This window comes from Osmerus eperlanus, chromosome 7 (assembly GCF_963692335.1).
Source record: "Osmerus eperlanus chromosome 7, fOsmEpe2.1, whole genome shotgun sequence".
Classification (NCBI taxonomy): Eukaryota; Metazoa; Chordata; class Actinopteri; order Osmeriformes; family Osmeridae; genus Osmerus; species Osmerus eperlanus.
Window position 1 is genome coordinate 9,833,147 of NC_085024.1, and position 142,525 is coordinate 9,975,671.

The 142,525-nt window shown below is 42.6% G+C and overlaps 9 protein-coding genes, 2 long non-coding RNA genes and 1 pseudogene across 20 annotated transcripts in view; 7 read left to right on the top strand and 5 right to left on the bottom strand.

Annotated features, from left to right (window-relative positions):
- The first annotated feature begins 2,362 nt into the window (after window positions 1-2,362).
- On the top strand, window positions 2,363-18,652 carry colec10 (collectin sub-family member 10 (C-type lectin)). Its single transcript, XM_062466123.1, has 8 exons — window positions 2,363-2,515; window positions 3,644-3,715; window positions 13,065-13,136; window positions 14,260-14,313; window positions 15,597-15,692; window positions 16,504-16,730; window positions 17,373-17,581; window positions 18,547-18,652. Exons 1-8 carry the CDS (start codon window positions 2,401-2,403, stop codon window positions 18,650-18,652), a joined length of 951 nt encoding a protein of 316 aa, XP_062322107.1. The 5' UTR covers window positions 2,363-2,400.
- mal2 (mal, T cell differentiation protein 2) lies at window positions 18,411-22,249 on the top strand. The gene is made up of 4 exons (XM_062464741.1): window positions 18,411-18,827; window positions 19,493-19,663; window positions 20,985-21,182; window positions 21,388-22,249. The coding sequence occupies exons 1-4, from the start codon at window positions 18,711-18,713 to the stop codon at window positions 21,457-21,459; spliced, it is 558 nt and encodes a 185-aa protein (XP_062320725.1). The 5' UTR covers window positions 18,411-18,710; the 3' UTR covers window positions 21,460-22,249.
- Window positions 22,250-27,771: 5,522 nt separating this feature from the next.
- On the bottom strand, window positions 27,772-28,684 carry LOC134023752 (uncharacterized). Its single transcript, XR_009930800.1, has 3 exons — window positions 28,470-28,684; window positions 28,111-28,265; window positions 27,772-27,882 (listed from the first exon to the last, which is right to left on the bottom strand). It is a non-coding gene; the product is annotated as an uncharacterized LOC134023752 (long non-coding RNA).
- A 10,003-nt stretch (window positions 28,685-38,687) lies between these two features.
- On the top strand, window positions 38,688-41,159 carry LOC134023773 (uncharacterized). Its single transcript, XR_009930802.1, has 3 exons — window positions 38,688-38,720; window positions 38,799-38,890; window positions 40,995-41,159. It is a non-coding gene; the product is annotated as an uncharacterized LOC134023773 (long non-coding RNA).
- A 2,905-nt stretch (window positions 41,160-44,064) lies between these two features.
- On the top strand, window positions 44,065-47,640 carry LOC134022981 (CCN family member 3-like). The gene is made up of 5 exons (XM_062464745.1): window positions 44,065-44,223; window positions 44,485-44,713; window positions 44,934-45,188; window positions 45,621-45,835; window positions 46,034-47,640. The coding sequence occupies exons 1-5, from the start codon at window positions 44,173-44,175 to the stop codon at window positions 46,340-46,342; spliced, it is 1,059 nt and encodes a 352-aa protein (XP_062320729.1). The 5' UTR covers window positions 44,065-44,172; the 3' UTR covers window positions 46,343-47,640.
- Window positions 47,424-66,328, bottom strand: enpp2 (ectonucleotide pyrophosphatase/phosphodiesterase 2). 3 transcript variants are annotated; one of them, XM_062464743.1, is made up of 25 exons: window positions 66,175-66,328; window positions 65,898-66,000; window positions 64,473-64,619; window positions 63,731-63,856; window positions 63,445-63,505; window positions 62,427-62,524; window positions 62,223-62,302; window positions 61,968-62,087; window positions 61,622-61,677; window positions 60,181-60,246; window positions 59,743-59,815; window positions 59,202-59,310; window positions 58,901-59,026; window positions 58,300-58,331; window positions 57,989-58,116; window positions 56,504-56,588; window positions 56,327-56,414; window positions 55,977-56,146; window positions 55,346-55,481; window positions 54,640-54,783; window positions 51,710-51,841; window positions 50,784-50,861; window positions 50,050-50,182; window positions 49,340-49,493; window positions 47,424-48,350 (listed from the first exon to the last, which is right to left on the bottom strand). In XM_062464743.1, exons 1-25 carry the CDS (start codon window positions 66,205-66,207, stop codon window positions 48,180-48,182), a joined length of 2,649 nt encoding a protein of 882 aa, XP_062320727.1. In that variant the 5' UTR covers window positions 66,208-66,328; the 3' UTR covers window positions 47,424-48,179. The 3 variants fall into 3 exon arrangements, with proteins under 3 accessions (XP_062320727.1, XP_062320728.1, XP_062320726.1); XM_062464744.1 differs by having other exon boundaries at window positions 55,346-55,391; window positions 64,473-64,628; XM_062464742.1 differs by having other exon boundaries at window positions 64,473-64,628.
- A 1,422-nt stretch (window positions 66,329-67,750) lies between these two features.
- Window positions 67,751-89,199, bottom strand: taf2 (TAF2 RNA polymerase II, TATA box binding protein (TBP)-associated factor). Of its 2 annotated transcripts, none has more exons than XM_062464747.1 (26): window positions 88,602-89,199; window positions 88,424-88,478; window positions 88,165-88,325; window positions 87,634-87,752; window positions 86,688-86,829; window positions 85,889-86,120; window positions 83,505-83,689; window positions 83,220-83,333; window positions 81,769-81,868; window positions 81,411-81,496; window positions 80,182-80,317; window positions 79,379-79,533; window positions 79,068-79,182; window positions 77,360-77,469; window positions 77,146-77,211; window positions 76,043-76,295; window positions 73,879-74,019; window positions 73,653-73,763; window positions 72,913-73,106; window positions 72,544-72,683; window positions 71,808-71,877; window positions 71,430-71,539; window positions 69,951-70,183; window positions 69,584-69,760; window positions 69,159-69,261; window positions 67,751-68,999 (listed from the first exon to the last, which is right to left on the bottom strand). In XM_062464747.1, exons 1-26 carry the CDS (start codon window positions 88,649-88,651, stop codon window positions 68,695-68,697), a joined length of 3,663 nt encoding a protein of 1,220 aa, XP_062320731.1. In that variant the 5' UTR covers window positions 88,652-89,199; the 3' UTR covers window positions 67,751-68,694. The 2 variants fall into 2 exon arrangements, with proteins under 2 accessions (XP_062320731.1, XP_062320730.1); XM_062464746.1 differs by having other exon boundaries at window positions 69,936-70,183.
- A 5,254-nt stretch (window positions 89,200-94,453) lies between these two features.
- On the bottom strand, window positions 94,454-95,772 carry LOC134023922 (putative nuclease HARBI1; annotated as a pseudogene).
- Window positions 95,773-98,276: 2,504 nt separating this feature from the next.
- On the top strand, window positions 98,277-99,842 carry LOC134022984 (putative nuclease HARBI1). The gene is made up of 4 exons (XM_062464748.1): window positions 98,277-98,682; window positions 98,752-98,867; window positions 98,964-99,075; window positions 99,170-99,842. Exons 1-4 carry the CDS (start codon window positions 98,481-98,483, stop codon window positions 99,538-99,540), a joined length of 801 nt encoding a protein of 266 aa, XP_062320732.1. The 5' UTR covers window positions 98,277-98,480; the 3' UTR covers window positions 99,541-99,842.
- A 7,264-nt stretch (window positions 99,843-107,106) lies between these two features.
- On the top strand, window positions 107,107-113,023 carry LOC134022985 (nuclear receptor coactivator 7). Of its 2 annotated transcripts, XM_062464750.1 has the most exons (7): window positions 107,107-108,124; window positions 108,556-109,207; window positions 109,643-109,780; window positions 109,932-110,084; window positions 111,093-111,188; window positions 111,274-111,347; window positions 111,463-113,023. In XM_062464750.1, exons 2-7 carry the CDS (start codon window positions 109,139-109,141, stop codon window positions 111,596-111,598), a joined length of 666 nt encoding a protein of 221 aa, XP_062320734.1. In that variant the 5' UTR covers window positions 107,107-108,124; window positions 108,556-109,138; the 3' UTR covers window positions 111,599-113,023. The 2 variants fall into 2 exon arrangements, with proteins under 2 accessions (XP_062320734.1, XP_062320735.1); XM_062464751.1 differs by lacking the exon at window positions 107,107-108,124 and having other exon boundaries at window positions 108,428-109,207.
- A 14,230-nt stretch (window positions 113,024-127,253) lies between these two features.
- herpud2 (HERPUD family member 2) lies at window positions 127,254-133,969 on the top strand. 3 transcript variants are annotated; one of them, XM_062464752.1, is made up of 9 exons: window positions 127,254-127,391; window positions 128,091-128,499; window positions 129,067-129,144; window positions 129,406-129,525; window positions 129,823-129,983; window positions 130,053-130,178; window positions 132,361-132,696; window positions 132,819-132,945; window positions 133,270-133,969. In XM_062464752.1, exons 2-9 carry the CDS (start codon window positions 128,353-128,355, stop codon window positions 133,438-133,440), a joined length of 1,266 nt encoding a protein of 421 aa, XP_062320736.1. In that variant the 5' UTR covers window positions 127,254-127,391; window positions 128,091-128,352; the 3' UTR covers window positions 133,441-133,969. The 3 variants fall into 3 exon arrangements, with proteins under 3 accessions (XP_062320736.1, XP_062320737.1, XP_062320738.1); XM_062464753.1 differs by lacking the exon at window positions 127,254-127,391 and adding an exon at window positions 127,784-127,805 and having other exon boundaries at window positions 128,089-128,499; XM_062464754.1 differs by lacking the exon at window positions 127,254-127,391 and having other exon boundaries at window positions 128,346-128,499; window positions 129,039-129,144.
- A 4,399-nt stretch (window positions 133,970-138,368) lies between these two features.
- tbx20 (T-box transcription factor 20) overlaps window positions 138,369-142,525 on the bottom strand; it is a 10,019-nt gene continuing 5,862 nt past the window's right edge. For 2 of the 4 annotated variants that reach the window (XM_062464756.1, XM_062464758.1), the window contains 2 exons: window positions 141,824-141,939; window positions 138,369-141,640 (listed from right to left, as the gene is read on the bottom strand). In XM_062464756.1, the coding sequence (XP_062320740.1) occupies window positions 141,297-141,640; window positions 141,824-141,939 (460 nt within the window). In that variant the 3' untranslated portion in view covers window positions 138,369-141,296. The remainder of the gene's footprint in view (window positions 141,641-141,823; window positions 141,940-142,525) is intronic. The other 2 variants (XM_062464755.1, XM_062464757.1) reach the window with 2 other exon arrangements.

Genomic DNA, 142,525 nt, shown 5'->3' on the forward strand with positions numbered 1-142,525 from the left:
CTGAAGATTTGCACTTTCATTTTATGTTACTTTAGCAAGCAAAGTAGAAAGGGCTTTTCTGAAGGAATCTGGATATAAAATTAAGCAAATATCAACAAATCAAGCCTTACATGAGTACAGTATGTTACAAGGATTTTAGATGCAAACCTACTCTCCAAATTGGGCAGTCACACGCACACATACAGACACACAGCATTACATTGGCCAGAATACGTATTGTATATCCATTCGAAATAAACACACATACACATTATGGTCCAACAGAAACAGATGAATGACACTGAATGACGAGGCATTCCTACTGTTAACGATTTCCCTCCAGGTAAGTGTATACAGTTAACTGAAGGTTTATGAGTAACATTTGTTAGACAAATTGGTCCAAACTAAAAAGACATTTATCACACAAATGACATTACAGTTTGATTATTTTACCTACCCTTGGATAAACCTAAATTGTAGGCATGAAAAAAATTATATTATTAGTCAACCCTTATGTAAATACAAAGACATTCAGTCAGCATTGACTACACAAATTCATCATACCACTGGACCACAGACTTATCATTTGGATATAATAGTAAAACCTTGGGCTTATCGATTAGGATATTGCAGTTGGTTGCCTGTGTGTTATAGTGGAAAGTCTAAGTGTGATGACGTTACAGTAAGGTTGGTACATAAAGATTTCCATTCACACACTCAGCCATGACGCTATCGCTCCTCATTTGAATAGCTGGTTAATATTTTACTTCTTTGGTCACATGACATTTCTCCTACTCACACCACATAAAAATAGGTTAAAATTTGTTTAGTGGACTGTTAGTGAAATTCTAACTGATATTTTATGAATGACATAATTGTGATACTTCCACAGGTAAGGAATAAGCTAATAGGATGGTAATGTAACTCCATATTGCAAAGGAGAGAATCGTCAAGAATCAGTGGGAGGCATCAAATCCCAATTTGATCAACTGTGGTAGGACTCACAGCTGTCCCAAAGATTTTTTAGATCTCTCATAAGAGCAGTCATTCAGCTATGCACCTAAACCATCTAATTAATTTAATCATTTTTTGAGTGTGAATCACTCAGGCACAATGGGAGGTCCTCTCAACCACATGTTAACATAGTCAATTATTCATGATAATGTACCTCTTCCAGACAATGAATGCCAAAAATTGGTTCTTAGGAGTATATGGTGTGGTAGAAAGAGAGAGAGAGAAAGAAAGGGAATACTTTTTTATGTGTGTAATAGGATTGTTGGAAGGTGAATGTATATTTGTGTTTGTGTTTGTTTGATAAGGAGACAGAGAGAGACTGCAAGAGAGAGAAAGAGAGAGAGTAAAAGAGAGATGGAGAAAGGTAAACATGTTGGAGAGTGAGACGCTTACGTTTCAGAATAAGGAAGACAGCGTGCTAAAGCCCTAAAAAGAAGGCCACAATTTATTTCTCCTCTGATGAGAAAGCCCGTTTCAACAAATAGCCCCCCCCCCTTCAGATCAGGATGGACAGTCCCACCACAGCATGTCAAACTGACGAAGAGCTGAACGTACCAGAGGAAACATAATCTAGGAGGAATCAATGTCCCTGCCAAGACATGTGGTTGGAGCAGACCATTCTCCCCTCAGAGGGAATACTACTTGAATCCCTGCAAAAATCCACGCTTGGTTTCATCACATAGTTTTAAACCAGAGGATGCAGTTACATCAGGCAGTCTCATGAGGGTCGGGGGTTTGACGACCGCATGGCCAAGTCACCACACCCACAAGTGTCTGTGCGCACGTTTGCGTCTCTGTGTGTGTATGTGTGCATGCTGTATGTGTGTGTTCGTATGTGTGCATGTTTATCTGTTTGATTGAGTTGACAGGAAACTTTTTGAGACCACTCCTGCTGTCTGAGGTGTGGTGGACAGAATTATTTGAGAGATGGGGGGGTGGATGAGTGAAAGGTGCCAGGCGGAGGTTGGAGGGGTGTTGTTGTTCCCTCAGTATTGATGTAGGGGGTGTAGAACATTCAAACACTGATGCAACTGAGGTCAGAAGAACAACCAGATTATGCACTAATGTGACTTTTCATTTCGACAACTCAGTCCACTTCTACAGTCTGTACGGTACGAATGACTTAAATGCAGTGTAGTTAGGTTGCCACATTGCTATCCCAATTTTGTATGACGAAGTATATGATTTAGTCTTTATCCACAGAAAAATACTGATTTCAAAGCCGCTATGACACGCTCTGAAACTTTCCTTTAGAATCTCAAGATGTGACGGAGAGGAGGAATGTGTAGCCTGGATAGTGTTGTCTGATAGGATGACAGCAGAATGATAAGCTTCTGTAAACAGTACCCCAGCTAGGCTGTGACTGTGTGTTTTTGGTTCTAGTGTGAGGTCCTCCAAACAAGGGACATGGTGGAAGCAGGCTTCAACAGAGGGCCACTGCAGCTCTTTGTGGCTCTAAGCATCATTGGTCGTTTGAATGCCATCGAGGTGTGTTCCAACACTATCTTACCAGGATCCAAAGGTACTGTCACATTTCTGGTTCATAAATTTGAAGCTAGTTGTATGTTTGATTGTTAGTTTTTTGGGGTGAGTCGGGCACTGGGTTGCTAGTGGCCTCCCTCTCTCTATGACAAAGCCTCTAACAGTCCTATAACTTATTCACTCTACCAAGAATTTGAGAGAAGAACCATTGATGTTTTGAAAGAACAATGGTCAGTCAATTGGCATTACAATTATACTGACATAATGGAATTAGATCCCGGATTGCCACATCTATTTGGAGATGGAGTTGATCAAGTCCTGAAGTGTGCTGGCAGCCAATGAAGGCCCAGACACTAAGAACACAATCCAGTAGCTACGTTCTTTCTCTTCTCTGTTTTTACAACAGTTTTTAGAACAGTAAAAAAAGTTTTTACGACAGTCTGACATAGGATTGAATTTTGGTCTTTGGTATTTATCTAAATAGGGTACCTGTTCACAAATTCTAACCTAAATTAACAGAGATGAATTAAGAAGGCCAATCTGGCAGCAGTTTCTAGGGTCTTCTACAATACAACCTGTCCAGTATGTAAGTCAAGTCAGTTTGTTTGTATAGACATGGACATTTTGACTTGAATGCTGCCATGTTGAGATTTTAGGTATATGAGTGTGGCCTGCGGTACAAACGGTAGGAAATGTCTTGTTCTGTTTTCCAATGCATTTGTTAGCTAGCCCAAGAGAAGTCCCTACAATGACTGTGTGTTTAAACAGCTGCTAGGGAACACTGGTGCTTATTTGGTTAAGTACAATCTCAAATAATACTGCTTTGTTCCAACTGACGCTTTAGACACAAATCCAAGTAATTAGAAGAGAATAAATGTATATACATAAACATATACATACGTTTTAGTCATTTAGCACGTTTTTCTCCAAAGTGTCAAAGATTTGCATATAAATAGTACAGCAGACTTGTAGTGAATAGTTCTACAGTATTTTGGTGGTCTAGTCAAGGAACAGTATATATATATATATATTTACACAAACATAACAGTATAGTATACACTGTTCATGCATACTGTATTTGATGCAATCTGTAGTTAGTGTTATTCTCCAGGTATGTGTGCAGAGGCTTGATTTCCTCAACCCAGGCCTGTTGCTCTACTCCTAACAGGGGACCTGGGCAAGAAGGGTGAGGAGGGAGACCAGGGCAGGCTGGGCAAAACCGGACCTTCAGGACAACCAGGTTCTTAATCTCCTCCTTGATTTACTACTCACTGGTTTGTTACCAAAGACACGATTGACAAATAGTGACTGACTTAATGTTTTTAACATTGCCGATGTAGATTGCATACAGTATAACTTGAAGTATTCAGCCTGATGTAAATCGTTTACTGTAAATGTATCCTTGAAGCCCAGACAGCTGTGGTGTGTTCCCATCTTTCTCTGTGTGTGTGTATGTGTGTGTGTCTCTGATGTTTGCTCAGGGAGAATCACACATGTTAATCGACAGACAAATGGACAGACTGTCAGGCTGGTAAGCAGGTTGGCCGGCAAGCACAAAGACACTTAGAGACACAGACAGACAGACAGACAGACAGGCGTGCAGTCAATGGTCTCTGGCTGGCCTCTTTCATGCAGATGTTTGTTTTTTTCGGTGCACTGTGAATAGAGCTCACAAGGCAATCATAGAGAGAGAAGCCACACACACAAATACACACCTCCATATTTTACAAACACACACTTCTCTCATCAGTGAGCAGCCAGAGAGAGAAATGCCAGGATCGTTTGAGTCATTTCCAGAAATGGAAAGTAACAAACTTAGCAGCCAGCTTTTTTAACTCTTCAAACTAGGTCACATTTGTATAAGAAACCAGTCATTTTGGTTTGCTGTATGTATGTGTAATGGCGTGACTTACCATCACCTTCAATTATGCGTTTGTTTTTTTCTACATTATGTTATGATGTTCTCTTTGAAAGAATTTGTTCCCATTTTCCAGTTAATAATACTTTGTTAGACCATAGAATTATCTTCCATGTTAAAAGAAATGTGCAAAGCCTGATTACTTCGAATGGAAAACTATCAATTATTACAAAAGGATATATTCCAGTGTTTTTTTGTTTGTTAGTTTTTTTAAGAACTAAAACTAAAAAAAGCAAAGATGCCCAAAAAGTAGGACACCAAGTTAACATGACTATCTCAGCCAACTGGCATTTGAATGTGTAAACCATGTGGCCAGTATCCAGTGCCAAATGTTGTAAACTTGTCAAGAACCTGCATTTTGGGCATATACTGACCCTTGAATATTAATTTGATATTGGTTTTACTTCTCCAATGCCAGCCTCCAACTCACCTGAATAAGGTAGTGTTTAGGGCTGGCTTGGTTGTATTGAGGGTATGTGCCTGTACCCCTCCCCACACCTGGCTCAGGGAGAGACGTTACAGCAGTTTAGGGGGGTTCTCATTAAATAGGAAGATGAGATATGAGGTATTGTTATCTTCAGGCTCAAAAAAACGGTTCAACTGGCACCAACCAGGGGCTGAAGAATTGAGTTCCTCAAAGAAAACAAAAAATATTCAGCCACAGTAGACAGCAGGGGCGGTTCTACACGGGGGCCTACAGGGGCCAGTGCCCCTGTAAAAATGTCCCTGGCCCCCCCTGTGGCCCCCCTGAGCTGACTGAAGAATAAAAAAGGGACATTGCAGCCTTTTTTGCCCCAGTAAATAAAAAAGTGAGAGAAAAATATCAAGGTATTGAGAGAACTGAGGAGCTGGAAGAGGGAGAGCCAGAGCCGTTTGTATGATTTTAATGTAAATCAAAATTACAGTATTTAAAGATCCTGTAAAGTGGAATTAAAAACGAGTTTCAAGTTCACCACACCACAGAATAATGTATTATTAACTACCCATCCAAACTCGAATGAAAAAAAACACCGACAAGTATGTTAAATTAGGCTTTGAAATCGTAATAAAATCAGCAGTCTTCTCTGTTTGAGACTGGGGGGGCGTGTCGCCTGAAGGAGCTGAAGCTCGGCCCCCTCGCTGGAAGGCGCCGCCTCTCTCAAGTAAGCTACCTACGACCCAGATAATGAACGCTACGTCAAGCCGAACAAAACAGTATGGAATTAGAATGTATTTGTTCAATGAGTGAAACATACAGATGCATATAAATGAAATATTCCCCTGAGCTGTAACACAGGAGTAAACATTTACAGCAGAGACAGCAGACAGTGAGCTCTCCAACTACTTCTAGCACATTAGCTAGGTTACCGTTTCACCAAAATACCATCATTCTACACAGCCTAATATCAAGTTAGCGGTTTGCACTAATTATAGCAGAGATACCTCTGGAAAAGTTATCCATTATAATTATAACAAGCACACAGAACTGAGTGATGAACTGCTGGCGGCGGTGGATGGTCCAGGTGCGATCAGAGGATGAACGGCCGGGGGGGCGATGCTCGGTACGGTTCCGCGCTGCAAGAGAAGTCGTGTGTTGGTGAACCCCGTCTGTATCTGGTCCATGTTAAAACTGTCCGCCGTGAAATGGTCAGTGGCGCAGAGGCGGCTGTTGGAGTTTATCCGAAGATTTCCATGAGCGTGGGTCTTCACAAAATCTATCCACCTATTTTTCCTTTCATTATCAACAGGGAACTTAAATGGCGTTGCAGCGCAGCTGGAGTTCTTACATCCAGGGAAGATGCAGTTGCGGGTGGTGGGAGACATCCTGAAGCTAGCTAGCTAGCTGATGTAAGCTACAATAACAGTACAGCAGGAGGAGCCATTCAGTGATCTGACGTAGATGGGGCGAAATGACGTAGATAGGGCATTTTTTGGCTCCGCCCATTAAAACCTGATCTGAAAACGGAAGAGAAACTGTTCTTCGGTCTAACTCCACATTTCAGTGCGACAAAGTTTTAGCGCTTAGCACATACTTTCAGGAACTCATTTCACACGTATATAATGTACTTAGAAGCAAAACATGGAATTTACTTTACAGGATCTTTAATGTTTATATATCATTTGTTTCCGTTTTTTAATTTTCCAGAGAAACAAAAATTAAGACACTGGGTCTTCAGAGGCTCGGATGAAGGAACTGTAAAAATATTTTTGTTTTCCTTTGTACATCCAAACTGAGCAAATGTAATACTTCGTTTGTTTGCAAGCCATGATGTCTCTCGAGGATAAAAACACTTGCATGGTCGTAGCTCAGTTTCTTATGGGCGGGCCAGATTCTCTGGGCGGGCAAAGCAGAGAGAGGGGAGGTATCCTTCCTCCTTGTGACATAACAAAGAGGAGATTTTCAAACAGAGCAATTGAGCTTTCATTTTCTGAAAGGCGGAGAAGAACACCCAGGGCTTGGTTTACACCGATCGAAAATTCTAGCCACTGGGGGACCAAAGGCAGGCTAGGGGAACTCATATTAATCTTAAATAACCTCCTAAAGTGAAGTTTTCATGTCATGTCACCTTTAAGAAGGAAGTTGGCCAGAATGGGAAGCTGACTCAGAATGCTAAATTGAAACACCAAAGTAGAAATTGTGTCAACCAATGGGAGTTCAATTGTTATTCCACACATATCAATCACAATACTGAAAACTATTTATGTAATTATTATGTGCACCACTAGTTATCCTTATTGCAAGTAGGCCTATTTTACATAAAACTTGATTAGACTGTAATGTTAGACAGAGGGCCCTATTTTAACGATCTGAAACGTAAGTATCAAAACGCAAAGCTATTGCTATTATTCCGGCGGGATAAATGACTTTGCGCCTGGCGCAAATCTAAAATGGGTTGGTCTGAAGTAGCTACAGAGAATGTCTAGCTACATTACTAATGGGTGTGGTTTGGGCATAACGTGCAATAAACCAATCAGAGCGTCATCTCACATTACCTTTAAGAGCAGGCGCGCTTGTTCCATCGCGGATTGCTATTATAACGGCGGATGTTAGAAAGGCCAGAGACCGCATGCGCAGAGATCTGTTTAGATTGTATATGGTTGCGAGCGTGTGAGCTAAGGCATTGAAGTGGCAGAATGGGGTACAAGTCCGATAAGAATCAGAGACATGATGCAAACTTTACGTAAATGTATGCTGTCATTGTATAGTATTCCTTTCACTTGGTTGTTAGAAATAGGCTATAGGGCTAAATATAGGGCTATTCTAGATGGAACTCATCACATATGTTGCTTTTTTTCTTGTGATTTGAGTATGATTTCCAAGGCATTGTATCGGATTAAATAAACTGTTAACATGAACACCTAGCTCCGTCGTTGTTCTCACCAGGCAAAGAAAGCTCAATAGTTATTTTGGTAACAGAAATCTTCCATAATGCAGACTTACCATAGCTTACTGTCAACTGTATTTTCAAACGAAATTCCACGAAATTCACACTGCCTTCAATTTACATAGAAATGTGGCCTGTGTTTTATATGTTCTACAAAACCAGACGCCTATTAATGGATATAACGTGATCTAACAAGACTTGGAAATAATGTAATAAATAAAAGCTTGAAAAGTGTTTCTAAAATATACTTTATTTAACATTTGCCTTTGAAAGGGGCTTAACAGAACTAGGCCTATATACAAGACGTTTCCATCAGATATAAGTGGGGGTGAAACAGTCACTGAGGACCTTCATTGTCCCACAAAAGCAGTCTGGCTTGTTTAACAAAAGCTTCTGAAAGCAAGACTAATCATATTTATAACATTTCTTATTGTGGTTATCAGTTAAAGTATTAATCTTCGTCTTTGCTCCAGATAGACATGTCAACAATATGCTCACGCTTAACATAATGTAATATTTGCCATCATGTCATGAACGTAAAAACGTTCTGGACAGAAAAATAAAATCTGTTTTAAAATAACGGGAATAAAATATATCAACAACATTTCATGTATGTGTGACAACCATTTGCTAAAGTTGCTACAACAGGGCCGGCAACTCAAGCCATTTCTCCCTGTGCTCATTCAATATGGCTCATTCAGCTCCAGGTAAATCGGCTATCGGCCAATGTGCACTTTTGTGCTCGTGCCCTGTTAGTATCCGCGAGCACATTTGCAAGCAACTTTTATTGACGTAAGCAAATAAATGGGGTGCTAGTTTACCCATTTCGGATTGGTTTCAAATTTAGCAAAAATCAGGAAAAATTATTTTATGAAAAAGCTAGTAGTATGAGCCAGGTTCGAGAATCGAACAAAAATTATTGGGGGAGAGAGTTTTGTAAATGTTGAATGGAGTTAATAGAATAAAAACGACCGGAAGAGCTGGAAGTCTAACAAGAAATGCAATACCACCTACATCCACCGGGGCCGTTGCTTCAAACCGAGGGGCGAGGGGTGGGGGCTTGGTGCTAACCCAACGGCAAACCCAGCAAGTTCACACAATCAACAATAACATTATTATTATTAGCTTTTTGGGCGTTTTAAATAATTTAACTGTGAAGACCATGTATTTATCCAAACCGTTTAAGTACCAGATGCGGGAAAATCCGAACAGATGTCTCACTCAGATTGCAAGTTTTACACAAACCACACCAAAAATCGTACCGCTTGGCTAAATGCAGAATTCCCATATCTCTTGAAATCTGCCCTCCAAAGTAAAATTATTTACTTTGTGACATGACGCAAACGAGACGTGGCTGCCGCCTAGACTATGCAGTCTACCCGGCGAGTCGTTCTCACTCAAATAAGACTATACGACCCAAATAAAAATTCCGAAAGGCTTCTAAACTCTGCCATCCTCTACCTTTTTGGCACAGAATTCACCGAGATATAAAATTGGAAACTGGAGGCATCTTGTGTAAAATAGCACCATGTCAACGTAGAGCGTACAGATCCGGAAGTGATGATGTTTATATTAAGCCTGTATGTGAATGTTATGTATGCATACTAATGTATAATCTGTAATTGATTCTCTTTTGATAAACCACAAACAAGAAGATAAAAGATCCTTGAGTTACACTGAATATGCCTGAGTCCTGTGTATTGCTGTGCTGCCTACAATAGCCACGTATTCCCATGAAACTGCATTCCGACTCCAGAGGTGTTCTTACAGACACACCAGGGCGACACCACCATATCTGAACCTGAACCTATACAGTCCTTTACACCCGTTTAATAGTTTTACATTGGTCCTTCGAGCGACTGATCTGTAAGCCCTTTCAAAAGCATCACAAAAGATGTGCATCTCTCTCTGGTGTCTGGATGATCCATGTCAGCTAGTACATATCAGGCTGCGGAGATGCTGGCATTCAGGAATGTTCAGCAAGAGAGCTTTGCAGAGGATTACGAACACATCAAGGCAGGTAAACCTGTTGCATCCAGTAGCCATCTCCTTTGCCTTTCACCTGAGTTTGACACAACCCATCAAGTCATTAGAGTGGGAGGACGGCTTCGGAGAGTGGAGGGACTCGATCCAGCAGCTGTCCACCCTATCGTACTTGACCCTACTCACCCTTCCACAAGGTTGCTCATCCAGGAGTACGATGCCAAGTTGTGCCACCCTGGACCTGAACGAGTATTTGCAGAATTGAGACGTTTGGTGTGGATCTTAAGAGGCCGTGAGGCAGTAAAGTGTCACCAGCGCGGATGCGAGTGTTGCCGATGGAGATCCAAACCAGCAGGCCAGAAGATGGCTGACCTGCCGACACCCCGGCCCAGGTTGTTTAAACCAGCGTTCTATTCCTGTGGCATTAATTGCTTTGGCCCCCTCCTGGTCAAGGTGGGTCGAAGGACAGAGAAGAGGTGGGGTATAATCTTCAAGTGTCTCACCACAAGAGCTGTACACTTGGAAGTGCTGTTGTCCATTGACCTTGACTCCTTCTTGATGGCCCTTCGGAGGTTTAAAGCTCGTCGAGGCAAACCAGCAGAGTTATATTCAGATCAGGGAACCAATTTCCGTGGGGGTGAGAAGGAGTTGAAGGAGGCCTTTACCAGCTTAGGACCTGACCTCCAGCGGCAGCTGGCTCCTCAGCAGATATCATTCCACTTTAATCCTCCTGCTGCTCCCCACTTTGGTGGTACATGGGAGCGAGAAATCTGCTCAGTTAAGGCTGCATAACCCCACCATTGGCTCCCAGACTGTGAGTGAAGAGATTCTCAGGACTGTCCTCATTGAAATCGAGTCCATACTCAATTCCAAACCCCTCTGCTACGTTTCAGCCAATGTTGCCGATTAAGATCCAGTTACACATAATTACTTGTTGATGGGGCGGCCTGACAGCTCCCTGCCTCAAGTGGTTTACCCACAATCAGAGCTCCTTGGACGTCGGAGGTGGAGACATTCTCAGGTGCTTGAAGACAGGTTCTGGACTGCCTTCGTGAAGCATTACTTACCTGGTCAGCAGATGAGAGGTAAATGGAAGACTCCTGCTCCTGACCTCACAGTTGGATCCTTGGTCATGATGGTGGATCCTCAGTTACCCCGGTCTCTCTGGCAGATTGGAAAGGTGGTGAAAGTGTTTCCAGCCGAGGAGACAGACGTTCTCGTCATGCTGCTCATTAAAATTCTTATTCTTATTTTTATATATATTAAAAAAAAAATATTGTTATATTTTTAAACTATTTAGTTCTTAGAATTAGTTTAACCATTGTACTTTTTAATTTAATTTAATACCAGTATATGTTTATTGTTTGCACCTTCCTGCCACAGTAAATTCCGTGTTTGTGTAACATAGGCTACATGGCGAATACACCGAATTCTGATTCTGATTGGGATGGGAGAAGAAACCCACCCAAATTAGCTTCGGTTAAACAGGCGTGGGAGGAAATTGCTAGCCTGGTCCTAACCAGACCCTCGTACATTTCATTTGTACAGAGGGTCTGGGATCGCTCCATTGACAAGCGTTAACTTCCTTGAAGGCGGGTACTCTGTTGAAGTTTAAAACTATTGGATCTGCCCAGAGCCACTCTGATCTGCCATAACCAATGACTAGCGTTCGCCTTAGCCAACTCCTTCACCACTACTGTAACGGAGCTAGCTGCCGTAGCTGGAAAATCAAACTTTTCCCGAACCCCGTGGGGAGGAGGGCCACAACATCATGGCCACCAACAAAACATGCCAAACATTGTTCTTGCTTCGACTTTAACTTTTGGATATTCGGCAGCGACTCCGCCGCCATTACTGAACTACAACTCAAACTAGCGAACGACATCAACGTCATTGTTCTCAGCCACTCCCTCTGTTCGCTGATTGGACCTACAAAAAAATTGTTTCTGAAAACCAATTAATACACTGAAATCCCAGACCTAGTACAGAAGCAAAATCAAAATTGAGCGGAAGTACGTAGGAGGGCAGAGCCAGGCTAGGAAATTGCCACAATTGTTACAAATCAAGTTCACATACATAGAAATTTCTCATGAAAATCTTTTTAATCATTGACATGAAAGAAATGTAACACAGCCATACAATAAATCTAAACTATGTAACTTAGCTTTGCAGGAATAAGACCCTCGCCTCGCCAGCAGTGCGCACAGGCCAAGCTTGCGCCCTTAAAATAGTATCTGAATAATGCGCCATTGACTTTAGACTACGTTTTTCCTGGTCTGTGGCGGAATTGTTTTTCGGAAACTGCAAAATAGCACCAGGGAACGTTTGTGCCGGAACATGCCTCCTTTTTTTGCTGAACTGACCCCGGGGAGCGCAAGGTCATTGCCTAATTTACCGACGTGCGTCTGTGGAGGGAAAAGTCCGCTTTGCGTAGAGTGCAAACTAGGAATGATAATTGCGTTGTGACAAAGTCAATTGCACTGGGTGCAAAATAGGACCCCAAGAGTTAGACTGTCTTTCAGAAAAATGTCCTTGTCATATTTGTGACTTCTACTACATATAATTTGTGATCTGTATGTGTTTTGAGTGTTTCTAGTTCATTGTTGAAATCTTGTTTGTTTTCAACCCATTTATGTTATGTATGATCAGCACGAAGTAAGGCAGTCCCAAATAAGAGCATGTAGTTTGCACATTTGTTGAGATCAGCAACTGTATCTCCTGAGAACATTCTTAGCAATCTCCTCTGTTTTGTCAATTGTACTTTATTTATTAAAAAAAAAAATTGCATGAATGAAATGCCACATGTAATCATAACACCATTGGATTTTCAGGTTCATGTTTACATTTATTTATTTATTTGATTTGTAACAAATCAAATTTAACAGGGTTAACCGTATAATTTTGATTTTGAGTTCATTTTAAGTGTTAAAATAAATGAACACTGAAAGTTACCAGACACATGAGTCTGAGAGCATCTCGGTCTAGAGTAGGTTTAACATGGCAAAATGGCTTTGTGGGTTTCAGTTAGAGAGTAGAGCTACTGTATACTGCTTGCAACCTATTATTTCAAATACTAGGGATTTGCTGAAGGATTAAAAAAAAAGAAATACTCAGGTTCTGGATGAAAGTCTTGGACTGTGGTAACTATCTTTAAGTCCAACTCCTAGACAAGTACTGTAAATCAGACAACTGATATCTGCTATGGAAGATAGCAATAATACAGAGATATTTAATCACAGCACTGTGCCTTTCTCGCATGCTTGCTACAATAGTGTTGTTGATTTAGCAGTTTGCTCACCCTTTGTCTCCTTCTCTCCATCCAGGGTTGCCAGGGGAGACAGGATTTAAAGGAGAGGTGGGGCAGATGGGAAAGATGGGCCCTGCAGGAGAGAGAGGTACAGTTTTGTTATCAGTTGGACCATAAAACCCCTGTTGGATTTGCTTTTAAAATGTGTCCTGATGTATCCAACAAGTTCCTCAGGTTGTTTTCACTGAAGTAAAACATCTGAACCTTTATAATTTACTGAAGGAGACCCCACAAACCATGGAAGTGGTTTTTAGGTGAAAGTTTGAATGAGGCCCATGTAGGAAAGCGTTTGAAAGACATGTTTAAACATGGAGGGCAAGAAGCAACATAAACCTCATCCAGACAGTCTAAACTACCTGGGAGGGACCCTCATCAGGTCTGTTTACATAGATGTTTACTCTCAGGCAAAAATGTTGCTATTGGAGCGCCATTGTCTTGGTCTGTGAGAACGACCACCTCAGCTTGGACCAGACAAGAACCCATGTATCTAAGATTCTTCATAATTACCAACATAGTCTAGAGTCTCTAGGTGCTCTGGGCTTGTATGCAGAAGGAATCATATTAAGGTGTAATGTACCATGTTTACTGAGAGTTTAACTATGACCATGTGTTAGGGACTGGGGGAAATCCTTCCGAGGTAATCTGAGCCAGTAATACTTTGGAAAGGGCCACAGAAATCCAGAACTCACTTAAGTTAGTCCATAATGACAATATAAGCTAGAGGTTTAAGAGGCATAATGCTAATCTAAATATCATCATATTTAATATGTTAAAAGACTTGAGTATTTTACTTTTGGTTTCCAGTCTGTCATATAATGTACTCATTATATTAGTAATTGCCATCTGAAATAAATAACAGCAAAGGTAATGTAATTAAACCAATCATATAAATCAATGTACACTTTTGTCTCTCCTGACAGGTATCGTATACCTCTGTAACAACCATAAAAAACAGCCAGTGCTTTTTGTTTGTATTGTGCTATACTTCCCCTAAATGTGCAACTGCCAGTGAGGGCTGAAGCTTTGAGGGATAAATTGAGCTAATCCTTTTGTCTCAGTGAAAAGGTGGGTGTAGTGCTATACAGTTGCGCTCTCTAGTGGTAGGTTCTTGTCTACTGTAGTTGCCCACCTCAAGGCAGCACTGAATCCATGCTACAGATGGATGATTTTTCAGGAATAGGTTTGTGTTGATGCATGCTTTTGATTTATAGGGAGAAAGGGGGATTCTGGAGCTGATGGGCCTGCAGGATTAAAGGGGAAACCAGGTGACAATTTTCATTGTAATCCTGAAATTGACTGGGTGCTTAGTTGAAATTATTGTTGTTGTATTATTGTATATATACGTTTTGTGTAAGTATAAAAAGAAAGTTCAGTCTAAGTCAACCATGTACAGTGCATACAACCTCCTCATGAGTTGTACTCGATATTAGAGATATGAGTATTATAGAACATGGCGACCAATAGCTTAAATCTCTACATTCTTTGCTATCTACGCTCCCAAGGTTCAGGGCCTAACCAACCATATGGAGTATATGCATCAATCTGAACCTACAGAAAGCTAAATCTTTTGTGCCTGTGACTGTTAGCAGTTATGTGGGTATTACTGAGCAATTACCTGGATCTTATAGATTATTACAGGTGATAAACTACTGATTATTTTGATACTATTTCAATTCCACATACTTAAAATATATGTCAATTAATGAAATTGAGTGAATATGTTGTACTTTTCTATGTCCAATTATACAATTGGAATGGGTCTGCAATGTCTCAATATTGAAGCAAGCAAGAAAGCAAAATGTATTTATAGAGCACTTTAAAACCCAAAGTGAACACAAAGTGCTGTCCAGTAAAACAATAGATTAATACATAAAAGCCCTAAATACAAAAACTCTCACGTCTCATACAATACAAATGCAAAAACAATAACACACCATACAAAGACCCAATACCAACCAGACATTCATTTTCAATTTCAGTTTTCAAAGGCCAAAGCATAGAGGTGGGTTTTAAGAAGAGACTTAAAAACAGGCAGTAAAGCTGCCTGTCTAATGTGTAGAGGTAAATCGTTCCACAATTTAGGAGCTGCTACCGCAAAAGCACGATCCCCTTTTAGCTTGCACTTTGTTTTAGGCACACTTAGGAGCAGTTTATCGGCTGACCTGAGAGAACGGGTGGGTCTATAGGGATGTAACAGATCAGAGATGTAGAGGGGGGCAAGGCCATTTAGGCCTTTAAAAGCAAATAAAATAATCTTTAAATGGATCCTTTGATATATAGGGAGCCAATGGAGTGAACATAAAACGAGGGAAATGTGCGTGTATTTACGTGTTCCAGTTAGAAGATGTGAAGCAGCGTTTTGCACCAACTGGAGATGAGCGATAGAGGACCCACTGACCCCCACATACAATGCATTACAATAATCCAATCTAGTCGTGACATAAGCGTGGATTACTGTCTCAAAATGCTGCCTATTACAGGTGAAAATGGGAATGGATGTTCCATTGTCCACTAACCTTCTGTTTCCTCCATGTATCTGATTCTGTAGGGACCACTTGTGATTGTGGGAGGTACAGAAAGCTTGTTGGCCAGCTAGACATCAATGTGAGCAAGCTAAGGAACACAGTTCAGTTTGTCAAGAATGGTATGTACGTTTCCTATCTAAACTGTTTTCTGGTCTCATAACAGACCAAGACCTTTAGTCGTATGCCTTAAAACAATTGACCATATACTGTATGTGCACACATTCATTACTAATTAGCTACATGGCAATTTATGTAGTAGTAACATTAATTTGCACATACACCATTTTGCATTGAATTGTGATGTTGTGCAATAATGGCTTGGCCTGGGTCTCTCAAAGGTCTTGCACAAGACAGATTTATTGTTTTTGAGTTGTTTTCTACAACACAATAGGTACAATACAATACAATTAGAATTATTCCTATCTTATGTCTAACTGTATCTCTGAAAATACTACACTCAAGTGAAACCAGGCATGGAGATGATATATGAGGGGCCATGTAGGCCATAATTCAAACTCACCTTTCATACACACCATTGAAAACCTTTTGCCTTTCACAAACACTACTGAAATACACTCACATTCACTACTGAACACCTCTCACACACAATTGAAAATGTCATACTCAGAAGGTATAATATAATATGTGACAGGTGCTGCTATTCTGGTCCTCAAGTAGCTCAAGGTAATTTTTCATGGTCATGAGAGGTTTTCTGTGTCATTGTGTGAGGTTACATTTTCATGTGTATATGTGAGAGGTGTTCAGTAGTGAATGTGAGTGTATTTCAGTAGCGTTTGTGAGAGGCAAAAGGTGTTCAATGGTTTGTATATAAAGGTGAGTTTGAATTATGCCCTACACGGCCCCTGATAAGCAAAGGGTTTTCTGAGAGAAGCTTGGGGAGGGGAAGTAATAACACTCTTTTATTTACAGTTATTCTTGGCATGAAGGAGACAGATGAGAAGTTCTACCTGATCGTGAAGGACGCCAGGAAGTACAGAGATGCTCTGATGAACTGTAAACTAAGGGGAGGAACGCTGGCCATGCCCAAGAACAGAGAGGTCAACCGGCTTCTGGCAGACTACATCAACCAGGCTGGACTCACACGTGTCTACATAGGACTGCAGTCTGTAGAGAACAACATGACAGCAGGAACAGAGGTTAGCTAGAACATAGGATTTACACTGAGGTCCAGTTTATAATATTTATAGACTTAAAATTAGTCAGTGGAGATAATACTATGAAAAGGGCCTCTTAATTCCAGAATTGACATTGTCTTCGTCAGGGACTCTTTGTAAGTTTAATAGTCGTTGGTGGGTTGGTTCAGCTCAATTCTATTAACTGCCAGACTTCTAAAACTCCAGAATGATCTATGCCAGTGTCCTATTCCTTTCACATTTCTGTGAGGATGACAAGGATTTTAGAAGATGCATCTCAGCAGTGACTCATGGCTTTATCAGAATCAGAATCAGAATGGGATTTATTCGCCATGAAAGTTTGCACAGACAAGGAATTTGCTTTGGCAGGAAGGTGCATACAATAAACATATACCTAAAATTTAAATATGTGGACTATCTATACTAAGGGTACATAAACTAGCAGTACTAAGTGGGATTAGAATAGAATTAAATATACAATAAAATAAAATATAAGTTGCCGTAAATTACAATATAAAAATACAAAAATTACAAAAAAATACAAATGTACAAGATACCATTTTGTAATGCAGTGCAAAAAGCAGTGTGTTTTAAGCAAGAAGTCATTAGAGACAGTTTATCACAGTTTTTCTGCTTCTTCTCCAGGAGAGCGGGGTCAATGTGTATGCAGACTCCACCCCCCTGCAGGGATTTGCAGGCTGGACCCTGGGGGAGGAGCCTCGTGTGACCCCTCCAACCAGATCCAATGCTACCTGTGTGGAGCTGCAGAACACTGGGGGGTGGAGCCAGGTGGAATGTGACATCACAATGTACTATGTGTGTGAGTTCCTGAGGAGAGGAAGAGGAGGAGGAGGAGGAGGAGGAGGAGGAGGAGGAGGGATTGTGCCATCTGCAATGAGCAGAGATCCCATGAGAACCTCATGAAATTCAGGTTATGTCTACAAGATACAGTGCACTCTCAATTACTCAGTCTAGGCGGCACAACATTGTTATATCTATAAAGCAACAAAATAAATATATTGTGTAGAACTAAAAGAAATCCCTGTCAATTGAATGAATTAAGAATTGTGTGAATAATTTGAAAACTCTAATAGGACCCCTTTTTGTGTGTTTATAATGTTCTCCAATATTCAAACCATTAGTTCCTATCTGTTAAAGTGAATCTACATTAAACGATCATGTATAATTTCTATGGTTATATCTTGAAACAAGAACAATTACGTTTTAATTTGAGACAAACTTGGGAGAAGAGCTGACAAAATCGGTGGGATATACCTTGCAAACCCGTTTCTATTCTATTGAGAAAGTCTGTGAATGGTTGCTAACATTACAGGCATGGGGTTATGCAAACATACTTGCCTCCATCCACAATTAAGGTAAACATTAACCTGATAAGGCAACAGAAACCTGAAACCTCTGATGTTCTTATCCGAAGCATTTTAACTACTGTATTTCACTCAACAAACGTATTCCCTACCAGTCTGTCAATTAACGTCAACAATGACAATTGCATGCTCTACTCAACTAAAAGGTTTGGATTATAAGTGTGTAGCCTATCTGTACGTACAGGCAGTGATCTCTTGGCCGTTGGTTATTGGGTAAACAGTGTTAAGTTGCGCAATTATTTACCTTCCCTTGAAGCAGTGTCGGTTTGAAAATCACTGCTGTGCTCCTTATCGCTTTTAGTATTTATGATAATGTTTACTTAAGACAACTCCCTACATCTTTAGTTTTAAATTGGAAAAGTGAGAATATAGTCACGGACATCGTGGTAGTAAGTTACAGGTCTGAATCAATACTAACATTTTGCCTACTCTAGCAAGGACGAATTAATACATCAGGTAAGCTTTCTTGGCCTGATTGACTTGGAGAAATGTTCAAGGGAGTGGCAGGTGCACCTGTTGGACCAGTTTGGGACCACATGACTCCGGAGGAATTTGTCTGTGTAGCAGCCGTCCTTTGTTGAGCCTGGAAAGCACCGGAATGATGTCGGAGCCTACAAATCCTGCGGCGACTTCTTTCCCGGCACCAACAATTTCTTTGCCGCTGGGTTTGGACATTTTGAGGACGTACTCTGGAGCGCTTATTTGCTTGGAGATTGTAAGTCAAGTGCTGCTTTACGATTTTGTTTACGTAGGCTATAGCAAATAGCATTGCTTTTGAAGAACATATAGGCCTAATTCATTCTATAGCATAAGCGGGGTTTCGTCATCCACCCATAGGCTATAAACTTAATAAACTTTAGGAACAACAAAAAAGGGTTACGTAGCTTATGTTCAGTATTTATAGTATTTATGATTAAGGATTTGCTGTGTCACTGGTTGTTATCAGTGTACCTCTGACCAGAAAAATCCTAATGACCTCAGATTTAAAGTAGCCTACGTTAATAGTTACAATCGATACAAAGTACAATCGTTTCGGCCTAGGCCTACATAAAGCGCTACCTAATCGATAATAGGAGGATCCTACATGCACAGAATATAGCCTACTGTAAACGCACTTTTGTTTGTCAAGAATATAGGCAACTAGTCAATGATTGTTAATCATGTAGGCCTAAGGTTTTAATATTATTCTCTTGGCATGATGACATGCCAAGAGAATGCTATGACATGCTAACCCTCACACACTATGCCAAATTGAATGAAGACCAAAATAAATTATAAACATAAAACAGCCTGATTTACTGGTTTGAATTCAAAAATCACTTGTTCCAAGTGTGGCTCATCTTGCTATTTAATGCTGTTCTCCCTCTCTGCCACCTCCAGGTGTTTGGAGGGCTGGTATGGATCCTCGTGGCTTCTTCCAATGTGCCTGTGCCTCTGCTTCAGGGCTGGGTGATGTTTGTCTCGGTCACCATGTTCTTCTTCTCCTCTGTCTACCTTGCTGTTTTCCTGTTGGGCGTTGCTGACAAGGTCCAAACTGATTGGAACTTTTTGGTGAGTTTGGTATACAGGTCTCGTAGTTTGCAGCAGGTAGTTGTGTAAGTTGGAAATGAACCAAGCTTCTGCATGGGAACCACATCTTCAAATTGACTGAATTTTACAAGGTCAGGGGAAATTTTTGCTTTACACAAGTAGGACCAGTGACACCTAAAAAGTTCTGACGTAAACATTTTTTAGTGCCATCAAGTCAAAAAAATCACTTGAATTCAAGGTTTTTCTCCAATTTCAATAGTTAAGCTGTGAAGATCAGTCAGTTTTTACTTTAAAGGTGAACCACCATAATCAGACCAGTCATGTATCCAGTTGAAGGGGAGGAACAGTCCCACTTCAATTTTCAGGAAGATGAAATGAGTACAGAATAAAGATTACAGTAAATGCCCCATTCCCTGTCTGATTTCCCTGAAATCAATGCACACACGGCTCCCCCTCCCCTGTGTATGACCGCATCACTGCTTAGGCCTGAAGAATAGTCCCCTTTTTCCTACAGGTGTCATAGTCACACACATTGGCCCTAGTTCTGCCTCTGAAAAGCCTTGCTTCTTCTGTCTGAACAACTGGCCCATATCCAATGTTGTGCCACTCTTCACCATTGTTTCACTAGAATGTCTACTTTGTCTTCATGTATAACCACGATCGACGCCTACTCATTTCCCTACATGAACACTACCCTCAGCCTAGTTTAAATACACATTAACCATAACATGTCTAGTGAACTACTAGAGGTGACTTGAAGGTCTGCATGGCCTTCTGGAGACTCAGACAGCGCTCAGGTGCAAGGCTACTGCTCTTCTAAACAAACATACTCAAGCATGTGATATATTCGTCAAGCGAACAATCAGTGATAGTGAGCTGAGCTCACACTGATTTCACAATGGACAGTTTGTAAGCCCAGACCCCTATTGTCTGAAAACAGCAACAGAGTTAAATAGACACATTCCGCCTGTGTTGACATTGCAAACAATTGACCTTTCTTGAGTTGAAATTAAAGAGAGTAGGCAGTTGAAAACAGAAACAACAAAACAGAAAACAGAACAGGATCTTAATGTGTGAAATGTGAAAGGCATTAAAAACATGATAGTTAGTCTTATAAGGAGCATCTTGACTAGCAACAAGACGCTTGGTTGGCAATAGCAACATTACAAATACAATTCTGAGTAAGACTACATGTCTTGACTGCACCTAAAGAGAAAAACATATTTTGCTTTGTACTGTCCATCTGTTCATACAGCACAGGTGCTAAAGCTGAATATGCCAATACGGTTGAAATGCATCACATCAACATAATCAAATTTGTCATTCATTTTGTGCTACTCAGGATGTGGTGTACCACTTCACAGCATTGCTATTCTACTTTGGAGCATTTGTGCTGGAAGCTGCCACCACTGCAGCAAATGGAGGTCGAATCATTGGGACCACCATCACAAACAACACAACACTCTGCATGACCAGACCGAGTGGGAACATATATGCCTTCCTGGACCAGCGACAGTACAATATCAATGTGGCGGCTACGGTAAGGGTTAAAGATTAAGTGTTCTCATAATTGTTAGTAAGCTAACATATAGAACAGCTACTGTGTGGAGGGTTAGCTAAGCCATGGGTTGAACATGGATCCACTCCATACTGGACATGCACTGCATTAGCTTTTCACATACATTTCTAAAACATACTGCAAGGCTCTGTCAAATTCAGGAGCTGTTTATATTTCTCTATTTCAGATATTTGCGTTTGTGGTGACTGTAAGCTACGCATGTAGCATGTTAATGGGTTTCAAGAGATGGAGGATGTAATGCTGAACAAGAAAGTACACCACAGGACAGCTTAGGTCCTCTGCATGGCAGAACGTGATATACAGAAGACTACACATTTGTCAACTTAATCTGTATAGTTGTGGATATTCCTAGGGCTAAGATGTGATCTTAGTCATGTTAGCATCATACCAGTGTGTTCACAAAAGATTGACTTCCTGGTATGCTTCTTACAAAGGACCTAAGGTGATCTTAGTCATTATAGTGTTTTGCCTATGTCTTGCACAGAAACCAGTGCTTTGGGGGGGAGTTCACTCCATGGTATTTTTTATGTGCATGTCTTTTTGATACATGTTCAACAACATTATTTAATGAGAATACTAAGTATTATATTAATGGCATTCACATTCCTTTATTGTTATGTGATTAAGATCACCTGTTTATCTTTGATTAGAATGTTATGTATTGATTTTTCAGATGTAACTGGTACAGTACAGGGGGGATTTGAACATGCAAGCTCTTGAGCTTTTGCAGTCTAGTGCAGTCTAGTATGACTGACTTTATAATTTATAATTATCTTAATTGTGGTCTGTTTATTGGTGTGTAATTGTAATTGTTATACAATGATAGTAGAGGAAGCTGAAGCATTTGTAGACTCCTATTCCTAGAACATTGTATAGCTAACATTTAAAAGATTATTGATCAACGTTGAAACAATTATAGTCTTTGAATGATTTACAAAAAAAAGTTTGTACATTGTGCATTGTTTTTAATTGTGTATTTGTGACATTTTTAATGGATTTATGCAATTAAACTGAACTCATTTTCTTACCCTGGTGGTGTGTAAGGTGTGGTCCCTGCATTACACCAGTATGGGGCGTTAGTGTTTAACAATGTGCATTGAATGGAAATCTGTTGCCTCATACAGTACATGAAGAGTCAGTATGAGCACTGTAAGCAGTTAGTAGATCTGAAATTGTAGTATTGTTGTTATTAGATCTTTTAAGATCCTTTCGGCACACACATTTAGCAGTCCATGACTAAGTCCGGCTTTACCAAGACTCCATTAATAAATATTGAAAGGGGTTAAACTATGCCCTTCAGCCTTTTCTAGAGTCCTAGATGTATCTGTATACAGTTTGAAAATTCAATTACAAGTAAATAGTCTACATTCCAGGCTAGATTGTAGAATTGCATAACTGATGTGACCCCAGAACCTGAGAGAAACAACCTTGGAAATGTATGTGTCTGGGTCCTCACATAAATGACACTCTCCCATACCAAGGGAATGAAATCTCAGGTGCCACCTAGCTATGTGGAACCTACAACATTGACAGTGTGTCATCACTTTTAACACAACTCATCTCTCTGACCTCTCGGGCTTCTCTGAGCCACATTAATTCACAGCTCTCCTTCACCCCAGACAGGTTCACTTGCGTCAGGGTCCAACCAATGGCTTTGTCTGAGTATTTGCGTATGTGGTGAGAACACGGAATTTAACCATCAATGAATAACGGAGAGCTGGTAATTGTGGGGCATGAACTTGGGTCCTCTGCACTTTGACAGCAAAACTATCCACAACCTCGAGATATTTTTTTTTTTAAGATATAGGGTTGGATATACGCCTTCTTTAGGCCTTGGATGCTACAAAGCACACAGAAGGGTCTTTGAATATTAGTTTCCACCAGTGAAAAGGAAGAGGAATACAAGGGATAAGCATGTCTTTGAGAAAAAAACATTGATAAACCTGTTAAGACGTTTACCTGCGTGTGTGTTTTTGTGTTTCATGTGTTTTTAAGAGTGACCACCCAATATTATGAGCAGACATCCTCATCTGTCTGTCTGCCTTACAAACCTGGCGCCTCCAGCCTCAGGAAGAAGCCACATAGCTGACCACTGACCCGTCCTCCCATAAACAGATGCTCTCCACTTCCATGGTGCTGTCCACAGCTCTCACCCACTCTGCCTTGTCCAGCACGTCTAGGAGCTGCACTGTGGAGCTACATTCATTTCTCATGATAACTCTTTCTCCAAAATGACCCTGAACATTGGTTTTGGCAAAGCGTCGGCCCATCCCTCCCTGGTTCCATTACACACGACCCTACAACCAAAACCCAGAGAAGCTAGGCCCCGGTGCTGCTGTGCTGTTCTTTTCTGGAATCTCCCAATTGCCAAGAACATCAGTTGCAGTTCTGCGTTGTCTAATTTATAGAGGACACGGCACCAGACACTTCCACCGAGCAGACGACGACCCAATAAATAATCCCTTTTTCCTTACCTCTCTCTCTTTTCTCTCTACCATCAGAGAGGATGCTGAGCAAACAGCATTTAAGGTTGTGCTGTAAAATGTAGTGCCCCAAAAACTGCATTCATGGCCTTCTCCTAGGGAGAGGTCTGCATTCCCCAGCCATTGCCAAAGAGCATGGAGTTCACAGGACCTACATCTGCCTCAGTAAAGCAGCACATTCTACAGACCAAGGGTCACCCAGGCCTGGTTTCCAAGATCCGGCTGCATCAGAAACAGAACTATTCACCGCCACTGGACAAAAAACAACTAGGGTCTGCGTCTGCATCACACAACATTCTCTCACCTCTTTCTCACCTAATCCTAACCCTAACCCAGTGAATGACCAGAAGCACTAAATTGCCTCTAAAATTGCCATGTTTTGTGTATAGACATTTAATGTCAGATTTGACACATGCTGCAGTCTGGATTATCTTTATATATGTGCAATTGGAGGGGTAATAGTTTGTTATATAAATATAACAAATATATAATAAATATAATATTATTCATAAAACTCTCTGTACTGTGCTGTATTATGCCCAGGGAACATCATTACACATAAACATCATAAATAAAGTTCCATAGTGTAATGGCTTTGGGTTAGGGACGATACTTTGTATAGTCTGTGCAGCCAGGAAAGAATGTTGTTACCCTTCAGTCTTGTCCAGGACCTCAAAGGGCGTAAAACGGGCAAATGGATGGCAATCTACTGTTACATGTCAAAGCTGATTTAGTAGGGAACATGGAAAACTAGGCTCACTTTTTCCACCTGAATACATTCAAGGATTTCCATTTTATATCTGGCTGAAGTGTAAGGAATTTGACCTTTTCTTTAAGCTTTTGATAAATCATATCAATGTTTATATTCTAGAGGAAGGTGATGATGCATGACTCTTGAAGGATGGACAAGTTGAACACAATCCAAACAACACAAAAAAGAAGATCCCCTTTAGATGTTCATAGCATGTGTTTCAAGAAAGGAATCTTCTCCATAGAAAGTCAAGTTCACCTCAGAGAAGCCAGGAAGTCTGTTAGAGGTATGTTTGGAGTCAGAAGACAGTCATTCCTGAGAGGAACATGCTGTTCACACTGAGAACAAGAAGTAGCTGTTCACAGTGCTGGCTTTAACTTTCAGTAAGTCCCATAGATGGGACATTTTACAGAACTGTCATGCACATAAGGTAGGAGAGGAGGGCAACCCCTCTCCCTGTAGGTCAAACAACTTGTGTCTTTTATCAAAGTTAGCCAGGCAGAGCATGACATCAATGGCATCCACTTGTAATGTTTTTTTCTAATACAACCTTCAGTAACCCTCTGAAGTCAACTAACTAAAGTTCTTCCATGGCCAATAATAAGGTCTTACAGAGATGAGGCTCTCTTCCATGCACATCTCACATGGTAGATTGTCTGCCTTCTTTCCAGTCAACCTTCCTTCACATCCCTGGGTCTGTTTCAGTTTAGGCACATGGTTAAAAATAACACCTGTACATGCAGGTCATAAATTAACTTGTTATTGTTTTCACACAAAAAACTCTAACAACCCCCTGTGTGAAGTGCTACACACTATCAGTACTGAAAACAAACTTCATCGCATGGAAGCAGCAGTCGCTGGTTCCATAAACCTGTCTCATGCTGAGGGGAATCAACATGGTGTCCTCTCAAACCAGGCTTGTCCAAGTCCCTCTGGCATATCCAAGCCAGGCATGTCCAAGTCACACTTTCCTGTGTTTATACAAAGAGGGAAACTAGATTGCTGAAACTGCAGCAAGGCATTGTCAAACAATGAAAATTGTTATGGGCCTATAGTGTGTAAAATTATTTTTTTGGTGCTTTTCACAAAAATGTGTCATTCAGGCCTTGAAGTTATTTTTCTTGTAACTGTGTCTCAGATGGGAGAAACAGTACATTTGACTCCAGTGTTGATTTCCGTTTGGAGTTTTTGCCACACTCCTTTACGAGAGAAAATCAGCAGTGATTATGTGTTACTGTTTCTCCCACCACCCAGGGCACACAGACAGTCTGTGTCTGAATCCGGTGCCACACATTTTGAGTATCCACCTCAAATAAACTCTGGGTGATGGATTTGTAGTGAAAACCACTGTGTTCCCTGTAATTTATGACTCATCTCCATTTGACACTGACCTTAGGAGGAGAGGTTAATGTATCTGTGTGTGGGAGGTAGAAGTAGATTTCTGTGGATGGCTCGCAGTCACTGTGGTCCTCATGACATGACCAGAGCACCAGATGCTGGCTACCGTTACGCAAGGAAACTATTTTAGGATCCTGGAACTTTGCTTGATCCCTAATCATGGCCTGACAGAAACTCCCAGAGGTTCCCAGTTATTCCCAGGAAGTGACTGGGTCAATGCAAGGGCAACAAAAACAAACACATCCATTCAGGAATCTCAATACACTTGTAAACCACTCTTGATTTCGTAGAAATACTAAGGAATACACGTCTTAAACTGTATATATTGTAGTATAAATCTTTTCTCATTTGTGTACTCTATTCAATTCCACACACCTGTCAGACATGTATTGTAGAGATGTTAGGTACAGGTAAAGGTTTGTTTTCACCAGCAGACAGGGCAATGTAGTAGGTAATCCAATGATATCAAGGTACAGACAAAAGGTCAAAACACTGCAAAAACGAGAGTTGAAAATAGACTGGGTAACATCTTTGATTGAACGACAAAGAACAAGACTTTGCATGGTTAGGATTATTTTTACTTATTCTTATTTTTATATTTATTTTATTTTATATTTAAATTGTTTTATTCTTAGATTGTTTAGTTCTTAGAAATAGTTAAACTTTTGTACTTTTACTTAATTTAAGATTCGTATATGTTTAGTGTTTCGCACCTCCCTGCCACAGTAAATTCCATGTTTGTATAACATACATGGCGAATAAACAGAATTCTGATTCTGATTCGGAACACGGGGGTGTATATATACATGGACACTCAACTAAACACAGGTGCAGGTAATTACTTGAACTAGTGCACAGTGTCCGTGATGCAGTCGGTGATTAAGATGTCAGCGAAACACGACAGATTCCTTGAACAATAGATAGTGCATAGTTCCCATGATAAAATTGGTGGCACACACACACAGATGCCTGGAATTATACATAGACTGAAAAAAAAAACTTGTAGGATATACTTGATAAAATCAATTTGTTAGCTGTATAAAGTTATATTACTCATTATATGGACATTTTCATAAAATTATCTTTTGATAAATGTTACCAAATTAATTTTTCTCTATGCATTCAATATACTTTCATCACAAATCACACAACAAAAATACAATTAAACAGTTTATTTTGTCAGAAAAAAACGATATAAATGTGATCAAATCACTGCTCATCCTCAGACTGTCACACTGCAAAGTCAAATGTGCAGCAGACCATGCCATACAATCAATTCACAAGGCACAAGCCAAAACTCTTAAATCAGAAGATAGTACAGTATAGAAGATAAATACAGTGTCTCATGACAGTGAAAAAAAGAATGTCTGTGTGATACTGACATTTTGGGTTTCAAACTGTAAATTCTTAACTTTGTTGTAGAGTAAAATATGTTAACTCAACTGTCAAAAGTTCTAACACGATTGTACAGCACCTGCCATGGCGGTAGCATTTAAGACAGCAACTTACATTTTAAAGCCAGACTGGATTACTCCCATCCAGTTCTAGGAAAAGTTTTTGAAACACCTCAAAAGTGTAGCGCAGTGTTGGGGGGTATGCCAGGTTGAGGGCATAAATCAGCCCCATGAACAACACGCAAGCTTCAGCAGAACTCCCGCATCCTGGCAACATGTCTTTGCCTTCAAGAAGGATGGATACATCCACTGGATCCTCTCCATCAGCACCATGAACAACCAGGATCTTCAGGATGTGTTGAGTGGCATCACTGCGGCTGTCCCCCTTCACAAGAAAAACGAAGACAATTCTGTTAAGAATATTTTACATTGAGCAGAGCGGGATATCTCGATCCCTTAATTTGCCTTCATCTTTTAATTAAGGGTTAACTGGCACTTTAAATGCAAAATTGCAAAAAAACATAAAATAAATCATGTTTTTCTTAGCAGTCTTCAAAAAGTTCCTCTTCTTTCTCGGCAAGGTACAGTATAAGGTTGCGGATAACAACTTCACGTTTCATCTCAATGCTTTGGTGCTGTGAATAGATTAATGTTGTGTTAGTCTGAATCACAGGGTGTAGGTTTTTGGAGTTAGAACACAAGCAGAGATTTGAGCTCACGGAGTAAGAGCCATGTGTGGATGGATGGAGCATACAGGGGCATTCAATCTATAGAGTGTGAGGATTTGTGCTGTATATGTGTACGCATTGGGCAAAGTGCGTGTGTGTGTGAGTCTCCAATGCAAAAAAAGTGAACAAGCAAACTTGACTCAGTTTGTCCAGCAATGGCCTCAGCTTGGTCCCCATGACACCTCCCTTGGCCTTCATCAGGGAAACACGTTTTTGTCTGGTGATCCAGTTTGTACATGAATCTCTGCCTCCAGGGAAATTGTAGTTATTCTCCTGAATTCCTCTTTGATCTGAATGGACAAAAGATTGACAAGTACAACATCAGGAAGCAGGGTAGAGACCGGCCATGACCGGTGTGTAGATGTTTCAATCTATAATGCTTTAAAAGCTCTTAACGTTTTGATGTCCTAAACTCGCAATTTTTGCATGACCATCTCATAATATAAGAGGCCTACTGTTTCTCACTGATGACATCCATCTAACGGACCTCTTACCTGCACCTCAACTTGTATTGGCTCGTCCTAACAGTAAGGTCACCCTGTAAATGAACACACAATTTGTGATATTAAAACAATGATCTAAAACATTTTTCATTTAACATTAACAACAGCAATATTGTTTCATGCATACAGATTTCTACCTGCCTGCTAATGTTACAGCCAATCACTCCTCCGACCTAGCCCTTTACAACTCACTAATAACTGTTGATAGAAACATGTTAAATTACTGGCAGTCTCCTTATCAAGTGCTCTTAAAAACTAACCAATGTTAAAAAAAGAGAGAATAGCAGAAAACTACGGTGGCCCTGAAGTGGACATCACAACAGCAAATAGAAAAATGCAACAGCAAATCATAAAACACAACGGCAAATAAGAAAACATTTCAACAAATCATAAAGCACAACGGCAAATAGGAAAACAAAACGGCAAATAGGAAAACACAACAGCAAGTATGAAAACACTTCAACAAATCATAAACCACAACGACATTAACTTCTACCGGAAAAGGTAGGGCCTATCTAGCAGAAGACGGACTCCCCTGATTGGACAGACGGACTGTCTGTCTTTTAACAGGAAGGAGAGGTGAAAAACGAAAGGCGCCTATTTTGAAAACATGAGTAGTAGAGCCGAGTTGACACGCTTTGGTCTCGCCGACACATGATCACGTGGTTCAAGTAGCTCGCTGTAGTTCCAAAATAAACACTGCTGTCAACCTGTTTGAATGGTTTTCAACGGGACAAACAGCAGCACCATCTTGATTTACTGACTGATTTTCGGTATATTAACACATAATATCAATTGGTTACTGGTGTTTTGTATCATGTATATGTCTCATACTTTATTAACATTTATGTATACATGATTAACCTATAAAAATAGGCAGCAATATTGTGAAGCAGAGCTAAAAATGGCTATGCTAGCTACCGTAGCCTAATGAGAACTATTGTTCAACTGAACATTTAACTTTCGACTGTAAATGGGACTTGTTAGACACGTTTTTTTATTCATCAGCCCACTTACAATTTACCACGATAACAACATTTATATTTGTAGTACTTGATGCAAGTTGAATCTAATGTAAATAGCAATCACACCAGCAACTGCTCAATTTAAGACACAAAAGTGAGTGGACCTGAAATTCCTGCCGAGCGTTGAGAGCTAGCTGGACGATATGGGACCCCTTAATCTGCAATTCATTGTTGCTAGCTCTAATCAGATGTACTAACTAGGCTAAGAGAAGACTAACTTTGTATGCCAACGAACACCAATAACTACAGTTAGGTCCATAAATATTTGGACATTGACACAATTTTCATCATTTTGGCTCTGTATACCACCACAATGGATTTGAAATGAAACAATCAAGAACTTGCAGACTTTCAGCTTTAATTTCAGGGTATTTACATCCAAATCAGGTGAACGGTGTAGGAATTACAACACATTTTATATGTGGCCCCCCCCTTTTTAAGGGACCAAAAATAATTGGACAAACTAACATAATCATAAATCTAATTGTCACTTTTAATACTTGGTTGCAAATCCTTTGCAGTCAATGACAGCCTGAAGTCTGGAACCCATAGACATCACCAGACGCTGGGTTTCGTCCCTGGTGATGCTCTGCCAGGCCTCTACTGCAACTGTCTTCAGTTCCTGCTTGTTCTTGGGGCATTTTCCCTTCAGTTTTGTCTTTAGCAAGTGAAATGCATGCTCAATTGGATTTAGGTCAGGTGATTGACTTGGCCATTGCAGAACATTCCACTTCTTTGCCTTAAAAAACTCTTTGGTTGCTTTCGCAGTATGCTTCGGGTCATTGTCCATCTGCACTGTGAAGCGCCGTCCTATGAGTTCTGAAGCATTTGGCTGAATCTGAGCAGATAATATTGCCAGAAACACTTCAGAATTCATCCTACTGCTTTTGTCAGCAGTCACATCATCGATAAATACAAGGGAACCAGTTCCATTGGCAGCCATAAATGCCCACGCCATAACACTACCTCCACCATGCTTCACTGATGAGGTGGTATGCTTTGGATCATGAGCAGTTCCTTCCCTTCTCCATACTCTTCTCTTCCCATCATTCTGGTACAAGTTGATCTTGGTCTCATCTGTCCATAGGATGTTGTTCCAGAACTGTACAGGCTCTTTTAGATGTTTTTTGGCAAACTCTAATCTGGTCTTCCTGTTTTTGAGACTCACCAATGGTTTACATCTTGTGGTGAACCCTCTGTATTTACTCTGGTGAAGTCTTCTCTTAATTTTTGACTTTGACACAGATACGCCTACCTCCTGGAGAGTGTTCTTGATCTGGCCAACTGTTGTGAAGGGGTTTTTCTTCACCAGGGAAAGAATTCTTCTGTCATCCACCACAGTTGTTTTCCGTGGTCTTCCGGGTCTTTTGGTGTTGTTGAGCTCACCAGTGCGTTCTTTCTTTTTAAGAATGTACCAAACAGTTGATTGAGCCACACCTAATGTTTTTGCTATCTCTCTGATAGGTTTGTTTTGATTTTTCAGCCTAACGATGGCTTGCTTCACTGATGGTGACAGCTCTTTGGACTTCATATTGAGAGTTGACAGCAACAGATTCCAAACACAAATACCATACTTGAAATGAACTCTAGACCTTTTATCTGCTCCTTGTCAATGAAATAACGAACTCCCATGAGGGAATAACATACACCTGGCCATGGAACAGCTGAGCAGCCAATTGTCCAATTACTTTTGGTCCCTTAAAAAGGGGGGGGCCACATATAAAATGTATTGTAATTCCTACACCGTTCACCTGATTTGGATGTAAATACCCTGAAATTAAAGCTGAAAGTCTGCACTTAAAGCACATCTTGATTGTTTCATTTCAATTGTCAATCAATCATCCATTGTGGTGGTATACAGAGCCAAAATGATGAAAATTGTGTCAATGTCCAAATATTTATGGACCTAACTGTATAACTAATTTGACAAACGTGACTTCAAGTGCTTATACTCATCCTGATGCTGTGATTAGTTGACAACATATCAACTATCACATCCTATGTATGCCCTGCATCAAGATAATTCTTATAATAAAAATATTAATAAGAAAATAATTAAAAATAGTGAAAGTATCTTCTGGGGACAAAATAGACACTTTTCCGTGTTTCTCACCTCTCCTTCCTGTTAAAAGACAGACAGTCCGTCTGTCCAATCAGGAGGGTCCGTCCTCTGCTAGATAGGCCCTACCTTTTCCGGGAGACGTTAATGCTGTTGTGTTTTCATATTTGCTGTTGTGTTTTCTTATTTGCCGTTGTGTTTTATGATTTGCTGTTGCGTTTTTCTATTTGCTGTTGTGATTTGCACTTCAGGGCCACCATAGAAAACAAGGAAAATATTAATCCACCAGTCATTTTTACATTTTAAAGATCCTGTAAAGTGGAATTGAAAACGAGTTTTAAGTTCACCACACCACAGAAGAATGTGTTATTAACTACCCCTCCAAATTCGAATACAAAAAAACACCGACAAGTATGTTAAATTAGGCTTCGAAATTGTGAGAAAATCAGCACTCTTCTCTGCTTGAGACCGGAGGTGCGTGTAGCCTGAAGGAGCTGAAGCTCCGCCCCTCGCTGCCTACCTACGACCCAGATAATGGACGCTACGTCAAGCCAAACAAAACAGTATGGAATTCGAATTTATTTGTTCAATGAGTGAAAAATACAGATGCATATAAATGAAATGTTCCCCTGAGCTGTAACACAGGAGTAAAAATGGACACCAGAGACAGCAGACAGTGAGCTCTCCAACTACTTCTAGCACATTAGCTACCATTTCACCAAAATACCATCATTCTACACCGAGTAGCCTAATATCAAGTTAGAGGTTTGCACTAACTCATAGCAGAGATACCTCTGGAAAAGTAATCTAGTATAATTATAACAAGCACACAGAACTGAGTGATGAACTGCTGGCGGCGGTGGATGCTCGGTACGGCTCCGCGCTGCAAGAGAAGCCGTGTGTCCCTGAACCCCGTCTGTCTCTGGTCCATGTTAAAACTATCCGCCGTGAAATGGTCACTGCAGAGGCGGTTGTTGGAGTTTATCCAAAGCTCTCCATCAGCGTGGCTCTTCACAAAACCAATCCACCTATTTTTCCTTTCCTCATTAGTAGGGAAATTAAATAGCGTTGCAGCGCAGCTGAAGTTCTTGCATCCAGGAAAGATGCAGTTGCGGATGGAGGGAGACATCCTGAAGCGTAGGCTATGTAGGCTACAATAACAGTACAGCAGGAGAAACCATTCAGTTATCTGACGTAGATGGGTCAAAATGACGTAGATATGTAATTTTTGGGCTCCGCCCATTAAAACCTGATCTGAAAACGGAAGAGAAACTGTTCTACGGTCTAACTCCACATTTCAGTGTGACAAAGTTTTTGCGCTTTGCACATGCTTTTAGGAACTAATTTCACACGTATATAATGTACCGAGAAGCAAATCATGGAATTTGTTTTACAGGATCTTTAACTATGGAGGCATCTGTTGGATAAATGTTTAACTCCTCTGTTGTACACCCAAAATATATTGGGCTAGTTTTGAGCACTCTTTGGGCTCGAAATGTTGGACTACGTTTACTTTCCTGCATTCACAGGTCTGGCCAGCATGTTGTATTATATTGAATGAATAAATGAATTATGTATAATTCATTTAAGTTACATTTACATAACTCACCCACTGAAGTAGGCATCTTGAATACTAAATTAAATGCAAATGACATGAATATCTTTCAATAAAAATCCATATTTTAAATGAAATAATTTATTTATACCCAAATCCTACCAAACTGTCTCCAGATCAGCACGTACACACATGGACATGGGACACGCCCACATACACACACGCGTGTGCTCATGCCTATGCTCTCGATCCCAACTAGTAGTTAGTGTAGCTAGCTAGCTAGCTAGCAACCCCGGGGAGAAACATGACACCCGGTAAGTGGGCAAAATACGGGAAGAAATATACAAAAGAATGGGAAAGTGAAAACGGAATTAAAGAATGGATAAAACGTGTGGCTGGGGATGATACCAAAGCTTTTTGTCGGCACTGCAAAAGCGAGATCAGCGCGCACCACAGTGAGTCCAAAACTACAGCAAAACGGAGAAACACATTCGAAATGCTGCTCCGTTCTCCAGTTGTCGAGTGCGTACATTGTTTGACAGTGGCATAACCACAGTGAGAATAGACCGCTCTGTCAAGTTGGCCGAGCTTAAAATGGCAGCGCACATTGCTTGCCATTCAAGCATTTTGACCGTGGATCACCTGGGAGCGCTTGTTGGTGAAATTGCACAGAAGGACAACATGTAATCGGCCCAGACATGCAGCACCAGCTTCTAAAGCAGGGGTGGGGAATGTCCGGCCCGCGAAATCATTTGGTCCGGCCCGCCATGGCACTGCAGGAACCATATTATTAGGTGCATTATTCGTTGGCAGCAGCACTATTTTAATATGTGGAAGAGGACCGTGGAGGCGCGCAGCGTTGCGTACCAATGTACCAATAAATTTCGCTCGCGCGCTACCATTAAGTGTGGAATTCCTTTCTAGCACATCAAACCCAGAATACGTTGTTGGTTTGGGCTAAGCCCCGAATGTTTACAACGTATGGCTCTGCCTGATTAACACTCAGATCGATAAGCAGTCTCAATAATGGTAGCAATATAAAAAATAATACGATCCCTTTTCGTAATCATGATACCCCCCAAGAAATGTTCGATGCACCCCTTGTCAAAGCAGGCTGCATCCGTGCCAGCTAACATCACAAACCTCACCAAAGAGAAGCAGTTCCAGCCATCACATTAGGGGTGAGTTAATTAAATGTTTGACCAAATATAGCAGGCACATTCTTAAGTTGATAATACTGTACGGCCCCCGAATGATTTTATAAATATCCAAATGGCCCTTGGCATAAAAAATGTTTCCCACCCCTGTTCTAAAGGATATAGGGGAAGAACTGTATATTCTTTAGTTATCGATGAAAGTACCGACGTGGGCATGCAAAAACAGCTTGCTGTTGTAATACGATACTGCAGCCAAACACAGCAGCGCATTCTGTCTACTTTTGCTGGTATCAAAAATTTAGACGGCGGAGATGCAAATTCAATAACGGACGCATTGCTGAATTTTTTGCAAGAATGCAAGCTGTGTCCAAAACAATGCTTCGGGCTCGCAACCGACCGATGCAATACTATGTGCGGCAAGAACCATTCACTTCTCACAAAATTTCGACAGCACAACCCCAACGTCGTGTTTGTGAAATGTGTGTGTCACTCGATTCAGCTGTGCTCATGATATGCAATGCGTGTGTTGCCGAGAAATGTAGAATATCAGATTTCGCAAACTTATGCGTGGTTTTCACACAGTACTCTCCGCCAGCAAAACTACAAGCATCTCTATGAAACGATTAACGTTGGAGAAGCTCCACTAAAAATCCTCCAACTTTCAGACACAAGGTGGCTAGCTGTCAGCGTGCCTGAATCGGGTGCTCGACCAGTACGAAGAGCTCAGATTGCACTCAGATTTCCATCTGAAACAAGATGTTTCAGATGGAAAACAGTGGGGAGTCAGGTGGCTGAGCGATTAGGGAATCGGGCTAGTAATCTGAAGGTTGCCAGTTCAATTCCCGGCCGTGTCAAAATTACGTTGTGTCCTTGGGAAAGGCACTTCACCCTACTTGCCTAAGTAAGTCGCTCTGGATAAGAGTGTCTGCTAAATGACTAAATGTAAAACACAAAGCCATGCAGGCTTTTCCACGAACTCATCACGTTCTATCTGAGCCTGCTACGAAGAGTCGCAAACATTAGCACCGTGGTCGTGACAGCTCAAGGTGGACAGAGATCATAGCCTTTGACGGGGCCATTGAAACCAACCAGCTGCATATCTCCGCTGTTGATTATGGAATTCGGTTCCAGATGGAGCTGGATAACCCAAATCTACGAGCACCAGCAGCAGAGAACGTCAAACAACGTTGCAAAGAATACCTGCTTGAATTTGCGAAGCAAATGAAACAACGTCTGCCTACCAACATGCAACAACTCCAGTCTCTCCGGGACTTGAGTCCATCTACGGTGCTCAGTGTTCAGAAAAAACCCAAGCTTGCATCTATTTCTCCACCTGTACACAGGAAACCTCGGCAAGCTTGATCAACAGTGGAGAGCGCTGGACACGCTTCAGTGGAAGAATACAGAAGACTGCAAAACCGAACAGTTCTGGATTGAAGTGAAAAATCACACGGATGCTGCCGGTGACAAGGACTTTGCTGAGCTTGGATCGTTTGCCCTCTCACTTCTGGCATTGCCATTCAGCAACGCAGCTGTGGAACGCACATTCTCGGATATGAATTTGATCAAGACCACATTGCGCAATCGAATGAAAGACAGCCTTCTGGACAACATCCTTCGCATTCGGGCCTTCATGCAGAGGCATGGAATCTGCTGCCACCAGTTCGAGCCAACCAGAGAGATGCTGGCCTTGTTCAGTACAGACATGTGTGACAAGGACCAAGAGGGCGAGGGGTCTCAAAGTGTCTAAACAAAAGACATCGGAAATTGTAAATAGTTCCATTTTAAGGAGTTTTTCTCTTTTTTTCTTTTTTATTGTAAGGCACCATCTACAAGTCAAACAGGTAAGCTGAAATGATTTTAATTCAGTAAATACATAGCCTATTTACACATGTATGAACTATAAGTATATGATTAAAATATAGTGAAGCAACATGATAAGGTGTTTCAGTTGAAATAAGGTATTGCATTAACTACAGTAAATGCATATGAAGTAAAAACAGTACATTCATGTTGTCCAGGCAGGGAGGAAGAGGGAAAAGGGAAGAGAAGCCTAAAGACAAAGCAAAAGGTTAGTTTGTCCGTCAGTGAATTGGTCTACACGTTCACAGAGCTATATTTTATTTATGATAATATACTGTATCTAATTACACAAGGCCATTTTAGGACCTAGGTGAAATAACTGTTTAGGGAAAACTGCTTTAAATGCTGGCATACTAAACATTTGGTGTTACTTTGTAGATATTACAATACATTTGGCAATTATAGCAATGCTGTTGGACTTTAAAAGCAGTGTATATGGTTTGGCAGGGGCATATTTTGAGTTCTGATATTGGGCTGGTTTTGGGGCTGGTTTTATTGGCCATTGGGCTGGTTTTGGGCTGGTTTTGATTGGCCATTGGGCTGGTTTTGTCACACAAACCTGGCAACCCTGGTTCCGAGTGCATGCAGTAAGTTTGGTGTGAATCCATGAAAGATTTGCTGAGATACGACCCAACTTCCTGTTTGCTGGCTTAACGGCACATATTGATTGGCTGTACCGGGCAAACGGTTTAGAAAATAAAAAATCCTTGTGATAGCTTTTGTGAGGCTTGGTCTAAAGATAATCTTTAACAAATGTTTTCAGTAATTCAAAATGGCGGCCGCATCAATTCGGCTTGTGTCACGCGTTATCATGTGTCACACACGGGATCTCCCAAGATATCATGAGACAAAGGAATCACTTAATAAAGGCAAACAAATCGAGAGCTATTGGCCAAAACACATTTTTGCTCACTACGTTCATCGAACACATGACACCAAATTGTTTGGACATTCTCAGAATAGGGTTCCGAGTCGAGGTACCAAGTTTGGTGTTGACATCTCAAAGATTTGCTGAGATATGAGACAACAGGTGCGTTCGACATGGACTGCGGCTGCATGAAACGACCGGCGAAAGTAGCCGCTTGCAGTCGGGGAGGAGTTGAAAAAGGCTCTGGACATTCCAGCTTCTCGTGGTTTGCTGCGTTGAAGTCAGTCATGGCCGATCAAGCGCTGTTTGCTTACTTTACTTTATTTATAATTAAACGCAGTCTTTCCGTTAGTGAAGATTCGGACTAAAACCCTCCAACACGTTTTTCAACTATGTAACTGCAACAAAATTCGGTACAATGGGGCTTAATAGGGAGTGGCAAGGCTCTCCTTAAACAGACTCTGGAGACTCTGGAGAGCCTGTCCACTCCCTATTAATCCCCATTGTACCGAATTTGGTTGCAGTTCCACCAGAGTTCCACTGGGGGTGATCGCGAGCGAGTACATGCTGAATGGGAGTCTATGGAGCTAAACGGCTAAATTTGTCTCTTTCGCCTGATTGTCGTTGAGAAATCTCAGATTCGATTGCAGTTTTTGCATGTTCAACATGGATTATAGGTCAAAAGTTGAATGAACGAGCACTTATGTCCAATTCGATTTCTTACAGGATGAGTCGTTGTTGCCCATAACACGCTAGCATTCTGCTACTGAATGCTAATTGATTAGTGAAGGACTGACTACGACCAGAGATCCCGCTTGATGGTATCCGAAGCAAAATCAGAATGTCAGAGCATTAGCAACATTAGCAACAACATTAGCAAGCCAAAACTCTTTCTAGCATGTGTATTGACAGGGAGAGCCTAACCTGTCAGTTGTGTTGTCGATGCCTCGAGAGAAAAAAGGAAGTGACCAGAGCTTGTCGTAAAGCAGTATCTCTGGTCGTACGATGTGTATGACGTCATTGACATTTTAAAAGGCTTTTTAGAACAGAATAAAAAAATCAGAATTCAAATTACTAGACAAAAAATGATATCCTGAGAAAAGTGGATTTTGAGGGGTATAGCTCCATAGACCTCCATTCATTCTGCACTCGCTCGTTAGTGCCCTCATATGGAACTAGAGTGGAACTGCAACCAGTTCAGAACCCGGAAGTTTCCCGAGAGTGGCAGTTCTCCCCATATTAGACATTCTTTGGTAGTACGGTACCATTTTTGAAAATCAGTCATACGGTTCAAAAGTTACGTGTGTAAACACAAGTCCAAATTTGACCTGTTGGTAGTGCTCTAATGGGAGACATGAAACTTGGTGGAAATAAAGAGGGGCCTGTCCTTAATGAGTGTGCCAAATTTCACAACTTTTTACCATACGGTTCTAGGGGCTGCCTTAGACTCCAATGGCGGAAGAAGTGTAATAATAATAATAAGAAAATGTAGCCTGTGGAACTCGTTGCTTGAGGGCACCCTGTCTGTTTTGAGGTTTCTCTCCCCCTTCTCATTCTCTCGTGCTTCTATGACGTCATTATTAGGGGCGGGGAATGGGCAGTGATTGAGACTGACATAAATACAGACACCTGGGGTCCTTAGCCAAGTAGCTCTTCCATGCTGTTAGTTCCGTGTTCGTGTGAGGCAGTGTTGTGGGCGCTGTGGCTCGTGCAAGGTGCGTCTAAACTACGTTTCTCCTGTAGCCTTTCAGTCTGTTTGTGCCAACCTATTAAGTGGGTCTCTGTTTGGTTAGTTTGGGAGCCAACAGAGACGTGGCTGTGAATCGTGGTCCCAGCGACGTTCTGATCAGCAGTGAACTAATCAGACTGCACTAATATTGCACAGGTATGTGGAATCACGCCATGGTGTATTGTTGAATGTTAGCTGTGTTATTAGATCATGTAAAGGGATGTGTATTGTGGAATGCGAACATCATTTTACTGTGTTTTGTTTGTTTTTAGACCGACGCAGCTTCACGGTGTGCTAGCTGCTGTTCTTTTGAGATTCGTTGTACGCATGTGTGTGTCTGCTACTCCGAGTGACTGGGCTTTGATTTTCCCTCTAGCCTGGGGACTGTTTGTATGTCTTGGTGAACGTGTTGTGAGCCCCAGTTTAGAGGAATTTTCTTTCTTTTGTTTTGTTCATTGTCTTCCCCATAGTCAGCCCCGGTATTGGTCAAGCCATAACACCCTGTAAGCTTTGGGAAGCCGGTCTCCGTAGTCTAAGTTCACTGAGTGACTAGTGTTGCAATGCTGTGTTGTCCTTAAGCAATTATCCGAGTGTTTCACCAGAACTTGAAGTTTGGAGTGTGTTGCCCTAAGGGTTGTGTGCACTTTATTCACGTGTGGTATCGAGATCGTAGCTTTCATCCTCTCTTTGGCTTGACTGATCTTAACTGGTGGCCGTTAAGATCCCCACCTTTTTATGAATTTATTGACCAACCTGTACGACCTCCTTCAATACATGAAATAAAGCATGTAATTTTGTACTTTTCTAACTTACCTGTGTCTGTACACTCATTGGGGCAGAGTTCCCCTTGCTCTGACACTATTCTATCAGTTAGCTCAAGGGGTGGCGTAGTCAGCTGTAGCCTACTGTAAGGGGCGCTACAAAAAGGTAGAAAGCAGCTTTGCTGCTTGGCCACCAATAACTCACCAGAGATTACACAACGATGCAGTTAAACCAAACCGTCTCTGACCAAAGTAAAATCGCGCGTATCTTCTGAAGTCCAAGGGCGCAAGCGCCAACGAAAGCGCTAGTTTTAAGATTAAAATGTACTTAGTATTTTTTGGTGTAGGCCTATGTACAGTGGTCCCCAAACTACGGCCTGCGGGTCGAATACGGCCCGCCCACGCATTTGGACCGGCCCTCTGAAAAATGTCAGAGACATTTTTTTTATAAGAAAAAGACAAAACAGTTCACACTTATTAATATGCGGAAGTAAATGTTTTGATTTCAATAGCAATGAATATGAAAAAAAGGTCATTATGCTCTTTTTTAATAGGCGGATGTACGGTGCATAACAAAATAATAAACTAATCTAGCATAATAAATACATTTAAAATCATAATGAAATCTCCACAATAATACTGGTAGACACTCCGGCCCATGTAATTTTCTGTTACAGACCGACCCGGCCCCACATTAAAGAAAAAAATATCTAGCCCTCGTAGAAAAAGGTTTGGGGACCCCTGCTCTAAAACATTTAAATTGTATTAATAAATGTATGATAACAGTTTATTCAATGAATTAAATGTGTATAAAATCTGTACTTAAAACAATCTAGTTCACACTGAACCTTAATATTATAATGTACAATTTGACAGTCGAGTTAATATATTTTACTCTACCACAACATTCATTTAATCAGTGTAGATCAAATTGCCAATGCTGTGGTAGCCTACATCCATGCAAATGATTATCTAGCCTTCATTTGTCTGCTGTTTCCTACGTTATAAATTGCTTATGTTGTGTTGATCAAAATGTACTATATTGGTTCTCTGTTAAATTGTCTTACCACAACCAACATCTAAACATTTAGTTCATTACATGCACAATAGTTGAGCAAGTTGTCATAGTTGTAGGCCTAATTCACCTACAGCACTTGTGCATTTGCAATGTGCTGGCAGTTTTGACATCAGTGACAGTTTGACAACACATTAATTTTTGTAACAAAATTCACTGATCTATACTGAAAGTATATCCACTTCATATTGTCGTTCTGTTCGCTAGCCAGCCCCTTTGAAAGCAGTTGATTATCGGTTGTAAAAGCAAATTAGCTTCCAAATAACAAAACAATTTAACTATTTTTTTTTTCTACACTTAGTTTCATTTCATTGCGAATGCCTTTGTTAATCGCATTAGTTCAATTGTGGTAGCCTACTGCACTCCAGTGGATTATAAAAAAATATTTACTTAGCAGTGTTTTTTTTTTTTTTTTACTTTGCAGAGAATTGCCGGTTCTTGAGAAATATTACCAGACTCGCTGCAGACCAGAAGATCAAAGTGAAGGGGCTGGGACGTGAAGAGAGCAAGCCAAACTGGCGGCTAATTGTTTTTTCAGGATTTTTCATGTCGAAATGCTTATCCAAACAACGTCAATCGCAGCACTGCCCTCCATTGGGTCATAAAGAGGACCCATGACGAATATGAACTTTTCAGAGTGCCCGGTTCTTGAGCTGAACGTGGGAAACTAAACCCATTCTAATTGGTACACACGCACACACACACAGATTCCTGTCATTATGAGAGAGATACACCAGGGAAGCAGAGCACAGCCACCTGGTCTCTCCAGCAGGGGACTTGGGCATGATACCAGGGTAGATGATTTCGGTTTTAGGTTTCTTTGGGTCTAGTATTGTGCTTATCGGACCTCGTTTTTCAACTACTACAGGTTAGGTAAGGATCACATTTCATAGTGTATAATTTTACACTTTTGACGGGGCCTCTATGAACCATCATGATATTTGATCCCCTAAAGAAAATTTACCATAAACACAGTTCCCTAGATAAGACACTGGCTGCTATTATTGTGTAACACCCACTGTTTGTACAATCTTTTGAAGGTCCACACACATGAAGTGTAATTGGTTTTAAACGATCATTATTTGCAAGATTATATTGAAGCTGCTTTTTCAAAAGCCCTACAGTTTAAAGTATCGTATTACAGCATCCACATCTGCTGAAATCATCAGAAACAACCCAGTAAAATAGCACACGATCAAATCTAAATCAGGCACACACAAAAAAAAGATAACCGATCATGTTTACCTTGTCATCCTTAATAAATGGCATTAGTTATGCTGACCATTTAATTGTTTGGCTCTGTTGATGGACTGCAATGGCAGCTGGGTTGACCTTAGTTGGGTGTCTTTGTTTCAAGACTCACTTGAGTTCTCAAATAGTCAAATTTAACTGGTCAGAACAGTTTGTCCGTTTCAAAGATAATTTGATGTGTAACCTCCCTAAACAACGCAAAACCAAGCTTCAGAAAGGGTCAGGCACAGTCATCCTTCTTTGAGGGTTGTTTTAGAACTTAGTCCCTCGCTCCAGGGAACAACGGCAGGACGTCTTATTTTATTAATACCACTTCCAAGATCAGACACACTATCACAAGAAACAGGGTGCTGTAACTACATATACAGTACATAGAATCCCGACAGATTTCAACCAACAACCTTTGGCCAGCCGTGGCCAGCAGGTATAAGGGCAAGAGAGCAGAGAGAGACAGTCGTTCTGAACAGACGCCAACAGCAATAAGACTCAGACGTGCGTTTGGTTAGTCACACTGGGCGCTCTGTCTACCAACCTTCTCCCCCCAGTTCAGCGCTCCACAGAAATATTTCACAGCCCACAGAAATGTGCGTAGGTAGACTTCCTACCTCACCCCCCTGAATTATGCCATGAGATACATAATCTGTCATTTTTACCCTGGTGAGTTCTGAGTGAAACATTCCAGAGGATTTGACCAGTGGACCTGTCATTTATAGAAGGAGAGGATGGACACAAGAGTAGACTACAATAACTGGGCCCTGCAACCATTTACCTTTTCAGTGGATACGATTTGAAATTCAGATGATGATTTGAACCAGCAACTTTTCTTTAACGTACAGCTTTGGCAATCATAACAATAACTGCCTTTAGCATTCACAGTTTTCATAATTTCCATTCCATCTAAAGCAAATCACCTGTCAAACACATTCTCCACTTTGGCAAGTATTAAAAAGTTGAAAAAAATAAAAAGTTTGAAACAGACAGCTTGCTGGGCACCAATCGAGAGAAACACTCAACCAGACCCAGTCAGCAAACACAAGACTTGTGAAGTCTGACATTTTTCAACTTCCAGTGAGAGAGGCAGTGAATCAAGTCTTTGGCAGAAAACTGGGTGGAATTACAGGTCATTTATAAGAATCCATCTGCTGCTGCCTTAGTTCTGCTAGTCCTGCATGGAGAGCAGATGGAGTTATACAATATGCTTTTGTTGAGACTGCAAGGAGTGAAATATTTCATTGATTAATACCTGAGATAAAGAATGGAGGGAATGTTGAAAACAGAAGAGATGGAATAGATATTAAACTTGAAATGAACTGAAAGCAGTGGTGCCAAAAATATGTTTCTTTTGCCAAGCCAGCATGGAACAAAATAACTACAGGAGTGCAACAAAGTCACCAACCTCACCACAACAACTGAAAATTTGATCCGGTCTTTGTTAACAATTGAACACACCCCAGGTATAACATGAATACATGGGTTTGTTGGGTAATGATGGTACTTTAGCAACTCAGTGGTCATGATGCAATCCCAAATCATCGCCTATGAGTCCAGTACATTCCACAGCCCAGTAGATTCCCAACAGCCCACATCGTTGCTACAAAACCCAATGAGTCTCTTCTCAGACACAGAGGCGTCAATTAGAACGTGGCCTGGAAACCCTGGAAGACCCAGCCATGATGTAACAGTGCCGTTCTCTCAGCCATGGAATCAGACACCGCTGGCTCATTTTGTCTGGACAAATACATACACACACACACACTAACCAAGAACCAAACAGACATGTGAAGAGTGTATCAAACACTGTGTGTATTTGTGTCATGGAATTTAACATTGGTTCCACACTTGTGTGTTTCACAAACCGACAATGTAATTTCATTTAACATAAACCTTGGTAAATGTAAAAGTCTGGTGTATAATAATCAAGATAAAGAGTAAGCAAACACTGTTAAATATTCTAAACGACTTTGACTAGAGCAGTATAGTATGCATAACAAGCAGCCTATAGGCTATTCGGTTATTGAGTAGTTAGTTGGATGTCCGATTACTGAAAATATATTTGCAGAACAAAAACTGCAAAGGGCAGGCAACCTGTTTGCAGTTTGTGTGTTTGATGAGCGCTCTTTCAGGATCTCACAGAGAAATGAGACTCCTGTCGTTGTTGCCAGAATTCCAACGCTCCGGGTGATCCCTCCGACATTCCTTTCTCTCGCTCGTCACTGTGTCTTGAGACAGAATGGTTATAAAGACCAGCGCTTGCTCTGCCACAGCAAACTACAAGGATTACAGAGTTCCCAACACTGTGGGAAGAGAACGCTTAGTTTCTATAAAAGCAAATCTGTAAAACATAACTGAGGATGTCAAAGCTAGCACAGAGAGCTCTTTTTCTTTTCTATGTTTCAACACAGGTAATTGTTTTGAGAAATTCAGATATTTAGGGTGATACATGAAATTTGTTTATGTATTTGTATATTAATTCGATTTGTGTAGTGTTTTACATGTTCTACTGTTTTATTTTTATGATTTTGTTAAGATACATTGTGGGGTACGAATGGTATCAACATTTCATAAGATTAGATAATTAATTAAATGGCGAAGTGCTAACTTAAATAAAAGTAATCTAAGAAAAAAAGAAAAGTGTATATATTTGAAGTTCCTGTCATCCTCAGGTGTGCACCGAGGTGTGGGCGCAGGTTTGTTCTTCGCAATGCCGCTGTCCTCAGGAGCCTCCTCCATGTGCCCCTGGTGTCCAGCTGATCTTGGATGACTGCGCCTGCTGTCTGGTGTGCGCCAAGCAGAGGGGGGAAATCTGCTCCGACATGAGCCCCTGCGACACCCGCCAGGGGCTGCAGTGTGACTATACAGCTGACGTTCACAAGAGGACAGGCATGTGCATCGGTGAGTTGACATGGGTAGGCTTCTTTTTAAAAACAACTCAGAACTAAGTTACTGCTACTGTTGCTACAAAGTTGTCTGTAAGGCATGTAAGTGCCTTCTTTACTGATGAACCTACTAAAGTTTCAAAGCTGCATCTGCATTAATATTAAGACACTTCTACAGATGCTATATACCTGGACGCATGTACTGACCCAATATTCTCACCCACCTTCTCCAACAGCTAATGAGGGGGATGTGTGCTTGCTGGATGGGTCAGTCTACCAGAATGGGGAGACCTTTTTCCCCAGCTGCAAGTACCAGTGCATGTGTCGCGACGGCCAGATTGCCTGTGTGCCGCGCTGCAACCTGGACGTGATGCTGCCTGGCCCAGACTGCCCCATGCCCCGGAGGGTGCAGGTGCCAGGGGAGTGCTGCGAGAAGTGGGTGTGTGAGCCCCAGGTGGAGGCTAGCGCGCTCGGAGGATTTGCCATGGCCGGTGAGGACTCCAACACACACACATGCACACACTGAGATGCAAAGGGATACACTGACAGTTCAGTGAAACTTAAACGCACACAACACTCGTTCACTTTCTGTGACGTTACTGACACTCAAATGTGATCCACAGTGTCAACAGACAGATAGCTGACCTGAGAGGTTGGGAGATATGGAGAGGTCTTTAAAACACTACTTCCACATAGTAAGAGGAACATCTTACTTTATGGAAAGGTTGCCCCCACGTTTGCTAAATCAATTCAAAGTAAAGCTTCAAACTGTTCAGCCTTGACTTGAATTCACACCACAAATATCAACATTTCAACATCTGACCACTGATCTGTAAACTTTGCCTCATAACTTTATTGACATCCTCTTATCTTTATGGACATCTCTATTGAATTCTCGCAATTTCCGTTGCCCACCTTTACAGCCTACAGACAGGAGGAGACAGTGAGCTTCGATGCCTGGGACCCCAGCCTCAACTGCATTGAGCAGACGACCGAATGGGGCGCCTGCTCCCGTACCTGTGGCATGGGTGTGTCCACCAGGGTGACCAATAAGAACAGGCGCTGTGAGATGGTCAAGCAGAGCCGTCTGTGCATCGCCCGCCCCTGTGATGAGCAACCACACCAGCAAGAGCCCAAGGTAGCACACATAGAGGCACACACACCTACACGCACACACATCTACATACAGACACACACATACAAACACACACATACACACACCTAAACATGCACACACAAGCACATATACACACCTGCACTTTCCATGGTAGCACAGAAGGCAGCCACTCACTTGCCTGCCTGTACTGACAATTCCATCCTATTTGTTTTCTCCCAGAGAGGAAGCAAGTGCCAGCGACTGATTAAGACTACGCTGGCCACCCACTTCACTTACAAGAACTGCACAAGCGTCAAGGCCTACAAGCCACGCTACTGCGGCTCCTGTACCGACGGGCGCTGCTGCACCCCCCACAGCACCCGGACGGCATTGGTGGACTTTCAGTGCCACCAAGGCAAGACCGTGAGAAGGCCCATGATGGTGATCAACAGCTGTGCCTGCCACCACCACTGCCCCCGAGACAATGCCGTCTACCAGTACCAGCAACCGGTAGACCCGGACCTGGTCTACAGCGGCATGAGGTTATAAGAGACACACTTGGCAGATACTGCCCTCTGTTGGATGGTTTAGGGTGTTGGGTTTTAGAGTGTTGTTCGCACATGAGTAGTTGGCTAGGGTGAAAGTCAAGGCACTTAGTGTTAGTCTTTAGAAGTAAACAACGGCACTATTGCCTTCTGACGCTGCTGGCAGGGCAGTTGGGGACCTGCTTGCAAAAGACAGCCTCTGGGGTTGTTTTGAGGTCAGTGTTAAACTGTGTCTGCTTTAGGGCAACGGTATACTGGTTGATTCACAAAAGATCGCTCACAGGGGATTTATAAGAGGTGGGGATTTTAGAGGATGTGAGGAATCAAGACGGCTCCTCCCGAGTCACATATTTGACAGAGTAGTGACCCAGGTGGGGGGTTTCTTCCAGAGCCGAGGTGTGACGACCCACAGGGGCAACCCCTGCCCGAGGTCACGCTCACATTGGTGCGGCAACTTTCACATATGCCTTTCTCAACCCCCCCACACTTGGTACCCCTACCCCCATGCACACAAACCAGACCCTAGAGTCAAAGACTGCAATATTTTTCCTGAAAAAAACAAAAACACAAAGCTCCCTTTTGTGCCTCTGTGGTCCCTTTTTCAAAGGCTTGTAAGTATTTGTCTCTACTAGACAGACAAAAGGTATGTAAATACTTGCTGTATAGTTTGTATTATAAGCGTGTATGAAATACACAATATCTGTAATACATTGTAACCATATGTAAATAACTAATGTGTATATAGATATATATAGTCTTTGATAAATATTATTGTATTATACAGCTTTTCATGTAATTAAGAACAATATTGTGCTTTACTCTGTTGGAATTAAATATGTATTTTTTCTATAAAATGGGTATTTATGGTTCTGTTGATAAAGCTGATAAAATGGGGTTGAACAGATAATACAGAGAATATCAAATAATAAGAATGAACCGGTAAGAATAAAGTAACAATCATTTCTTGATAAATTTCAAAACATTCAATGTAATTATATCATGAGTAATGACATTGTATAATTTCAGTTGTGCTTCCTTGAATCACTGCTCTGTTGGTAGACCAAAGCCAACTCAAAGAATGGAGCCACATAGTACAAAACAGTTTATTGTATTGAAATACCTGGTTTCTATAAGGCATAAATAAGTTGATCCCACAGGTACATGTTAAAGAACATTATAGAATCATACAAACGTGGTACACAGAACAGAATTCAAATATGTTTTCTCAATGCTCAGAACCAGCATTCATTCAAATAAAACATAGGCTAACACATTCCAAATTCCAAACACACACACACACACCAATCATTTCAAACAAAATCATCATTACAAAAATATTACAATTCATGCTTGTTAAACATACTCAAAGGAGAATGTGCTATGTAGGAACGAGAAATTATGCCTTTAAGGAAAGATAATACATATGAAACACATGTTTATCCTCATTACCCTTCAATAGCCCTATCCCTTGCAGGGGAGGGGAGTGGTGGTGGTCAAGACAGCTAAAAGACTTGATCCTTCAAGTTAATAGAAAACCAATGAGAATAAGCTCTTTTGTCTACGAGCGAACACACTGGGTGTGAGTGATGGCGTGATAATTTTAGAGGTTTGAACACCTTACAAGGCACAGCTAAGGTGCAGGAGGTTATTTGCATAAAATGGAAGCGAGGCGCTTCCAATCCATACACAGCTTATATCGACACACTTTGGGTCAACGAGAGGAAGAGTTAGGAGGATTGGGGGGGGGGGTGCTTGGAGGCCGCAGTGAGAGGTAACAAGAGGTCAGGGAGCTGGCAGGTTGGGGTTCAGGGATGGGGAGGCTGTAGCAGTGGTTCTCCAGATCAGATCTCGCTCTCGTACGTGTGCATGTAGGTTTTCAGGGAGAGAATCTCCGGGTAGCTGCGGCTGGTCCTGCGGTAGAAGTCCATCCCCGTCAGAATCTCCACGTCTCTGACCCGAGCCGTGTGCATCTTCATCAGGTCCTCCACCCACCGACTCTCATCCTCAGAACTCTGCGTGTGTTCACATGCTTAGGCTTAAACATCACATGTTTAGGGCAAGGCAGCCCCACCTTGTTCCTGACCTACCATCATGCAGGTTTCTATTCCTACCACACTACAGCAGACCTGATTCTAATAATTAGCTGGTTGACAAGCTGTTTCATGTTTGTGACAACTGACGTTGGAGAGAACACCTACAGGAAAGTAGATCTCCAGGAGCTGGGTTGGCATACCCTGTCTTAGGGACCATTTTTTCATAATACGTGTTGATAGTCAAACTTAAATGCACAGGTACATATATACTTAAGACTATATTTATACTATACAGTATATACAGTATTTGTACATCAAATCCCAGGAATTGGTAACTCCTTATTCTACACTAAATATTTTACTTAGTGGTTAGTAGGTAGACAAAAACAAGGATCATGATCCACATCAGCAATCATTTGTGCCAAGTACATATTAGTGGGGCTGGGTATCACTCAGTGGTAGAGGATTTGACTGCAGATCAAGAGGTCACAAGTTCAAATCCCTAACTGTACGTCGCTTTGGATAAAAGAGCCTGCATAACGAACACATTATTAGTAGTAGTAGGTAATGGGGTGTTACATATTTAAGAAGTAATTCTAGAGATGTAGTTTCTTAAATGTCACCCTACATCACAACTTATTACTACATTGACAACGTAAATCCTCTCTGGTGTTATAAGTGTTTCTTACTCCTTATGTATGTGGTTTGTATATATACAAAACATGTCTCTATTTATTGAGCCAGTAACCACAGTAAACAATGAACTGTCAACAAGGTAAATCATTAACTATGTATGTAATCCAACAATCTAGCTCTAGGCCGTAGAAATCCTCACAGGAGTGAAACAGAACAAGCAAGGCTGAGTCGGACAGGGGCCTTAAGACCTGCGTTGGCTTTGGCTTTAGCTCAGCTGACTACCACATTCACCACTTTGTGGTAGACTGAGGTCTGGGATGCTGGGGACTCACGTTGCAGCTCTCGTCGTTGTTGGGCCGGTGAGGCAGAATGAAAGCAAAGCCACTGAAAGGCCCCGAGCAGGAGTCCACAGCCTGGGAGTAGTCCAGACAGCTGGTCACCACGGCAAAGTAATGGGTCGGGATGGGAACCGCGCCACTTACATACCTGCAAGCACAGGACAGTTCAACCCACATACTAATGTATCTGTTATTGTAGTATTTCATAATAATGTTTTATACTACTCATTACTAGTGTTTTATACTAATTATACTACAGTACTGTGCAATATGGAATGATGATACACACAGAGCCACTCACATACCTGCAGGTACAGAGTAGAACTCAACCTCTGTGTTTAGCCCTGTGTTTCTGATCCCTCTATTTTAATGTCCATGAAGCAATACCAGTGAAGACAGATACAACCATGGAGTCAAACAGCCACACAATGTCACACTCTCATCACACACACTTCTTAACATAAACATACAATCCGTATGGCTCTTTGGATAAAAGCGTTGACTTAATGTAAATGTAAATTACTATGGATAATTATGAATTTCTTTGAGTGACTGTGACAAATTACAGCCAGTAGATGGCAATACAGACTCACTATATTATTCAATCCAACAGCAGTAAGTAGTTTCTTCTCCAAATCAAACTTTCTTTGTATAACCTTTTTTACACGCAACATCAACACAGTACACACTGATTATTTCCTTACTGTTTCATCTTTTCTGCAGAGTCTCTCAGGCCATCATAGTCGTAGTCAAAGATTGGCCCAATAACCACGTTGACTCCATTCCTCTCACTGGCGTATTTCTTCACCAGAGCCTTCTGGAAGTAGCCCCATATCCCTGAGTGAAGTCATTCAGTATGAAAAAATGAATTGTTTCCTCCAATGCTCCAATACAGGACAGTGTGTGTGTCTGTGTCTGTGTGTGTATGGGGCTCTGTGTGGTGTTTGTGTGTGTGGCGTTTTTGTGTGTTGCTGTGTGTGTGTGTGTGTGTGTGTGTGTGTGTGTGTGTGTGTGTGTGGGTGTATCTGTGTGTGTGTATCTGTGTGTGCAGGAATGAGGGTGGTTTAATGGGCCCATAAATAACCCTGAAGGACAGGAGTGGTGTGAAGACCTCTCGTCTATTAAGGTACTTACACACTGGAATACTCACAGAGCGGAGGTCATACCACCGACTAAATCCTAACTGCTGTCCCACAAACACACACACAAGCACACGCACATGCACCACACACACACACATGCACAAATGCAATTTACCAACCATTACTACTTAGTTGAGTAATCACATCCCTTGCCCTAAAGTCTTATGACAGTTTTAGTAGGTTCTCACGCCAGACTCAACTTAGATTTACCTTCATAGGACACTATATGTTCACTTCACATGGTAGAGTATGTACACTAAGCACCAAGTGTTGTACTTGAGGTTGCATGCACTTACTCTTAAAAGCTGGGTACATGGGTACTGTGTTTGTGATAAGAACAGCATCGTATTTTCCATCTTGCGTACTGGACAATTCTGTTGACACAGTAAAAAAAGTCTGAACTTTTAACACTCTGTTGGGCAGATTTTCTATGTAGATGAAGCTTGGGTCTTTGTGAGGTCAAGAGGTCATACAGTGAGGCCCCACTGAGCAAAATATAGACACGGAACGCACTCGGGCCCAGACTTTGAGGAGACAGTAGGGGGAAAACAGGTACAAATAGGGCTTATGTGAGTAACGACTTGTTCACCTGTTTGTATGTTCTACTGTATCAATGTACTGATCACTGAGACCCTTTAAGGAAATGATTCTGTGCATTATATATCTGTACTGTCCAGCCATATATAAAGGCCATCTGAGGGACATGTTCCTCACTCATGCTAATCACTCTGTTGTGGACTGAGTGAAAAAAAAAATGATGGTGTGATCCGACGTTGTGTTAATAAAAAACAAGTCAACCCTTTTCCTTGTTGTGCATCCTTGGCCTGCCTTCTAACAGACTTCTCATCCTTACACACTCCAACTCAAGTGGTGTGCTGTGTTCAAGTGGTTAAACCCATGAAGGAGAATAAAACACTTGCACTGAGAGCATGATATGGCTAAAACAGGGGTCACCATGAGTGAGGATAGTTGTCAGGGTTCGGTGGTGAGGGTGGTTAGAAGTTGTAAGTAGGGGAGGTTTGTTGGGTACTTTTAGTGTAAAAGTTGTTGTTAGGGGTATTTGGTTAGTCAATAAGGACAGTTGATAAGGGTGGGGGGCGGTGGTACTTGGTGTTTTTTTTCATCAGGTCAGCTGTTAGGGGTATGTGCTAGAATTCATTAACAGGGGTAGTTATCGGGGTAAGTGGTATAGTTTGTTTATAGGGTGTTTGGTAGGACTTACGTGGCGGGTAGAGGAATCCATAGGAGATCTGTTTGTCAGCTCTGTATCTGGAGCAAGACTGGCTGTAGGCTGGAGGGATACGCCCATCTGGTCTGACGCAGTTGGTCAGAGCCTCTGGGAGAGGAGTCACCTCTACCTGCAACACAAATGCATCCCTCATTTTTTCTGTGACCTCTCAAAAACCTTAAACCTGAACTTGAGAGGGATTTTAAATGCTTGCGCAGCCCACTCCCTTGTTGCTGTACCCCTGTATTTGTACTATATTTATAATATTTATAGTAATGACACTGATTATCTGACCAGGGGGGCGTCGTTAGACCCTTTTTACTGAGGTACCTGCCCCAGTATAAATCTGATGTGCCCCAGTAAAATCTAGAGTTTTATCAATTTACTTTATTACTCAGTGCATTCATTTAGATTGATAATCCCGGAAAAAATAAAAGCAGTATCCCAAGCAACGCTTGTAAAATCAAAGCAGTTTAACCGAAAACACAAACCGATGCACTCAGAATTCCATGTTAGCGCGCTCTTCTGAGCTTTCAAAATAGCCACAGCACACACACATAAGTCCAGGGGCCTCATGTATAAAGGATTGCGCAGCTTTCATACCAGGGGCCTCATGTATAAACGTTGCGTACGCACAAAAAGCTTGCGTACGCTGGTTTTCACGCACACGGTGTGATGTATAAAGATTTACTTGACGTGAGAATGTGCGGGCCGTCACAGAAAGTTTTGAGCAGACGTGAGAATGTGCGGACCGTCCGCAAAGTCTTGTCTGGCTCTGTAACATGGCGAATTCTAACTGAAAAGTGCCGAAACTCACCAAACATTACAAAATAAAGTTTCCACTACAGTTTCTGTCATACGTAGGCATAACGTTAGTTATTCAAAAAACATATTTGGGCTACCTACGGTAATAAAAGTTTGATCATTAATGTGGATGATCACATCAAAATGCCAAAACCCAAAACAGGAAATGCTGTATAGCCTTCTGTTTAATCCGCCACCATTTAATAACTTCTGTTAAACTTTAGGGTGTCAAACGAACAACAAAATCACTCTGGAAATGCATGTCACGCTAACCCTATAGCTGCCATGCTGTTACTATGCGCCACCACTCGTTTCTTCATTTTAAGTTTTACATCGGACCATTTGTTCTCAATTTCTGCCATGGTCCGGTTCTCTGAACCCACAGCATTTATGGCCCTATAATAATAATAATAATGATTTTATTTGTAATGCACTTTACATTTAGCTAAATCTCAAAGTGCTACAGGTTAAAAACAAGAAAGGGCGCAAATAGTGACAGTTTTCCACTCCGCCGACTTTCTTTTGTCGCTAATACCTGATGACAGGCCGCCAAACAGGACGCCATCTTCTGGGGCCTCATGTATAAAGGATTGCGCAGCTTTCATACCAGAAGATGGCGTACGGCCAAAATTCGAAAAGTACCTATACGCACAGAAACATTCACATGTATAAAACCGGTCGTACGCCAGGTCCTGCGCACCTTTCCTTTATAAATCACAATCAACGTGAGATTGACCGCACGTGAACGAGCCACTGACCCCGCCTTGCCTCCTCCCATTTATGAATATGCAGATGAACTATAAATGCGCTCCTGATGTCATTTCTTTGTCTGAATTACCGTATTTCTTCGAATAAACGCCGCCCTCGAATAAACGCCGCATCAAAAATGAACGTTAAACGCCGTGGCGTTTATTCGAAGAAATACGGTGACTGTGAGATCGCGGTTCTGACAACTGAGGTGGAGGCGAGAAAATGTGTCCTGTTTGGCGGCCTGTCATCAGGTATTAGCGACAAAAGAAAGTCGGCGGAGTGGAAAACTGTCAATATTTGCGCCCTTTCCTGTTTTTAACCTGTAGCACTTTGAGATTTAGCTCATTATTATTATTATTATTATTATAGGGCCATAAATGCTGTGGGTTCAGAGAACCGGACCATGGCAGAAATTAAGAAAAAATGGTCCGATGTAAAACTTTAAATGAAGAAACGAGTGGTGGCGCATCGTAACAGCATGGCAGCAATAAGGTTGGCTTGACATGCATTTCCAGAGTGATTTTGTCGTTCGTTTGACACTCTAAAGTTTAACAGAAGTTATTAAGTGGTGGCGGATTAAACAGAAGGCTATATAGCATTTCCCGTTTTGGGTTTTGGCATTTTGATGTGATCATCCACATTAATGATCAAACTTTTATTACCGTAGGTAGCCCAAATATGTTTTTTGAATAACTAACGTTATGCCTACGTATGACAGAAACTGTAGTGGAAACTTTATTTTGTAATGTTTGGTGAGTTTCGGCACTTTTCAGTTAGAATTCGCCATGTTACAGAGCCAGACAAGACTTTGCGGACGGTCCGCACATTCTCACGTCTGCTCAAAACTTTCCGTGACGGCCCGCACAATCTCACGTCAAGTAAATCTTTATACATCACAAAGTGTGCGTGAAAACCAGCGTACGCAAGCTTTTTGTGTACGCAACGTTTATACATGAGGCCCCAGGTGTTGGATTCGGCACACAAGTCAGAATTGAGGTAGGCTTAGAAAACATTACAAAACTAAAGAAAGTTCCTAAATGATAGGCATCTTATTTTGACTAAAACATAAAAACAATATTACATGAAGCTCAAAAAAACTGTATTTGCGTTTAAATGAATGCGAAAAAAATGTGTGCACTCGCATTAACTATTGATGTCCCTTCCAAAGCTGATATCAAACTTGCGTCCCTGAACTGTTGTATAGTGGGTTAAGCAAGGGGAGTTTCTATAGCCGAGTAGTGCATTGTGCGCAGCACGCTTGGAAAAAGGGATATGAATAGGGGCCTGTGCCCCAGTAGAGTTTTATGTCTAACAACGCCCCTGTATCTGACAATAAAACAATGACAATGAAAATTGAATAAATGGACCACCTACCATTTTGGGAACGGTGTAGGAGGTCCAGAGGGGCATGGACAGAGGCTCACTGTAGCCACTGATATAATCACTGTGGTGGAGGATGCTGTATTTAGTACGAAACAGAACCGCTGGCCGGCCATACGGCAGGTTCTTGCTGTCTGAAAAAGGAGGGCGATGACCAAACCAGGGTTGTAACAAGACAAGGGGCATCATGTAAAACAGCTCACAGGTAACTGTGTATATGTATGTTTCTGGTCCCATCGCTCATGATGGTCTATGAACCAGACACATTAAATTAATTAAATACATATTTAAATAAGCAGATTAAATGTAAGAGTCTCAGATATGACATCAATGAGCGGCTCAGGATTTTGGTAACTCCTCAAGCTCTGTTTCTTAAGATGATGTCATATTTCAGAGTCCACCTCTATCAAACTGGCAACAGGGTCACTTACAGTTAATAAGTGTACTGGGCCACACTTTATTTTGTGGGTCCTGATGGCCTATAAAAGTTTACTAGCTTAAACTTAATATACAATAAACTAACTATCCACTGGACTGAACTCTAACCTCAACCAACTGTGGCACCTGGATCGAGTTGCAGTGGAAAAGTTTGCTTGTAGTTTATTGTCATTGACTGCTCATAGATCATCCATAGTGCCCCTCAAAACAAAGTGTAACCTGGTCCAGTTATTAAATCGCTCTGGACTAAGAACTGACCATCAATAGCTTGCCTCAGACGTTGACTGAGCTCCTCCACTTTGTTCTGTAACAGACAGAGCCACAGTGACTCCAGGTTATAGCCTCTTACAAGGGTCACTTTCAAAGCTCTCTGCCCCCTATTTTTTGAACGCAACTGCAAAAGATTGAAGGTGAAAATCTCTTGCCAGAGATCTAAATGATAATGCCCTGCAAAAGCAATGTTACTGGACAGTTCAGTTACAGCAGGAATCAACACACATTGCAGATGGGTGAGACAGCATGCAATCAAAGGAGAGACGACACTAAAAAGTTTACGTTTGAACAAAGCATAATGGTCACACACACACACACTCGTTCTAAATCATGATTTAGTAGAACACGTAATGTATTTTTTACACTGTAAAAACATTTGTAAGAGACCAATATTTTGGATTGTACTCTTTACGCAAGCATCAAATTATTATAACATCAAGCAATCTTAGACTAGGATTCAATAAACACTCCTTTTATAAAATTACATGATATTATGGAGGTATGATAAAGATTGTAAAATATGGATAAACAATCAAGAACAATCTATACATGGTCTATACAGACCAATGAAAAAAAGTAGATACTGTCTGATACAAATGAAGTCTTAATGGCTGACCTTGTCATCACAGCTGCAGCCTAGGTCATCACCCCCAGTGGTGACAAGAATGGAGGGGGTGGGCTTGGAGACCTCCTCTGGCATGATAGGTTTGTGAGACGGGTTTCTTAAGAGGTGGTTCAGACTGCCGTAGGTCCCATTGTTAGGGGCTGGCTTTAACCCCAGGAGATCTGGAAACCAGGAGAATGACTAATTTTGATGGATCTACATATTGAGTAGTCTATGCGGCTACACAAGATCCTAAAGTTAAAGGTTTCCTTGTGGGTTCATTCCCACACCCTCTGTCCATAGCTTTGGATAGAAGTGTATGCTGAATGAATGTGTAAATGTAGTAGAAATTGTCGCCTTACCACACATGACATTGTACAGTTCAATGTTTTCAAAAGCTGGAACTTTGGTCTTGAATTTGAATGTTGGTCCATATCCTAAGAAAATTGTCTGAAATGGATAATTCAACAATTATGGCTGAAACATAGTTGATAAATGGAGGCCTCTATACATTAATCAATGAATGATGTACAGAATACCTGCATGCTGTTTATCTTGTTGTCATATCCATGATCCCCTGAAAAACCACATTTCCCAGGGTGCCTTTTTACCTCAGGGGATTTCCTGTTTTAGGGCAAATTAACACGTGGACAATGAGCAATGTGAATATCTAAGCAATTTATGGTTCCCTGTCCACATAGTGACCCCAAATGTCCCTGCCTGGTGATTAGTAAAGTGCTGTCTATTCTTAGTATCTTCGAGTGTAGTGTAGCCAGGGACGAAGGTACTCTAAAGTTCAGAATGAGAAAAGTATATATTGTAAAACCACTTTTTTGGAGGACTACAACCTGACACTGTCCGACATGCATACATTTTTTCTTAGTTTTGTTGTTTAATTTACATAAATGTTGTGGTTTTTGTAGACCCACTGACAAATCAGGGTTTACTGCACCTGCACCATTCCAATAAACGGTGCTCACAGATATTATCAAGTGTTGAGTTCAGCATCAGCATGCACACTAACAATATCTAGCATGACGTTGATGACGTTGATGACGTTAATTAAAAGCAAGAGTTTAACATGAGGCCCTGAGTCAGCAAACCCAACACACTGTAGCCATTATACAGTAGTGGCTAGCAGACCATGGTGTTCACACTGTAGCTCTCCGTGGCCTTGCCCGCTAAACTCACCTCAGCACCGTAATTGACAAACAGACACTTTTTATTAAGTGCGTATTAAACACTGGTCTCAGTGATGTCGGCCCGGGAGAAGAACCCACAGGCACGTAGACCCCGCAAATCCCAAACTGATGGAGCGAACATCGGACAAATACTTCATTTCATTTGCGCCGGTGGTTACAGCATGTGATTCAAACGGACGGGATTACTCTCAACCAGAGGGTTAGGGTTAGGGGGTTCTTCTCATCATTCTGGTGCCTGCAATTAGTCTTTGACTACTGTATCTCAGCGTCAGACATGGAAATCATAGAAACAATTTATTTCATTTTAGCTCTGTGGGTCTCCATTCGTTGGCCAACTTAAACAGACTGACATACCCAGCTGGAGTGTGGCTTGATTTGTCCCCCCCAACCTACCTCCAGGGCCCTCTGCCCTCAACCTTCCGATTCCCAAACATCACCTCTTTCAATCCTACTCTCATCTTCTAGCTTGCTTTTCATGGCAGACAGAAGACAGTCATGACCTCATAGAGTATGGTTTTACTGTGTAAGTGAGAAGTTTCCAGTCAGCTTTCGGGCCCAGTTCACTGATGACACACATGGGCACGGTTAACGTGAGGGAGTCACTGCTCTGCTTCTCCAGCTACTTGAAAGACTGGCTGCCACCCAGCCTTAGAAATCTGACGACTGGGCATTTTCAAGTGTTGATGTTTAAGAGGTGGTTTGAAGCCCCACTCTTGTACCTATCCCTTGGGCAGCCCAAACTGAGATGCTGAAGTAACTTTAGGAACATGCCGTTTTGGTCCATTGGTATACAGTACAATACGGTCAGAGTATGTGACGTACCTCGCGACATGCCACTTCCTGTCTACCATCAAATGGATGTCCTCTATCCGCCGGTTGTTGGCATAGTGCAGCCGTTTGGGGAGGTGTTGCTTAAGGTATGGCTTGAAGTGCTGGTCTGTCTTCTTACACTAAATATAACAGGGCAAAGATTAACACAAACTGTGGACAACATAGATTCTATAACATCTTGTATTTTCATTCTCAGAGAAGTCTAAGAGTAAATATCTGTAGTATTTTAATGTCACATACACTTTCTTGTTGCTTGAGCAGTTTTGATGTAAATAAAAGGTAGACATGGATGCTATACTCACTGTAAGATTTGCAACAACAGATTTTGAATCATCTGGAGAAAAAAAATCAAGAACTTCAAACAACATCCCGAGTTTCGAGTAAGAAATCGCCATAAATTTGATTTGAGTGTAGATAGCAGGACACTGAGCCGGGATGAACAGGTCAGTAATTTGGTACATTTCTGTACAGCTTTTGTTGAAGTAAATTTTGCAGCTCAGTACATATTCTGTACAGAACATTATGTATTCATGTATTCATAGCCAGGGTCAGTGAAGGAAAGATGCCACTGAACAAAATTTACTTTTGTTCTCAACGGAATACATGAAATTTGTTTTTGACAATGTTTTGGTCTTGCCTCAAATGTCTGAAAACTTCAAGGGACTTTTTCCCTTCTCTGTCTCTCTACAGTGCTTTCTGTAATATGTATCAGACTTCTCACATGTTATACGTATCATTTTCAACTAATGCACTACAGACTGTTTGCTTAGCATAATGCTACACTTGAAATCAACTTTTCATGATCTCTGCCCTTCTGGAAAGCTCACTTTTAGAAAAAGGGTGCAGAATGGGAGTTCAGCTAAAATCTTTCTCCGTTGTCCCTGTGGAATCTGTTCAACTCACATTTGGGGTTGTTAGGGTATCTGGAGCGAATTCTGCCCAAGGAACCAGGGATCAGGATGATGTCATCAACGTTGGACATGTAGGAACTAAGGAACTCTGTTCTGTCACAATGAGCCTCCTCCATCCCTGAGGGAACACCAGGAACCATCATCCCACTACAGCACTGTTTATGAGGGAAATCTATGAAGTACTGTGTGTGTCAGGGCATGTGTGTTTGTGTGTGTAGGTACAGTATGTCTGGACCTCACTTCCCATACAGCACAGGTATGTGTGTATGTGTGTGTGTGAAGGAGGCCTGTACCGTGGTCTCCCACCAAGATGATATTAACACAGCGGTGGAGCCTCATCTGCTTCAGTCCATTCATCAGCTGACCCACAATCTTATCAATTTCCTTCAGGGGGTTGTTTAGCTGCACCACAAATCACACATCAGATATCAGATCCACCATCAGATTCACATTTCACAGGCCTGCAGGTCACGCCTCGGCCAGGTCATGTGTGTGCCTGCATGCATATGTGTGCATTTGTGTATGGGGTGTAATCAGTATCAGTGTAGCTGCACACAGTGCAGTCACCGTGTACCTGATACAGGTGAATTACGCATGGGCTACTCTGGCGAGTTATAGAAAGCGTGGAATGAATAATGCACCTTACAGTTTTATAGAAAATTTGGTGTGCGTATAAACAGGCGTAATTTGTGCATAGTACATTTAATAACATTTGACATGTGTGCATTGATTGACACTGATTACACCCCAGAGTATTACACCTCATATTTGTGTGTATATGTGCGAGAGCGGGCGTGTGTGTGTGTCTGCATCTCTCACACACACCCATCTCACCTCAGGGCTCATGGGCCCCAGCTTGTGTCCAACTGTGTCTGTCTGTTCGGAGTGCATGGCATACACATAGGGCCTGAAACAACACAGACGCTGTCAGCTAAGACCGGCCACACAGCACGGATGGGCTAGTCTGACACCTGGATCAGACACTGGGATGTGACCGTCACAGCCTACATACACAGACACAGAGCATGACACTGAACACCCATTTGGAAAATTGTATCACTAAATGGTGTCAAGAGGGAAATTGGTTCAATAGCAAGTCAACCGCAACCACATGTTTAGATGAACCATAGAAAATAGAACTTTTCTGTGGGGGAGCAGAAAGTATGTGCGTGTGTGTAGAGGAGGGGGCACCGCTACAAAAAAAGTAGAAAGGAAGATAAGCAAAATGGACATTAGAACATGCGGAACTTGGTCATAGTGAAAACAGCTGACCTCTCTCCATCTGGAAGGTGGAGCCACTGCAGCATAGTGAGCACTCTCCTCTCTGAAGGGATCACACTGGAACACACACAAACACACACAATCTTTAGGTAGTGCAACGCAAATAAAGCATCTCACTGGCTCATACTTCTACATGCTAACATGTGCAGACTGTTTATCATCCAACCATTATGCACTTTGCTTGTTTCCTTTGCTTAAAATCTTCAATATTATAACTATGTTGGGCTTTTAAACCTCTGCCAGGCCTCTGACGTCAAGAGTGTGGAGATATAACACATTTAAACTCCCCTGCTATCCCACACCCCTCCTTGAAGCATTTAAACCTCAAAGCCTTCCCCTCATGCTCCTACTGTATTCGAGTGATTGGGCCACCAACAGCCTCCAACCCAACAGGCCCAGCTGCCAACCATCCAGCCTAAGATTGCTGCTCCAAATGGGGATTGAGGCATGGGTGAGCAGGGGAATGAGCTCAAACCTATGGCCTTTAGGGGAGGCTCTCTCTCTTCCTCTCACCTCCTTGTTTTGGTCTCTTTCCATCTCTCTCCCCTGGCCTCACTCTCTCCTTTCCCTTATTTCCCTCCCCCTCCCCCCTCTTCCTGGCTCTAATTCTTCCCCATCTTTATTACCCCTTTTCTATATCTCTCTTGCTTTCTCTGCCAGTGGTGAGGACCTCCCTGCTAGTCGTGGGCAGGAACAGTCAGCAGTCACAGTCCCTATACCCACCTCCCCGCTGCCCCAAATCCCCTGCACAGTGATAATAAAACAGTGCAGATACACTCCCTGCATGTGAACTCAGCGCAGATACACTCACTCCCTGTACAGTTAATCCTCCCTCTGCCTGTGTTGGAGCCACCACAGGAAGTGCACCTTGAAATGCACTTTGGCCCCAAGCAACTTGTCGGTCCGGGGTTCACAGGCACCCGGGGCTTTATGTAAACAGGCCCATTTGCAGAAATTGCAATGAAAACAGTTAGAGTCGAATGCCTCCAAAGAGATTTCTTTCTCAAAGACCTCTGTGTATTTAACTATGGGAGCCTTTATGTTTTGTAGGTTCAGGTTGATACATACGGCTGTACTAAGACTGGGCAAGCTGCAGCTTTGAGCTGAGTGCAGACGTTCCACACATGATCAGGCATGCCTGAGTTCCATCTCAACCTAGAATGCACCACAGTTCTAATATTGTACACGATAATGCGTGGCCTTTTGGCTTTGGTTTTTGTCTGAAGGAACTTGGAGGAGTATTTGGAATTTTGGATATTGAGGAACTGAGGGATTTTGGTGACAAAGAGGAGAGGAAAGTAGCCTGTGTCAGATATTATTTGGACATGGTTAAAGGGACATATAAGAGAAAGAAAGAGAGAGAGAGAGAGAGAGAGAGAGAGAGAGAGAGTAGGAGAAAAGGAGTAAGAGATAGAGAAGAAAAAAAACTTACACTGGCCAGAAGAAGGTCCCAGCCTTCACGTTTTGTTTCATGGCTGTGATCCAGATCTAGTACCAACACAAGAGAAAACCAGACAACATCTTCGTCTTTTACTTTTCTAATATCACAATAGGAGAGTCAAATTATCAGATTTCTACAGTAATAAAGAGGTGCTGCAGAACCCTTTCAGAGGTCTTTCATAAAGGTGAGAGAATGAGGATGTGACAGTACTGGTAGAGCACAGGTGTGGAAAAAAACACAGAAGTGCGGTTGCTAAGGCTTGTGCGTTGTCTCGCACCAGTCCAGACAGCACAAACCAACATGTACACACACAGCTTCAAACACACACATCACTTACAGGCTGGCCACCCCACCAGCGATGATTCAGCTTCTCACGACCTCGCAGGTAGAAGTTGGCATCAAACACAGGGTCATGCATGGAGTTGCCAACTATACCGTGAGACTCCGGGTAAAGACCCTGAAAAATAATTGACTGAGATTACGAAGAGCTCCACAGCTAATGGCTGTATGTGGTTCAAGCACAAAGCTGTGTTTGACACATTTAGTTCAATTTAGCCAATTCAGTCCAGTAAACAAGTAACAGACTACATACAGTTGCAAGAGAGTAGAGGTTGGGGAACGTTTTGGAGGGGTACATTGGTCTCATGTAAGGGGCATGTGTACCGCACGTTCCTGAAGATGAATACAGACAACAACAAAAAACAACATTAATAATTTGCGTGACAGAAATCTTTTTAGACATAAAGAATCCACAATGGACAGGAAATGAGCACACTATCTAGGGTCAGTGTCTTACTGAGCTTCTCGATGTTGGGGATTACTGTACTTCCTCTCTTCATGTACGAGGCTCTGAACCCATCGACAGACAGCAGAATGAGAGGGGGCCGCACAAACCTGACAGGAACAGGAACAGGACAGGAATCTGACCATGAACAACAAGAACATACCTGACCATGAATTACAGGAACACACCTGACCATGAACAACAAGAACTACAGGAACACACCTAACCATGAACACACCTTACCATAAACTACACACAACTGACCATGAACACACCTGACCATGAACTACAGGCACACACCTGACCATGAACAACAAGAACTACAGGAACACACTTCACCATAAACTACAGGAACACACCTAACCATGAACACACCTTACCATAAACTACACACAACTGACCATGAACACACCTGACCATGAACTACAGGCACACACCTGACCATAAACACAACTTAAAAATGAATTTTAGGAACACACCTGACCATAAACTACAGGAACACACCTGACTATGAACTGTGGGTAAAAACCTGACAATGAACAACAGGAACATACAAAGAACGGTCTAGACAAGCATTCAGCTAACACACACCATCACCTGAGCTGTCTATGAAGTGAACTCACAACTTTACAACTGTAGGCACTATGCTCATGCCCTTCCTGTTAGGGCAGATCCTGTTTGTAATATAAGTGCTTACTCTTATTATTAGTTATATTATTGTGTAAAACATAGAGTGCTTTGTATATGCATTTATGTATATTGACTAAGCATACTGTTTTTGCCCATTTGTTTGGCATGTAGAGTATGGGTTATTTGATTGACAATGTGTAGCTCCTCCTCTTAACCTGCATAGAAGCATATAGGCAGGATGCTGTCCTAGGCAGCAGGAAGTCATTGCTGAAGGTGGTGACAAGACCGTTTTTTTTTTTTACTACACATGCAAACACACACTTTGGTCTCATCTGACTTAGGAAAATAAATCACGTCTTAAAGTCTGGTAACAATGCCACTCCTCCTCCGACACACTTACCCAGCTGGACACTCATGGGTCTTGATCTCCTCACACTCATCCTGCAACCACGATGTGTCCCCTTCAAGAGAGAGGAGGAATGGGGGGTTGAGAAAGAGAGAGAGAAACAAGGTAGGGAGAGAAAGATAGGGAGAGGCATGAAACAACTCGCTCTTGGCGATCACATGCTAAGGTCCTATATTTAATCAAATCCTCAATATTTCCAATATAGGGTGTGAGACACATGGTAGGTGTAAAATTGAGTTTTGAAACTCACCAAGGTCCACTGAATGTCGGCATCTCCTACCTTTGCAGATGGTCCTGTAGTTGGTGCAGCAGTCTCCCTTGGCCAGGCAGTCTTCAGAGCAGTGGCAGGCATGCTGATCTTTACGAGCCTCTCCACAGCGCTCCTTACTGCACTCAAAACCTCCCTCTGGACACAACAAACACACAACCCCACCTATAAACTGTGACCTTGCGACTTTTAGCTAAAAATCAGGGGTGTCAGCCTTTCCCGCCACCAATTCAAAATAACCATGGTGATGAAGGTGACAAGGGTTATGGTCTTTATGTACTTTGATAAGACTATGCGGTAATATACCATAAATACTCAAAGGACATATAAAACCTCACATAAAAACATGAGAGCTGGTTTCCTGGACACAGAATGCATGAAGATGAAATCCTCACAGAAGTCCTGATTTTGCACTATACTGTCACCCATCAGCAAGATTAAGATTAGACATACCTGATTAACACACTTTTTTTTACTTTTGAGAGAGCTTCATGACTATTAATATTTTGCTTTTAGAATAACATATATTGGATTGTGGCAAGTGAAAATCAAACAATGTTAACGTTTTATTCCATTTGTGGAGAAATGTTGGAGAAATATTTAATGTGACCCCAAGCACAATTTGTTTGCATGTGTTGTGTACGAGGTTAGTGTTTATAATGTTTATGCGAGGGTGTGGTGTGTGATACATGTGTGCACATGCAAGCGTGCAAGGGTGTGTGTGCATGTTCCTGTTTGTGTGTATTGTGTGTACCTGTTCTCAGACACAGCTCATCAAAGTCATAGCAGCAGCTGTTGTAGGTCTTACACAGGTTGTCACAGCGACAGTAAGGGGGCTCTGCCTCGTCCAGCTCAAAGCATCTGTTCTTACAGGACCCTGATGTGCTTACCCAGGAGAAATCTGAATGAGCTACAGCACAGGGAGCAAGAGAGAGAAAAAGAGAGAAAGAGAGCAGCAAGGCAAATTTACTGTTGCTTTTTGAGGTTAAGGCTTATAGGCTGCTGTGTTGTCCCATCCTACCATCCAAGACCTGTGTAACTTTAAATGGATACAAACATGCACATGCCAGTGATGTCCTGTCCTTCTATGATGACACAATATACAGAGAAGGACAATTAGCTGATATTGTTAGATCCTGTTTTATTGCATGTAACCAGACTGCAGACTGGCAGACCACTTCCTGGTCTGGAAGGCTGGAGGCGGGTGAGTGGATCTCTCAGGACTTGAGCAGTGTTACAGCCATAACAAGATGTTCCTTGTGCTTCTAGACTGAAAAAACCGACATCCAAGCAGGAAAACCATAGCCATGCCAAGAGAAGCGCGTGGAAGAATTTAATGTAAACTACAAATTCACTCCGCCTGCATAGTTTGAATGAAAGCAAGTCATTCTTGTCCACTCTTGACATAGAGAAAATTTAAATTAAGTGTGATAAATAATGAAGATGAGGATAATCTTTGATGGAAAGATCTTTTGTTTGGTAGGATCTTTAGGGCTTTATCTTGTGCAAACGCTTCAGTTTTAAATATGTAGTGTCAAAGAATCTGGGGCTAGAAAAGCTGAAATACTTTCTTAATATTGACTCAAGGGTAAAGCTAAGTAAACTCTTAGCCAAATATGCATCAACAGACCTATCACAAGCTGGACAGGGCAACAGTGATCCGTTGTATCGTTTAAACAAGCTTCACGTATTTATTTTGCATGCGCTGGCTGGCACTTCAGATAGAAAATAATCTGCAAATAAACCGAGAAAAAAAGGTTTCGCATAATTCCATGTTATTCCTTTTAAAAGCAATCGCCTTCCAGTTGGTGCTCAGCGGAGTCGGGTGATTGATTGCTTTGCCCATGGTGAGTCAGTTAAAGTCTGCTGCACAAATCAAAGCTAGTTTTTTTACGTCTGGCATGTTGAACAAGGCAAAAGGAAAGCAGCTTTAGGCATTGACCGTACATTGTCAGCCCAAATACATAAAATGCGTCCAAAATATACTTCAGTCAAAATGGGATTTTTAGGAGTAAAAAAAAAGTAAATAGCTTACTATGCAGTTTTGCCTATGAATGTTTACTAAAGTTGCCTAATTGAGCAGCATATACACAACTAAATTCGTATTATATATTTACACGCAATTCAAATGTGCGCACCACAAACAGTACACACGCAGTAGTCAGGTTAGCCTACTCACTCTCTGAACGCGACGCAGCTTCTTCCTCTGAGCGTTTGGATCGGTTACGGACATAGCCCAAGCAGGTATTGGAACCACAGAGGATGGAGATGATACAGAGAACCTGAGCAAAAACATTTATTAACAAGTAACACATGTGTTAGAGATTAATTTAGGCGTAGGTTACCATTGAAAACCATCTGATAAATCCTGACTGTTAGAGATACATGGCAGGATAATGCATTAATTGAAACACGAAGTCCTGTTTTATATTCCCTCTCAACAACGATAATATTACCTGTTTGAACGAAATGTAATAATAAATTCCCATAATTAGCGTAAAAGTTGGTGTCTGCAAGCGTCCTGACTGCGCCTATGACCAAGCGCGGAGTGGCAAAGTTGAGTATGTTCACTTTACCACCTGCGCAGCTTGTCACGGGGTTCTCAAATTCTAATTCTGGTGTGATGCCAGCAAAACAGGCGGAGGCTGTGATCCACTGTATGGTCCCCAAATAGTGTGTAATACTGCTGTCACAGTCTACAATACCATGTTTTATTCATAATTGATATTTGGCAACACAATACATTTAATTCATTGGCAATCGCTACCAACGTGCAAACTGACTCCTGTGTAGTAAAGGTGTGGGATACTGATGGTAATTTTCTTTGTGGGAATCAAAAATGGAAATCGGATGTTGGGGATGAAAGGGACTACCGACTGCCAAGAGATGCATGATGTCAATGACCCTTAACAACCCTTAACAATGACCCTTTGCAAATCACTTTGCACTTTGAAGTGACAACTTGTTTTGCTAATGATTACCAGCATGTGATAATTCGACCGGGTCGACCATGCAGCCAATTTAGAAAAATTAAGTAGGCCTATATTACGTAGGCTTAGGCTATAGCTTTTAAGCTTTTTTGTTTCAGAAAACACTTTTTCATTAGATCTTTTTTTTTATGGGGGAAAGGCTACATTTTATTGTTTAAATTGTCGCATCATACATTGATAACTGGATCAGTTGTACGATTCCGATACCTTCCAATTCACAAACATGGATGCGCACTCCCAGCTAACACATTACCTTGTGGCAACGTTGCAGCGACGTACCTTGGTCGGCTGGATACGTTAATTTTGGTACCATGGGTTATGTTGCAGTTACGTCGCTCTTTGGCCGTAGGACAACGGATCTCGAGTGCATTATGTGGTTTATCCAGAGATGGAGAGATCAAACTGGACTGCTCTCAGGCCCAGACAGTGCATGTAATTCATGTGCAACTCAGCCCCAGCATGTCATTGGTCATCAATTTTCTCATATGCAGAAACGTATCTTTAATAAACAAAAATAAAATGTATCTACTGCAACAATCTTCATCGAAACAAACATGATCCACTGAATGCAGTCCGGACCTTGCTTTTTACACAACTCAAACCACAGAGCGGACTGCATTACAAATTCTTCACAAGCGGACTGTCAAACTATAGTAAGGAATAAACTGGAATTTACAGCTGACGTGGGACGACTGTTAAATAAGCTTCTGCATCGAGTCCCATAAATTAACCTAACATAACATTGCACAGTAAGGCTAGGTACGATTGTGACAATGTGAAAAGAAAGAGTAGCAAAGAGGCGAAATGTTTCAGATAAGAGGTCTAACAGCACACCACTAAGTCGTTACGGGCAGTGGCTTGGGTGCATTGATTTTTATGTTACTTTAAAAACACTATGATTGGGTCAAACAAGGATAACAGCCCAACAGTCCTGGAACTGAACAGGACCATGCTCATTTCCTGTTCAAGTTCTGCCTGGAAGTCTGGGTATACTACCTACCACAGCTGATACTAAGTTGAACCCAAACAAGAGTAATTCCACATTCCACATGCGTCTCTATTGCTTTATTTTAACATACATTGTGAATGTATGACAACAGTTCCAATGGCAACGTGGCTATAGAACAGTTGAGTTGAAGTAACAGAAGAATGACTAGGCAATAAAACCAATTATGTTAAAACATGTCTGGTAATATTAATATTATAGAAAACACTTAAGATTTATGGAAAATACTTTGAATAGCTCATGTTTCAGGTCTACAGTATTGTCATGTCATAAAGCAGAATATACAGAAATCCATGTTCAGTTTGGTTGAGATTCTGATAGTCCTACAATTAGAAAAGTTTCTAAGAATGTTTTTCCCAACTTTTATTATTTACAACTACAATTCCGTTGGAAATTCCCCTCTTCACTGTAATGGTAGGCTTAAGGTAACCCTGCAATTAAATTAGCAGTGTTATAAAAAGTAATGACAAGTGGCAGTATAAAAACCAGAAAAGTCAACAACCGGGTAGCATACACATACCCCCAGCCAGGTCTGAGTTTCCCTTGTCCCTAACATGCACACACACACAGTTCCCCTCATACCAGTCACACACACACATCAGCGAGTCTCACTTGTCCCTGTGCAGCCATGTAAAAAATGTTGTTGTTGAGCGAGCCTAACCAAGGAGAATGTGAGTGTGTCTAGCCATGAAGGTCCCTGTACTAAAGGACAGGGAAGCAGACAAGCAAGCAAGGCCTCCAGCTGTATGAGTCTCTGTGTGTGTGAGCCTGTGCGTGTGTCGGGAATACCATTTGTGGTCTACCACCATGACACCACAGAATGTGGCTTGTTAAATCTATCTTCCGCCATCTTTCAGGAACACACCTCTATAAGCTAACGAGGAACAGAGTCGAAAAATACAAAAACGGTTGTAGACGCACCGCTGTCTCAGCGGGAGACAGGTTTGCACGCGTTTGCGGCTTCGCCTGCTGACGGGGGCTCAGTCGGACATGGAGGGAGAGCGCATGGAGCGCCCACTGGCTGGGCTGTTGCTGTAGGTATGGGGGTCCCTCCCATCGCGCTCTCTGTCTTTTTCCCTGCTGTCATGCTTGTGCTTGTGCTTATGTTTGTGCTTGTGCTTCTTCTTCTTCTTCTTATGCTCGTGGTGGTGGTGGTGGTGAGCGTGGTCGCCGGCGTGCTTAGCGGAGGACGGCGGCAACGAGGGGGCGGCCTCCTTTGCGAAGGTGGGCAGGGGCGTGGCGGGCATGGACAGCAGGGCCTGCTCCATCGATGGGGGCTCCTTACCTGGGGGTGGGAGAGGAGGAGGGACAAGGGGTCAGGTTTAGAAGGAGGCATGTGTGTTGTTTTAGTGTGTGATTGTTCATGTAGTTGTGGAGTGGAGGTCCAGTATGTTGAAGTGGTGCGAGTGTGTGTGTTGTTTATAGATGTGTGTGTGGTTCGGACCTGGCGTGGAGGGTCTCTCCAGCATGTTGAGGTGGTGGTGGATGAAGGCCTGACTGTCGTGAACAGACTCCATGTCTATGTCTTCCTCCTCCATGGTGTTGAACTGCAAGGACACACACACACACACACACACATCAATAAACAGGTAAATCAAGTTAAAAGTCGCTTTGGATAAAAGCGTCTGCTAAATGTAAATGTAAAAGAGTTCAGTGAAATACTCTGGTACTCTTATGGATATTCACATGCATGTGTATACACATGGGTGTGGGTATGTGTTTGTATGAGTGTTGGCATATGGATTCTGTTGATATAAGAGATGCATCCATCCCCTGTTGTATCTATATTTTGTGTCTGGTTGACACAAATTTATGTTATTTAAAAGAAACCTAATAGAAAGTAAAATAAATACATATATTGGTGCTTACTCTGATCTTGTGTCGTCCACGGCTGACCTCGTCCTCTGGGTGCAGCACCTGGCCCGGCTCAGGGGGCGAGCCCAGAGGGGTGTCCGCCTTGCGCTTCAGGCCCAAGGGGGGCAGAGCCACACCGCTGCCCCCGCCTCCAGCAGAGGATACCTCCACCCCCATGTGCTCCTCATCCAACTGGAGGGATTGACAGAGATAGATAAACAGACAGACAGAGAGGAAAGACAGATACAGAGACATACAGACAGATACAGACAAAGTAAATAAGTCAGTAGGTTTGGGTGTGAGGGTTGGCATTAACCAAAGCAGCTCTTTCAGAGCCCTGTCAGACCGTCTCCCTCTGTGTTGTCACCTCTTGTATACTCACGCTGCTGGTGAAGGCCAGGGGCGGGCCGTGGAGCCCCGCACTGCCAGGCACCTCCGGCATGGCTGCGCCCCCCTGCTCAGGCTTGATGGTTGGGTTGAGGACGGCCTTCTTCTCCTTGAGGTTCAGCACCAGACCCAGTTCGGGCAGGGGCAGGCAGGAGGGCCGCGTCAGGCCAAATAGGGTGTGGTACAGGTTCACCGCATCGCAGCGCAGGCGCCAGTCATGAGAAGTACCTGGATCAGAAGAGGGGGTGGAGGTGTGTGTGTGTGGAAGAGAGAGAGTGAGAGGGGAAAGGGATACATTCAATGTCACATCAGCTTGATTATTGATCGGAGACAAAAAGTACACTTCTGCAAGCTCATCACCCAGGATTTATTTAATTCAATTCAATTTAACTTTATTTCAGACACATAGGTCCACATCAATTCATTTTAACTCAATCAATTGGAAACAGCACTTAACTGGAACATCAAACCGCTAACTGGAAACTGGCAGGCTCACAACTGTAAAGCCGAGACATGTATTTGTGTGTGTGTGTGGTGAGAGAGGGATGGGGGGGGGGGGGGGGGGCAGGAGTGGCGAACAGGATAATAAAACAAACACTGCATTATGGCCTGGGCCAGGGTATTAGCGGTTGTCAGCCTTGGCCGAGGCATGTTTGGCTTGGCCACCAGAGAGAGGCTCAGACCCCGGCCTGCTAACAGACCTCCGAGGAGTCAGGTCCGCCTCTGGAACCCCACAATACAATAGAGAGGGGTGCGTTTGCACCCCCCCAGCCCTCTTATGCTAACCACATGGGGCAATGCCGGGCAAAAGAGCGGCTCCGCTCAACAATGCTGGAATTGGTCCAGTAAAGAGAAACACAGTTGTTAGGCCCGCCTGTGAACAATCCTGTTTATTGATCTTGCGTGTCTCTGGGGATACTGGGATCCCTGGTTGGCATTGGCAGAGGAGATGAAAACACAAACCTCACACATACAGCAACACACACACACACACATAAACGGACAAACCCTGAGGGTGGCAGGCAGACTCGGAGACAGTTGACATTTCCAGTAAAGTTGTACATGTGCGGCGTGTGTGTACATTGATAGGTGTGAGCTGGACCATCTGAATCTCATCTCTCTGTGGCTCCTACATGTGGGGCACAGATGGGGATGTGCTGCTGTGGGCCAAGCATGACACAAAACCATATGATTTTATTGGCATCTCCCATACTCTTTCAGAACAATACAGACAAGGAGTGGAGACGTTTTGGAACAGGAGTATCTACATGCTGCAACCAACAGGAACATCCAAGTAGCCTTTCTGGGCTAATATTCAAGGCGTATTCCGCCAAGGAAACGCTTTCTGAAGCCAATTGAGAATGCTCATTTGGAACTGAATAAAACATGGGGGTTCTTACCACCCCCCCCCCCCCCCCCCCCCCCAAAAAAAAAAGGTTTTCTTATAAAACAAAGTAAGCTAAACTAAACTGACCGGAGTTCATGAGCTTCCACAGCTGGTCGACCAGGGCCTCGTTGCAGAGGGTGGAGTCAGTTGCCTTGGTGAAGGGAGGGTTCTTACCCAGCATGCTCAGGATCTTGTGTCTGAGCGGACACACCCGAAAACAAAGGAAGCAGAAAGAAGAGCAAGTGAATATCCATTTAGTCATTTAACAGACGCTCTTATCTGAGAAATGACTAGTCAGGAGAGTACATTTTACATTTGGATTCATTCTTCTAGTTACTTAAAGTCTCTCTCATCTGTTGTATAACAAAAAGGCAATTGACATGTTCTCCAAATACTGTGCAGTATAGTCAGAATTGAGAATTGCATTGAAATTCCCTGTGTTGTGTGTGGGCAGAGGTGGCTGACCTGACGTAGTGAGAGGGGTCAATTTGGACCATGTTCAGGAGCCACTGTAACTCCTCTGAGCTCCGTTCAACTGCAAATAAACACACCGTCATGAACACCCCCACACACATTTCCCTCACGCATCACTCTAAAAACACACAGGTATCACGTTGTAAAACACACACATCACGGCATTAAAAACACACACATGACAAAACTCAGGTTAAGAACACACACACACACATATCCCAAAACACACACGCTGAGACTAGGCCGACTGGCCTTGCACACAAAGGACTCATTGAGAGAGAGAGCTGCTGGAATGAACCTAACATTTGATTAATGAGGTTTATATTAGCTAGCTGGCTAGCTAGCAGGGTTGCAGAAGCTAGATTGCAGCATTGGCACTTTAGTTGGGATACACTCTGTGCTAGCCAGCCCCCACCCTTCCCCCACCCACGGCTGTCAGTCAGACACTGGCACATCTTTACCGGAGATAAAGGTGTCTTTCAGTCAGCCATGTGTGGTGGAGAGGGTTATGAAATGTTGAGTGTGCAGTGTGGGGACTGCACTGAATTACCGATCTAACTCAACATTCAAGCTAGCCTGACTTCACAGTGGTTTTCAGATAACCATATTATATAAAATGCGTGTGCTTGGCCTTCTGTTGCTCTTATAGACATTAGGTTGGCTGGGTGTGTGTGTGTGATTTTGGTGTGGGCGTGTGTGATTCCGGTGTGGAGTCTTGAGTGTGTACCTCTGGTGTAGTCCACCACGGCTGCTAAGGCAGCCACGCGCACATCCACAAAGTGTCCGTACTCTGCGTAGGATTTGAACAGAGTCGGGTCGCTGGGGATGTGACCATTCTTCTGGAGCATCCGGATGGCTCTGAGACAGCTGTGGAAAGATTGAGAGAGAGATAAAGAGACAGAGATAAAGACAGAGAGAGACAGAGAGAGAGTGAGACAGAGAGAGCAAGATTAACAAAGACAGAGAGAGTGAGAGAAAGACAGATGTACAGAGTGAGATACAGTGATAAAAAAAAAAAACATCATCATACGTGATACAATTTTTTTCACAATAGCCCCTTTGAGCGCCTCATTCAGAGAAGGGTCTGGCCTGTTACCTGACGGTGATGGTGTTGCGGTAGCTGGGCAGCAGCTTCTCCATGTTCAGGAAGCGTGTGATCTCCTCCAGGATGTTGCGCACGTCCGCGTTCAGGTTGTCCACCGTGCGCACCTCGTTGCTGATGCTGATGGCTGGGGTCAGGGAGTTGGTCAGAGCGTCGATCAACTCAGCGCGGTAGAAGTTATCAGAGAACTGGAGAGGCGAGAGGGCCACACTGGGGTCAAAGGTCATTGGGACAGGACCGCTCCATATCCTCTGCTGAGTAGAACTCAGGATGGTGTTTATTAAGACAAGACTAGTACAGTATAGCTCTAACCTTGACCAATTAAATGATTACTAGTATTTAGTAGTCACATTATTTTGATAACGAGGCCTTAAACACTAAAATGTGTTAGAAAAGCTAGAAACCTATTAATATGATTTGCTGATTTAACCATTAAGCAGAAAACTCTCCTGACAATCCCCCTCCCTCAGGAATAACTCATATTGGAATTGTTTTGGAACTTTGAGCTTTATGAATGACTGATCGGGCCCTCTGGAAGACCCCTGCTGTGTCCTTCCTAGTTCTGATGAGTCCCACTGTGTGTGTTTTATAACAGAACTTCCTGATTCTGTCTGGTAGAGGCAGTCCTCGCACCTCTCTCGTTCCACGCTGTTGCGGGTAAGGTTTCATGTTAAGGGCGAATGGGCCCAGATGTGGGGCTTATAAAACAGGGGAAGTGAACAACCCAGGCTCACCTTGTTCTTCCTGTTGTCGTTGTACTTGATGAGGTCCAGAATGAAGTTCAGCACGTCTTTGGGACACAGGTTCTGGATGTCTCTCAGCAACGCCATGGCAACTGGCATGGTCTGGAACACAATGTTGTCGTTTGTTAACAGCAATGTGTACACTTTGCTGCATTCACGTATATGGCAAAGGATGTGCTGACTCGATTTTATAATGAGCACCACTGTGTGTGACTACCTTCTGCAGGAAGTAGCTCTGAAAGTTCATGAAGTTGTTGGTCTTGACAATATTGGGACAGCTCTTGCAGCAGAACATCCTGGTGAACAGAGACTTCATGGCCGGGGGACCCGTCCACGTGCTCATCATGGAATTGGCGATCTGCAGGAGGGAGGGAGAGAGCGTTTCAGGAGCATCCCAGACGCAGGTCTCCACTCTGCTTCGCGAGAGATAGGTAGCTTTTCTATTTTTGACAGATGTCACATCCAAGCCACAGAGTTCACAGTGAACTCTGTGAATATCGATACAAATCATTGAGGATGAATGTCTTTTTAACCACTACTACAGCTACAAATCTTTTATCTATGTCATTCATAAGTGTAGCCTATTAACTTTTTCAGTATATCTACAGCACAACAAAGTAGAAAAAACGAAATTATTAACACGATCACCACATTAAACCGGACAACAAAAATAAAATTGCCAACGTAGCAAGTTCTATCAACTTGTACTTAGCATACAAAATCAAAAGGAAGTCAATATCGGACAGGCAAAGTTACAGTTGTTTGTTGTTCTCACTAACTTGCCAATTCTGAAATGCTGTGGAGGACAGAACAGAACCTCGTCGGAGTCGTAACGCGCCGCAGACGCGTCCGGTGTAAACAGAGTGTTAGAATCACAGAATGTTCCTTGGCACTAACCACTAGTCCTTCTAGTTCACTTTTAGGTAACACTTTAGATACAAGTAAATGTAATAAGTTTGTTTATAGATAATATCTTAGTAAAGTCTTATTAAGACTTATTAATGTCATTAAGCATCATTTAAGGGCCTTATTACCTAATGACTAACGCTTCTCTCATCTTATGATATCGTTAACTCTAACCCTTACTAATATTAACACTTAGTCTTAACACTAATGTTAATAAGCATCTTAAAATTGCCTTATTAGCTAATAACTAACACTTATTACAAGCACCTGGATCTAAAGTGTTTCACACTTAACTTTGGATGAACATGTCTGCTAAAACGAATACACAATAAATAAATGCTTTTGCAAATACTGTCCCCTTATGGTGCTATGGATTCATGTAACCCAGTACAATTAGTACTAACAGAACAGTCCCAGAAGCAAGAAAGGTACGAGCTTGATCTAGGCTGGGGACAGATGCTCATCCGAGTCAGAGGAGATTTGTATGTAACTAAGGCTTAAGGATTGATGAACCCTTGACTGGGCAGTTAAAAACAGCATCAGTTCAGAACAGCATTGGTAAATAACAGCCGCAGTCCATGACTTAACAGCATCTTTGGTCGGTTGGTTACTGAGGGGCAGAGCAGCAAGAAGGGTGTCCAGCAGAGATGCTGGCTGGGCAGCATGTCCTAAGAAAGGCTGGGCTACGGGACCTCCATGTTTTCATCACAGACAGGAGAAGCTGGGGGGTCGCCACAGCAGGAAATTAATAAGGATTTTTTTTTTGCGCTTGTGTGTGTGTGTTTGTGTGTTGGAGAGAAAGTGAGCAACTAAGTATAGGAGGTGTATAGATACACAGTTAAAGGGGTTCTTCAGGATGTTATCATTTGGTAGGATAAACACAAGGTGTGTGTGTTTTGGGGAAAGGTGGGGTGGGGGGTGTTTGAGAGGGGTGTGCTGCCTGGATTTGCCCCTGAGCACTTCCTGTGCCTTCGTCTCTTTCAACAAAATCACTGAGTTGTGGACCAGCCAAGTGTACGACGGTTAACCAGCGACCATAAAACATAGTGCGGTGACGCAGCTCAGCTCCCAGAACTACATGACAAACCATAGTTTGTCCTTCTCACCATCTCCATTCAGTTAGTGCTGTCAAGAGAACCCTGACTCAGGAGGAATTCAATGGAAGAAATGAATAAAAATGTAATGAAACCCACAAACTGTGGCTGATGCTATTTGGGTGGGCGGCCACATTGTCCTTCCCAAAATGAAGGCTAAAGCTGCCCAGACAATTCTGTTCAGTTTAGCTTTTAGTAACAATCCAGAGAGAGGGTCTTCGATATAGAAGCAAATAAAGCATATTTTATTCAACTTTAATCTTTTGTGGTTTCTATAGTGGATTTTCTTTCCATGTTGGCCTTGTCTAAACGCAGAGAGAGAGAGACAGAGAGAGAGAAATACAGAGAAAGAAATAACAAAAAGAAAAACTCCCATGTCACCTTTGCGAGGCAGAAGCAGGCCTGCATGCGGACTTTGTAGAAGCACTGCTCGTGCTCCAGGATGTCTGTGAGGGCAAGGCGTGAGGCTGGAGTGGGGAACTTCTCCAGCGCTGAAATGGCCTCCTCCTGCGCCACCACGTCCCGCTCATAACGCAGCTGGTACTGCCACATGAAGTCGGCCTGCTCAAACTCCACCTTGCGCAGGATGGACATGTCAGGGTCGATCCTGATCCACAGCAGTGGCGAGTCGGCGCTGGGGGGAGGAGACATAACTTTAACGTTGCTTGGAACAGAGGCTCCTACAGGTGCATGCCAAGTTGGACTACTGTCGGGCAAATGTTATTCATGGCCATGAGCATGTTTTCAGCAATGACCAGGCTAAATATAAGTGTTGTTGCTCAATGTAGGTGGACAACACACTTGTTTGCACCGTCCTCAGATCTGTGGATAGTTGGCCCAACGCTCAACACACACTCTGTGGCAGGCTCTCCTGCATCTTTGAGGCCGTAATGATATAGGTCTGGTTGTGGCATCCATGTTAGAACACTCCTAATGGGCCTCCAGATGTCTCCAGAGGCACTACAGCCAGAGGCTAAAACACACCAGGGGAAAGAAACCTGCCTGGACGTGGACTATCATGCTGCAAACTCATGGCTGCTGCAATTCTGGCTAGGTGATCACTCTTCACTGACAGTAGTCAATATATACTGGTTAACAACCTATTACGAAATTCTGATCTGGTTGTAGAATCTGACTGCCATGTCATGTGTTCTGACTACTGTGATACATGGAGGACACTCTCCCAGGCACGTTCTAGCTCATTCCAAAGGTAGTTCATGGCTCTTAGCTAGGATTAGAACCACGCTGTCCTGGTGCCGGTCTAGATCTAATAAGGGTTAAGATTGTGTGCCTGTGGCTTGACTGCTGGGGACGGAGGAGGTAAAAGGAATGACAGATGGACTGTTGGGGTCTGGTCTGCCCAGGCTAGGCTTTAATACCAATCAAGTAAAATTTGAGAACAGCTAGAAAGTGGGAGGAGAGTGAGAGAGGGAGAGAGAGTGGAGAGTGAGGGAGAGAAAAAGAGAAATAGTGGAAAATCTTACTCCATGGCCGAGAGGTCCATGTCAACCTCCTCGCCGTTCATCAAAGGAATCTTTTTCTTCTTGTTTCTGGAACAAACCGTGCACACAGACACCGTCAACATGAGACTTGAATGCCAAAACAACAAACTTGAGAGAACAGTAGCAGATGGAGTAAAAGACACGCAAGCAGTAGGTAAGCCAGCCCAAACCCAGACCCCGCAGTTCAGGGACTGACCGTCTGCTCTTGGAGTGACAGGGGATGTCATGTTTGAGGCTGTTCTCTTCGATCTGGAGAGTGTGGTTGAATGAGCCATCCAGCTCCTGCACCGTCACCTTGATGGGACCCTGGGGAGAGCAGATCAATCACCAATTAATCTAGGGGAATACTGTGCATCCGGAAAGTATTCACAGCGCTTCACTTTTTTCCCACATGTTATGTTATAGCCGTATTCCAAAATGGATCAAAGTAATTTTTTCCCAAACAATTCTACACACAATAATAATGATAATGTGAACGTAACGTACACAGAAATGTTTGGAAATCTAGAAAATAAAAAAATACAAATAAAAATCACAGCCTTAACCATGACACAAAGTTGAGCTCAGGTGCATCCTGTTTCCACTGGTCATCCTTGAGATGTTTCTACAACTTGATTGGAGTCCACCTGTGGTAAATTCAGTTGATTTGACATGATTTGGAAAGGCACACACCTGTCTATATAAGGTCCCACAGTTGACAGTGGATGTTAGAGCACAAACCAAGCCATGAAGTCCGAGGAATTGTTTGTAGACCTCCGAGACAGGATTGTATCGAGGCACTGATCCGGGGAAGGGTACAGAAACATGTCTGCAGCATTGAAGGTCCCAATGAGCACAGTGGCCTCCATCATCCTTAAATAAGAAGTTTGGAAACACTAGGACTCCTCCAAGAGTTGGCTGCCCAACTAAACTGAGTGATCGGGGGAGAAGGGCCTTAGTCAGGGAGGTGACCAAGAACCATATTGGTCACTCAGACAGAGCTCAAGCTTTGCTCTGTGAAAAGAGAACCTTCCAGAAGGACAACCATCTTTGCAGCACTCCACCAATCAGGCCTATATGGTGGCCAGAGTGGCCAGACGGAAGCCACTCCTCAGTATAAGGCACGACAGCCCGCCTGGAGTTTGCCAAAAGGCACCTGAAGGATTCTCTGACCATAAGAAACAAAATTCTCTGTTCTGATGAAACAAAGATTGAACTCTTTGGCCTGAATGCCAAGTGTCATGTCTGGAGGAAACCAGGCACCGCTCATCACCTGGCCAATACCATCCCTACAGTGAAGCACGGTGGTGGCAGCATCATGCTGTGGGGATTTTTTTCAGCGGCAGGAACTGGGAGATTAGTTAGGGTCGAGGGAAAGATGAATGCAGCAATGTACAGAGACATCCTTGATGAAAACCTGCTCCAGAGCGCTCTGGACCTGACTGGGGCAAAGGTTCATCTTCCAAAAGGACAGAAACCCTAAGCACACAGCCAAGATAGCAAGGGAGTGGCTTTGGGACAACTCTGTGAATGTCGTTGATTGGCCCAGCCAGAGCCCAGACTTCAGTAGAGAGATCTGAAAATGGTTGTGCACCGACGCTCCCCATCCATCCTGATGGAGCTTGAGAGGTCCTGCAAAGAAGAATGGGAGAAACTGCCCAAAAATAGGTGTGCCAAGCTTGTAGAATCATACTCAAAAAGACTTGAGGCTGTAATTGCTGCCACATGAGCTTCCACAAAGTATTGAGCAAAGGCTGTGAATATTTAGGTACTTTTTTGTATTGAATCCATTTTGGAATAAGGCTGTAACATAAAATGTGTAAAACCGAAGGCACTGTGAATATTTTCCGGATGCACTTGCGTGCTCTTAAGTTCATTGGGTTAAATTTCGTCTCAAACCACCTCCGCTGCGGAAAGCCGCTCACCACATATTTCTGTGTTCCTGAGGAGGTGTAGTCCTGACGGATCTCCAGTTCCAGAACATTCCTTTTCCTGTTGAAGGCAAAACTGCCAAAGAACTTCACCACTGCACTCTGGTCTCTGGGTGGCAGGTGTTAAGGGTAGCACCAAGTTCATTACACTTTTATAAACAACCACCGTTTTTGTGTACATTTGTGCAATAACTACATTTGTGTACAACAGTGCTACAGTTCCTGAAAGGTAGATACATTACTAGTGTGGCTAAACTAAATACACGGATGAGTGTTTGGCAGTGCAATTCCAGGTGGAAGGATACACCCACTGCTTAATGAGGGGGCCTATGTCTTTGCCGGAGACGTTGGAGATGGACTTGAGGAAGCCGTGGGTGGAGACCAGCATCTGGCTCCACATGTGAGACTGGTACTTCTGGGAGGATGCTGTGCTGGCCAGACTCAAGAGCTTGTTAAACACCTGAGAGAAGAGGTAAAGTGAGATAAAACAGTGAGGTGAAATTAGATGGTGTGTTGAGGTGAGATTAGATGGTTTGTTGAGGTGAGATTAGATGGTGTAGTGAGGTGGAATTAGATGGTGTGTTGAGGTGAGATTAGATGGTGTGGTGAGGTGAGATTAGATGGTGTGGTGAGATTAGATGGTGTGGTGAGGTGAGATTAGATGGTGTGGTGAGGAGAGATTAGATGGTGTTGTGGTATTAGATGGTGTGGAGAGGTGAGATTAGATGGTGTGGTGAGATTAGATGGTGTGGTGAGGTGAGATTAGATGGTGTGGTGAGGAGAGATTGGATGGTGTGGTGGTATTAGATGGTGTGGAGAGGTGAGATTAGATGGTGTGGTGAGGAGAGATTAGATGGTGTGGTGGTATTAGATGGTGTGGAGAGGTGTGATGAAGAGATGGGAGGAGAGGCAAGAGGTGAAGAGACGAAGAGTTATATATGATACAATACCATGCGTCATACCGTGCGACATAACCAATATTATATGCCCCTCTACATAGTTTACTAACAATAAACTTGCAAAGGATCAACATCTAAAACAGAACATTTTCTAGATTAAATGAGGACAGCCGAAGGCGGCCACTAAAGCAGGATGAGGCTTCACAGACCTGTAGCATGAACTCCATGCTGATCCTGTTCTCTATGAGCCTCATGACCAGGTGGGCTTTGCACTGGAACATCTTGTAGTATTCCCATGACAGGGTGTGTGGGTGCTTGATGGAGAAGTGGAGGTGTGGAGTAGGGCTGCACACACACACGAGTACAACAAAACAAAAAACAAGATGTTTGACCACTGAGTTAGAAGAATTGGACATCATACATTGAAATGGTCAACAACACTCTATTCTATTTCTATCATGTTTGGGCCACTGCTCTCTTCATTAACTTTTTTTAGACCCTGAATTGAAGTTGAGTGGAGTAGGTGTCAATTCTATGGGAACATGATCTATCATAACTGTCGTTTCTGAAGCGCTTAATGCCAACTCCATCCTTCAACCTTCCCCTGCAAGTCAGCAACTCTCCAGAAAAGCATTTGTCTACGGTTACAGGCCAAGTTGACGACAGCCAACGCACAGACATGAGTTAGTGCTGTGGTAATGTGTGAAAAGCTCTCCAAATCTCTTCCCCCCCATCCACACAAAAATAGATTTGATTTACAACAAACACTGGAGTCTGCGCCAGAGGCTTACTGGGTCAGGATGAATGAGACCACTCAACGCGCCTCTCCCTCACAGTGTTCTGGTTATGTCTTGGAAAGCAAGACTCTCTTTAAAAAAAGTTTTGAATTAAACTAAATAAAAAAAAAACACACCGTAAGCAAGGCATGCTCTTGGCATGTGAAAGAGCCCTGCGTGCAAAAAAAAATATGTGTGTATTCCATCCTCTCCTGAGTACTTAAGTGCTACCTGGATGTGGGAGTGTGTATATCGAACTCTGGAGTTGAAGCATAGTGTTTGGTGTAATGTACAGTATTAGTGTATAGCTCTTGGCCACTCAGTTTGACATGAGGGCTGGCTGTAGAAGACGCTGTAATGCCCGAGTCCTACTCAATGCAACAAGCATATACTGTAAAATACATAACTGAACTGGTTCAATTAAGGCTGATGCACATTCGCTTGCCCCAGCTAATACAGCCTATTGAAATAATTGACAAAGCAGTCAACCAGAAATGCACTTATTCTTCTATGATGTGGTATTTTGGTATTTTCTTAAAATGTAACTTCTTACATTGACTACGCACAAACAGCCTACTAGTCAATTATCAACAGTCAAGCCTCCTGTACCGGTCTTAGCCTGACTTCACATCGTCCCCAGACACAGATGTAGAGGGTCTCACTTGTCTTTCTCCTTGCCACCACTGAAGGTTGGGTGGAGCAGGACACCTCCCATCTTCAGCTCGTACTCCACGATCTTGTCCAGTTCCTGAGAGTGAAAAAATACATCCAGTTTTTGGGGAATTTGTTGGATTGAATCGTTTGAAAACCGTGTTCCTCGAGAGCAACAGTCCTGTAGGTTTTTGCTCCAACCCTAATGTCGAACACCTAATTCAAATAATTAGCTGGTTGATACCATGAATGGGATTAGTTACATCTGGAGTGTTCAAGAACAGGACTGAGCAGTCCTGTATTAAATGGTTAAACCGGACCACTCAAAATCAAAAAGATAAAACGTCAGTAAAAACTGAGAATCTCGACCTCTTTGATCCAGTGTCGGTACTCGTTGACTCCAAAGGTTTTCTTCAGATAAAGGCCATAGATGTATCCTGAGATCCCCTTCAAAACCCACTCGTCAGCCCTAGGGGGAAACACACACACATTCATGGACAGATACACACACACACACACGCGCACGCACGCACACACACACACACACACACACACACATCAGTCTTGGAGAAAGATTGCAAGCAATACATGGATACAGATAAGGTGGGCAAAACATGACCCACATTTAACAAACTATAACACAGATTTCATGTCACACAGACCATATTAACACAAATCACTGTAACACAGATCATGCTACCATTCCATGCTACCAAAACAAGGTGATTGCAACGTGGTCCCACAACACAGCAAACTTTTATTCAACTATTTTTCTTCATCCTCTACAGTGTTTTTATTTATCAGAGACGTGGTCCTATTGCCTGCCTGTGCACCACCCGTTTGCAAAGCTCGACTAGAACATCGGTAAGGTGAGGCGAGGTCAACTTCTAAACATTGAGCTGGCACCAAAAAGCTGCCTCACTTACAGGCCTGAACAGAATCACACTGCGCCATTAATTGTTTGCAGACACCGGCTCTCCCCCGTATCAAAGGAAGGCCTGTTTGATTTTCCCATGGGTTACACAACGCTACGCGCCAGATAAATAGCGGCGTAACCCGACGCAGGGCCCGTCTCATGTGGTCTGAAACGCTTCTCCAGACAGGGGGTCCATTGTTTGCGAGGGGGTTTGGGGGTAGGGGGTGGAGGATCAAAGTCTTGGACACCTCCGGATAAACTTCAGCATTTCTCTCCAACCTCGCCCTTGCCCCCCTCCCCTACCTTCCCAGTCTGAGCCCCCATTCCCCGAGGCCTCCTCTGCTTCCCCTTCAGACAGGCTGCCAGCCACACACACATCCATCATGGATGTAATATTCCCAGCCTTGGCCTGGCCTGACTGCCAATGGTGATAACATACCGTCCTGCTGTACGAAATCTCTCTGACCTGAACTACTGCAGTTATACAAGACATATGAAATACAGGAATTGAAAGGGAAGAACCGATGGAATTGTGAGGAGAGAGACAGAGAGAAAAAGAGAGATTAAGATAGAGGGCAAGTAAAAAAGAAAATGAGAGAGAACAAGCTTGAAAGAGAACAGAAGACAGAAACGGAGGAGAAAGAGAGAGTGAAGGAGAAAGAGAGACGGGTGAGAGAAAGAAGAAAAGGGGTGAGTAGAGAAAGAGAGAGGAGGGAGAGAAAGAGAGCGGGGGAGAAGACAGAAACAGGGTAAGAGAAGGGAAAGAGAGGGGGAGAGGAGAGAAAGAGAGGAGGGAGAGAAAGAGAGGGGGAAGAGGAGAAAGGGAGGAGTGGGGGGGAGAGAAAAAGAGGGAGAGTGGGAGAGGGACCCCCCTTATTTGACCTCAACATCATACAGCACTCACCAGGACATGCGTGAGATGAAGCAGCCGAAGAACTGCTGGGCCAGAGCCTGGGCCAGACAGCTCCGTGTCAGGGGGGTCTGGTCGATGATCATGCCACTATGGAGCAGGTTGGTGCTGCAAGGAGGGGCAGTCATGGAGAGGAGAGAGGTGAGGTTGGGGGAGATAAGGGAAAGTATTAAGTCAACATCAAATTCAACAAAACCAGCATGCAAAGGCTCTGTGAACACACATTAGCACAGTCCCCACACACACACACAGTACACACACACACCCACGCAGCCCTACCTGAAGATGCTCATGGAAGCATAGGAGGAAACCTCCACATAAGCCTCATCCACAAACACGGTCTTGAAGCAGGCATAGGGGTAGCGGCAGGTGAGGATCTCCTCATAGAACTCGAAGATCTCATGGAGGAACGACATGGAGTGTTTCAGCAAGGGCAGGAGCTGGGGCAGGCAGAAGTGGGTCACCTGGACAATAAAGACAAAAAAACAAGAGGCTTTAAGATTACTTTTTAAAGTATGGTCACTTGTAGGATATCTGTGACTCACTGGTAATGTCCATAAAGCCTTCAATGGTTCAGCACATCGCTATGAAGCACAAGTCACTGGGACGAACAATTGGAGAAGCACTTCCCCACCTAGTGGTCAATATCCAAAAGTACACCAGTAATCAAATACAACCATCACTTTATCAACAGAGAACGCTTTCCCCCTGTAGTCAACACTGATTATTTCCTCCAATTAGGGTTGGAACAGTACATGTATTCGTATTGACCCGTACGGTACGGGCGTCACGGTTCAGTGCATGAAATTACACGGAGAATACACGGTATAAAAATAAATAAAACTTGCGTGCAAATTAATTAATGCATGTTGTTTAATTGTAACTTGTTTAACTGCATGCTCTTATGGTTCTTCCCTTTGGCACTTATTTGGTTTTTCACAATGTATGCTTCATGTTTTGGCTGCCCGCAATATTTGGGGCTATCTCATTGTTATGATCAGTGACCTATGCACTTTTGTAAAGCTCTCTCTTGGAAGTCGCTTTGGATAAAAGTGTCTGCTAAATGCGTAAATGTAAGGTAGGCACTGCCTACCCTGCCAAAATTCAAACGTAAAATGTTTATTAAGTAATTGTATTTAATAAACTTGTATTTTTACAGTTTACTCTTGTGATTTATATATGCAATATGTGTGTTATTCCAATTGTTTAGACGTTACGATGACAAATAATCGCATAATCAAATACCTTTTTTTTTATAAGCAGTGCTTTTACTGTCCGTTCACTGCGGACGACAAGTGAAAAACTCACTTGCGCACATCGATCCTGTATTTTTCAACATGTACGTTGAAAAGCACAACTCTGCTGTGCCTTTGCACGTAAATATGTTATGCCGGTAATCACCTACGTTACGTATCAAACATGGACCAATTAAAATCGAGATATTACTGGACATTTGCACAGCTAATGTCATTACACCAGCTACATTGTAAGCGTAATCCCCGCAAAATTCAAGTCAAAATGACAGCAGCGGTGTCTGCCGATATCACAGAGTTGAGGAATTTCTCCAAGCTCGATTTTATTCAAAAAATGAGTTTATAGAAAGAGGGAGGTCTACGCCAGACTTAGATGGACTACTGCAGCAAAAGGGACAACATGTTTTCGATCGTTTCAAACAGACTGGTACAGTATGGAAGAAAAGATTGGCTATGTGGCTGTGCTAACAGTCAGCAGATGTAGGCTACTGCTTGTACTATTTACTGTGTTTACTGTTTTACATTTACATTTAGTCATTTAGCAGACACTCTTATCCAGAGCGATTTACAGTAAGTACAGGGACATTTCCCCCGAGGCAAGTAGGGTGAAGTGCCTGGCCCAAAGACACAACATCATTTGGCACAGCCGGAAATCGAACCGGCAACCTTCTGATTACTAGCCTGATTCCCTAACCTCTCAGCAACCTGACTCCCATGTTTTGACATATTAGCCTAACAATAAATTAGGTAATCTGGCTTTCATAACTCAGTGCCTAACCTTTTACTGACATCACCGCACGTCACTGGTTGTGGGGTATGTGAGTGGAAATACATCTAACATTCTAACGCATATAACGCATCTGGCGTGTGCTAAATGACTAAAAATATCCGATGCCACCACCCAGGTGTGCCAATCACTGGAACAAGACAAAAAAAAAAACTGTCCAACTTCTCCTCCCTACAGTGCTTAACCAGCCATTAGATACACATACAAATAAGGCAAAAAAATCACTGACGCAATCGGAATTTACATGTCATCTTCAATGCGCCTGTATTCACTCGTAGAGGAACCTGGTTTGTTTTGCTTTTCCCTCCATTGTACTGAACTCGTACCGAACCGTGATGTCTGAACCGCGGTATGAACCAAACTGTGACTTCAGTGTACCGTTCCACCCCTACCTCCAATGTATTTATCATTCCAGTGCAAAAGCCCACATTCATAGCAAAGAGCTGTCAAGTCGGTAGGCTATCCTGAACTTCTCTCATGTTGGTGGATACTGCTGGTTTAATATTGTCTTGATTAATCTGTGATTTACCTGCTGTCTGCTCGTTTTTTATGATGAATTTCACCGTTGGGGATAAATAAAGGATTGGTGAATTGATTGTCTGATTCACGGAGAGCCGCCTCACCTCGTGCATGTAGGGGTCCACTAGGATCTCGAAGGGCCCCACGGCCAGGGAGATGTTGGGGGCAGCAGTGGGGATGGGCAGCACGTAGTGGAAGGTCTTCTTCCTCATGTCGTGGGTGTAGATCGTCTCCACCAGGTCGCCACATGACACAGCCACCATGGAAGCATCCACTGTGAACTCCAGCTTCCAGGTGCACAGCTCAGAGTATGAGTCCACGCAAGGGAACCAAAACCTGGGGTGGGAACAGGGTTGGCAGGGGTGAATGGGTAGGGGAGGGAGGGGGGGGGGGGGGGGGTTGGTCGCAGGTGGGAGGGGAAGGCATACATTTGCATATGTTTATGGACAAACGTGAGCATATTGTATTGTGGATGATGGAGTCTACTCAAGCATCCCGAGTACTTTCTATGAATTTATGAACTATGACAATACCTGTTTTTTTGGCCATATGTTGAGTAGACCTAGCCGACTATATAAACTGTTATATCATCTGTTCTGGACGCTTCATTACATGAAGAAATCCTTTTAGATCTAGAGATTTTATACATTGCAACATATATTTAAGGTGCTACCTAGGAATGCGGCATTAACGGAACACAATGTACCGACAACAAAAGTACTGTCAATACTCGCAGCATCACCTACTATTAGAAACAACCTTTACATTTTTGGGATGACAGCCATTTAGAAAAATCAATTTATTCAATTCTATTCTACTATTCAATGTACCTTAGCTGGATTTCATAATATAACAGTTTCTTTCTAGAATCACATCATTAATGTTGGTTTCTATTAGTAGTACCTGGTGGAGTTCTGGTAGCCAAATGAAAAGACGTGTGCTCCTCTCTCAGCCATGCTCCCCTCTACGTCAGGCACTACAAAGTGCAACCCTCCCTTGGGCTGGTCCAGGGAAAACTCAATGTACACCTTGAGGACATTCATCTCTGTAAAGAAGAGTAGTCAAGACACAAGGTAAGGGGTTGGCTATAGTTAGCAGACCAAGGCCATGTTTCTCAGTCCATTTTGATGGAGGATATCTGAAACTAATAATATCTGAAACTAATAATAATAACTACTTATTAACCGAGAGTGAGGTCATGCCGGGAAATATCAAACTGAGGCTTTAACGTATTGACCGAGCGATAGTGATCATGCCGATATTTCCCGGCATGACCGAACGGTTGAGGTTAGTAAGTTGTTTATTATATGGCATTTTTAGCTCTTTTCATTTTGTAAATGAATAAAATAAATGGTAATTGTAAATAGAAAACATGTCGTTTTGTTCAGCTCTCAAGTCTTCTCATGGTGTGTTTCAGGTGTTGCCTAGCAACCAATCTGAAATCTGAACAACCAAACCTAGCAATCTGCCTAGCGCTTGTCGTTTTTCTCTCTGTGTTCACACTTTTCTGCTCTTTTAGAAACTTAAGAATTTCCTTGTCGCTGTTGATGTCTTCATTATCATCTGGATAGTAAAACTCTAACTCCTCGATATCGCTCATTTTGAAGATGACGTCAGAGGGCAATAAGACTCCGTAAATACGCGGCTGGCATGACTACCCGTTAGCCAATCAGAACACTCGTACTGTCGTTGCCATATAAGAAACATGTTTCAACCTAGTTGAGTTGCTTAAACTTTTTGTGTCAAAAAAACCTGCAAAAAAGCTATCATGGAATCTAGCATGGCAAGCACTATGCACGTTTCTGTATTTCCTGGCAACCAATGACCTAGTCTTGCTCTCCTGTCTCACCGTCTCCCTGCTTCCACAGCTCTGAGGGAACCTTGATGACCAGCTCCCCGTGACCTGCATCTGGGTCCACAGCGCTCACTGCAGCAGTGTATGCACTGGAAAAGTAGTTCAGGTTCCTCCTGGAGGCAGAACAAGGGCAGATGTGTTGAGGGAGGAGAGGTATTACAGCACTGGTGCTGTCTGTCTAATGAGGAGAAGTAGCTATACGTACCTACTAGTGTTATTCCTACTTTGCAACAAAATGATTCATTTTTGCCTCAATGTTCAACGTACTATGCACTTCAATGTAGCAGATGCTGCTATCCAAGGTTACTTGCAGTCAGAATCTTTGTGGGACGCACAATACAATGTAGGCACTGCACAGCAGTGCATTATGGAACTTTACTTACTTAGGCTGAGAAGGGTTCAAACTTCTAAAGGCAAATGATGGCAAAGGAATAATGCCTCATCACAGTTCTCTGGAACTGTGTACATGTAAAGTATCTGTCCTAAGTTAATAAACAAATATCAGTTTGATTGAAGGATACTCACTGCTTGGACTCATGATGGCAGACCTCCAAGGTGGGGTCATTGTAGATGAAGGGAGCCTCCAAGTCGTTGACTCTCACTCTGTAGATCCTGCATTGTTTACTGTTAAGTTTGATGCGATTCAGGTTCACCACTGTAGGGAAGATGGTCAGCTCCACATAACCCTGTTACATGCACGGAATGTTCAGTAGAAATTATTCGCGACATATGATGCCATTTGTTGACTCCATTAAGCCTACTTTATATAGGTGCATCTACTTACGATTACAGATTTCCTCTGGAAGTTTATGTTGTTAATGCACACCACCTGATGGGTCGTGTGAACAACAAAACAGGATATCAATACTTAAACCGACCTCAGTAATCGAGTATGTGAATTGTATATTACCTATGTGTAAAAGTGGTTTCAACTGAGTCACAAAATTAGAGAAAATACTTATAATTTAAAAGGCCGTGGGCTCTCAAATCCTTTATCTTTCTTCCTGTTCATCGTTGTCTTGTTCCGTTTAAAACATGTTTCACGAGAGACGGTTATGTGGACACCGTTTCTAACGACCAGCCAATCTACAAACACCAAATCTATTGGCAGACCGAGTAATCTAGCTATAGTACATCCACTTTCTAAAACAGCTGTGCTTGCTTGCTGGCTAAACACAGGCTATGTGCATTCATATGTGACACTTCCTCTTGTTGGTCTATTATAGATTGACAATGAGAATATAGACACTTCGACTCTACCAGTAAACCTGTGGTCTTAGCGATGTGCAGGTTAATATCCCACAATGAATGAATGTCACGAGACGGCTAGCAAAAACGCTAGCTAGCTAGTGGTGTAACACGTCAGAGTGTGCAATGTCTTCTGTCCAAGTCACATAAAAGTAATTCCGTGATGCATTGAATTATGGAATAATGGGTTGGATTCAATGAGATAATGTAGTCAAACGATCCATATCAAAATATAAAAAAGAGATCCCGTTTTCTCGAAAGTTCAGAGCAATGAGAATCCTCTCAGTAAATTCAGCCATTTTGTTTGTAACCTTTGACCTCCCCTTTCGGGAAAGAGAAAAAAAACATTAGCTCTACAGTTAATATTTATTAAAAGGCTTGCAAGCTAAATTCACTGTATACCTGTATAATTCGTTAAATGTCTGTTGATATAAATTATTTCCTTAACAAAGGAAATGTTTTGAATCATAACCGGTAGCTAACCATTTCACCAGTTGATGGCACCAAACTGTATCTGATTGTATGCAGTCTTTGGCGCCAAAGCGTGAGATACCTTTGATCTGACTAGTGCACAGTGCCCGTGATGCAGTTGGTGGCACACACACAGATTCATGGAATTATAGTAGACCTAGCCGAATATATAAACTGTCATCTGTTCTGGACGCTTCATTACATGAAGTCAATACTTTTAGATCTAGAAAATGTATACAAAGTCCCATTAAATAAATAAATGTTGTCTTTACAAAAACTTCATTTCATTTGAAATAAGTAAATGTATTTATGTAGGTGAATGGATTCAGCTATATATTTATATGATGCTATATTTATATATTTATTGCCATATTTCTAAATTTCAGGTTCATTTCATTGCCATATTTATTTATTTAGTTATGTATTTATTTAATTTGGAATCAAACGGTGTTCCATATATCCCCACTACATTGGCACCCTACATCTTCTGGATTTTTTTTCTTCTTAATTTATCTCCCCTGGATCTGCGCCCATTACTTTCACTCTTCTGCCACACGGAATTACTCGCCCTACGCTACGTTCATTACATACGCCGGCCACGTCACAGGCTCCCGTGTTTACATTCCACCTTGACCTCCCACAAATTATCTGTGTTCCATAAGCAGGTCCTTTTAGCATGGTCTCTAATATATAAGCACAATTTCTCTCCACACAGGTGTCTTGTCTGGAATAATAGAGATATTTTATTTAAAAAACAAATCACTTTGAGAGATGGATAGATTTAGCTGGTGAACCAGCTATTTGATGGAGAGTGGCACTGTTTTTATCAACATACAATATTCCAGTTTCTCCAAAATAATTTGCCATAGTATTTGATGCCATTCCGTCAGGCATAATAATGCTTTTTAGAAATACAGTCAGACCTCTTATACTTTTGCCAGCAATAAAACTCCCATGTAAATTAATTAATGTAATAAGGAACAACTGTTAGATACTCGTGATCTTTAGGGACACCTAATCTGTTGCCCCGCTTTAGCTCTGATTGGCGCCGCCGTGAGTCAGAGATAGTTGGCAACACTAAGGACAAGTATGGCGTGATGTATGAACCGAACCGTGACTTCAGTGTACCGTTCCACCCTTAGTCGGAATGTCTGCGCTCTTCTCCTTTTTCCTCCTTGTCCTTTCTCCTCTTCTCGCTTTTTATCCCTTGTCTATTTTACTCTTTCTATCCTTACTGTTCATCCACAGGTTTACTGGTGTCGGTGATCCCTCCCTCCCTCTTCTTCCTTCCACCTGGGTAATTTCTCTTCCACTCCACACTCCTCTCCTCTCTTGAGCTGTATATGTTTGTTTCACCTCATCTGTGTATCTGCCCCATAGGGAACTTTTGTATGCATGTGACTCCCTCTGTATACCTTCCTACTTCCTTCTACTCCTATACCTACGCACACCCCTCTCTGTTGTCTGTTATCTGTCCCTTTCTGTCTACACCCTATACACCTCTCAATTACTCCCTCAACACCCACCTCCTCCATATCACACCCCACTGCCTCCACTTGCCTGCCTTTTCATGCTAACCGTGGGGCAGGAATTCTCAGAGGGCCCATGAGGGCCCATGAGCAGCTGCAGGACCTGCCAAAGCTCAGGGCAGAACAGAGGGGCTGGATGGCCTACCAGCTGAGTTCTACAGGCACTTTTGGGGCTTTTTGGGTCCTAACCTACTGGAAGTATACCAGGAGGCTCTTGTGGAACACATGCTACCAAGCAGCTGTAGGCGGGCAGTATTGTCACTGCTGCCTAAAAAGGGTGATCTAAGGCTGCTCAAGAACTGGCGACCTATGTCTCTTATGTTTGGACTACAAAATCTTATCCAAGTTTTTGGCCAATAGGCTGAAGTTGGTGCTAGACAGCATAGTGCATAGAGACCAGTCTTACTGTGTTCCAGGAAGGTCAATAATGGACAACATTTCTTTCTCATGTGGCATGTCATTGATTGGGCAATGCTTGGGGGGCATTATTTGAGAATTCTGGTTCTCAAATAATTTTCTATGCAGTTCTAACTTCCCAATAAAGGTATCTTTTAAAGTAAAGTAATCTCTCCCCCCCTTGCACTCATCACATGCGTGCACACACTCTCTCCCTCACTATTTCTCTTGCACACCAACACACACACAGATCCCTTGACTTTTTGTTATTTTTCTCTCCCTCTCTCTCCCCCTCTGTCTCTCGCACACTCTATTACTCCCATACACGCCCACTCACATGCTCTCCCTCTACCTCGCTAACCCCCTCTCCCCTGCTCTCACTCTTAAGTCCCTCCCTTGTTTAACCCTTACACCCTCTCTCCTCACCCTCTCCCATAACCTTAACACACACTTGTTCCTTGACCAATCCTCTCCACTTCTTTGGTTCTCTAGCCACCCTATATACATGCACACACACGCTGACTCTCCCTCTCTCTCCCTTCCTCCTTTTCCCTAGACATTTAAATTGAGATTTACCGCTTCTGGTGGGTTGTCCGAGGTCACCGGGGTGAACACAACATAACTTTTCAATGCCTACTGGTCTCTCGCACTCCACTCTCTCCCTCGTCTTTTACACACCAACACTCGCACTCTCCCTCCAACCTTAGTGACTCCACTCTCTCTTCTATTGCACCCAACACACATACTATCTCTACCTCCCTTCACTGGACTCTCCCTCTCTCTCTTGCATACCAACACGCACACTCTCTCTCAACCTCTCCTTACTGGTCTCTCTTTCTTCTCTTGCACCCAACACATGCATATCCCCCCCACTGGTCTCTTCCCCCCCATCTTGCGTACTCTCTCTTGACCTCTTGTCTGGTTTCTCACTCTTACTCTAATATGCACACGCTCTACCTCCCCACTGGTCTCTCCCTCTCTAACCCCCTTCCCTGACTAAGTCCCTCCCCTCCATCTTCTTATCCTTATACCCTCGCCCTACCCCCTCTCCCCTGACCCATTCACCCCTTGCCTAACCCCAAGTCCCTCCCCCTCCTGTTCTAACCCTAAGTTCCACCCCTCACCCTACCCTCAGACACTATGTTGTCATTTCCAGTGAAGAGATTTAAGTAAAGGTAGAGTTTCAGAGACACAGGAACGTATTATTGAAGGAATAAAATGTACTAAGATTTGCTCTTTCAAATAGCTGTATTTACTCCTGTCCCTTCTACAGATATTCAAACACTTTCGGATATACACAGCAAAATATTGTATAACACACTCTTCTGCAGGGAAAGAAGTCTTATGCCAAGATTAAATGTAATGACCAGGGGGCTATTGCACAAAAGTAGAATAAAGATATCCAGGATAACTGAAAAAGCGCAGCTTGACTTAGTGTTATCCACTCATCGCGGCTGAATCGGTTGCACGTTTGCCAAGCCAGGATGAGAAGGTGGCGCTATGTCAATCCAGGTGTACATAGTTGGGATAAGTGCACCTTCACGGATTTCTTAAATAGACCATGGTATCGATCACAAATTCACTGATGCAGAAATGGAGAAGACGCGTGCAGCATATTTTTAACCCGCTGAGCAGAAATTAATAATGGAGATGTATGAGGAGGTGAAGCATATTATTTGCAAAAAGGGGAATACGGCAGCCGTTATTAAACAGCGAGAACAAGCCTGGCAGACAATCGCTGACCGACTGAATGCGTAAGTAGCCTATTTAAAAATATGTACTTACTAGGAAAGTTGTACACTCTGTTTTAATTGCTTTTAATATGCTTGTTTTATGTGTTGGTTTTATTGCTGTAGGCCTATCTGTGTTTATGTGCTGGTTTTACTGTAACGTCTCTTTGAGTAGCCTACCATGCAAAGCACTCTATAAATAAAATGTATTATTATTAAGCCTACTTTCCCTCAAAAGTGAGCAGGCAATTAATGTTCCTCTGGAAATTTACCCTAAAGACTAGGCCTAATTTCAAACCCTTACACCATGCGAGAATATGTTTCACAACCATATGCACAAATCTCTATAAGATGTGTCTAATTCTAAATATCTTTCTACAATTAATGTTCATACAGAACAAACATGACTGGACAGAAAAGATCGTGGCAACAAGTCAAGATTAAATATAAAAACATTTTGCAGGTAAGTGCCTAACAGTTTGCAAATGGTATGTAGAAATTACTTATACTATGCCTGCTCACATATTTTATCTAAACTGATTTTAGTAGTTAAGAAGAAGGCTCATTTGTCTGGCACTGGGGGTGGGCCACCAGCTCCAGGCTTCACCCCAGCTGAGGAATTGGCCCTGGATTTAAATCAGGGAAGGCCAGTGATGGAAGGGATTGAGGGTGGGACAGCGACAGACTGTGTTCCACCTGCAGAAACTGCCCTCCTTATCCTTGGTACATTTTTACATCCAGTTCATTTTCCAGTTCTGCACATCAAACACAATTACCCATTTATACGGGCATATGTGGACTGTCTGACCTTGTTTTGCCTTGCAGTGTCCGGGGGCACAGTTACACTCCTGCCACCAGGCGAAGATCCAGTGAGTATTATTCGTTAAAAGCACAAGGCTTGGCACATCCTGTCAATAAAAAGTCTATTCAATATGGCAGGGGGAAGGAACTTCTGCCATATGGGATGACGAGGAGACTGTCACTGGATTCCAGAAGGCCTGAGGTATCATGTAAATCGTATGGAAATGCATATTTAGCCCCTAATGGATGAGAAGTCAGTTATATAGCACTCATAATATATATTTGTAACAGGATCCAGATGCAGTACAGCTTGACAGCCAGCCTGGCAACATAGTACGTATGGGCTAAAGGAAATCTAAATCGTGCACAATTCCTGCTGTGCTAATCAATGAATGGTTTACAGACTTCACAAACTGTCAGATGTCTGTACACGCAGCATCTAAAAAAGCAAATCGAGCTGGCAGATGCAAAGATTGCTGTAAATAAGAGGTGCCTCCAGGATCTGGACCTTGATGTACAAATCAAGAACAAAAAACTGAGGAAACTGGATCTGGAGATAAAGAAACTAGAAAAATAAGTAAATGACTTCAATCCACACTTTTGCATATCGGTAAAACAATGTATTTATTTTGTCTCTCTCTCTCCCCAGCTTGCCCGAGAAGGACAAGAAAATAAAGTTTTTTATGTAAAATAATTAATATATTGGTCTCTGACTAGCCTGCCATTTATGTTATCTGGGAAGATTGCTGCATTGTCCCACTCAATCTCCGGTGCCAGTGCAGGACCCCTTTCTCTCCTCAGACAGGCAACATTATGTAGGACAGTGCAAGCTACAGTGATGTCACATGCCCTGTCTGGGGTGACCCTCAGGTGGTGGAGACACTGAAAACGTGACTTTACAAGGCCAAATGCCATTTCAATTTGGCCCCTTGTTCTTGCATGGGCAAGATTGTACCCTTGCTGTGCTGCTGTCTGAGGGTCTGCTAGTGGAGTGAGAAGGTATGGCTCACAGGCATAACCCTTGTCTCCCAGAAGAACACCAGAGAATTCACCTGAGAATACAAAATGTAATCATTACAACTACACATAAGTTAAACCTTTGACGCAATTGTGTTTATCAGTGAAATGTGTGTGGCATACTTTGTGACAGTCGCTGGGAAATGGTACTGTACCTGAAAACTCGGGAGTCATGGACAGACCCAGGCCACTTTGCCTCCACATTGGTGATCATGCAGGAAGCTCACAGATCATCTGAAACGATGCAATGTTGCCTATTCATTACACATTTAATGCACAGAATATTTGGCTAGTTGACAGTAATTACATAATTTTTACCTGAACATTGATACTGTGGAAGGATTTTCGATTGACATAATCTCCCTCATGGGCCCCTGAGGGGCGTTTAATTCGGATGTGTGTGCAGTCCAGCGCACCAATGACATTAGGGAAACCTGTAACACAAAATAGTCTGAGTATTTGGTGACTGTTCTAACGTAACGCTTTTTGTCATCTATAATTCATGTTACATGCAATCTTGTGGAAATCCTCCTTGATGTAACACATTCTTCTGTGGCCAGGGAAGGTAATGAAGATGTGTGCCAAGGACTTCAGTGCCAAACACACACTTCTGACCGTACGGCAAATAGTACCTTTATTCAAGGTTTCGGCATCTCCCACGGCATATAAAAACATGCCGCTTGCGAAAAAGCGCAGTGCCACACAGACCATCTGTGGGATGGTGAGAGCATGGCTTCGCCCTGTGCGGTGCTGAATTTTGGGACCCAGCAGTCTACACAAATAACGGATCCCATCTCCAGAAAACCTATACCTCTCGTGCAGGTACTCGTCCGAAAAAGCCAAAGAAAAGATCTGTCACGAAACACCCTCTCACGTCTGAAAGCACGTCTCAGTATCAGTGCTTTGTCGTCCAACACGTCATTAAGAAATGGGCATGCCATGGTGCAAGAAGAAACAGGTGAATAGGACTTTATATATCGCCTTCATCACTGACTTTATTGAAATCACCGTTGCAACTTCGTCAACCATTTCTAAACATCTAAAAACTGCAATAGTAGGCTAAGGTTTAAAATCAAACTCGTGACAGCAATAGTGACAAGTAATGCATGTTAATAAAAATAAATCCGAACACATTCAGAATCTGTTAAAAACGTTTATTCCGGATCAGAGCGGCAGCTGATTTAACACGAGACTCCAGAATTAATCTTAGCCTGGCTGTTAGCCTGCTCTGGAGCAGGCTAGCTGCAAAGAATAAATCTCCATGGTTACTTGGCTGGGTTTAATTCAACCTGCTTTCGTGCAACCAAGTCAAAGCTAAATTCATCCAGGATAACTTGAATATCCCGACTTAATCCCTTATCCTGGTTTCGTGCAATAGCCCCCAGGGGCCTGTTGCACAAAAGTAGAATTAAGACATCCGGGATAAATGACTCAGCTGAGCTCAATGAAGCCAAAACATGTGCGTCCAGGCTTAATTGGTTGCACAAAGACCAAGCCAGGATGAGCAGACACGGATTCATTAAGCCAGGTGAAACCAATCCTGGATAGGTGCGCGCTCACGGCTCACTCAAATAGACCCCGCCACAGATCACAGATTAACTGATTTACCATGGCAACTAGAGCCGCGTACTTTTCCCCGTCGGAAGCACAAATCCTCATGGAGGCATACGAGGAGGTAAAAGATATAATTAAGAAGAAAGGCAACACCGCCACAGTGATAAAGCAAAGAGAAAAAGCGTGGCAAAGTATTGCAGACCGCCTGAATGCGTAAGTAGTGCACAATTACACACTCACCGCTCCGCTGAAACATCACAATTACAATTCAAATATTTAATTCACATCTCCAAAAATGCAGTTGTACTGTAATTATGAAACGGTTAAATTTTTAATTGAAATGCACTGCAGATATGAGTGAAATTGTGTAAAGTAACTCCATCACACTGTATAAAGCTATGATAAATTTTTTGATATTTTTACTGAAAACAAGACAAAAATACCAAGTAATTTTTTGCAGTGTGACTCCATTAAATGTGTGTGTGTGTGTGTGTGTGTGTAGATTAAACATGAACGGGCCAAAACGGACATGGCAGCAGGTCAAAATCAAATACAAGAACATTCTGCAGAATGGTATGGTCCCTGACTAATATTTAACAAAGCACAAGCATATATTGTACCCAGAAGGTGCCTGCTCACACATTGTCTGTACTGTTTTAGCAGTGAAAAAGAATACCCACAGACGAGGCACGGGTGGTGGGTCACCAAAGGCTGACCTTACCCCAGCAGAGGACATGGCCTTGGAGCTAAATAAAGGCAGGCCCGTCTTAGAGGGGATCCCTGGGGGGAAAGAGACGAGCATAGGTTCCTCCCAAGATGCCACCCGCTTCATTCAAGGTATGTCCTTCCATCTCTACATGGGATACAACCACATTCATATTGAATCAATTTGGACTGTCTGACTTTGGTTTACCTATTGCCTTGCAGTGTCTGGCAGCACTGTGTTCCTGTTAGAGCCACCAGCACAAGCACCAGACGATGCTGATCCAGTGAGTACTCCATCAAAGGCATACTGTAGGCCTGGCATGTCTTGTCTACTAGCTTCAATATGAATCCGATTAAATGTGATAGGGTGAAGGCCCCAGTGCAGCAGCAACAGCACATGATGGAGACGATGATGAGGAGGAGACCATCTCTCTGGATTCCAGAAGGCATGAGGTATCATGTTAAGACTGTGAAAGTACTATTTACTCTACAATGGTGAGGAGTCCTCATCAAAATCAAAAAATCTAATTTCTTTTACAGGACCCAGATGCTATACAGTGGGAAAACCAGCCTGGCAACATAGTGCGTATTAATAAAAGGACACCACATCCTGCCAAATTCCAGCTGCGCTAATTGTATTGTGTTCACAGAGCTCACAAGCTATCAGAAAGTTGTATGGCAACCACCTCCGGCGCCAAATAGAACTGGCAGACATAGACATTCAGTACAAGAAGAAAAAGATGGAAAATCTTGCACTGGAGTCCGAAATAAAAAAGAGGACAATTAGGAAACTGGACCTTGAAATAAAAAAACTTGAGAGGGAGGTGAGATATGCCTTCAATGTACACTGTATGCTAACTGTAACACAAATGTATTAATCATTATTTTTCTTTCCTCCCCCAGCTCCAAGAAGATGACACAGCTGAAAATAAAAATTAGGTATATTCTCGTAAAGTCAAGTGAGCCATGACATATGAGCTCTTATTGTGAGCACAGAGGACGGTGGCATCTTTCTAAGGTTTTTTTTATTTTCCCAGCAATCAGTACAACCAAGTCATCGTTATAAGGCATCGCCCTCTTTTGCCCACCCCCCCAGCACCAGGTGTGGCCACTAGCCTATATGAAGGCCCAAAATTGTGTGTTCCTTTCTGCTCTGACAATGGCATGCCCATTCGTGTGAGATGTGGTGGATGAAGAAGCACTTGTGCTGAGGAGAGCCTTCAGGCGAGAAAGGGTCTTCAGGGACCGGTTGGACCCACTGGCCTTCCCTGATGACCATCTATATGAAAGATACAGGTTTTCTGCAGATGGCATCAGGTATCTATGCAGACTACTGGGTCCCAGGATTAAGCACCGCACTGCACGGAGCCATGCACTGAGTGTGGAGCAAATGGTTTGTGTGGCCTTGCGCTTTTTTGCTAGTGGAGCCTTCCTGTACTCAGTGGGGGATGCAGAACAGCTGAACAAGGCCACAATTTGCCGCACAATAAGGAGTGTGTGTCTGGCTATCAAAGCATTAGCAGATGTCTTCATCTCCTTCCCTGGCCACAGAAGACTCTGTGACATCAAAGAGGAGTTCTATAGGATTGCAGGTAAGAGGATCTACAAATTACAGGACAACTGTTAACACATAGTAGGATACTCATTACTTTGTGTGACAGGTTTCCCCAATGTCATTGGTGCAGTGGACTGCACACACATAAGGATAAAAGCCCCCTCAGGTGCCCATGAGGCCGATTTTGTGAATAGGAAATCCTTTCACAGCATTAATGTTCAGGTGAACATAACTTTTTGATATTGTCCATTGACGAACACTCTGCATTGCCAGTGATGTGCATTGATTGGTGTAATATTCCTCATCTTATGATTTCAGATGGTCTGCAATGCTGACTGTGTGATCAGCAATGTTGTGGCAAAATGGCCTGGCTCAGTCCATGACTCCAGAATCTTTCGGGCCTCTGAAATCTATCAGTGCCTATCACAAGGTAAGCCACACAACCCCTATTTATAACCATCATGGCTGTGTCAAGAATATCACTGTGTTTATGAGGTAGTAATGATGAGATTTTGTGTTGACAGGTGAATTCTCTGGTGTGTTGCTGGGAGACAGGGGGTATGGCTGCCAGCCTTTTCTCCTGACACCTTTCACAGACCCCCAGGAAGCACAGCAGGCCTACAACCATGCCCATGCCAGGACCAGGGCCAGAGTTGAAATGACCTTTGGCCTCCTGAAGGCACGCTTTCACTGCCTTCACAAATTAAGGGTCAGCCCTGTTAGGGCATGTGATATTACTGTGGCTTGTGCTGTCCTCCACAATGTGGCCTGCCTGAGGAAGGAGAGGGCCCCCAGAGTGCCACCAGCCATGGACTGGGACAATCCGGCAATCTTCCCTGATGACGACAGTGGTCGGCTGCTGAGGGACCAATATGTGTTGAATTATTTTAGTTAGTATGTGTGCTTTCAATTTTGGTTAAATATGTCCTGCGGTGGCAGAGGAATTTGGGTTTTTTTGGGTTCGTTTTTTTACGAATTTGGCCTCTTATGATGTTTGTGCGGTATACTGTGTGTAATACAAGGCTGCAGGGAGGCTACTGCATCCATTCATTTGTCTGTTCAGTTGATGTGTATGGATTTGTCCTGCATTTATTTTAGTGTGCAGACATGCAGGGTGTGTTATATACAGACCTTTGAATGTGTATGTATCATTTTGTATAATATGCTTGGATTCTGTGCTTTCCATCTTGTAGAGTCACTGTGACTTCAGTTTCAAAAGGAGCTGATGGTTTACCTGCTTTGTTTTGTCCTTATTCAATAAAGGAACATAATGTTACACATTGTGTTTTCATATTCATATGGAATGTGTATTTGTTTATATGACAGAGTACTAGGGCCACACTGAAGAAAAAGGATAAAAGTCATAAATTTATGAGGCTGGTTCTTTCTGCAGAAAAGCTACATATTGTTTTTACAGTTTTGATACTTATGACAATGTGATACTTAATATTCTGGCACATCAGCATGTCTTTGTTTATGAAACCATACTGAAGTACAATTTCACGAAATGCCCCACATCTGTCATTTTAACAACTGTCCTCCTTTAAAACAACTGGTTACAATATTATGACTTGTGTTTTTTTCCCCTCTGTGGCCCTAATATTCTATCATTTTATATATAGCCTTATAGTCTATGGGAAACTGTAAATTATCTAATGATAGCAACATCATCTAAAAATCATTTTTTATCCAAAATCATTGAAATTAATGATCACAAACGTTTAAATAATGACAGTGGGTCTAGTTATATGTGATAACAATGTATAGTGAGCAGTGAAATAACTATTGGTTTCCATTTGTGGTGACTGCTGACTGACATTAGGGATGAGATTAAATAGATCCTGGAATTTAGCCTGGTCTGGAGCAGGCTAGCTCCACAGAATAAATCTCCATGGTAATTTATACCATAACATATCCTCCTGCCCCCTATCCATCTTTAGTGCAACCGGATTACGGATCAATTGAGCCAGGATCACCAAGATATCCTGGCTTAATCCCTTATCCTAGTTTTGTGCAACAGGCCCCAGGTGTCAAATGATGAAACAGCAGGTAAGACTGTTTTCTAATCAAACTGTTGACTGAAGTGAAGACTGCATTACATATTTAAACTTCATTTAGAATGTCTCTCTTAGCTCCCTCTGGTGGAGCCAGCTCTCCAGGCCCGTGTCTGAACGGAGCTCTGGTGATCCAGCTCCAGGAGGAGAAGGAGTGTCATGGTGCTGTTGTCTCATATCGGGATGGAGACACCTGCTTCCCCATCCTGATTCAGTTCATGAAGAGTGCGACTGAGGGGTATGTTTCAAGTTCAAGAAGGTTTATATTCAATTAAAAGACATAAGAAGAGTAACTTAAAGACATAAATAAGTTACTCTATCTGCATGTTGGCATGTGATACTTCTTGAAAATAACCAAACCAGTCAATGGAGGCGGCAGCTGTGTGAAACACTGTAAATACAACAATATGGAAGATTACCATCTGTGTAGATTAGTGGCATTTCTTGTAAATAGTGCATCAAATATCTTTTTTTAAACAAATGTCCTCCTTTAGTAGCTCTTCAGAACATTAGATGGGATGGGACTTATGGTTATGGCTCAAAACCCATCCGATAACTATTTAGAGCTTGTGCCATCTTATCGCATTAATCTGTGTAAATGTTAGTCGTCATATGTAAAGTTCATGTTGGTCCATAAAGGTATGAGTATAGGGGATGCCTATAGTTTGTTGATATTTCATCTCTTGCATGACCTGTCATAGTTCGTGTTGTTGCCAGAGTTCAAGAGTTATTGCAATACGTTGTCAGGCCTTCTCTCAAAATATTGGTTTGAGCCAAGAAGAACCTGGTGTATATTAATAATCAATGTTTCCGATGGTGTTTCCCTCAGGCCCAGATCTTTCTGCTGCTGTTGGAGTCTGTGAGAAGTCTGATTACAACAATGGCTTGTTAAAAGCTCAATGCTCTGAGGACAGTGGAGATGGTTGTGGACTTCAGGAAGAACACAGCCCCACTCACCCCCATCACCCTGTGTGACTCCCCAGTCAACACTGTGGAGTCCTTCCGCTTCCTGGGCACTATCCTCTCCCAGGACCTCAAGTGGGAACTGAACATCAGCTCCCTCATCAAGAAAGCACAACAGAGGATGTACTTCCTTCGGCAGCTGAAGAAGTTCAACCTGCCAAAGACAATGATGGTGCACTTCTACTCAGCCATCGAGTCCATCCTCACCTCCTCCATCACCGTCTGGTACGCTTCTGCCACTGGCAAGGACAAGAGCAGGCTGCAGCGTATCATCCGCACTGCTGAGAAGGTGATTGGCTGCAATCTGCCTACGCTCGAGGACCTGCACACCTCGAGGACCCGGAGGCGAGCGAGGAAGATTGTGGCCGACTCCTCCCACCCTGGACACTCCGTTTGTCACTCCCCTCCGGCAGAAGGCTGCGGTCCATGAGGACCAATACCTCACGCCATAAGAACAGTTTCTTTCCATCTGCTACTGGCCTCTTCAACAAGGCCAAGGACTCCCATTGACATTCACTCACTTATTTAACTATTATAAGTCCATCTAATGGCAATTCAGTATGCATAAGCCACTTTATCTCAGTATCCGATTGCACTATGCTGACCATTCACGCTGCTCTTTCTATTCTTATTTTTATATATATTTTATATTTAAATTGTTGTATTGTTGTATTCTTAGATTGATTAGTTCTTAGAAATAGTTAAACTTTTGTACTTTACTTAATTTAAGATCTGTATATGTTTAGTGTTTTGCACCTCCCTGCCACAGTAAATTCCGTGTTTGTATAACATACATGGCGAATATACCGAATTCTGATTCTGATTCTTCTAGGACACCCTTTGGAATACTCGCACAGCTCCCTCCCAGACAGCAGAGCGATTTATATTAATTTTGCACTGTTGTTTTGAGCTAATTTTGCTTGAGAGTTCCAGCAGTATCTCTTGAACCGGGACCTTTTCTGCACTATAAAAACAACATCAAAAATAAATGATCAGATATGACAAAATAATCTTAAAATGAAATAGTTCATATCAACTATCTGATAACATCATCCTCAATAGTTGACACATTCTGTGTTTGTGCTACTCACATCTGACTCTCCATACTGGCAATTATAGCCTGGTTTAATTCCTCATCATCTGAAGACTTAGCAGAAAGAGCAGCCATAAGTGTTAAATATGAAGAGTAGTCTTCATCATGACTGCTTGTGCCAGGGTTGCCATCACTTCTTGCAAGGCAGCCTCCATCGTGACCAGTAGTGCCACTTTCTTGCATTGCTGTACGCCTTTCAACAACACTCCTGTTGGTGTGTTGGATGCCAAAGCCATGTTCATCACCTCTGCTAGTGCCAGGGTTGCCATCTCCATCCTGACTGCTAGTACAGGGATCATCCTTACTTCTCATTGCTCTTGTAGCAACCCTGGTGGTGCTAGGTCTGCCTTTTTGGATTTGTGGACCATTAACTTCAAAACAGTCTTCATCATTGTCCTTAGCAGTTGCACAACTGCTTAATGTTGATCTGGTAGTGATGTGGGAACATTAATTTTCTTCATCTGAGCCAGTCTGAAACAGAAAAAGAAAGACCAAAAATATATATAAGAAGCAAAAATTACAAATTTGAAATTAAATAACCATATTGGAAACAAGTTATTGTTTGACCGATTAAAACAAGAAACCTTTGTTTGCGCATTTCTCTGGTTTGATTGCTCTCAAACCTTTGCTTTAATTGAATATACAGTATACTGCTACAAGTAATAAACAGTATACGTTTCATTTTCGAAAGACACAATTCTATTTCGTGAAATGTATTAAAAAGAAATTTAAAAAAAGAAATCAAACTTACTAAAAGGGTCCTTGATGGTCTCACATACAGGCCTTTGGTTCTAAAAATCTTATGGATTAGCATTCCATTCAGCTCCTGGCCCTCCTACAGTTTAGGGGACACCAGCTTATTGCCACAAGCCATTAGAAACTGGAGGCTACAAAGAAGATGGGGATATTACAACAACAAAAAATGCTTTAACGCTATGTAGTTTGTTGTACGATGGTGTTAGTGTGTGTGTCAGGGTGTGAGGAGGGGTAGGACCCAAATGCACGAGAGATGCGAGGCATGGTAGAACAAAGGGATTTAATTCTCAAAACGGGGAACAGATAGGGTACTCACAGGGACAAGTAGTAGTAAGGACAAGACAAAGACTGGACACAAAACAGAAACCTAAATACACAGAACCAAACGACACACAGGTGGACACAATAACGCTAACGAGAACAGGTGAAGACAATGACAGGGAAACACTAGGGCAGGACAAAAAACTGAAACCGGGGGGGGCACGGCTGTGGCCGTGACAGTACCCCCCTCTCAAGGGACGTCACCGGACGTCCCACAAGGCCGGAGCAGGTCCGGAGGTCGGCCCGGAGGCAGGGCAGAGGGCCGGGGCAGGTCCGGGGGTCGACCCGGAGGCAGGGCAGAGGGTCGGGGAAGGTCCGGAGGTCGGCCCGGAGGCAGGGCAGAGGGCCGGGGCAGGTCCGGGGGTCGACCCGGAGGCAGGGCAGAGGACCGGCGCAGGTCCGGGGGCCGGCCTGGAGGCTGGGCAGAAGGCCGGCGGCCCGGAGGCCGGAGCAGGTCCAGGGAACCACCCGGGGGCAGGACGGGCACAGGGGACGGGCACAGGGGACAGGAGGCGCCTGGAAGCGCGGACGAAGGGGCGCCTGGGAGCGCGGCCGAGGGGGCACCTGGGAGAGCGGACGAGGGGGCGTCTGGGAGCGCGGACGAGGGGGCGCCTGGGAGCGCGGACGAGGGGGCGCGGGCACGGGAGCGCGGGCACGGGGCGCGGGCACGGGAGCGCGGGCACGGGGACGCATGGGAGCGCGGGCACGGGGGCGCATGGGAGCGCGGGCAGGCTGCGGCCAGGAGTTCTCGGGCGGAGGAGGAGGCGGCCAGGAGTCCTCGGGCGGAGGAGGAGGGGGCACAGGGAAGGAACGAGACTGGGGCACAGGGAAGGAACGAGGCCGGGGCACAGGGAAGGAACGAGGCCGGGGCACAGGGAAGGAACGAGGCTGGGGCACAGGGCAGGGCAGAGGCACAGGGCAGGACCGAGGCTGGGGCACAGGGCAGGACCGAGGCTGGGGCACAGGGCAAGAACGAGGCTGGGGTACACGGCAGGACCGAGGCTGGGGTACAGGGCAAGAACGAGGCTGGGGTACAGGGCAGGACCGAGGCCGGGTACCGGCGGCAGGCGGCCGAGACTCCCCGGCAGGAACAGCCACAGTGGTCTGGGTGCTGGGCGGCGCAACCTTGTTCGTCCGGGCGCAGGGCGGCACAACCTCAGGATGAGGCAGGGGCACAGGGCAGGATCGAGGCAGGGGCCCAGGGCAGGACCAAGGCTGGAGTCGGGGTTCGGGCTGGGGCTGGAACCAGGACTTGGGGTGGGCCTTGAGCTGCAGGCTTCGGGGTCCACCAAAGGCCAGGCGGGTCCCTAGGAAAGGGTTGGGTGAACTCTCTGCTGGGTCCTTTCTTGGTCTTGTCCTTCTGTCAGGGTGTGAGGAGGGGTAGGACCCAAATGCACGAGAGATGCGAGGCATGGTAGAACAAAGGGGGTTTAATTCTCAAAACGGGGAACAGATAGGGTACTCACAGGGACAAGTACATTTACATTTATTCATTTAGCAGACGCTTTTATCCAAAGCGACTTCCAAGAGAGAGCTTTACAAAGTGCATAGGTCACTGATCATAACAACGAGATAGCCACAAATCATTGCGAGTAGCCAAAACATGAAGCACACATTGTGAACAACCAAAGTAAGTGCCAAAGGGAAGAACCATAAGAGCATGTAGTTAAACAAGTTACAATTAAACAACATGAACTGCTATAAGTGCAAGTGTACCTGTGAAAAAAAAAAAAACAGTTTAATAATGCGACACGCGAACGTTTGCTGATAACACACGCCGCCCCGATAACGTGAAATGATCAATAAGATCAATACTAATGGGAGACGAATGCCGGAGCTAAAATGTATGCTTCAAACGACGGGACAGAAGATAACTAGATCGACTACACACAATAAAGGCAAATTGATTCACACAGTAACAAGTGGTTGTGATCACATGAGCAGTTTAGCTCTACCTTAGATAGTTAGAGATGAAGCGCGAACGTTAGCTGCGCTGCTGCATGCATCGAACACATGACGTTCCAGTAACTTCATTCCATGCTGTGTGTTCAAATGCTTCTTCATATTTGTAGTATTTCCTCCCTTCGACGAAATAGACTTTTTACACTCGTTACAAGTGGCGTTGTTGTTATTTTGTCGTGTGAAATGCAACCAAACTTTAGAACGCTTCTTCCTAGTTGCCATGTTTGCTGCAGTCTGTCTGAATAAACTATAAAAGTTCGCGCATGCGCAACGGCACAGAGAATCGTTAACAGAATTGTTTAGGAATTTTGCTAACGATTCCAAGGAATGATTCACTGGGAACCGGTTCTCGATACCCATCCCTATCTGGCTGTGAACCAACCCTCCAGCTGCCTAACATTATATAGGCCTATTTCCTCTCGTTTTCAAAGATTTTGGTATTTGCTTGCTTGCTTTATTCATAGCTAGCTAGCAAACTGCACACAATGGCAATATGAAAGATAATTTCAAGGCCAATATGTTGTTTGTTTGTTGTTTAGTAACACCGTTGCTTCGGCTAAATTGCTTGAGGGCTCAACAGCACATGGTTGTGCTGACATCCTTGTACACTTTCCGTTTAATCTGAAACACCTCCCGTTTCAACTGAAACACCTTCCGTTTTAACTGAAATCCCTTCCGTTTCAACTGAAACACTTTCCGTTTTAACTGAAATTTTCATATGTGTGTATGAGAGCTTTTCATGTGTGTGTGAGAGCATTTCAGTAGTGTGTGTGAGAGCATTTCAGTAGTGTGTGTGAGAGCATTTCAGTAGTGTATGTGAGAGCATTTCAGTAGTGTGTGTGAGCGTATAGTTTTTCAGTAGTGTGTGTGAGAGCATTTCAGTAGTGTGTGTGAGAAGGTATTCTGAATAATGTCCCTCACGGCCCCTCATATTTTACACTAGCCATTCACAAAGGGAAGGTCCAGGCTCGGCTTATCAGGTACTAAAACCAAGCACTGTACATTGCAAGTTAGAAGATACTAACTAGGCTGTGGGAAGCAGGATCTATAAAATGGATAAGATTGTAAACACAAAACAGTTGTGTGACAAGTTTACTGAGAGGGAAATAGAAGTTGAATTCTGGTAGGAGGGACCTGTGAGCAGGGGCCTTTTTATATTATATATATTTAGTCATTTAGCAGACGCTCTTATCCAGAGCGACTTACAGTAAGTACAGGGACATTCCCCCAAGGCAAGTAGGGTGAAGTGTCTTGCCCAAGGACACAACGTCATTTTTGCATGGCCGGGAATCGAACCAGCGACCTTCTGATTACTAGCCCGATTCCCTAACCGCTCAACCATCTGACTCCCATCTTGGCGTTGTGCACTTTTCACTTTGAGCTTGCTGATCGGTCTGGCATCTCACAACCATCCATCAGTCAAACGATGCCTGCTGTTTTACACGCAATCATCAGTAAATCCTGTCAGTAGCCTACATCAATTTCCCGTACACGCCTGTGTACAGATACGGCCTTTTTCCCACTTGATTTGAAATCAAACGCCTTTTTTAGTATTTCTGCCAACGAGCGCCTCTGAGAAGATGCTGCGTTAACAGCAATCGCTACCTTTTCCCAAACAATATTCTTTATTTTGGTGGTCAAACCGTCAAAGCACCGCCAAGTGTTCCAAATAAAATGTTGTGGTTGCACTCAACCCCCGACACCAAAACCTCCATTTCCTTTTGGGAAAAATTATTTTTCTTTCCTTTCTTTTCTTGCTCCATTTTCATTACCAATTTCTAGTTTAACTTGTTAGCTCCCTTTTTATTGGTGGTGATTCAACTAATTTAGATAATATGGGGCGTTTCGTATGCAAATACTTGTGTTTGTGCACAAGCTTATAGACTAAGAACAGGTGAGATTTATCAAGAAAAATCTCCTAGAAGTGTGCATACGCCGCTTGTACGATGGAATCTTTGATAAATCGCACCTTGAACTGTTCATGGGAATATTCCAAACCTCCACGTAAGAACAATTTCTACGCACGCTTGATAAATGAGGTCCCAGGGCAGGTCAAGTTAATGTGTCACAGAGACTGTCCTTCTAGCCCCGTCATGAAATGTTGACGGAGCTATGGCCTTGACAGACCTCTGGACAGGAGAGTTTATGGCGAAAGGGGCTTATCTCAGCGAAGGAGCTGGAAGTATAAAAGGCCGGCCACAGCAATTGCTCAGGGTGGACATGCTGCTACAGCCCTGAGCCTCCAAACCCTCCACCTCCTCTGCATCTCCTTCTCCTCGCACCTTCTGCCCGTTTCCGCTTACAATGGGAATTGCCTACAGCGTCGGAGAGTAAGTGTACACCAGTAAGCTTGTAAGATTCACTTATCTGTGATGAAATCAGTCAAGATTAGGGTGTTATGACAAGTTTACCGGCTCTACCAGCAGAGCCGTTCAAACTTGTTTTTAACGTCTGTTTAAACTTGTTTTACAAATTTGCAATGAAACCTAGGGAAAGTGGATCACTTCTGGGAATCACTAGGCATGGTTTTGTCCTTGTTCGTCCTGAATGAGACACTTCCATGTATTTTAAGAAAAGAAACCTACATGTCTAAAGTAACAGAATTGTATTTCTAATCATCGACTCCCTCTGAAATCGTATACAATCCTCAACCACAATCTTGCTGACCAAATAGTTTCAAATATGATATATTCCTCACAGCATATTGTATCCTTGCATACAATTGCAAATATCTCAACAAAATCTGTGTCCGTCTTCCCAGGGTGGACCACCTCTACACCTTCTTTGTCCAGTGGTCCCTGGACATTTACAATAAAGATCCTGAGAAACCTCTGTACTTAATGGTGAAGAAAGATAAGCTTGCAGCCATTGACAAGTGTACAGGGGTCACTGTTCCCTCTGCCAAAAACTGGGAGGTAAGAATTGTCGTCTAAGTTGAAGGATAATGCACTGAAACATCTGTAGTTATATTACAGAATAATGTTTAAAGTTTAGTTAGTTACATCTCAGTAGAAATGGACACATATTGTAGATTGGCTGTATAAACTACAACTATGTGATGTGTTCAAATAAGGTATTTCCTCTGACACCCTGTATTTCTTTATTTCCTCCTTCCTTCTGTCCACACCCCATATATGGTCATACTTCCATTACTAAACGGCCACTTTCTATTTATGAGAAATGAAGCTCAGCCTCAGATAGGTTTCCACAGGGTGGAGCCATGAGCAGCCAACGAGAATCGACCTTCTAGTAGTTGAAAGAAACACATGAAGAGTGTGTAACATGTGCAGACCCAGTTAGCGGATATTAAAACTTTCTCGAGATTAAGCAAGAAATACTTCACAATGAGATCTAAGACAGAAAACTTCAAGATTATGTACTTTGCAAAGCACTGTATGGAACCATATGTACAGGTAGGTTGAATTTCTGTGGGATATATACTTCCTCTTTTTGAGACTAAACAGGTACTGGAGTTGCCGTTATCTTTTGACACTGCAATAATGTGAACTGCAAGTGTCATGCATAATAAGAAAAAAAGAAAGTGAAGCAAAAAGCTTTAAGTAAAGAAATAAAAAGACTAAACAAACATTTTCACAAAATTGCACTTTTATACTGCTGCACTAATTCAGAAGACAAAAAATGTATACATAAGACAGTATTCATGTAAAAAAAATATTGTGTGCCTAAGACTTCTGCACAGTAAGCTTACTGTATATTTTTACATTAATTGTACATTGCTTGATTTATAATTGTATTCATACATACTTTGTGTATGTTCAATCTTTATGGTGAACATATGTATTGAGTCATTTCATACAGGGTGTTAATAGTCCCTCCCCCACTTCCAGATTGTTTCTGAAAATGAGGGGCAGTATTGTCATAGCGTGTGCAGCTTAGAAGATGAGGAGGAACCTGTAGAACCGGAGGACCTTCTCCCTGTTTTGCTGGATCCCAGTCAGCTCCTGGATGAACGCCACATAGAAAGTGTGAGTCACAGCACTTTTACACTAGAACCTTCTGCGCACACATCTCAAAAACATTTAATGAGATAACAGGCCACATTGACAGTAGCATTTTAGAGGTTAAAAATGAAATGTATGATTGTAGTTGTAATCCTTGATTTCCTCGCACCTGCAGTTGGCCAATCACATGCCGGTGCGGACTCAGGGATATCCATGGCGATTGGTATACAGCACAGCAGTTCATGGCACAAGCTTAAAGACTCTCTATAGAGAAATGGCTGAAGTAGATAGCCCTGTATTGTTGGTCATCAAAGACATGGAACATAAGGTAAGCTAGCACCATCTTCAGGGCCTCATGTACTAAAGCGTTTGCGCCCACTTCAGGCGTATTTGTTTCGCAACGTGCGCGTAAAAGCATGGCGAAGTATGTACAAACATGCCGCACTGAGGTAAAAGCGCAGACTGCCTGTCTCGGGAACTGAAAATGGCAAATTGCGCTTTTCCGTGTCATGCATATGCATTCACAGGAGGGTCAAGGGGAAATTAAGAGATGGGAGGGGGTAAAGTCCGCCTAATTATGTATTCCGTAGTATGTACAAAAAACGCCGGTGAAAGCGCGCCTGTATTTTGCGGTGAAAGTTCAGCGCCTCTTAAAAACAGGTGTAAACCAAGATGCGGCTTTCCTCGCATATGCCTCCTGGTGAAATGGCAGCAGTAATCCAAGCAAGACGAAGACAGGCCAAGGAGACGAGCTGAAAGGATTTTTGACACAAGGATCACACTTTTTCAGTTGAGTAAACATGAAATCATTACGCATTACAGATTTAGCAGCCATACAATATTACAGTTACTGGAATTTGTCATTTCGGTCCAGATGGCATTTTTTGTGTCGGTGTGGAATTCCGGCCTTGTATAGGCTAATATTTAAATTTGCTGTTACCTCATGAACAAGCAGATCAATTTCGTCATCTTTGTTTTCGCTGTTTTGACTTTGGTGGTTGATCCATGATAGAAAGAGAGAAGGCGGCCCCTTCAAATGCACGTTTAAATGCTCGCAATGTACGGTATAGTGGGCGGAGAAAAGGTGCTGATTACCCGATGAACTGCAGGTTTGGTAAATACGACGTAAAATGAAGTATCACAGCGTGCGCTCTCGGCGGGTTGGCCATGGCGCTGATAACGCTACGTTTGCAAATGTACCTACATGAGGGCCTCAGTCTTTTGCGTCCTCTCTTTCTCTCCCTCTATCTTATCCATATATTTACTGTTATAACACTTGTGACTTTCTGATAGATATTTTCTACTAACTAAAACTAACGGATATAATTTTTTTCAGGTGTTCGGAGCCTTTTCCTCAGATCCCTTTAGAGTGAGTAACTATTGCTACGGAACAGGGGAGACTTTTCTCTACAGCTTCAGCCCTGAGTTTCAGGTAACCAACAAACGCACACATAGAGAGAGCATGTGCATGCTGGTGAGACATTGATGACTGGGACTGACCTCTCTTTGACCTTAAGGCCTACAGGTGGAGTGGGGAGAACTGTTACTTTGTGAGAGGTCACTTGGACTCATTACAGATTGGTGGAGGAGGGTACGTTTTCGAACTAGTTCATTTACGTTGAGTACAACATACAAACCAACACACATTCATACAATGCAGTACAAAATAAACCTCTTTAATGTGTTATTCTATTGTTTGCCTCCAGGGGGAGTTTTGGCCTGTGGCTAGACAGTGACCTGTACCAAGGGTCCAGTTTTGCCTGCTCCACCTTCCAAAATCAGCAGCTGTCCAGCAAGCAGGATTTTAAGGTTCTGGCACTGGAGGTCTGGACTGTCCAGTAAACCCTGACTCAAAGAGCGAGAGAATGAGAACAAAGATGGAGAAGGGAGAAAGACTGAGAGAAAGAAAGGTAGAGTATTTCTTCAAATGCGGTACGCCACCCTCAAATAATGGCCGCCGCACCAAAATAAACGCTGCACCAAAAATGAACGTTATTTAAGAAACGCTGCAGCGTTTATACGAAGAAATACGGTATTGACCTGTGTCTGAGGTTGCCTTTACCCCGTTGTATAGTGCATTACAATAAACCTGTCATTGGTTTTACCCTTAGTCTCAGGACTGTTGTGACTGGTCCTAAATCTGCTGTGTTAGGCCGAATCCCAATACTACCCTTTACCCCTACCCCTTATCCCTAGCCCTTAGTTTACCCCTAGCCCTTGGCCCTCGAAACTGAGGGGTAAGGGTTACATACCCCTAAGAAATGAGATGCCACTTGGTTACGGTTACGTCATCTAGCACGTATCGATGTCTCCAAAGCAAAAAGAGTTATGCACTGATATCAAACGAAATTCGCTGCTAATGGAGTTTAGTTAAACCTGTAGACATGCTAGTCAGAGAAATGCAGGACTGTTGTGCTAATCAGCAATGTAACGTTAGCATAGCAAACTAGCGATTTTTAAAAACGTTTCAATTAAGAAGATGGTTACAAATATGTGTACAGGACTGTGTATAGCACAAAACAAGACTGTCATAATTCTTAAATCAATATTACATTGATCGGACTCTGGATGATCTGGCCGACATTGTTGCCGGTCGCACAGGATTCACATAGCCCTAGGTTTCAAGTAAGCTCCCGTTTTCACTTGGTTTTAAGGGGTGTATACCCCTTCGTCTTAGCCCTACCCCTACCTCAGAAAGAGTATTGGGACACCACTTGCTCTCACGTGAACGCGCAAAACTAAGGGCTAGGGGTAATATTGGGATTCGGCCTTAGAGTTGGATAAGAGTTGGATAAAAGTGTATGTGTGGACAGAGAAGCCGGTGCTCCTCCTCTGCAGGAGCAGGAGATGGCTTTATTGTTAAGCTATGAACCTTATTCTTTAACTTGACACCTAAGATTTGAACCTTCAGTCAGTTATTGGCTATGAGTAGAGCATCACTAAACAAATCTCCTTTTAAGATAAAGGTCCTAAATACATTAACATTATTGTAATGTTAAAAAAATGCTTCTGTTGCTTTCTTTTGTGTCTTTCTTAACTGTGCCAAGAGATCATTTTTAAAACGTTTTTATAAAAAAATGTTAATGTGTGTTTTTTCTATTTAAAATGCAATCCAAGGATGCAGTTTTGTTGTCTGTATCCTATTGGTCTGGTCGAACATGTTTCTTTTCATACTCAGTATGTCTTTTGCTGTGACTGATGGCATTGCTTTGTGCTTGTGTGTCAAAATGGTTTGAACGTCATAAAAAACTATAAAGCATCTCTGGAATTAAATGCTAGTGTGATAATGAATTATTTCAAATCATACAAAGTGTCATGATGCTTTGTCTATAACGCGAATTTAAAAAATATATGTTTATATTTATGTTTGCAATAGTGGATGTATTCTATGGAACCCCGAGTTATATGGAGGTAGATTAGTTTCATAATTCACAAACAAACATGCGATTCACAACATCGATTCACAAATGTATTTTGTGATTCACAAACGTAACACGATTCACAAATGTATTTTGTGATTCACTGAGAGCGGGGTAATGTGAGACATTTTTTACATTTGCTCCCCTTGAGGCAAGCCAAAATGATATCAGTAACATTTACACATTTTACATTAATTCAGGATGTTTCCAAGCAATGGAAATGATCGGAATGTATTCAGGACAAAGGGCAGTGAAAACATGATTGTTTTCTAAAAAGTGGTATTGTGTCTCATTTTACCCCAGCTTAGGGGTGACCAGAGAAATCAAGGGGGTAAAGTGAACCAGCTGGGGGTAAACTGACCCACTTACTTTTTCCACTTTTAAACTACCATAACAACACATGTTGTAATAGTTAAAATCCTGACAGCTAGATTGACAACCACACATTCCAAAACTAATTACAGTAAGTACAGGGACATTCCCCCGAGGCAAGTAGGGTGAAGTGTCTTGCCCAAGGACACAACGTCAGTTGGCATGACCGGGAATCGAACTGGCAACCTTCGGATTACTGGCCCGACTCCCTCACCGCTCAGCCAACTGACTCCCTATTTAAACACTTGAACACTGACACTAACACTGAACAAATTCATATACAACATATAATTCAAAATGTTTTAATTAACATTCAAATGACAGATAGAACCAGTTAAATTAGAACACATCATGGGACCATAATCAGAACCAGCTAGAACAGTCTGGGACTCACACTGGACTAGACCCACCAGGACTAGACCCACCTGGATTAGAACATCAGCTTCATACTCTATAACAAGTGAAAAACTCGCCCGGGGCGCCAAATGTGCTAGGACCGCCACTGCCAAAGTAACAGAGACTCCTGTGTTTGGTTGCAAAGTTAACTAGGACAAAGTCACCCACGGACAGATCTGTGTTTCCAGGATCACTTCTCTCATCCTCAGAGCTCTCTTTGTCAAACTCATCATCAAGTGGGACAGGGACATCACTCTCCTCAAATCTGGTATCTATGATTTTCTTTTTGGGTGCTTTTTCGATTTTCCCTTTTCTTTGCTATTGAGCTTTTTCCCTGCCAGTTTCTTTTGTCTCTCTTCATAAGCCTTTTCTATGATCTGCTTCTCAGGAGTATCAGTTAGGATGGCTGTCTTCACACGCTTTCTTTTGTTTTGTGCTATGGGGGGACATTTGGGAAGTGGTAGGATTTCACGAGGAGACACATATCCAGGTCTGCTGGGAACACGTGGCACATCTGAGTCAGCTGGCGAGGCACATCCATGTGGACCATGCGCAGTGGATGGATTAGCATCAGCGAGTGGATCATCTGCAGCAGGTGGTTCATCTGCAGGTGGTTCATCTGCAGGGAATGGACCATCTGGATCATGTGCAGGGGGTGGATCATCTGCAGGGCGTGGACCATCCGGATCATCTGAAGTGGATGGACCAGTGGATGCAGGCTGCAGCTCAGGATTTGGCCGGTCTGACACCATGGATGGTGCAAACGCTTCCTCAGGAAAAATATCTCGGTTATATGGGAAAACCCCAGTGGACTTGGATCCAGAAGGGATATTCCGTGGTGTCACTGCTGACAAGAAGGCCTCATTCACAAGTCCTGTAATCTGGTAGATGGACTGTTTTGCCAGGGTTAGATCTCATCCACCCGTCAAGAGCTCGGCTGTATAGGGTCTTGAACGGGCCATACACGTCACGTCGAGAGGCTGCATGCGATGGGATGGAAGGGTGCGCAGAAGAAAACTTAAGGGGACGGACCCACCTGCAATCGACGTTTGGGTTAAGCCCCGAATGTGTATAACGTCTGGCTCCGTGCCTGATTAACACTCGGATCGTTAAGCAGACTAAAAAATGATAACATAATGGTTATATAAAAAATTATACGACCCCCTTCCGTAATCATGATGCCCCCCCAGAAATGTTCACTGCCCCCCCAGTCAAAGCAGGCTGCATCCGGCCCTGCTTCATGCGAGCCTGCAAATGTTTTATTTTGTCTCCATTTATTTTGTTGCGAATGGTAGCCTAATGTAGTGCGCACGTAGCCTATAGGCCTACTTTCATATTTGCCGCAGCAAATATGAGATCCGACTTGAAAATCGCCAGTAATATGTTTGTGAATTTCTGACGAATCTGGTGATAGAGGCAGACTGATAGGTGCACGCACAGCTGGGGAACCAGTTAAATTGGGAACCAGTTGGGACGTAACACCGGTCCGTGAATATGGAGGACCAAACCTGCCATATTTACAAATGAATGAATGAATAAATAAATGTCCACATCCATGCATTTAGACAGAAATAAACGAATATATGTATTAATTAATGCACAATTGTCAATCAATAGTTACATATATTTTACATTAATGTATGTATTTATTTAGTATTCATTTATTTATTCATTTATTGATTGATTTATTGATTGATTTATTCATTTATTTATTCATTTATTCATTCATTCATTCATTCATTCATTCATTCATTCATTCATTCATTGTTCCCAATATGATAATGAGAGGAGGCCAGTAGGCGTGGAAACTGACGTTCAGACATTGCAATCAATCCAGAGCCATAGATTCGATCTAGCTAACGCCTGGGACACACTGGCTGCGAAGCGCCCTGAAGCGCCACAATCTGCTACGAATGACGCAATGCTGTTCACACTAGACACGCATTTCTCCACGCCGGTCACCAAGCCTTTCACCTTCTCTGAGCTTTCCTTTTATACATGTAAAGCTGACATGGTACATAAACATGGCATAGGCTACAGGCTAATTAGGCAACTTGTTGCTCCAACAACCGTCGCAACAGCATCCCATTCCCAACATAACGTGGCAATGTTTGGCTTTTGTTGCCGTAGTCTTTGTAAAATACGTGCTGTGGGGCATACAACTCCATGTAGGACTAAGCTACATTTCATCTTCGATGATTAACTTTGTGTCGTCAATCTTCACAAATTTCTCTTCTGCTTGATTGGGGGCTATGACAGATCGTCTATCTCGCTCTTACACACAGGACAAAAATGTTGGTTTGACAATCAACAATCAGGATTTTTTATTTTTAACCCTCGTGCTGCCTTCGGGTCACATGACCCAAAGGTTCATAACGAACCATCGTTGTGTTTACCCAATTTTACCCAATACAAAAACAAATACAAATAATTTTCTTTTAACCATTCCAATGTGGGGGGTCTGAGACAGCCCGACAGTTAAAAGAAAATGCTTCACTTTGTTTTTGTATGAGGTAAATTTGTCGCAATACGACGGTGGGTCACAATGACTGATGGGTCAGAATGACCCGAAGATAACACAAGGGTTAAATGTTTACATTTTGAGAATTGATCGGATATCGTTTTTATCGGGGTACTGTAAACACATGGTTGGCCGGTCAGCGTAGTGAAGTTGGGTGTTAATATATAAGTGATAGCCCACAACTAACGTAGTCAATTCTTTATAACATGTTTGTTTATCCAAATATGTGAATTAAATCTTTGTTTTCAACGAGGTCGGCCAGCCTGGCCATGTAGGCTATGTTGTCCATAAAAACGATATCCGCTTCGCAGCCAGTGTGTCCCAGGCATTAGCTAGATTGAATCTATGGCTCTGGATTGATTGCAATGTCTGAACGTCAGTTCCCACGCCTACTGGCCTCCTCTCATTATCATATTGGGAACAATGAATGGATGAATGAATAAATAAATGAATGAATAAATGAATAAATGAATAAATGAATAAATGAATAAATGAATCAATAAATCAATCAATCAATCAATCAATAAATGAATAAATAAATGAATACAAAAATAAATACATACATAAATGTAAAATATATGTAACTATTGATTGACAATTGTGCATTAATTAATACATATATTCGTTTATTTCTGTCTAAATGCATGGATGTGGACATTTATTTATTCATTCATTCATTTGTAAATATGGCAGGTTTGGTCCTCCATACGTGAAAATATGTCTTACGCCTGGGACACACTGCCTGCGATCGGCTGCGATCTGCTGCGACGCGCCTGGAAGCGCCTCCTTTTTTCTTTCGGCGCCCATGTTACCAAATGGGACCGACCACACTGGCTGCAAAGCGCCGCGATTGCCTGCGATTGCCTGCGATTGCCTGCGATCGCCTGCGTTGAGCTAGCATGCCAGTAGTTGTTTTGTTTGTTTGAGAGAAACGAGTTGTCACGCGTTGCACACAACACACAAGCAGACATAGCCTACCGAGAGAGAACCCCCAAGTCGATTTCTAAAATCAGCATCAAATGAATTATCGAAGTTGAAAAGCACAGGGAGTTGTTGTATGTCAGCAACAATTTTACAAGGACAACGTAGATAAGGATCAATGCTGGGATATAGCCAATGCTCAAAGTAGCTGAAAGGCTTGGTGACCCGGCGCGGAGAAATGCGCGTCTGGTGTGAACAACTTTTGCTCAGTCGTAGCCGATCGTAGCCGATCGTGGCGCTGCGCGGCGCGTCTAGGCGCTTCGCAGCCAGTGTGTCCCAGGCGTTACATGAAAGCGGTCCGTGGCGCAAAAAAGGTTGGGGACCGCTGCTTTAGAGGACGCATCACAGATCATGGCGCTCCCTCAAATTGTGCAAACACTGTTAGAATAAGCTGAGCAGGTATAATCTAATAATATATCTGAGTCTGATGCCCGTGACCGAGTAGAACAAGTCATAGAGAGCTTGGCTGCATACTCTGCCGTCACAGATTTACACATTAATAGTAGCTCTGCCACTGTTTTAGTCATTGTTTGACATCAAGTTGCTCAGTCTGTGATGCGTCCTCTAAAGACCCGGCAATTCAATCTATTTCCCGGCACATTTGCAATGTAATGCAATGCAGATGTGCACACCGCCCCCTACCGAACAAGATGGGTAGCTCGGTCAGCAGGGAGCTGAAGAAGAGCGGCTACTGACGTCACTCTGCTGCGCCGCTCAGATGCTTTTTCGTTCATTTTGCATTTCTGCAAATGCATTTGAATTTGAATTGTGGTCACGATTTTGCAGCCACGTTCTTAAAATGAAAATGCATTTCTGGAAATGCATTTGAATTAGAATTGTGGTCACGATTTTGCAGCCACGTTCTTAAAATGCAAATGCATTTCTGGAAATGCATTTTAATTTTCAAATTTTACATTTCAAATTGAATTTTACATTTTAATTAAGTGAAAGATTGAGCACTCTTGAAGAAGAAAATTAAAATGCAAATAGGATGATTGATTACTAATTTCATTTATGAGTCAAATAATGCAGCCACATTCTTAAAATGCAAATGCATTTCTGGAAATGCATTTGCATTTGAATTTTGGTAACGATTTGCTTCCATACAGATCTGGGGAAGGGTACAGAAACATTTCTACAGCATTGAAGGTCCCAATGAGCACAGTGACAGTGAGTAAATGGAAGAAGTTTGGAAACGCCAGGGGTCTCATTTATGTAGCCTGCTGAACTGAGACCCACACAGGACACAACTACTTCTTCGGGTTCGTTCATTTTGGCAATTTTTACAGAAAACCGTGGCTACATTTATAAACGTGGCGTACGCACAAAACGGCCTGAAAATGTGCCTAAGCCACTTCCCACGCAAAGGTTGTGATTTATAAAAAACAAACTTGATGGGAATATGTGCGGTCCTCCACGCAAAGTATATATATACGCACATTTTGGAGACAGTGGGAATTGGCAACGCAGATGACTGCAGAAAGTAAATGTGGGAAGAACGATTATATTTTGTTTTCCTCACACACGTTTTTTTCACTCCATATCGTCATTATCATAAATATAAAATCCAGCAGTGTTATTTGCTCTTGTACTGAGTGATAATTGTTCCATAAGCACCTTGTAAAATCCAACTCAAATCTTCAATCAAAATTCAACGCTGTCTCACCACATTGTCCACTATGGGTGCAGGAGGAGGAGATCTCATCGATGCCCCGACTGTATGGAATACAGGATAACATATAGGCCTATCCGAGTGGAGCGTTGCAAGTTGGATTTTCTCAACTTTATGTAAATGAGGAGCGTGAAAACGCTAGCGTTGGCCAATCAGATTGGTTTCTTGTTTCTTGTAACCTAGCAACTGTTGATCATGGTAAACATTTCTAGGTTTTACAATTTCAAGATGGAGGAGAAACTTATCGTAGGTGTCTGCACACCCAGTTCTGTTCAGAACAAAGTTACGTAATGTGATGAGCCTGAATTTAAAGATTACATTAAACTAATAATGCATGGTGCAGGGTTTCCGACGTTGTCAGTGTCCCTAGTGTGTTTTTATACTTTAAAATTCAGTCTGGTCAGATTACGTGACTGTTCTGTGTAACTGCTAGCTTGCTAGCCCAGCCTACAAACGACTGGTTGAGTGACCGGTGGCGTAACATGTATTCTACAGTAATCTTGCACTAGTAAAAATTCTGTATTTTTACACAAATGTGTAAAAGTGGTATTTTGATCGATATTGTGAGTACATTAACTCAAGTCTGCACGCTTGGTCATGACTACAACAGTGACCTTAGAGAACTACAACTCTGTATTAACTTTAACACGCCCCCGAGCGTGGTGTACTGTGGGAAGGCAAGCGGTGCAGAGCGTTAAAAGATGCTGCAGTGTGAACGCACCGTTAACGGTACGTGTCCACTACAGCGGAGCGGGCGGCGCGGCGGCGTCGGCTTCCAATTCATTTTCAATGAAACCAGGCGTTGACGCTCGCGTAGGGCATTGTGGGAAGGCGAGTGGAGCGTTGCAAGTTGGATTTTCTCAACTTTATGTAAATGAGGAGTGTGAAAACGATAGCGTTGTCCAATCGGATTGCTTTCTTGTTTCTTGTAACGTAGCAACTGTTGGTCATGGTAAACATTTCTAGGTTTTACAATTTCAAGATGGAGGAGAAACTTTGTCAGTGTCCCTAGTGTGTTTTTTTGTCCTTCACTAACAAATCAGCATTCATTAGCAGAATGCTAGCGTGTTATGGGCAACAACTCACCCTGTAAGAAATCGAAAGTACATAAGTACTTGTTCATTCAACTTTCGACCTAAAATCTATGTTGAACATGCAAAAACTACAATCAAATCTGAGATTTCTCAACGACAATCAGGTGAAAGAGACAAATTTAGCCGTTTAGCTCCTTAGACTCCCATTCATTCTGCACTCGACCGCGATCACTCCCAGTGGAGCTCTGGTGGAACTGCAACAAAATTCGGTACAATGGGGCTTGATAGGGAGTGGCCAAGCTCTCCTTAAACTTAAGCTCTGCTACAACTCTGCATTAATCTGTCTGACACGCCCCCGAGCGTGGTGCACTGTGGGAAGGTGAGCGATGGCAAGCGATTTGTCTGAGAAGTTGCGCTTTTTCATTCTTTCCGACCTGTCGCCATGGTTCACCGTTACGAAAGAACAATCGCATGTCAGGATGATTAATATACTGGATTAGCATTCATGAGGTGCTTTGCATTGACTATTTATGGTTAAAAATGGGCGTGTTCAGGGCGGGATAAGATGCTGATTCATGTACGCACACTTGTGGGTAATCTGTGATTTATAAAGGTAACATTGCTTACAGGTGTGCGTACGCACGGTTTTATAAGTCTGAATTGTATTTGGCATACGTCATTTTAGGCTTTTGGATGTACGTACACTTTTAGTATGAATCCTACGCACAGTTTTATAAATGAGACCCCAGGACTCTTCCAAGAGTTGGCCGCCCGGCCACACTGAGCGATCGAGGGAGACAAGGTGACCAAGAACCCGATGGTCACTCTGACAGAGCTCCAGCATTGCTCTGTGAAGAGAGGAGAACCTTCCAGAAGGACAACCATCTCTGCAGCACTCAGTCAGGCCTGTATGATAGAGTGGCCAGACAGAAGCCACTCCTCAGTAAAAGGCACATGACAGCCCGCCTGGAGTTTGCCAAAAGGCACCTGATGGCCTCTCAGACCATGAGGAACAAAATTCTCTGTTCTGAGCAAACAAAGATTGAGCTCTGGCCTGAATGCTGGCCAATACCATCCCAAAAGTGAAGCGTGGTGGCAGAATCATTATGTGGGGATGTTTTTTAGTGGCAGGAACTGTGAGATTAGTCAGGATCGAGGGGAAAATGAGTGCAGCAAGGTACAGACACATCCTTGATGAAAACCTGCTCCAGAGCGATCTGGACCTCAGACTGGGCAAAAGGTTCATTTTCCAACAGTGATTGAGAATAGTATTGAGGGGAGGGGGGCACGACGACGACGAATTGAATACATTTGGGAATAAGGCTGTAAAATAACAATGTGGGAAAGGGGAAGCACTGTGAATACTTTCTGAATGCACTGTACACTCTATGGCCATAAGTATGTGGACACCTGACCATCACACCTGTATGAGCTGCTTGTACATCCCATTCCAAAACTATGGGCTAAAATATGGAGTTGCCTCCCCATGTGGCTATAATAGCAGCCACTTCTGGAAAGGCTGTACATTTATATGTTGGAGTGTGTGTGAGAATGTGTGCCCTTCAGCCAGAAGTGCATTATGGAGTTTGAGCACTGCTGTTGAGTGGTTAGACCTGGCTTGCAGATGGCATTATAATTTGTCCCAAATGTGTTTGATGGTGTTTAAGTCAGGGATCTGCGCAGGCCAATCAAGTTTTTACAAACCAAACTCTACAAAACATTTCTTTACGGACCTGGACATCTGACCCTCCTCAGGATCATCCTGATAGCAGTGGGATTGTTGGGGTCCTCACACAAGATGGACTTCCAGATGTCAGGAGCCTTGTTGGGTTTAGAGCTCTGGAGGTCAGGGGTTTTGGCGTGGCAGCTGTTTTTGGTGTTGGATTTCCTGTCCAGGGGTATCTGTATCCAGACTCCTCCCAACAGAACACATACACTTGTCCTTTAGACCACTGTTGCCATTAAACGTAGACGTCTTCAATCTGTCTGATGTGGAAAGACATGTGGCTGTAGGCCTGCCTCTGTCGCTGCTTCTCTCTGAGTAATGACAGGATCTTGAGGACCCATTCAGCGTGCACAGTCAGACAAGCTCTCTTTGAAACAGGGGCGTTCTTAAGATCCAGCGAGTATGATATGGTGTCTCCTCCTTCACTCTTCCTCAGTCCGTTCAGGTGACCTGCCACCTCTCTGACTCTGTCCTCCACATGCTTCACAACACTGTGGGACAGGCCTGAACACACTGAGGCCTGCTGGGATGGCTGGGGACAAAACCATCTGACCATCCTCAGGATCATCTTGATAGCAGTTGGGTTGTCACACAAGATGGACTCCCAGAGGTCAGGAGCCTTGTTGTCCTTAGAGCCCTGGAGGTCAGGGGTTTTGATGTGGCAGATGTTTCGAGATGTACTAGCTGTACCCTTACTTTCCCCACTAGAACACAAAGACTTGTGTTGGTCCTTAGACCACCGCTGTCATTAAATGCAGACATCTTCAATATGTCTGATGTGGATTTCTGAAAATGAAACTGTCTATTTGAATCTGTTGGCATAATATCCTTGCATAATACCCTTTCAAAACAGCAGTCAGGCATCCCCTTATAGTTTGTGTATCTAAAATCTAAGTTAGATACACAAAACTTTATAAATTCATTGTATAAGCTAAATCACCTGCTCCATTTTGTCATTCTGAAACGTCTTTGAAACGATATTTGATATTGACTGCAGCTCAACGGTGTCAAATAGGTTGCAATGGTAAATGTTTTATGGATTTCAGCTACTACAGTGGAAAAAGAGATGCCGTTTGAGTGCCACCAAAGATTCTCAAACAACATGTATTTTGACTCATAGAATTATGGAGCATGCTGTATTGTGACATTTAGTTCAAACATTCCAACCTACACAGCAAGCTAGAAACAAATGATATCTATTATGAATCAAAACATAACATTTGAACATTTCTCAGAAAATGGAAAAGGTGAGTCTTACAACATATGATAAAATGATCAATTTAAAGTCTCTAATGTAAATGTAACTTCATACTCTTATCAAAATATGCCAATACACTATACAATTATAGATCCAAACAGTTAGCTACTCCTAAACAAAATAATTCAAATGTTTACACATCCCATATAATGGGGCTATGTTCTTTTTCCATGTAGCAACATCATGCCAGTGGTCAAATGGTCAAGCCTCTGGTCTCTGAAGGGAGCAGCCGGACCAGAGCGCCAGCCACCTACAAGGACAGAACCCCTGTCCTGCATCCCTCTGAGCCCAACAAGGCTCCTGACCTCTGGGAGTCCATCCTGTGTGAGGACCCCAACAACCCCACTGCTATCAAGATGATCCTGAGGAGGGTCAGATGTCCAGACTCCTCTCAGAAGGCTGGGTTCTGTCCCCAGCCATCCCAGCAGGCCTCAGTGTGTCCAGGCCTGAGACTGAGAAAGACTGAAGGAAGATAGATTAGCTCAGCCAAATTCTCCAAAACTTGTTTAGCATATACTAGTTTAGATACAAATAAAACGTATGTTTCTACACAAAACAGTTTAACAGTATATTTTGATTATTTTGGGCACATGCTACCTACAGGCATACAACAATATTCTAATTGTCTAATTTGTCAATCGCCAACCTTTGGCTCCATCCACACGTCAGTCAAGGCACCTGGCAGCAGGGGGAGCAAGAGAGCAGCCAGCCAGAGTGAAGGAGAGCCCAGCTCAGCCAAATGCTTGCGCAAATGAACAAATAGACAGAGAAGGGAGCTGTAATGCTGTTCCTTTAATTTTTAATCCATATAAGAATGTACAATGTACCATAAACACATAACACATGCACACACAAACACACTTGAAAATAAATCTGCTAAAGGTGGTTCCTCATCATGATTTTTTATGTATAATGCTAAATGAGGCATCAGCCTGCTCTGATATCTGACATCTTATATATCAATACAGTATGATTTACACAGATTTTGCTTTTATAGAACAGTGGGGTATAGTTTTGAGAAAACCTTATCTGATTTGTTTCAGCTGCAGGGCTGAAAGATGCCTAAAAACAGCTGCTACTTCAACAGTGTAAGTTTTATTTTTGTATTGTCATTGACCTTTTGAAGTATTCAAGCTCATGTATGGTAGCCTTACAAACACAAACACACATGCACACACAAACACGTGCACATGCACACACTCCCACAGAGACAATGTTCACTGGAATCATTCCTAAACAACATGCTGATAGTTCTGCTGGACCTGGAGATGTGCTGTGTGACGTCTACTCTGTGAGAAAGTAGGAAGCCCTCAAGCCCTGTCTGGTGTGTCTGGCCTCTTACTGTGAGGCTCACCTCCAGCCTCTCCATGAATCTCCTGCATTTAAGAAGCACAAGATGGTCAAAACCTCCTCACTACTGGCACAATACATCTGCTCCTGTCACATGGAGGTTCTCTGTTTTCTGTACAGTACCTACATTTATTCATTTTCTACATTACTTTAATAACCTCATTAGAACACTATGCACAATGAAAAAAGTGTAAAACTGGTTGAATTTAAAATGTTTAGTTAATTATATTATAACTTGTGCCTCTTTATTTTTTTCTGCTTAATGTTTTCTTTGTACATTTATATAGTCCTCACTTTCTATTTAATTTACATTCATTAATTTGTAGTAATTGTATTTCTAGTTATATGTTGTTTATTTTGCTCTTGGATATTTTTATCATCCAAGGATAATTGATCCAATTGTTCTGAATTGATTGAACTTTATTTGATTAATCTATTTCTGTCCAACAACTCCTTATTTTACCCCTAGGCAGCATGTCTTCAGTTAAGATCCAGCCCACTAACATGATAAATATCAGCAGTGTTGAGTTAATCATGAACGCTACCATTTGTGTCTGTGGTCCTTTCTTCAAGTTCACCTGTTGACACTCTTACTGTTGAGTTGTCCTGCTGTTGTTGCTGCATCCATATGCAATCGTAATGTTTTTCCTTCTAGTAAAGATCCTTTCACTGTCCTTTTCAGCTGACTTGGCACAGCTCTATAAGAACACAAACATAAAATATGGTCAGCATACAGACTGCAACATTTTTGTCAATGGTGTATGTTAAATGAAATTTTCTATTAGCGAATTCCAAAAGAACTTCCCCCTAGGTGTGACCAGAGCCATAGAAAGAGAGTTGCGACACGCTCTGATCTCTCCGACACGTGATCACGTGGCTCGCTGTAGTTCCAAAAAAACCCACTGCTGTCAACCGGTTTGAATGGTTTTCAATGAAGCTGGCCAACGGAAGTCACTTTCTCAGGAAAATTATGAATGAAACAGGCTCAGTTAAATAAATCCGATATTCTGGCTATCTTCAGCAGACTCGTATCTACAAAAGGCAGTCCTCCCTGACGTGTTTGGTGTAGAATGGAGTGAAATACAACATTGTGAACACTCACTTCCAGTGAAACACAGGAAAAAAAGCTAGAGCTTTTTTTGTCACGTAGTTCCGGTAGTTTGCTGTAGTTAACCCTTGTGTTATCTTCGGGTCATTCTGACCCATTAGTCATTGTGACCCACCGTCGTATTGCGACAGATTTACCGCATACAAAGACAAAGTGAAGCATTTTCTTTTAACCGTTGGGCTGTCTCAGACCCCCCACATTGCAAAGGTTAAAAGAAAATTATTTTAATTTGTTTTTGTATTGGGTAAAATTGGGTAAACACAACGATGGTTCGTTATGAACCTTTGGGTCATGTGACCCGAAGGCAGCACGAGGGTTAAACAAAACTCCCACTGCTGTCAACCTGTTTGAATGGTTTTCGGCGGGACAGACAGCAGCACCATCTCGATTCACGGACATTTTCGGTATATTAACACAATGTCAATTGGTTACTGGTGTGTTGTATCATGTATGTCTGATACTTTATTAACATGTATTACATGAACGTATAATACATAACGCAATATTGTGAAGCAGAGCTAGAAATGGCTATGCTAGCTACCATACTGTACCAACTGTACTGTACCGTACATACCAAACAGTAGCCTAATGAGGACTATATTGTTCCACTTAACGTTTAACCTTCGACTGTTGAAGTAAATGGGACTTATTAAACGTTTTTTTATTCATCAGCCCACTTACAATTTACCACATTAACAACACTTACATTTGTAGTACTTGATGCAAGTTGAATAACCATTATCACCAGCAACTGCTCAAGACAAGGAGTTTGGTAAATAGAACAGAATAAACAAGGCAACCAACTGCATTCAATAAAACATTTTATTGTACAATATGTCCAGTGTTCTTCCACTCCTTTTGTTTGTTGTAGTGATCCGGTGATCTTCCTACATGTACAGCTCGCTAGAGTAAAAGTGTTGCTTACGTAGACCTATAGTCTAGCTCCAACTACATTTAGAATCTAGCGTTCACAAGTTTACGATAAACTTTAACTAAAGCTGGCTATATAAAATACTACTAATAACAATTGATATGTGGTGGTCGAAATATGAAAAAATGCAGGATTTTCGTAAATTTACCAGCTAACTTGCTTCGGACCGCTTAATCTGCAATTCATTGTTGCTAGCTCTACTAACTAGGCTAATAAGAGCTATATAGAAGACTTACTTTGTATGCCAACGAACACCATTAACTAGAACTAATTTGACAGACTATAAGGCAACTGACTTCTGGTTATGATACACGTGCTCTCTAGCTAGCTTCAGTAAAAGTGTTGGCTTATGTTAGATACTAGCTAGACCGTCTAGCTCTAACTGCGTTTCGAATCAAACAAGCTATAATCTTACGATAAACTTTATCTAAAGCTAGCTATATGAAATACTACTAATAACAATTGATATGTGGTGGTAAAAATATGAAAAAATGAAGGATTTTCATCAATTTACCAGCTAACTTGCTTCGGAGACACTGAAAATGAATGGGGTTGAACGGTGGAAAATGCAATGTTTGGAACTACAGGTCGCATGTGACACGCTTTACTTCCGCATTCCTCGATAACAATGGGAGTCTATGGAAGTGTCGCAACTCTCTTTTTCTATGGCTCTGGGTGTGACCATAGATATATATAAAGGCCTTTATATATATCTATGGGTGTGACAGCCTATCCATGAACTTGAACAAAAATGGTGACGTTACTTCCGGAAGCAAGTAACTCAAGGCGTCCTACCAACTGGCTAGCATTAGTACTGGAAAAGGCGTCTGAGCTAGCCTAACAAGAGGACAAAACCGAGAAAAACAGGTACTTGGCGAAATAGATGTACTTATTATATTGCATACATTTCAATTTCCGTATGTCATGCAGCACATGATTGAGTTATTGAATTACCCAGGTGACAGTCCCCATTTCAGACAGCGAGCTACAGTACAGTAATGTAGCTAGTGCCAGTGATGTGGCTAGCTGGAATGTAACACATAACAAGCTTAGCTAGCTAACTTAATAACGGTATGTAACGTTCGTTTTAAAATTGAGATAGTAGATTTTAGTGATGGTTGAACACATTTTTGTTCGTTCGGGTACACAATTGACTTAAGAGACGCTGGCAATCCAATTGTTGCTAAAAAGATCCTGCACTAGCTAAATCTGCCCGATTAGTTGTTTTGACACCCGACCCGAGTGTGTACACTATTATAGCAAGGTGACGCAACCTGACAGGTGCTTTGATAATTAGAATGTTTCCTCCTTAAGTTTAGATAGGTCCACTGTAATAGCTATGTTTGTTTTTGTGTTTCCGTGACGTGTTTGTGCTGGCTAACATCTGATGTTTTGATAAGATACAAGACGGTGTTTGATATGGAATACCATTGCATATCATATGTCTTAGTCTTGAAGTGGGGACTGTCACCTGGGTAATTCACAAGGTAATTCTAGATCAGTTCACAAACTGATCTTGCAATGAAACTAGTCTAAATAAAATTTCAAACACTTTACTGTCCAGAGCCATTGGAGGTGTAGCTGTGTCACGTGAGGAGGAAATCCCCAAGACATTTGTGATTTGGAGCTAGCATAACTTGGAACTATTGTTGTGGATTGGTCCATCTCCCACCGTTATTGGCTAAGACTTGAGATGACAATGAGGAAGAATTAAGGTAGTTGTTCTCACTCAGGTGCGTGGGAGGAGGCGGACCTTAACCCCACCCCACCCAACCCCCACCCTCCAAGTATAGGTTTTAAAGACCCTACCCCCTCATTAATATGAAACATGGACTCTGGAACAGTTGACAGTCCCATCACTTTGGTCATTAAGACCCCCAACCAAAAGTATGACGACCAGACCATCAACTGTTTCCTGAACTGGACGGTGGAAATGTTGAAGAGCCACATCTCCGATGTGTACCCTAGCAAGCCGGTAAGTGAACATGCAGGCTCTGTGTAATGTTATGTAGCCTTTCCATGTACTTCTTTTTCCGTTGGAATCTAAATTAAGGGATCATGGAAACTATGCTATTTACTCTACTGGGACCAGTGAATGTTGTTTGAATGTATTTATGCTTTAGTTGGTATACTGCATGAAATATGGTGTATTAGGGACTCTGTAGCTTACATTCTCCAGAAATGTTTCTTAAGGAACAGCGGAGTTGCATTTTGTTAGGCTGGTGATAGGCTGTAGGGCAGCCACATGCTCTTGTGTTATATATAATCTACTGCTATAATGCCTTAATCCTTACCTGGAGATGTGTAATCTCTTTAGGAATGGTAAGGATTATATATCTCATCTTAATGCAATATATTTCATGAGGTCCATCATAAGCTAGTACAGCTAAAACAAAGGTGAAATACAGCGGTCGGTTACTTTGTTTTCACTGAAAAGCCTACAGCCTACATAGCGGCTATATTACAAACCATAATAAAAGAAACTAGGCCTCATTCAACTACTTGCATTGTCAGGGTGACAGTGTATCTGTGTCCTTTTCAGTCCTCCAAGGATCAGAGGCTGGTGTACTCTGGCAGACTCCTCCAAGACCACCTCCAGTTGAGGGATGTCCTGAGGAAGGTATTTAAGAGTTGCCTTGGCTGTGCTGTTTGTTAGTGTGTGTGTGTGTGTGTGTGTACCAGCGTTTTTGTATTTGTAAGTGTGCTTTCAATGAAGCCCTCCACCGAAACCATTGCTCTTTGACAATAGCTATTTGGATCAACAGTCACAAAGCTTTCTTTCTGAATTCTGGACATTTCTTTTCTAAAACCCGGCCTGGCCCTCTTTGTAGTCTTTATCGCTCCCTTTTATCTCTCTCTCTCCCCCCCTTTCCAACCACAGCAGGATGAGTACCACATGATGCATCTGGTTTGTGCCTCTCAAAGCCCCCCGGGGTCACCCCCCCCCTCAGCTCACAGCCATGCTTCTAACCCCGCCTCTCATCCCAGCACCAGCTCCATGGTGAGTCCCACTGTGGTGAGCTATGACCTCAACACATCTCTCTATTCTACAGTAGACTGTTATACACAATACACACATAAAAAAGAATAGAGGTCCTCTAGAATCAGATATTTCTCATTGTTTTGTCTAATGTGTTGCTTTCTGTGATTATTTTCATGCATCTGGAATATAGGCAGCTAACTCACCTGTCTGAATCTGTACTTTCTAGGATGTATGTCAATCTAGTGGTCATAGCTGCAGATTTTGCATTGCTTGTGTGTGAGCCGGTTCTTGATTGACTTACATCTTATCACTCAGAGTTCCATCTCCTTGGCCACCGCACCCAATCAGGAAACTCAGTCCGCCTCGTTTTCCCCCTCCTCCGTGTCAGTAACAGGGAGTGATGACGGCCTGAGGCATCGCAGAGGCTTCCCCCAGTCTGGCCCTCACAACCCTACCTCCACTGGTGGTATGCAATGGTAAGCACCCACCGCACTGTGTGTGTGCACAAGTGTGTGTGCCCTAACCCTCTGGTCTACCTTCCACAGGCCAGATGGGACTTGGTATCCCCTACATGGGCGCTTGGCTGCTGGCACCAACCCCCATCCCATATACATGCCCATGCAGGTGCTCTGGTGGCAGCAAATGTACGCACGACACTACTACATGCAATAGTAAGTTAGGGTGGTGGGCACCTCGACTTTAGGGAGTCATTACCACACCAATTCTTGTACATTCTAAGAGTCATATCTTCTAATAAGGTTATATTGTACTGGATGTTCAACTGGTAATAATTAGGGATGCACTGATATGGATATTTTGGCTGATACTGATAACCGATAACTCTTAATATTTAGATACCGATAACCGATACAGGGCTCTATGCGACCAAAATGTGTACGGGTGCGACTACATTTTTTCCTAGATCGCACCGGTGCACCTAACCTCCTCGCATCCGCTGTCTCTCCACAAACGAAGCGTTTGTTATCCTAAAACGGAACTGACACTCATGGTTGGATCATATCGTGGTCTACCAATCAGAGACAGAGATGGGGCGGGTCTTTGCCTCTGATTGGCTGTGGTCCAGATATTCCTGTAGCTCCGTGCTGTGTGATTGAAATTACGACCTGAGCACCAGAGAGTCAGTTTAGCAGACCTGGGCATTGTATGGCCCGCGGGCCATAACCGGCAACAGGCTGTCTCAATCCGGCCCGCGTGAGGTAAATCAAAAATTTAAAATAAATAAATGTGTTGAGCGGTAGTAAATATGTAGTCATGAAAGACTACAGTGATCAGGCGATTTACATATGTGCGCTTGCGCAACCTCACCGACAGGAGAGTTAGCTGTTGGTTAGCCCTCGAAAATGAAAAACTTTGCCACTGATTAACTTTTAACAAGACATGGACTTCTAAGTATCTGTTTACTGAGAAAAAAACCTAACGCGGACATAATAAGAACTTGACTGATTCAGTGGGCGCGGGCTGATGGTTTGCTAGTTGAACTGCAGACCCTGATCATTACCTGTCAGCTGTCCTTCGCATATCCACCTCAGACATTCAGACAGATTTCGATGCACTTGTTCAAGCCCACTGGATTTCTCTCACAGAACAAAATGAACTGAAAAAACGTATTGCTTTTTGTATAAAGTTGATCAATTCCACATCTTTAACATACTGCAAAACAACTTTTCAGTGTTTGTGAAGATTAACTGGTTACAAATAAAATGAAACACTGTTGTTGTTGTTTATACTGTTTATTACTTCTATAATCTTTCCTATTTGACCTACACCAAAATCTAAAATATTTATATAAATATTTACAGAATATCCTTATTCTTCTGATAACCAGTAGCAGCTAATCAAAATATATACTTTACTGCTTTTTACAATGGGAGAAAATGAATAGTGAGCAAATTGATGAGGCCCTCCAACACATTTCAGGTTTCTTATGTGGCCCCTTGTAAAAATGAATTGCGGACCCCTGAGTTACGAAGCTGGGCCATGGAGCTAACCCATGGAGCTAGGATTTTGATGCTAGGGAGAGTGTGGCAAGATGATTTAGCCAAGGCCATAGGGCAAGAAGGCCAAATTACAGGTGTTGGCCATCTGAAGGGCATGCGACAGCAAGGTGGGACCCGCTATAAGACTTTGAGCCATGAAATGTTAGGTCTCAGTTCAGGGAAGCACTTTTAAACAGTAGCACTTTCTATTTTGAAATGTTTTATTTTGCTTAAAATGTTTTAGTTTGGTAGCTCAGTGAAGCACTTAAAATATATTTTTTTATATACAGTATGATTGTGCTTCTAATAAAAAATATATTTACCTACACCTTATTCTTGTTTAAGATCATTTACATAATATATATGAATGTATATGGAGCGTGATAAAAAGGTGACCTTGAAATTGTGGCGACGCAAGGAAAAATTTGGGTGCACCTAAATTTTGTGCTGGTGCACCTAAATAAAAAAGTTAGGCGCACCAGTGCAACCAAGGCAACAAGTTAGTCTGGAGCCCTGCGATACATGCCGATAAATACAAAGCCTGAGTCTAATTACAAAAACAAATGGCAAACAAATACAGTGGACAACTGCTTTTATTAAAACCTTAACTGCATAAAACATCTAGATATTTATTTTACCAAAATGATCATATTTCTTAAATATTACCAAAAAATAACTGGTTCAACAGGCGGAAATAATCCATAATTTATCGGCTTTAATTTATTGACCAAATTTTCTTTTCTGACCGATAACAATAACACTAAAAATAAACATTGGCCGATACCGATGGCCGCAGCTATATCGTGCATCCCTAGTAATAATCATGTTGGGCCTGTTTCCTGTGTCTTTTTCCTAGCCAAGCAGCAGTAGCAGCCTCGCAACCCCCCAGTGCCAACCTTCCCTCACTGCCCAGCCCCTCCCCTTCCCCCCAGCCCGTACAGCCCAACGAGGCCCCGCCCCCACTCGGCCCTAACCCCGCCCCTAACCCCATACAAGAGGACCGGCCCGTCAATCCCAACATTCAAATGAACGCTCAGGGCGGGCCGGTGATGAACGAGGACGAGGTGAACAGAGACTGGCTGGACTGGATGTACACAGTGTCGCGGGCGGCCATCTTGGTCAGCATCGTTTACTTCTACTCCTCCTTTAGCCGCTTCGTCATGGTGATGGGCGCCATGCTGCTTGTCTATTTGTGAGTTCTCTTAGGTTTGGTGTGAGATCAGAGCATGTGTTTCTTCAAAGCACCATCTCGTCTGTTTTGAGAAGCAAATTTTTGTGGGTGTTTGGGTTTGCACATATGCGTGTGCCCAGCAGGCACCAGGCTGGCTGGTTTCCCTTCAGGCCGGAGTTCCAGAACCCAAGAGCCGGGGGAGTAGGAGCACGAGGAGGGGTGGTAGCTCCGCGGGAGGAGGCGGACCGACACCAGGACATACAGGAAATGGTTAGGGCAGTTCTCATAAGCATTCGGGCTCCTCCCAGCCATCTAGACCCTTCTGTTAACAGTTGAGGTAAATGTACAGTATTGTGTAAAAGTCTTTGGCATGATGAAAACTAGTAAAGCAAAAATGCTGACATATATAATGAAAAACCTTTGTACAGTACTGTAGGTTAGTAGGTTTCTATCATTATGGATTTCCTCCACATATACTGTCTCCCTGTTCCTTTGCCTTTTCTTGAACTATCAAAACTGCCTTGGAACCTGGATTCTCTTTGTAATAATTCTCTCTTTCTATTCATCTCTCTCCATTCTCTCACTCTTTTTCAGGAGCGGATCATGGATGAAGGGATGGAGGAGGAGGGCGACAGTGATGGGGAGGATGGTCAGGAGGACGAGGCAGCTGTTCGCCAGCCGGGCTTCCTGTCCTCCGCCTGGTCCTTCATCAGCACCTTCTTCACCTCACTCATCCCAGAGGTACGACCCCACCCCGCCAACTGAACCACCCGCTCAGATGCAATGAACGTCTGCTCCCATTATCTCTTCATTCCTCCATCCTTCCAACTCCAGCCCACCTCCTCTTGCTGCTAGCACCCAAGACAAACTCTTGATCTCTCCACAAAAAGGGTCATTTAGCAGTGTTAGTTAGTGATGGGGGCAGGGGGGAGGGTATGATGTATGAATAAACACATAAAGAAACATTCAAGCATCATGCTCATGTTGATTGTGTTTATGTGCCTGATGTCCATATATTTGAGTTGTTTACCAAACATGTATACAAGGACACTCAAACATGCATAGGTTCTTTTTGATCATGTTGACCATAGACCATTGTCCTATACAGGGGCCTGTCTTCCATTGTAAGTAGTCATGGCATATATCCTGGTGATTAATAAGAAGTTTTGTTTAAGGACAGCACAATATTCTCTACACAAGAATGTGTATTGTTGCAAAGATTCTTGCAGATTTTTTTCTGTGTATATGAGCATCATAAAGGCTATTTACTTATATATATATATATATATATATATATATATATATATATATATATATATATATATATATATATATATAAAATATATGCATCCTCATTTCCGACTGTTTTTAAATAAAATCTAGATGTGGTTTTATAAAATGGTGTCTGTGTCATCTCTATTAATCACAGGAATCTGTGTGTGTGTGTGTGTGTGTGTGTGTGTGGACAAATTAGAATGGGTTTAGTTTCCCACGGTCAGAGAAAGAACCGGGCAATCTGCAATAATATTAATATCTATATATTAATATAAATCTCAATATTAATATAAATATATTAATATCTTTCAGGTGTCCTCTTTATAACCCAACCGACATTCTGTTTCGAATTCGCATTTACAACCGATATTCAGCTGCTTTCAAAGGAGCTGGCTAGCTAACAGAACGACAATAAAAAGTGGATATACTTTCAGTAAAGATCAGTGAATTGTTACATAAATTGCAAATGTGCTACGACATTATAATCACCAGCTGCGTCACAGACGTTGGCACCTTACTACCACTTTAGCCTCCTTGGTCGTTTTCTTGAGGCAAACGGGCATAAGACAGGAGCAATGTTGATATGAATTTAGTCTCCTCGGTCAGTTGTCGTGTGCCAATGCGATACAGCAAATACAAAACTATTTTATAGCATTGCACAGCACAAAGGAAAAATGTAAACGTTTATGTAAACATAGCAAACACGTCTTTGGCAGAACTTTACGTCCAAGCGCTGTATGGTGAGTTAGGCCTACAATCATGACAACTGGTTAAACCATTGTGCATGTAATGACTTCTGTTACGAACTAAATGTCTAGATGTTTGTGGTGGTAAGACCATTTAACAGAGAACCAGTATAATACATTTTGATATGCATGCAATTGATGCAATTGATAATGTAGGAAACAGCAGGCAAAGAAGGCTACATTATAATTTGCATAAATGTACTAGAGCATTGGCAATGCTTAAAATAAGGAGAAATTGCTTTTATGATGTGCATAAATGACTAGAATAGATGAGGTTGAACAAGTACTTCAGAGATGACAGAGAATTTCAATTGTGATCTGATAAATATAGGTACTAAAGCCACTGAGAAGAACTGTCATCACCAGCTGCATCATGGCACGGCACAACCTATCTATAATTCCAGCCATCTGTGTGTCACCGACATCATCATGGGCACTGTGCCCTATCTATAATTCCAGGAATCTGTGTTTGTGTGTGTGCCACCAGTTTTATCAAGTGTGTTATCTATAGTTCAAGTAATCTGTTTGTGTCTCACTGACACTGGTATACCAGGAAAAGGGACCATATCTCCCTGATATTGGCCTCTCCACTGGTTGCCAGTCAAATATAGAATAGATTTTAAGGTGTTGTTACTTGTTTTTAAAGCTTTACATGGATTGGCTCCATTGTATATTTCAGATTTTCTTATATGTCTGTATAACACTTCCAGGCCCCTTAGATCATCAACCCAGCTCCTTTTAGCCATTCCACAGACTCGGTTGAAAACGAAAGGTGATCGTGCCTTTTCAGTTGTAGCCCCTACTCTGTGGAATAAACTGCCAATTTTTATCAGGTCATCCCCCACCACCGAGACATTTAAGTCTCGTCTTAAAACATATTTTTATTCTTTGGCTTTCGAGTCAGTTTAGGGTCACTTGCTTACTGTAATTGTGATGTTTGTCTGTTGTTCTTATTTATTGTTGTTTTGCCCTATTTGATGATTTTGTACAGCACTTTGGTCGGCATTGGCTGTTTTTAAATGTGCTTTATAAATAAAAATGACTTGACTTGACATCTTAAGCACCAAATGCATCATTGGCACTGTGCACTAGTGTCTTATGTCAGATTTAGTGAGGAACGTTTGTGAAAGTTGATTTTGTGTCCTAAAGATGGCACTATTGTCAACCTGTCCAGCTACTTCACATCAGTACTCTACCTTTGAAGGAACCCCTCATTTATTTGAAACATTACATTCCAAAAAGGTGTTATAGATAACCTTAAAGATAACATGTTTTAGGTCTGAAATAATTTAGGATTACAGGTTGCTCCTTGCAATGCTGATAAAGTTTAAATGTTTCAAATCTCAGGTTTTAAACTGGTTTAATGTAGGCCTACCTAACGCAACTTGTAGTCGGGAACAGTGAGTTCAACGTATTGAGAACATGTGACTGAATAAAAGCTGTAGGTATGATGACCAAAAAGAAAAGAAGGATGGTGAGAGAGCGCAGCTGCTTTAACAATAAATGTGCGTGCATGCACAGACGCACACACCGTTCCCCCCATGTCATCCTCTATGCACAGATAGGGAGAAGAGTGGGGAAACTGCACAGACAGCGATGCACTTCGGAGTCCTCCAAAAACCCTCTAATCGAATGACTATGGATTTTTTGTAGTTCGTCGTAGAATCTCAATTAATTATGCATGACAGAGGCTTGACGGGCCTCTCACTTCGTTACGCCGCCCTCCTAGGCGACTGATCCAATCAGGTTACGATCCCTTGGCTCCAGCCCGAAGGTTGGACACCCCTTATCAGTGGAATAGATTTAGTAAAGATGGTGTTTGGGGCCTTGTACGACATTTCATCATCATAATAAGCCATTGTTATGCACCAGCGTTGTCCTTCTCTGCTATCAGACCTGGTTGTCTTTGGGGAGTCTGTGGTTAGTCTGGACACCTGCCATTATAGGGAGGTAGGAAGGGACAGTAAGCTGGATGGTGTCGGGGGAAAGATGAAAGGAGTTGTGACACAAAAGGCGGCGGAGGGTGAGGTGAATGGATGCTGTACGGCTTGTACATCTATTTGAAGGGGCACTGCATACATCCAATGTAATGGGCTAATGTGTATTGTCTGATAATCGAGGAAAAGCTCTGTAGTGGTCAGCATCTGTGTTTCAGTCTCTATTGCATTAATGACATCCTTAGGCCTGTAGGCCTATAGCCTTGTAGGTTAGTGTGCACAATAGGCCTAAAGTCTAGACTACGCAATACCAATTAGACAATTCGATTTAGCTGATTTCTAATATGAAAGATGAAGAAAACTACAGACAAAGTAACTGTTTTAGCTTGTATGCACTTCATGTTTAGCCACTATAGTCACGTGGTGCTCTTGTTGGAAGATAAACGACCTTATTCGACCCAGTCACCACACCATAAAGCACAACCTCTCAGTGCTAAACGTTGTCTCCAACATTGCAGCCTAATGCGCACCCGTCTTCTTCCCCTAGACTATTTAAACAACCGCTAAAAGCAATGAGAAAAAAGGCTAAAATGCTAAATTGATGGAAATGACATTAGATACAGCTCGCGCTCCTCAGTGTGTAAATTATGCCCGCGATGCCCCAAAATGGACTCTCTGGCCCAACTGCTTCTTCCAATTTGTTTCCCCATACCTCACGGTGGCTTGTCTGCCCTTCCCCTATCCCTTTAATTTAATCAAGGCTAGCACTAGATGTTATTTATTTGTTTATTTATTTATTTTCAAAGGATGTAACAGATTCTTATCAGGGCTAGAAGTGGACCTTTCTTCCTGGTGAAACGGTGACTAACGTCCCGCCATCGATCCCATCGGTTTGTCTGTGGCGGTCAGGCCAATGCGTCTGGCGTGTACTAAAGTGTGTAGGCTATGTGTTTTTGTGTGTCTTGTGGGTTTACACTGTAGGACTTTGTTTGCCAGAGATGTTCAGAATGGGTAGTAGGGTAAAAGAGACATGTAGTCAGCCCGACTGAGGTTTGGGTCATGAAGAAGCACATTTTGGTGTAGGTTATTGTTGGAGCCAAAACCATGATTATTATGATTTCAATGTTAACCTTTTGCCTTTATGAAATTGTTATGAATTGTGCATGTTAGTCGGTCTTTAAGCGTGGCATGTCGTCAGAGCGTTTTGTCAATCAGCTGAGCAAGGCGGTAATTGCATCAGCTGGGGTCTAAACAGCTGGCTGTCATTCAGTTAGTGGCCTTTGGTTTGATAGTCATACGGTTTTTGACCGCTGTTTCTAGACCCTACCGCTCAGATCAGTTACGTGAGTTGAAGTTGTTTTTTGTTGTCTTTATTTTGGTCTGCTGTCGTGATGTATATTACATTTTGAAGACTGAAGGAAAATAAATGCAACAAGGAAAAGGAAAACTGTGGAGTGAGTCTGAGTCTTGTTAAAGCGCGTCGACCTAGGCGCATTCCAAAGGATAAAAGGGAACAAAATGTACGCGGAAAGTTGCTCCCACAGTTATGTTGTGGAAAAGAGACCTGTTGTTTTTCTGTTGTAATAGACTAACCTAAATCTCAATATGCCACTGGGTGGCACTCTAGACCAGCATCCCCTTTTCCATAGTAAAGTAAAATAAGTTGTAGGCTGTTAGGCCTTTTGCTAATTGTTCTCTTTTGTTTAATTAGCAACAAATGGTCTGGATAGGAAACAACCTTATTTGACAGGGAGGGACACACCTCATCAAATCTTCATACACAAGTTAGTGATCTTACCATTTTGAGTGATTTGTCTGAGTAGGCTATGATGCATACTTTAATGTAGACAACAGCCAAGGCAAAACGTTAAGAAACAGGCCACTACCAAAAGAGCAGATTTAAGCCTCTTATCCAGAAAGTAAATAGTCTAATATGGACACTTCAGTGAGTCATTCTTTAATAAGACAAATCATCACTGTTATAAATAAACCTGCACACACACACACACACACACATACACACACACACAATATATATACCCGTTTTGGGTAATAGATAAGTGAACCAAAAGAAAACATATTTGAGATTGTTTTGGGAGGGGGTGAATATATATATTTGTCATGGTTTACAAATAACATCTAGATGCTTCAGATAGTACATTACACATTATCATTTTCAGGACAGAAATAAATATATTGCACTTTAAAAATCAACAAAACTTAATCTTGTTAGATGTCATTTTTTGGGATTACATAAGACATAATATTTAAACACAGCAAGAAAAAGAAAATAAAAAAATAATTGCCTCTCTCTTCCTAATGGTAGACTGTAAATGTGCATACACATTGTTCAGCTGGAAAACAATTAACCAAAAATATATATCACAACATCATAACAAAACCTCGACCACTGCTTACACAGTCAAAGGCAATGTTCAGCATTAAGTTTGAGGCTTCAGAGCACCTTGAAGTTTTCCTATGTCATGGCTTTAACAACGGACTGGTTTGCACGCCAGCCATGCTAGTTTTACTGTTCCAAAAAAGAAAAATGGTAGCAACATTTTTCACCATGTTTTTCAATCAGTTTTTAACCCTCTGTCAAAAGAAACCGGCAATAGAAAAATAACTGGAAACGCTATTAAATAAATATTCCTCAACATAACTAAATCCTTGTTGACATTTTATAGTTGCCAATAGTCTATTATTGGCTTTCATCAAAGTTGGCTTACCACTGGAACAAAGACTTGGGACAATAATACATTGCATTAAATAGAGTACAGTTGGTGCCCAAAATAATACAGTAAAATCTGAACCCAAAAGATGTGTGTTTTGGCTTTCTGTGATTGCTACATTGAGAACCATGAATCAGAGATACTGTAAACAAACTTAGAGACACACTGTACTGTAGTACACCATATTCATCCAATTTGTCCCCACTTTATGACCCAAAATATACATTTTGATACTGAAAAGAAATTGCCCAAAGTTAACTCATTAGATTGAAGGTTTTAGGTCAGAGGAAAAAATGGCAACAGTGATAAATGAAATACTGCCCTTTAGATCAAAATGTCTTTCAGACCAAGAACCATACACAAATCTGATTATATGTGTACAGTAGTAGGGAGTACCCCTCTCTCTATCTCTGTCTCTCTCCAAGGGATCATAACCTGTATCGTAACCTATGTATTTTTCTCTTTTCTCGCTTTCTCTCCCTTTCACACAGCTTTCTCTGCACCACTATCAGAACTGCAGTGTAATTAGGTTATTGTGTCCAGATGAATTGCCCCCTGTGCGATAGCCCAAATGAAGCTGATGCACTCCTGAATCACTTCTTTCCATGGTTTTCCTTGCCTGTTGCAGATAGGGGAATTGCAGAACCATCATTTACAGGTGTGGACTTCCTCCCAGAGAACTGTCGACACAGGCTGAAGCAGCAATGGAGGGCACAGGCCACTCAGGATAAGGTGTTAAGTTAGTTAACTCTAACTGTTGTCCGGTGCGAAGGATAGTTTGTATCATATCTAAATAATCTTTTTTGTGATACATGACTGACTAGGTAATTGTTCAATGGTCAGTACAAATTATATCATAAAATCTTTACTCTTGTTTTTATGTGTTTTTTTTTTTTATATTTGAAAGAATAAAATGTCTCCTCATGTTTTTTATGCATTTGCATCTGCATTTCTTTTTTCTTAGTTAAACCACTTATGGGAATGGATAAAATCTAAGTGACAATATTGACAATGACAACTTGACATTCCCTTCCAGAGTTGCACAACTTGGATATCTGTGAGGTCAATATAAACTAGTATACACCTTCCTCTTGGTCATGGCAAACAGGAAAAAATCCTAAAAGCTTGGTAACATGAGGTTATTCATCCAACATAAACATTATTCATATGCGTTATCTGTTGCAGTCAGCATGCGTCCTATGAGTTCAAATGTGTGTATGTAGTGTGTGTTCGCATCTTTTAAGTACTGCTATTATACATGATGTCATTATGTTCATTAAATAATGATGATTTCGTTTGCACTGTGCAAATGGCTGGCATTTTTTATGGTAAAGAGTTACTTGGTCTGCCTCCTTTCTACAGGACGTGCACAAATATCATTGCTATGGCAACAGCAAGTCAGAGATAATTTGCCGCCAATGCGTTAAGATGGCAATAAAAAAAATGTCCAAGCCGAGTTTGAGTAAGTTTCCGTTTCGAGGGAGGAAAGCCATGTGTTCACATCGTAGGTGATGGGCTCCCAACAGGCGCGTCCACTGAGATGATGAATCCCAAGCTATGAATCCCCTCGCCTGTGGGTCTAGTAGTCCACCGTTCTTCAGTCCATGGTTCCTATTCAGCTATTCATCTTCAAATTGGGGGTCTTCAATGTTCATGTGAAGAATGTTTATCACGTCTCAGAGGGTTCATATGAGGGTCCCAATGTATTCTCTCTCTCCGGTACGGCGGTCAGCAGGCGACAGCCTCTCCAGGTCGTTAAAGGCACCTGGAGCGCCCCAGGTGCGTTATATACAAAAAACAACATAGAGGGGAGGGGTGACGATTCTGAATGGGGGTAGGAGGGAGATATTTGGGTGTTTACATACATGTCTATGAGCTGGCATGGGGTTTAGAAATGGAAGTCTGGTTCTGACCTAGTGCCCCGGGCTGAGTCATACAAAGGGGGTCATGACCGTTGAGGAGTGGCGTAGTCCTTGGATGGCAGCATAGGGGCCTTGCTGGAAGTAGTGGTGGTAACGTGGCATGTGGAAGGAGGGGAAGGAGGGCCCGCTGCCCTGCATGGTGCCTGCTAGGGCTGAGGGTGTCAGGGGCATGCCCAGGCGGCTGTAGGGAGGCAGGGAGCCCTGAATGGGGTGGGGCAGGGAGCCGGCAGCCAGCGAAGCAGTGCTGGTGCCCATGGCGGAGAGGGACTGGGGGTGCTGGAAGCCTGAGAAGCCGGAGGTGGTGGTGACCCAGGAGGTGAGGGACAGATTGTCTGAGGCTGTGAATGCAGAACCTGGGAGAAAGAGGGAGCAGGTAAAGAATGAGTAGGTAAGGTATTTTTAACAAAAATAAATGTTGCGCATGAAGTCAGGTATTTTTTCACTTTGTAAAAATGTGTACATACATTTGTTTATCAAAAGCATTTGAAAAGAGTTTGCTTGAAGCAAAACATGAATCGGGGGCCACGTCCTCTTACCCCGAGTGTGTGTGGAGTGGCCATCCTCCCCCAGGGTCTCTTCCTCACCTGCGTAGGTGCGGATAGGAGACCGGGCATACGAGTGCTTGTGGATCAAACTCTCAACACTTTCCCTGCAGCAAAAGCCAAAGAGAGACGCCCAAAATATATCTCTACGTTCATTCAATGTTTGATTTCATGCTATTTTTTACACAGAAATAAAATATAAACGACACAGTAACTTAAGGAAATACATAAAAATGCATGTCCTTGCACACATGCAGAAAAGTATACACACACACAAATTCTGTATTTACATGTGACGCAGTGGCTGTTAGTGTTCAGCATTGTTCTTTGTATGTTCACAAATTTGTGTTTCTGTTTCCACTGTCACGCTGAGTGCATTATTTACTACTATTCTTGCCAGAAAGCACCTCACAGGGACAGAAATGGCCAGGTTGGCCTGTGTGTGTGTGTGTGTGTGTGTAGGAGGATAGGCAGGAGTGGTCTGCATCACAACAGCCATGCGTACACATTACCCCCCCACCCAATTAGGTTAGGAAAGTGCAATATCTGTCAGCGACGCAGTACAAATGTGTGTGTTTTTATCAGCGCTGCCCCTGTCCAGCTCAGAGGCCAAACCGACCCCCCAATACAGCAACAAGGGGGGCTGGTTTCAATCAGTCACCACAGCCAATCGAATTACATCGTGTTTTAGTGCAG

Bases quoted from the DNA above. Each gene is read 5' to 3' on its own strand.
- colec10 (XM_062466123.1), top strand. From the start codon at position 2,401: ATGGTGGAAGCAGGCTTCAACAGAGGGCCACTGCAGCTCTTTGTGGCT. The intron at 3,716-13,064 runs GTTCTTAATCTC...CTCTCCATCCAG, and splicing joins CGGACCTTCAGGACAACCAG to GGTTGCCAGGGGAGACAGGA. The intron at 15,693-16,503 runs GTATGTACGTTT...TTTTATTTACAG, and splicing joins AGTTCAGTTTGTCAAGAATG to TTATTCTTGGCATGAAGGAG.
- mal2 (XM_062464741.1), top strand. From the start codon at position 18,711: ATGATGTCGGAGCCTACAAATCCTGCGGCGACTTCTTTCCCGGCACCA. The intron at 18,828-19,492 runs GTAAGTCAAGTG...TGCCACCTCCAG, and splicing joins CGCTTATTTGCTTGGAGATT to GTGTTTGGAGGGCTGGTATG. The intron at 21,183-21,387 runs GTAAGGGTTAAA...TCTCTATTTCAG, and splicing joins ATATCAATGTGGCGGCTACG to ATATTTGCGTTTGTGGTGAC.
- LOC134022981 (XM_062464745.1), top strand. From the start codon at position 44,173: ATGTCAAAGCTAGCACAGAGAGCTCTTTTTCTTTTCTATGTTTCAACA. The intron at 44,224-44,484 runs GTAATTGTTTTG...TGTCATCCTCAG, and splicing joins TTTTCTATGTTTCAACACAG to GTGTGCACCGAGGTGTGGGC. The intron at 44,714-44,933 runs GTGAGTTGACAT...CTTCTCCAACAG, and splicing joins GAGGACAGGCATGTGCATCG to CTAATGAGGGGGATGTGTGC.
- enpp2 (XM_062464742.1), bottom strand. From the start codon at position 66,207: ATGGGAATTTATTATTACATTTCGTTCAAACAG. The intron at 66,001-66,174 runs GTAATATTATCG...GTTTTTGCTCAG, and splicing joins ATTACATTTCGTTCAAACAG to GTTCTCTGTATCATCTCCAT. The intron at 58,332-58,900 runs GTGAGTTGAACA...TTTTTTCTCCAG, and splicing joins ATACCCTAACAACCCCAAAT to ATGATTCAAAATCTGTTGTT.
- taf2 (XM_062464746.1), bottom strand. From the start codon at position 88,651: ATGAACAGGAAGAAAGATAAAGGATTTGAGAGCCCACGGCCTTTTAAA. The intron at 73,107-73,652 runs GTGAGCCTGGGT...TCGCCTCTCCAG, and splicing joins ACGACAACAGGAAGAACAAG to TTCTCTGATAACTTCTACCG. The intron at 69,000-69,158 runs GTCCGAACCACA...TCCCACCCCCAG, and splicing joins GGAGAGACCCTCCACGCCAG to GTAAGGAGCCCCCATCGATG.
- LOC134022984 (XM_062464748.1), top strand. From the start codon at position 98,481: ATGGTTTGTGTGGCCTTGCGCTTTTTTGCTAGTGGAGCCTTCCTGTAC. The intron at 98,683-98,751 runs GTAAGAGGATCT...TTTGTGTGACAG, and splicing joins GGAGTTCTATAGGATTGCAG to GTTTCCCCAATGTCATTGGT. The intron at 98,868-98,963 runs GTGAACATAACT...TTATGATTTCAG, and splicing joins TTCACAGCATTAATGTTCAG to ATGGTCTGCAATGCTGACTG.
- LOC134022985 (XM_062464750.1), top strand. From the start codon at position 109,139: ATGAGATCTAAGACAGAAAACTTCAAGATTATGTACTTTGCAAAGCAC. The intron at 110,085-111,092 runs GTAAGCTAGCAC...AATTTTTTTCAG, and splicing joins TCAAAGACATGGAACATAAG to GTGTTCGGAGCCTTTTCCTC. The intron at 111,348-111,462 runs GTACGTTTTCGA...GTTTGCCTCCAG, and splicing joins TTACAGATTGGTGGAGGAGG to GGGGAGTTTTGGCCTGTGGC.
- herpud2 (XM_062464752.1), top strand. From the start codon at position 128,353: ATGGACTCTGGAACAGTTGACAGTCCCATCACTTTGGTCATTAAGACC. The intron at 128,500-129,066 runs GTAAGTGAACAT...TGTCCTTTTCAG, and splicing joins ATGTGTACCCTAGCAAGCCG to TCCTCCAAGGATCAGAGGCT. The intron at 132,946-133,269 runs GTTAGGGCAGTT...ACTCTTTTTCAG, and splicing joins ACCAGGACATACAGGAAATG to GAGCGGATCATGGATGAAGG.